The sequence below is a fragment of the Equus przewalskii genome, chromosome 10 (assembly GCF_037783145.1).
Source record: "Equus przewalskii isolate Varuska chromosome 10, EquPr2, whole genome shotgun sequence".
NCBI classification, from domain to species: Eukaryota; Metazoa; Chordata; class Mammalia; order Perissodactyla; family Equidae; genus Equus; species Equus przewalskii.
Window position 1 is genome coordinate 1,829,727 of NC_091840.1, and position 113,101 is coordinate 1,942,827.

General features: G+C 57.4%; 5 protein-coding genes and 2 long non-coding RNA genes across 26 annotated transcripts; 4 read left to right on the plus strand and 3 right to left on the minus strand.

Annotated features, from left to right (window-relative positions):
- The first annotated feature begins 3,925 nt into the window (after positions 1–3,925).
- On the plus strand, positions 3,926–46,163 carry SLC38A10 (solute carrier family 38 member 10). Of its 11 annotated transcripts, XM_070559684.1 has the most exons (18): positions 3,985–4,344; positions 5,050–5,846; positions 6,826–6,943; positions 12,289–12,334; positions 13,208–13,301; positions 13,500–13,643; positions 14,698–14,822; positions 17,415–17,517; positions 18,455–18,637; positions 21,177–21,288; positions 22,509–22,615; positions 32,885–33,041; positions 38,953–39,120; positions 39,443–39,895; positions 40,482–40,586; positions 41,715–41,738; positions 44,016–44,177; positions 44,440–46,163. In XM_070559684.1, the coding sequence occupies exons 3-18, from the start codon at positions 6,871–6,873 to the stop codon at positions 45,498–45,500; spliced, it is 3,117 nt and encodes a 1,038-aa protein (XP_070415785.1). In that variant the 5' UTR covers positions 3,985–4,344; positions 5,050–5,846; positions 6,826–6,870; the 3' UTR covers positions 45,501–46,163. The 11 variants fall into 11 exon arrangements, with proteins under 11 accessions (XP_070415783.1, XP_070415781.1, XP_070415782.1 ...); XM_070559680.1 differs by lacking the exon at positions 5,050–5,846 and having other exon boundaries at positions 3,937–4,344; XM_070559681.1 differs by lacking the exon at positions 5,050–5,846 and having other exon boundaries at positions 3,940–4,344; positions 44,443–46,163.
- Positions 46,164–49,391: 3,228 nt separating this feature from the next.
- Positions 49,392–53,488, minus strand: NDUFAF8 (NADH:ubiquinone oxidoreductase complex assembly factor 8). 2 transcript variants are annotated; one of them, XM_070559697.1, is made up of 4 exons: positions 52,993–53,488; positions 52,237–52,494; positions 51,947–52,057; positions 49,392–49,647 (listed from the first exon to the last, which is right to left on the minus strand). In XM_070559697.1, the coding sequence occupies exons 2-4, from the start codon at positions 52,318–52,320 to the stop codon at positions 49,618–49,620; spliced, it is 225 nt and encodes a 74-aa protein (XP_070415798.1). In that variant the 5' UTR covers positions 52,321–52,494; positions 52,993–53,488; the 3' UTR covers positions 49,392–49,617. The 2 variants fall into 2 exon arrangements, with proteins under 2 accessions (XP_070415798.1, XP_070415799.1); XM_070559698.1 differs by lacking the exon at positions 52,993–53,488 and having other exon boundaries at positions 52,237–52,647.
- TEPSIN (TEPSIN adaptor related protein complex 4 accessory protein) lies at positions 52,634–64,334 on the plus strand. 5 transcript variants are annotated; one of them, XM_070559691.1, is made up of 13 exons: positions 52,634–52,734; positions 54,773–54,845; positions 55,157–55,248; positions 55,404–55,497; positions 57,711–57,778; positions 57,980–58,058; positions 58,184–58,255; positions 59,142–59,345; positions 60,435–60,612; positions 60,749–60,862; positions 61,016–61,094; positions 61,332–61,466; positions 62,460–64,334. In XM_070559691.1, exons 1-13 carry the CDS (start codon positions 52,687–52,689, stop codon positions 63,015–63,017), a joined length of 1,794 nt encoding a protein of 597 aa, XP_070415792.1. In that variant the 5' UTR covers positions 52,634–52,686; the 3' UTR covers positions 63,018–64,334. The 5 variants fall into 5 exon arrangements, with proteins under 5 accessions (XP_070415792.1, XP_070415793.1, XP_070415794.1 ...); XM_070559692.1 differs by lacking the exon at positions 61,332–61,466 and having other exon boundaries at positions 52,647–52,734; XM_070559695.1 differs by lacking the exons at positions 52,634–52,734; positions 54,773–54,845; positions 55,157–55,248 and adding an exon at positions 55,764–55,890.
- Positions 64,335–75,092: 10,758 nt separating this feature from the next.
- Positions 75,093–96,361, plus strand: CEP131 (centrosomal protein 131). Of its 5 annotated transcripts, none has more exons than XM_070559699.1 (26): positions 75,093–75,345; positions 78,286–78,478; positions 79,236–79,348; positions 79,796–79,910; positions 80,208–80,338; positions 83,411–83,524; positions 84,377–84,532; positions 85,947–86,064; positions 86,496–86,612; positions 86,829–86,988; positions 87,464–87,558; positions 88,062–88,244; positions 88,730–88,906; positions 88,986–89,111; positions 89,293–89,418; positions 90,548–90,664; positions 91,680–91,782; positions 92,522–92,723; positions 93,132–93,239; positions 93,319–93,436; positions 93,698–93,772; positions 94,618–94,760; positions 94,885–95,062; positions 95,145–95,341; positions 95,982–96,042; positions 96,117–96,361. In XM_070559699.1, exons 2-26 carry the CDS (start codon positions 78,302–78,304, stop codon positions 96,189–96,191), a joined length of 3,285 nt encoding a protein of 1,094 aa, XP_070415800.1. In that variant the 5' UTR covers positions 75,093–75,345; positions 78,286–78,301; the 3' UTR covers positions 96,192–96,361. The 5 variants fall into 5 exon arrangements, with proteins under 5 accessions (XP_070415800.1, XP_070415802.1, XP_070415801.1 ...); XM_070559701.1 differs by having other exon boundaries at positions 94,885–95,053; XM_070559700.1 differs by having other exon boundaries at positions 79,239–79,348.
- A 5,491-nt stretch (positions 96,362–101,852) lies between these two features.
- On the minus strand, positions 101,853–103,550 carry PVALEF (parvalbumin like EF-hand containing). Its single transcript, XM_070559705.1, is given in 5 exon segments — positions 101,853–102,283; positions 102,286–102,296; positions 102,563–102,698; positions 102,938–102,970; positions 102,973–103,550. Coding segments are annotated over 5 exon segments (912 nt in total). The 5' UTR covers positions 103,418–103,550; the 3' UTR covers positions 101,853–101,996.
- A 3,548-nt stretch (positions 103,551–107,098) lies between these two features.
- Positions 107,099–107,926, minus strand: LOC139073797 (uncharacterized). The gene is made up of 2 exons (XR_011522810.1): positions 107,787–107,926; positions 107,099–107,453 (listed from the first exon to the last, which is right to left on the minus strand). It is a non-coding gene; the product is annotated as an uncharacterized lncRNA (long non-coding RNA).
- LOC139073801 (uncharacterized) lies at positions 107,370–108,826 on the plus strand. The gene is made up of 2 exons (XR_011522816.1): positions 107,370–107,496; positions 107,824–108,826. It is a non-coding gene; the product is annotated as an uncharacterized lncRNA (long non-coding RNA).
- Positions 108,827–113,101: the final 4,275 nt, after the last annotated feature.

Below are 113,101 nucleotides of genomic sequence, written 5' to 3' on the forward strand. Positions count from 1 at the left end.
AAAGAGAACCTTGTCAGGAACGGGTCACATCAAAACCGTGCCGTTCGCGACAGGACTCAGCGGAAACGCGGCACCACTTCTAGAATGTTCCTGCCAAACAAACATAACTTGTCTCATCATGTGTGTAGAAGGTAGAACAGTGGCCCCCTAAGACATGCACCCCTTAATCCCAGGAACCTGGAAATATGTTTCCCTCCATGGCAAAAGAGACTTTGCAGCTATGATTAAAGTTGCAGACCTTGACATGGGGAGATTATCCTGGGTCCTCTGCACGGGCTCAATCTGATCACAGGAATCCCTAAAATTGGGAAACGTTTCCTAGCTCGGCCAGAGAGTTGCAACATGAGAGGGAGTTGGAGGAAGGGTGCCATGAGCAGGGCATGCAGCAGCCTCTGGAAGCTGGGGAGGGCCCTCAGTTTACAGCTGGCAGGAAAACAGGGGCCCTGGTCCTCCCACGCGAAGGAACCGAATTCTGCCAACTTCTGAACCAACAAGAGACAGATTCTCCCTTAGAGCTCCCAGAAAGGAGGCAGCCTGAGGCACCTCGATTTCAGGTGGACTTCTGACCTGCAGAACTGTAAGATCGTGGATTTGTATTGGTTAAGCTGCTAAGTTTGCAGAGATTTTGATCAATGGCGATGATAAACTAATATGACGAGGAGACGTCGGACAAACCCGAATTGAGGATGCAGGGTTAGTTATCCAGCACGTAGAAAGAACTCCTCAAAATTCATAAGAACAAAGACAAACAGCTAATTAGAAAAATGGTGAAAATGAATGGGCACTTCACAGAAGAAACATGAAGGCACAATAAAAATATGAGTAGATGGGGCTGGCTCTGTGGCCTATTGGTTAAGTTTGGCGTACTCCACTTCAGTGGCCTGGGTTCAGTTCCTGGGCTTGGACCTACACCACTTGTCAGAGGCCAGACTGTGGCAGTGACCCACATACAAAATAGAAGAAGATTGGCACAGATGTTGGCTGAGGGTGAATCTTCCTCAGCAAAAAAAAAAAAAAAAAAAAAAGTAGATGACCAGCCTTATTTGTAGTTAGGGAGAACAAATTAAAACCACAATGAGATTCCATTTTATTCTCCGGATTGGCCAGATTGATGATACCAAATGCTAGTGACCTCAGGCCAAATTGGGTCAGCCAATGCTTTTTTTTTGTTTTTTTAAAGATTTTATTTTTTCCTTTTTCTCCCCAAAGCCCCCCCGGTACATAGTTGTATATTCTTTGTCGTGGGTCCTTCTAGCTGTCGTATGTGGGATGCCGCCTCAGCGTGGCCCGACCAGCAGCGCCATGTCCGAGCCCAGGATTCGAACCAACGAAACACTGGGCCGCCTGCAGTGGAGCACGCAAACTCAACCACTCGGCCACGGGGCCAGCCCCAGCCAATGCTTTTGCAAATAAAGCTTTATCAGAACATACACATGCTCTTTTTTTGTATTGTTTTTGTATTGCCTAGGGTTGCTTTTGAGCTACAACAGTAGAATTGAATAGCGCACCAAAGACCACATGGCTTGTAAGTAGAAAGTATTTGCTATCTGATTCTTTACAGAAAAAGTTTTCCAGCCCCTGATGTAAACTAGCAAGAACTCTTATAACTACTTTGAAGAGCACTTTGGCAGTAACTAGTAAGATCAAAGGTATGCATACTTTTGGATCTGCAATTCCACTTCCAGGTATTTACCCTAGAGAAACTCTAAGTACCCTAATGTCCACCGCATCACTGTTTATAATGGCAAATAATTGGAAACAACTCAGGTGCCCTCAGCAGGAAAATGGACCCATACATTCTGGGCTATTTAAAGGACAGTATCCCATACAGCAGTGAGAGTGAATGACTCAGAGTACACGCAATACGATGGTGAATCTTGCAAACAAAGTTGAGTGAAAAAGGAAGTTGCAGAAGAATTCAGACGTATAAATCGTTAGTATAACAGTCAAAAATGCTCTACCCCAATACCTATTGAATCAGTTAGGCTGTAGCTTTGGCTTTATGAAACAGAGTCCAAAATAACGATGGTTTAAACGAGATGGTTTGTCCCTCCCTCGTGGGGCGGTCTGTAGGAGGCTGTGAGGGTCTGGGATGGCGGCTCTGCTCTGTGATGTTGTCCAGGGATCCAGGCTCCTTCCAGCTTGTCGTTCCACGTCTGCGTGGCCCGGGATGGCTTCCTACCATCACCTCTGTGTTCCAAGCAGCAGGATGAAGGAAGGGGGAGGAAGGGGCAGACGCCCTCCTTTTAAGAATCTACCTAGAAGTTGCACCTGTCATTTCTGCTCACCCCTCACGGGTCGGAATTTAGTCGTGTGGCCACCCCAGCCACAGGGAGGCTGGGAAGCATATTATTCATTCTAGGCAGCCACACGTGCAGGCAAACTTTGGAAGGTGGAATAAATGAGTATTAAGAGACAAATAGTAGTCTCCCCCTTAACTGTTCAGGGATATACCCGTATATGGTAAACCTTTAACGAAAACTAATGAATTGATAAAATCTGGACAGTGACGATCCCAGGATGGCTGTGAAGAGGGGAGGAAGGTGCAGTTGGGAGGGACCAAAGGGAGCCTCTAAGTTTTTGCTAACATTCCGTCTTAAAGCCAAATGGCAGGCTATGGGCATTTATTGTTATGTGTTAAAACGTACATTTGAGTCTCACATCCTATCTTGCATGGGTAATATTTCATAAAAATTACATAATTAATAAAAGGCAGGTTATAGAATGTACATATGATTTATATAAAAATGAATGAACGGTGCTTGTTATTTCGGCTTTGAATTTAATTAGTCTTTTCCAGGCATTTCCTCTTCTTCCTCTGGTGCCCGGGGGGCTGAGGGGTGGGACAGAGCTTACCCGGCCGCTGCACTGCCCAGAGCTGAGGAATCAGCCCCTGCGCTAAGACATGAGGCCTTTCATGTGCCTACAAACACTGTTCCTCCTGCATCCTCTCCCAGCGGCCTTTCATTCTTCCTGTGCACAGTTCTAGCCGGCTTGGAATTGCTTGCTGCTTCCCGACGGCCCTTCCCAGGCCTCCTGTCTCTATGATCCATTCAGCAGACATAGTGAGCATCTGCCAGGTGCTAAGAATTCACAGATGTAGCAGGGCCCTTCTTTGTTCTCTCCCCTCCCCAAAGCCCTTTCCATCCTCCATTCCCATTTGTCCCTGAAGGCCCAGCCTACAAGCCACTTCCTTCTTGAAGCTCTCCTAGATTTCTCTGGTCATATTGGTCTCTACCTCTGGTGTCCTCTCACAGTATTTCCTTTACTCCTTTAATATTAGAGCGTTAGATTCTCTCTGCCCACTGCTCCCGTGCAGTTCTGAAGGCCGCTGGCCTGGGGAGCAGATCCCACGCCCCCTCTAAGAGCTGTGTGCCCATAGCTAAGTCACCGAACCTCTCTGTGCCTCAGCATACCACTCGTAAAACGTTAAGCGCTAACTCCTTGGAACAGGTTAAGTGTTTAGCTCGACAGTTAAGGCCCCGCCCCGCGCCCAGGGCACCGAGTACAGGCTCAAAATCGGTCCTAGGGTGTAACTGCTAAAATGAACCCTCGAAACCCAGCTCTTCTCCGGAAGGCGCGGTGCGGCCCTTTCTCTCCTGAGCTCCACTCTCCTTCCGGATGGGGGTCCCGCAGAAGGGAGTCCCTGATCTTCAAGCTCCTGCAAGGCGGGGCTCAGGAGGCCAGCTCCAGGGCAGGACAAGCGCGGCGCTGGGGACAGAAACTCGGCCAAGTGGCCCAGGCCCCGCCCCTCCAGGCCCCGCTCCCGCCTTTTATTGGTTCGTGACCCGCCGAGGCCCGCCTCGCTCGGCCCCGCCTCCAAAGAGCCCCGCCCCCAGGCCCCGCCCCATCCCTCCCCTCCCCCGCCCCGCCCCGCCAGCCCTTCCAGGCCCGCCTCTCGTTGGTGCGCGCCCTGCCGAGCCCCGCCCCCTCATCGTCACTTCCGGGCAGCCGAACCAGCGGAAGGCGGAAGTGTGCGCGCCCGGGCCGCAGCGAAGCCGGGTTGAGGTTCCCGTGGCTGGCAGCTGGAGGCTCTTCCAGGTCTGGGCGCGGGGACACCGAGGCCGCCGGGAGACGTAGCCATGAGGCGGCCGCGGAGCCTGGCGGAGTCTCGAGGTTGACTGCCCCCGCCGTCTTCCCGCGACGCCGCCTCCTCCAGGCAGCCGCGCGCCCCCACCAGAGTCTCGCGCCCTACGGTCGTCCCGGCGCCTCGGACCCGGGCTCCCGGGCCCCAGACCCCGCGCTATGACCGCGGCCGCCGCCTCCAACTGGGGGCTGATCACGAACATAGTGAACAGCATAGTAGGGGTCAGTGTCCTCACCATGCCCTTCTGCTTCAAACAGGTGAGTCCCGCGGGCGGCGGCCGCCGCCCTCGCCCCCCGCTTGCCGCGCAGCCTCTGCTCCCGGGCCGGGCGGACCCGCGGGCGGAGGCGGCCCGGGCGCGCCGCGGGGGTCTGCCCGCAGGACTCGGCGCCGTCGTGGCGTCGCTGCTGTGGACTCTGGCCCGAGCGCACCGTGCCCAGCAGCGCGCGAGCCGGGCCCCGGCGCTGTCATTGCGCCTGGAGGGCAGAGATGCGGGACCCGGGGCCAGCGCGCGGGACAGACCGCGGAGGGAGCCTCGCTGCGGGGGCGTGGATGCGCCGGGCTCCTGTTGAGATGATCCACGAGCGAACCGGCCTTCGTGCTTTAGAGAAGGGGGTCACGGAGTTGTCACGCTCGTAACTTCCTTCCTGAAAGTGAACTTCTGCGCTCCGGTTGCTGCCCCCCTGCCCCTGGGGCAGGTGCTGCCGCCCGCGAGCTGGCTCCCTGGAGGGCAAGGGGACGCGGGGCAGGGCAGTGGCCGCCCGGCTGCAGAGACCACTCTTCCGTGAGGAAACCAAGTAGACAGAAAAATGAAAATGAGATGGACGTTTCGGAACTGAAAATGCGCACCAGTAGTTTAATTTTAGATGAACAGACACTTTGCATTTTTCGTATTTAATGTCTTTTGGATAAAAATAGCAAAAACACATTGTTTTTAATCTGAGGATTTTCCATCCCTCACATAGAGCCCCCCAGCCTGTGGATGAGCATGGTTTAGGGTGCCTGTGGGAGTCATTGACCCGCCTTGGCTGGTGAGCAGGTCGCCGGAGGACAGGGACTGTGCTGGCAGTTGTGGAAGGCCACGCTGGCGGCTGCTGGAGCACCCGGGGCAACATCTGTGTCTGGACATCGTGAATTCCCACCAAGCTGACCACCTGTGGGTGTTTCTGGAAGGACTACGGGTCCCAGGGTGCATTGCGGCTGGCCTGGCACAGAACTGCATCCTGGGATGTGTAGTTAGCTGATTGTGCATCCTTGAGTCCGGTGCTGCGATCCCTGATGCTCGTTTGGGAAGTGCCACCGCGGTGGGGCTGTGGTGTAGAGGCCTGTGAAATGTGCTTTCAGGCCCAGCGGATTCGGCTGTCCACAGACTGAGTGCCTTCTGTGTGGTGGGCACAACGCCCCTGCCCGAGCATTTAAACGGGTGCTGGACTGACTTGCCCAGGAAGAGCTTCGTGCTGGAGGCCCGCGTGCAAGCAGAGAACTGGAAGTGGTTCACCCTGTCCCGAGGGCCTGGCAGAGTTGGGATGGCCACTCCCACGTGGACTCAGCATCTTCTCCATGGGAAACACAGCCTGAGGCCAACGGGCAATTTGGGGATGTGTGTTTTTAGTGTCTGGCAGCCATGTTGTTTAAAAAAAGTTTCGGTTTTGGGTTTTTTGTTTGTTTGGTTTTAATAATTTTGGTAGTTAAAAAAATGTTAGCATTTTATTGAAGTATAACATGCATACAGAAAAGTGCACACAACTGAGGTGTACTCTTGGTGAGTTTTCACAAAGTGAACAAACATGTACCAGCTCCCTCATTAAGGAGCACAGCATCGCCACAGCCGTCCAGGCCCCGCCTCCCTCCCCAAGGGCCCACATCCCACCTCCAGCTCCGTAGATCCGTGTTGCCTCGTTTTTAACTTTGTGTAAATGGAGTCATACTGTACGTATGGTTTCGTGTCTGGCTGGTATTCATCGTGTGGACGTGCTACAGAGTGCTTATTCTTTACCTTTGCTGGCACACGTGCGGTTTCCCACCGTGGAGCTCTTAGGAACACATGGGCACAGGCTCTGACCACACGTTTGCGTTTCTGTTGGGTATTTATCTTTGAGGAGAATAGCTGGCTCGTATGATCTGTGCACCAGCAGATACTGGTAGGACATTTGGGTCGTTTCTTCAGTTTTGGGATTATGGATAAACCTGCTGTAAACATTGGCTTGCAGGTTTTTGCATGAACACATGTTTTCATTTCTCTTGGGTAAATACCTAGGAGTGCAATTGCTGGGTCAGATGGTGAGCGTATGTTTAACTTATAAGAAAGGCATAAATGTCATTTTTAATCTCTTCCTTTCAGAATGTGTTCACCACTTGTAGCTGTCGATCCACGTGGCTAGAAGGTGGCCCCCTGTAGGGCGCGCGGAGGTCCGGGGAGACTAGTTGGCAGCACCGTGGTGTTCACAGGACTCTCGAAGGGCCGGGAGGGGGATGGTGTTCCTGCTGCTCTTTCAGGATGAGGCACAAGTTTAAGGCCCCGGGACAAAGTGTGTGGCCACCACATCCAGGAAATTGGTCCCTTTCCATGCTAGGAATTGTCACCCTTAGACAGGGGAGTGAGGCAGAGCTGGGCCGTGTGTCTGCAAGGGGCGGGGAAGCGGGGACGACTGTCCTAAGCCACAGACGTGCTGGTCAGCGTGTGAGGAACAGACACTGAGTAGTTTATTTTGTCAACATCTCGTTTTCTTTCAACCCTCTAGTGTGGCATCGTCCTGGGGGCCCTGCTCTTGGTTTTCTGTTCTTGGATGACGCACCAGTCCTGCATGTTCTTGGTGAAATCCGCCAGCCTGAGCAAGCGGAGAACCTACGCTGGCCTGGGTGAGGATGTCGGCTCTCGGGGCGGCGGCTGGCCCTCACTAGGCCACTTCTTCAGAAGGGCAGTGTTCTAGGTCTGGGGGCTGGGGCCTTACTCCTTTATTTACTTTTCTTCCACTTTATTCTTAAAGAGTTCCTTGAACAGCAATTTTTTCCCTTATTTTAAAATGTAATGCAATTTTTAGAAAGTATTAATATAAACTTATGCTTCAAAATTGAGGAGCTACTTGGTCTCCTGTCCCCCTTTTAAGCAAATGCACGCGGAGAGTTTCCCCGTCCACATTCAGGCAGAACCAGCAGCTCCCCGCTGCTCTGGGGGCCTGCTTGCTGTCTGCCTCTCCTGAGTACCCCGAGCCTTTGGAGCTGCCAGACAGGGACCCTGCTCCACCTGCCCCACTTTGAATGCACAGCAGAGACTGTCCTGGGTCCAGGCTTAGAGCTGGGGGTCAAGCCACCTGTCTCCCCAGCAGCCTTCTCTGTTTCCTGATGCTGTTGGTTGCAATTTCATTTCCTTTTGTTCTTTCTTGCTTCCTTTGATTTGGGCCAAAGGAGAGGAAGCTGTGCTTTCTGCTTCCTCTCAGTTTGGAATATTTCCTAGGCAGCGTGGCTCTGAGGACAGGCCCCCTCACTTGCCTGCCGCCCTCAGGCCGCTATGTGAGGACTGCGTCCCCTCTGCCTGCTTTGGGACCTTTTGGCTCTCAGTGTGGGTGTTGAAATACCAACACACCTGTTCTCAGGAGCTGGTCCTGTGCAAGTCTGGGGAAAATTCCTGGCCTCCTGACGAAAGCCCACAATCCCCCAGCCAGTGTGGCCATGATGTTGGGTCTGCCCGAGGAGGGCCCGGCCTGGCTCTCAGCTCACTGCTCTCATGTTGGAGAGGAGGTGGTGAGAGGAAATGGTGTGCCGAGTTGCAGGGGCCAAACGAAATAAAAGCACCTGCAGAATCCACGCAGGGCTTCTGGCAGTGTGACCTCGGCTTTCCTTCCAGTCTGTCTGCTTTGCATTGGCACCAGCACTCTAGCATTGTTCTGACCTGAACTGAAGGGGTGCTTCCTTCTCTTTCCTTTCTGATGAGAAGGGTGCTGTCAGACTCTTAATGTTGTTGGAGTCACTTGAGGAAGCAAGATTGACCAGGTGTACTTGACCCACGGTGAGGCAACCTAACTCAGCTTGGGATGAAGTGTGCTCCGCTGAGCGGCCCCTTCCTCTGTGGGCAGACCATGGCCTTTGGGGTGACCCCTTTCTCCCCACTGAGGGTCTCTGTAGCAGACACCCCATGAAGTGCTTGGCCGTGCCCTGCAAGAGGACAGGTGACCTGAGACTGAGGAGGCCATGGGTTTTGACCGCTGTCTGATTATTCTTAGAAAGTCCCGGAGAAGGCAAACTGGTTTGGCTAGATGTGAACGACTGAAAAAAAAATTGCCCCCTGGATGGACGCCCTTCTGTGTGGCTGCCAGGGTCCTGCCTTTCACTGCTCAGGGTGCCTGCAGCCGGTTCTCGCTGCTGGAAGCAAAAGAGCTTTGAAACCGCCAGCTGTCTCCCCTTGTGTCTTTGGTACCAAACGAGATGGCTCAGTTGTGTGAGCTCCCAGAGTCCCCCGGGCCCAGTCTGCAGCCTCAGCTGCCCTTTATCCTGGCTCTGTCTTGACACTGTCTCTCAGAAATGGAGAGACCCTGCCACTTGGACAGGGGCCCTAGACGGGAAGAGATGAGAATGTCACTTGGACCCCGTGGGTCAGCAGCCTCCCCACACCTGGGCTGACTCCTGCTGCTTGCATGCGGAGACCTACCGAAAGGGCCTCTCTCCCCATCCTCTGCCTTCTCCTGGGTCAGAGGAGCCACTGTGAGCTTGTGCTGCAGCCAGAGAGGGTGACCCCAGAGGAGAGCCGCCAGTGCTTCCTGGTGCCATCGGGTGGGGACAGATGGCCTTTGTTAGCAGACCCCCAACATGCGTCATCTGCTGGATCCGTGGGCATTGGGCAGCTGTGGGGGTTGAGGAGATGGACAGACAGCTTTCGTCCAGACCTGGAGACAGTGCAGGGGAGGGTGTGGAAATTCCTGGAGTAGCAGCTGTAGCTTGAACAAATAGCCTGTTTAAACTACACTCGCTCCATGGGCTGGGTAGGTGGTTTTCTCCGAATGATGTCTGCCGCGCTGAGCCTTGAGTTTGCATTTGTGGCAGTGTCTCAGTTGGTTACCTCTGGTGGTGATCACATGCTGCCCCTTCCGCCACGGCCAATGTGTAGGCGTCTGCTGGAGAAAGAGCTTTCCCAGTTTGGGGAGCTAGAGTACTGGTGGATTTTTTGTTGGTGTTATTTGTATGTTTTCGTGGTATTTTGTTTACTGCTTGTGGGCTGTTTTTGTGAATTTTATCCACTTCTTTCCTGCTGCTCCCTCACCCTGTGTGTTCTACTGTTACGTCGGCTTTTCTAAACCCCATTTTAATTTATTTGTTTATTTTATTTTTTGTTTTGTTTTTCTATGGAAGATTAGCCTTGAGCTAACATCTACCGCCAATCCTCTTTTTGCTGAGGAAGGTTGGCCCTGGGCTATCATCTATGCCCATCTTCCTCTATTTTGTATGTGGGATACCTGCCACTGCATGGCTTGACAAGCTGTGTGTAGGTCCGAGCCCAGGATCCAAACTGGCGAACCCTGGGCTGCCGAAACGGAGCGTGCAAACTTAACTACTATGCCATTAGGCTGGCCCCTAAACCTCATTTTTAGGAGATATACAGATATGCCAGCTAGTCAGCCTCCTTTAGTGGTCTCAGCCCCTACAAGGCTACTCTGAGCCCCAGACCCTGCCCTATCCAGAGTATGGCTCTGAGTTCTCAGGTGTGAGCAGTGGATGCTTCCAGTGCTATGTCTGTGATCTCGTCATCTGACCTCCCGGGTTTCTGTGGCCCTGGTCAGCCTGCCGCCCACTCCTGGGCCAGGGATGGGGCCTGCAGAGGGCCTGTCCAGCCAGTTTTCTCCTTGCCTGTGTCGGATGTGTGACCTGTACACGTGGATACTTGGCTTTCTGACACCCCTCGTTTATCCACCTCTGGGGATGGCTGGGCTGAGCTCGTACCCCGTCTTGATCCGCACGGTTTCGTGTGTGCACCCCCATCTCTGCCCTGCTGCTGCTGGGAGTTGGCAGCCGGCAGCTTTGGGTGGCGGGTGGGAGTGGGCGCGGGTCCTGCACTGAGTGCGGTGGGCTGAGAGTCGGCTCTGCGTCCGTGCAGCCACAGAGCCGTGGGCAAGACTGTGGTCCCGGGAGGAGAAGGTGACCCAGCGTTTCAGGGCCCAGGGCAGCTGCTGCCCAGCCTCCCCAGGGAAAGACTGGAGAGCCCCTCCTGACGCCAGTCCCAGCCCCGCACGTGGCGAGAGTGCTGCTTAGACCAGTGTTGGGGTCATGCTTGCTCCTCGTCCCCGTGATGCCCAGCCTGTTAGCTGCAGAATGCCAGTCACAGATGGAGGAGGAAGACCTGAGCTAGGGGTCTCCGGTCTGCACCGAGGTGTGCTTGCTCAGAAACCCTTCTTGCAGACGCCTCCTAGCCTCATGGCACTAGTCTGGTGCTGTGGTCCCACCTAGAGGGGCAGGAGGGCAGCCACTCCACCCTCCTGGTGCTGTGCCAGGCGGGAGGCTAAGGGGAGGGGGCTGCCGGGCATTTGTATTTGAGACTCGGGGTGGAGGTTGTTAAGGGATCCACACTTGAAATGATGGGGGGGAGGGGCGTGGGTGGGGTGAGGGTGGCCCAGGTGAAGAAAGCGGGGAGAACCGGGATGCTGGGACACCAGGCCTCAGCGCAGGAAGCACCTTGGGGCAGCCGCTTTAGGATGTTGTCCTGGGAACCAGTTGAGTCTTTCTGAGTGAAGAGTGCCACCTCCTGACTGGGTCCTCTGACTCCCTGGAGCACCTTCCGCTTCTTTCTGTCCAGGATGCAGGTGTGTTTGGGATGGCAGGGTGCTCTGAGCGTTTGAGATGTGCTGTAGACGCTCAACTTACTTTTGGAGAAGAAAAAGGAATGGGATGGCCAGACGCGCAGCCACCTCCACATTTGGGGCACTGGGTTTTGTGTTGTGTCCAGGGGCATGCTGCCCGACTGCTGTCATCCAGAGGGTTGGAGGGCCTCTTTTTGGTGACAGCATGGCCTTGGGCTGCTGTCTGCTGTCTGGAGCTCTTAGTTTTGAAATTCTCAGCCTGACCTTGATTGGCGTTCCATGCAAGGATCTGTCTCGGTTCAGATTGCTCTGTGATGCAAACGGGCCTTATTAGATGAACCTGAGACATGAGTCTCTGTCCAGCAGTCAGACCAGCCAGGGAAGGCCGGAGTGACCCCGGCGGCGGAAGCCTTTGTGCTTCACGGGCCGTCTGCCCATTCATAGCTGGTGTAGCCCAAGCAGATGCCAGGCTCTCTTGGTTTTGGCAACGCCGTGCCTTTTCCTAAGAAATATGAAAGTGACAATGAGTGTTTTTTGGACTCATTCACACCAACTGCCTGCGGGTGTCCTGCTTTCCGAATCTCCTCGGAGGACGCTGGCCCCGTGTGAGGGAGGAACAAGGGGCAGGAAGCTGGGGCCGACCTGTCACGCACACCTGTCCTGGGAGACCAGAACTTCCCTCTGCCCTCGTCCCGCTGGATCGTGGTGGGGGCCACAGGGGTTACCGGACTCCTGTTAGGTCTGGGAGGGGCCTTGCTGAGTCAGCTCTTACTCTCTCATCTGCTGGAAGCAGTTCTGTTGTCAGGAAGGTGGGACAGGCAGCTGCTCTCTGCTCCAGTTAGTGCAGCCTCATGCTGTTCACCAGTGTGGTTCCCTGACTGTCTACCTTGAAAGGAGGCAGGCCCCAGAGCACTTGTCCCCTCCTGTCCCAAAGTGCTACACTTGAAAGCATTCTCTGAATTTTCTTCTGAAATCACAAAGAGTGAACCCTCAGTCACATCCTTTTGGTGCGGGCTCTGAAAACTGGGCGTGCTGGGCTGGGGCCACCCGAGCCCTCCTGGGCGCCTCCCTGCTCGGCCCCGCCGGGTGCCCGCACAGGTGCAGCCTCTGCTCCCGCCGCCTCCACCGCCGCATGTGGGCAAACTGCTACATCCCAGGGACGGTTCTTTTTTTTGAGTGAAAAAACCAACTTGCTTGTGTCTTTCCATTACTTTGTTCTTGTTTTCTGTGGTTTCCATTTGTTGATGGTAGATCTGAAAAAAGCATAAGACCAAAATAAAAAAAATCCCCCGCCTGCCCATGAAACTCCAGACCAGCGGGTTTTTACCAGATTGCCCTTCACACCTCACACCAGTAACGTTCCCTGATGTCTTCTCACGCTGTTGGGTTGAGCACTAATTCTTCTTTCTTTTGCACTAGCATTGCACGCCTACGGAAAAGCAGGGAAGATGCTGGTGGAGACCAGGTAGATGCTGCAACTTTGCTTGATATTATTCTCTGTTCTTCACCTGCAGCTAAAGAGAAACTGGAGGATTGCCACAAAATGAACGATATGTTTCAGATGTTGGTTGGTTTATAACTTATAATATTTTCCTGAAGAGTTACTTACTAAGTAGTTGAAAGTTCAATTTATTGTACCCTTAAAATGATTAGTGACAAAGTTGAAAGCCTTATTTAAGTCTTACTAAGAAAAATATAAAAATGGAAAACTCGAGGAACACAGCAAAATAGCACTCCCTCTGATGTAGTTAATCTCTCAGTACTGTTCCCGAAACTTGTATGCGCTCCCCCCCGACACTGTTGCATAAAGGTGACATTAAATTGGAATGTCATATTTTTCTCCCTTTGGAGTAAAATTTTATGAGATGAAAAGATTGCTGGGAAATTGTACTTTTAAGCTTCTAAATTAGGGAATTGTAAACACAAAAGAGCAACCCTTTTTGAAAGCAGTTTATTGTTCTTTTAACATGTCTAACATCACGGTGCATTTTAGTAGCACCTGAAAGAACTTTGAGAATCTCCTGTGGAGAGAAGAATATAGTACCACATAAAGAAAAGTTTAGTGTTATTCAGTGTTCATTCCAAGTAATGTAGCAAACTCGACAAAACATACCCGAGTCCGGTGAACTGGTGAATGTTCGAGATCACAGCCAGCCTTTGGGTCGTCGTCACGTTTCAGCAGTGATACCGCGGGGTTGGGGCTCGGTGTCCAGGGCTCCCTCCTGGGACCATGGGCAAGCCCTGAGCCGGTACTTGGCTAAAGGGGCCAGGCTTTGATCGTCAGACAACGGACTCCTGTTACAAGGCCGTTTCAAAGCCAGGGCTTTCTTCTCTGTAGCATGATCGGGCTGATGCTGGGAACCTGCGCTGCCTTCTACGTTGTGATTGGTGACTTGGGGTCCAACTTCTTTGCTCGGCTGTTTGGGTTTCAGGTAAGGACATTTTTAAGCATCTGGTCTATTGGAGCTATATGGTAGCTCGGTGTGACCTTTCTGTAAGTCCACCTCTCAGATCAGCGTTGTCGTTATGGGAAGCTTCCTTATGCCCTGGGGTGCATTCCAGGCCTGTGGGCTGGAGGCATGGGGTTTACTGGGGTGACACCTGCCCAGCGTGTGCTTGGTTCCCTCCAGGTGACCGGCACCTTCCGTGTGCTCCTGCTCTTTGTGGTGTCCTTGTGCATCGTGCTTCCACTCAGCCTGCAGAGGAACATGATGGCCTCCATCCAGTCCTTCAGCGCCATGGCCCTCATCTTCTACACTGTTTTCATGTTTGTGGTGAGTGTCGGCCACTTGCAGGTCTGGTCTGGCTGCCAACTGCTGCCTGAGCATGACAGGAGAGTGGCTAAAAGCCTGGGAAATGATGTTAGCATTATCCATGTGAGCCCCAGTGGACAGATGGGGCCGCCTGGACCCAAGTGCAGTCGACAGCAGGAGAGAGGTGGGCTCCAGGGCAGAGGGCCCATGACCAGTTCTCTGGGAAATGAAAGTGTGGACACGCCTCATTCTACAGAAAGACTTTCTATGTAGGATTTGTGACCAGGAGTCACGATGTCAGCATTTTGTCACAAGGGGGCAAGTTGTTTTCTAAATGAGCATTTATAACTGACCAGACAGGAGCATCCAGTGTGGAGTTGATGCTCAGGATGTTCATTTCTTGCTGAGTGCTTGGGGGCCTCCCAGTGGGAGCCCCCCGGGATCTGAACCACCGGACCTGCCCCCTCCACTGGGAAGGTCAGCAATGATCATTCCTGAGGGCAAGGAACCTGGCAATCTTTGCAGTAGGTTTTCCTTAGCAGACTGAGCACTGGGTGGCATACCAGCATCCCTCAGCTGTGTGAGAGCCAGCCTGGTGATGGTTACCCCTGCATTCCATACAGCCCCATCCTCAGTGGGTTTGTCTTTTAAAACATGTCTGAGTGGGGCCGGGGAAGGACCTGCCCAGTTGGGGGTGACTGTCCTGTCACCTGAGGCAACTGGGGTAGGCACAGCGGCGGGCCTTGCTGCTTCCTGTCTGCACTAAGCAGCCCCTGCCTGGGCGGCTGCCCCCGAGGGCCCAGGAGGCCTCTCAGCCAGTGCTTCTCCCGGCAGCACCCAGCCAGCTCGTGGCACAGCAGGGGCAGTGAGCCCAGGAAGGTGCAGGACCCTCGGCCCCTCCAGCTGGCGACACCTGGCTGCGCTGAGGGGGAGCCCACAGCCGAGATGTGGAGTGCACAAGCCGCACGCCCTCCACCTGCCTCTTACCTTGCCTGGGGCCAGGGGCCGGGCGGGCTCCAGAGCCCGGGCTCTCTTTGCTGACTGGCCCTCGAGCCCTCTGTCCTCTCTCATGCAGATTCTGCTCTCCTCTCTCAAGCACGGCCTCTTCGGGGGGCAGTGGCTGCAGCGGGTCAGCTACGTGCGCTGGGATGGCATCTTCCGCTGCATCCCCATCTTCGGCATGTCCTTTGCCTGCCAGTCGTAAGTACTGCTGCTGGCGAGGGCCCTGAGGGCGCGTGTTGCCCGTGGTGGGGGTGCAATGCAGGGAGACAGGGCCCCTTGCTTCGTTTAATTGGACAGTGCAGGCCACTGAAGAGCGATGTCTCGTTCGCTTGTGACCTTTCCCCTCCCAGCTGAGGGAGATGGTTATGTTTTCATCGAGAGTAATTGATGTATTCCTGAGATGTGCTGCTGGCACTGCTGGCAAGAGCACCCAGTTTGCCAAATCCCCTGTGAGAAGGGTTGGCTGTGGGAATGCGGAACAGCCCAAAACCATCTGACTCACAGAGTCCCGAGCGCTTTGCCAGCATTCAGCTACTCGTGTGAGAACATTTAAAGGAAATTGCACAAACATTGACTTGAGACTGCCACTGGGACGCTTTCAGAGGCCTCTGTGTGTGCGTGTGCACATGTGTGTGTGTGAGTGTGCCTTCTCTCTGGCGCTCAGAACCCTGTAAATGCAGATCAGGCTACTTCCAAAATTCCAGCAGCATTACCGTCGCCACCAAAATGACAAGAGCCAGTGATTCATGCCCGGTGGGAATGGTAGCCCGCTCAAAAGAGAGGCGTCAATCCAGCACAGACAGGAAAAGACCATCGGTGTGCAGGGGGCTGGCAGAGCAGGCCCCCATAGCTCTAGTGGGCATGGATGGTGCCAGTTGTAAACTAATGTGACAGATAGATTTGTTCGTCTGCTGTGTTTACACCCACACGCGAGATCCAGATCCTCATTTCCCTCTTACCATCTCTCTTGGCAGCTCGGTTTCCACCAGAACATGCTCCACTCTTGCTATTTTGTGTCCCCATTATAATCGCTGATGGAAGTTCTATTCTTTCACCTCGTACCTCGTTACCTATTGCCCTTTTTGTCTGTGAGTTGCTTTTTTTTTTTTTTTCCTGAGGAAGATTAGCCCTGAGCTAACTTCTGTGCCAGTCTTCCCCCACTTTATGTGTGGGTTGCCGCCACTGTATGGCCTGTCAGTGGTGTAGGTCTCTGCCCGGGATCTGAGCCTGTGAACCCAGGCCACTGAAGTGGAGTGTGCCAAACTTAACCAGTATGCCACAGGGCTGGCCCCTGTGAGTTGCTTTTTTAAAAATAGATCCGTGATTGAGCTTTTTTGGTGGTGGCCACGTAGAAGCCAGTGCACATCTGATGGGTTTGGTTCTTAGGTCAAATTATAGGTTCCAGAAGCGTTGTGAGCATACGCCTCGTTCTGCTGCTCACAGCAGTGCACTGGGCCTACAGCTAGGCCCATGTTCCCCTCAGGGAGCAGCTGGTGAGGGGTCGACAGAGTTGTGCGGCCTGTTGGCTGACCTCCCCGTCCCAGGGCAGAGACGAAGCTCTTCCCTCCCACGGCACATGCATCAGAGCGCATGCAGGTGGGAGCTCCTGCCCGCCCTCCCCAGAGCCCGCCAGGCCCCACCTGTATCACTCTCCATGTTGCAGGGATGGGCCAGGCCTCTGCTTTGCTCTCTCTGTCTGGCTCTCTGGTCTTACTTCATAGTAAATGAGTATTTGGTGCGGAACCACTAAGCCCTGTGGCCTCAAGGAGTGGCCGAGAGAATGCTGAGCACGGAGGGGCCTGGGTCTGTGCAGTGGGGCAGGCAGAGAGCAAGCCCGGGGCTGCATAGAGAAAGCTCCCCTGACTCAGGTAAACTGAGTTGTAGGTGGTCCGCGAATGCTCTCTGGGGTGCTGAAGTGGCCGCCGTGGGGGTCTGTGGCTCCTGCCATCAGGGGTCCCTTGGGTGTGGATTGGAGGGGGCCGGCGCCTTGGCCTTTGCACACTTGCCCATGCCCACGTGCTGGGCACAGCCCCCTCCCCAGGGTACCTGAAGCTCCCGGGGCGGGGACTCTTCCTGCAGTGCACTAGGAGTTGGTGGGGAGGCCCCTCCCCTGGGATCCGATGCTGCTTCCCCATCTGGGGCTCCCTGGTGTGGACCCCACTCCCGCCTGGCGAACTGATTGGCACCCAGACGTTTGTGCTGTTCCCCCGCAGGTCCTCTGCCACCTCCCTGGGCTACATGGGCGTGTGGCCATCTGGTGCCCTCCATTCAGGCCGAGGGGAGGGCAGCTGTCCATGGGCAACCCCTGCCCACTGAGGGTGGGGCAGAGATGGGTGTGGAGCGTCTTCTTGGTGTCAGCTCTGATCGCCCACGCCGAGGCACTGAGGAGGGCGGGCGGCTGGCGGCTTCTGTTTGTTTAACTTTCCATTCTTTTGACAGCGATGCTCTGAACCGCTTCCTGCTTCCCCTGTAAACATGGGCTGCTTCAGCTGGGCCCAGCGCTCCCTGGAGCGGTCACGCTCCTGCTTCAGCAGAACAAACGGCCTTTCATTCTGTGGCACTTCTGAAATGTTTACAGAGCGTGTGTTCGGGGGGGCTCTGAGTGCATACCGCTGCGCCCGGCCGTCTGTAGGATTGCGAAATCTTGGCCTCGGTGCCCAGTTACCGCGGTGGCCAGTGTGGCGGCAAGGAAGGTGTCAGAGACTGTTGGCTGGGGACTTGGGAACTAACACAGCCAGAGGAGGGTGTCTCTCTGGAATCTGCTTTGTGAACTCGATTGTTTTTATACAGCCAGGTTCTACCCACCTACGACAGCCTGGACGAGCCCTCGGTGAAAACCATGAGCTCCATATTTGCCTCCTCCCTCAATGTGGTCACCACCTTCTACGTCATGGTAGGACCCTTTCATACCCTCCCCTCCTCCCCCATGTCACAGGCAGCAGTGCCCAATGGGACACTGCCTCCCTCCAGCTCCTTAGAGTGTGCCAGGAATGGACGCAGCCCTCCACCCCGTGTAAGCCTGCCCTTGGCTTCTTTCTCATCTCAGTACCCACAGGGCAGCTCACTTCTCAAGGCAGCTCCAGGCCAGCCCAGGAGCCGCTTCCACCCTGGGCAGCTCCCATCCCAGGAGGAGCCCAGGTGCCTTGGCGCATGGCTGCCCCCAGGTCGTGCTCACTGGAGCCTCTTCTTCCTGCCTCTCCAAGGCCTTTGCTAATTTGTTATAGAAAGGGGGCGTGTCCCTTAAGGGGAGATGGAAAGTGTGATAGCAGAGGAGGAAGATCAGCTTAAGTCCCAGCCCACAGGTGCAGTTACAGCTCACGTCTTGGTAGGTTTTTCTTCCAGTCTTCTTAATGCTCCTGTTTGTTTGTTTTTTTACATTGCAAATAAAATTAGAACTACGCTAAGATTATAGTTGTTTCTCTGAACTTTGTGGTTTCAGCATTCTTGTTGGTTTTTACAAATGGTCCATGCACATTGTTGTCGACACTGCATCTCAGTACATGGGGGACCACAGTTTACCCCCCAGTTCCCTGGTTTGGATCTGGAAACCAGAGCAAGATCGGCCCCTCTGTGTGTGGGTTTGTGGGGCATTCTGACTCCTCCCTTTTCATGCAGGGGGCTCCATTTTCTTGGTGTCCTGTTGTCCTCATGAAAAGCCGTATCAGACCGTTGCCCCTAGACATTTAGCCTTCTGGTTATGAAGGAGGAGATTTTAGGAGAGAGGAGCCTGGCGGGGGCTTGGTCTTGCCGCAGCTGCTTGGGCAGCGGCTCGCAGGCCGTGTGAGGGCAGGGCGCCTACCACGCTCGCCCTCTGCTCTCGTCTCCCACAGGTGGGCTTCTTCGGCTACGTGAGCTTCGCCGAGGCCACCGCGGGCAACGTGCTGATGCACTTCCCCTCCAACCTGGTAACCGAGATGATCCGAGTGGGCTTCATGATGTCGGTGGCAGTGGGCTTCCCCATGATGATCCTGCCCTGCAGACAGGCCTTGAACACGCTGCTTTTTGAGCAGCAGGTAAGGTTCTGGAGGCCCTTCAGACGCCGTTTTGCTGTGATCCCAGTTACGTTCTTTCCTCTCGGCCTTTGCCAGTTCTTTATTTTCGTGAGCTGTGATAGGCGAAGCTTTTCCTAGTTAAAAATAAAAAACCTTCAGTTAAAACGAAATCTTTTAATAGGGATTCTTTTTTTAAACCGACTTTAGAGAGAAGAGACAATGCCAGACAGACCAGGATCGATTCACACGGGAAACATGGAGTCAGGCCAGTGTCTAGGCAGGTTAGGCCTGTCTGCCATGACTTCCCAGCTACGCTGCTGGTTCCCCGAACCAGAGAAGTAGCTGGAAACCGGGGGCTTTCTTCAGAGCAGTCCTGTGCGGGGAGGGGTGGGTGGGACGTGGAGGAGCAAGGTCAGCAGACGGGCGCCGGGGTCAGTGCGCTCTTTTGTTTACCTTTGTGTACCTGAAAATTTTAACGCTTTGACAAAAGACATCTGAGCCGTAAGACGCTGAGTTTCGCTTGCCATCGTGTGTGCAGGCACAGCTCTGTATAGTCCTTTATGAGAACTTTTCAAACGTACGGACGGGAACCAGAATTTCCCTGGCTCTCTAACTGTTGCCGAGTTGACGATAGAAGGCATGTGTAGAATAGCTCATGCCCAAGGATGCCTGTCCGGGAGCCCACGGACCCACGGCTTTTCTCTGTGGCAGTGTCCCGGCCTGAGGTCCTTGAGCCTGGTCTGTGTTGTCAGTCAGGACTCCTGGTGGCTGCACAAGTTCTGCTTGAACTGCTTGGCCACAGAGCGGGGGAGGGGTTGCGGTCCCAGAGACTCCAGGGGAGAGCCAAGAGCCAGACAGGAGGGCGGGCCACCTGGGCCTCCAGAGCAGCTGGAACAGGGCTCACTGTCCACGTGGCCAGCATGTGGTGGAGGTGGCTTCCTGAGGATTCTGCCACCAGAGACAGCACCTGATGGCAGAGGCTGAGCTCTGAAGGACTAGCTTCCCTCCCCACTCCAGTTTGCCCCTTCACCCCCAGCAGCTGTTCAGGCACCTGGGTGCCAAGCGAGGCAGGATTTAGCACTTGGGGGGCAGTGGTGGGCCCAGCTCCTGCAGCTGTGGCATCCTCCCTGCTGGCCTGGCCCCACCTCAGCCCCCAGCGGTTAAGCCTTACTGACTTCAGTCTTTCACTGTTTGATGCAGATATGCACTTTATACCTGAACAGCATTTGTGTTTCTGTATATAACACATTTTTATAGTTTTTTAAATTAAAAAATCAGTAGTGGCATTATAGGGAATGTTAAGAAAGGAAATTCACCTGCGTCCCTTCCTCCTCACGTGGACGGCTTGGCATTCGTGCGGTCTCTTTCCCGGGGCATGGCAGGAGTCCTTCTCTGTTTTCTCCCGGTTTCAGTTGGCGTTGCCATGGAAACCCACAGCGTCCCCACGCCCTTGCTCTTTCACCTCTCGTTGATGCTCTGGTTGTTGGGGTCTTTCACCCTTGACCACTCAGGGGCAGCTCTCTCACGACCTCCTTCATGCATGTAGCTTCCCCCCTTCTCCTCTCCGCTGGGAGGAGTTCTTAGGTAAATTTCTAGTGCAGGCGTTCCGGGGTCGAAAGGTATAGACCTCGCACCCTTGCTAGACTATATACAAGTGATCATTCTGAGGTCGACCAGAAATTCTGGCTGTAGCTCCCTGTCTGTCCTAAGGAAGCCGTCTGTGTAAAAGTCTATTCTGGAAATTGGGTCCTTTGAAATTCTAGTTCTGGAAGGTTCTGAAGCCTCACTTAAGTGGTATTTTCCTAGCCCAGGAGTCGTAATCACGGGCAGCCCCTCCTGTGTGCCTGGCCTTGTTCTAGAAGATTCATTCTTATCATCTCATTTGGTCCTCACCAAGCCTGATGAGGAGAAGCTTCTAGTATCCTCATGTTTACAGATGAGGAAACTGAGGCACGGAGGTGAAGTAACTTTGGCTTTGATGACACCACATCGTAGCCTTCTCCTCTTCTCCTTGGACTGCATGTCTCACACCTGTTGAAGATGAGGATGGTGCAGCCGAGCTCATGCGTGTGCAAGAGTGTGTGTGGGCGGGTCCTGCTACACTCTGAAACCCGCAGGGATGTCACTGTGGAGCTATGCATGTGCAAGAGTGTGTGTGTGTGGGGGGGGTCCTGCTACACTCTGAAACCCGCAGGGATGTCACTATGGAGCTGGGTCTGTGTTCTGTTTTCTGTACTACATGCACTTTTCAAGTCTCTCATGGCCTTGCTCTAAAAGGAAAACGGAAGGACTTGATACTAACTTTCCTAAACGAGATGATAAAATTGACATCCCATACCTGAGCGAGGAGCAGCCTATGCCTTCCTGGACTCTGGCGGGTTCGGGTTGCGGGTTCACATTAAAGTTGCTCAGCCAAATCTGATTGCCCTGGGAGCGCTCCCCTCCCGGCCTTGCAGCCACACCTTCCTGGGCTGTTGGAAGAGCCCTTTAAGGGCCTGCTTCCAATAGAGTAGTAGAAGAAGTCAGTCATTTCAAAACGATTTTTTTTTTTCTCACGTAGCAAAAAGACGGGACCTTTGCCGCTGGCGGCTACATGCCCCCTCTGCGGTTTAAAGCGCTCACTCTCTCGATTGTGTTTGGAACCATGGTTGGTGGAATCCTGATCCCAAATGGTAAGTGGGAGGGCTGCTCCGGAGCCTGGTTTCCTGCTGGCTCTTCCGCTCTGTGTTCCTCTCCATCCTGGCTGTTACACGTGGGGCCCCAGGGGCATCTGCCTCGAGTCTTGCTGTTCAACAAGGTCACCCGGAATCTTCCTGCCATCCCCTCTGGTCTCCTGAGAAAGTCTAGAGACTCTCAGGTGATTTTTTCTTTGGCGCCCTGAGAATGGCATAGGACAAAACGTAACAGCTCAAGAGAACCACAAACATGCGTGAAACCTCAGCAGTTGACGCCTGGTCAGAGACTCCAGTGTAGGGACGCAGGCCGACTTGTGACATTAGAGTTCGTAAAGCAACTCCTTCCTTGCTGTCGACCCCTGACTTTGCTGAGTGTCATCCAGGGAAAAAGTGAAGGCCCTGAGCAAGACTTGTCCTACTGCCAGCAGACAGACAGAGCTCATTGTCATCAGATATTGAGTGGAACCTGCGTGTGCCCTCCCCAGGTGACAACCCAGAGGCCCCACCTTTCAGGCTCCTGACTGCCACGTCTGTCCTAGCACAGGTCCTGCCAGTCGCTCGCAGAGCAGCGGGTGGGGTGATTTAAGACAAGCCATCCAGGGCCTGGCCCCCTGGCTGAGTGGTTAAAGTTCCGCACACTCCACTTGGGTGACCCAGGTTCGCAAGTTCAGTTCCCGGGCACGGACCTACTCCACTCATCATCCGTGCTTTGGAGGCGTCCCACATACAAAATACAGGAAGATTGGCAACAGATGTTAGCTCAGGGCAAATCTTTCTCACCAAAAAAAAAAAAAGCCATCTGAAAAGCCCCTGCTGGGCACCCAGATGCCCAGAGGCCGTATGAAGAATCAGAGCAGGGTTGAGCTCTCTTTGTGCTGGGCTCCACAGGAAGAGGCTGGCTCCTACTGCCTCACTTAGGCTCACACAACCAAGGGCAGGAGCAGTTAGCCCCGTTTCACTGGCAAGGAAACTGAGGCACAGAGAGGAGGGAACTTGCCCGAGACTCCATAGTGGGAAAGGAGCAGCCCCAGGTTCCCAGACCCCACACTGTGCTCTGTCCATGGTGACAGATGGGATGCCCCTAAGTGTCCTTGTGGGCACAGAAGGGTGTGCCTCTGCTCCTTGCTAGTGTCCCAGAGGTGGGCCCAGAGAAGCCTTGGTGGCAAGGCTGGTTCACCTGCTGGCGCTCAGCCCTTCCTGTTGCTTCTTGTCCCCAGTGGAGACGATCCTGGGCCTCACGGGCGCGACGATGGGAAGCCTCATCTGCTTCATCTGCCCGGCTCTGATCTATAAGAAAATCCACAAGAACGCCCTTTCCTCCCAGGTGAGTGCTGCTCACAGCCTCTCTGCCCCGCCCGCCCGGGACTGATCTGGGGTGGGGAGAAGAGGAGGCGGGTTCTCAGTCGCGTTCCGTGAACCAGTTAGGAGTTTCTTAGGACAAAGGTACTTGGTCCCGTGAGTCTGGGAAACATGGGGTAAGCCAAGGTCAGCAGTCTTTGCACCACAGGGCCACCTGGAGCCACCACCACTTTTGTAGGGTGGTTCCCAGGGGGCTTGGTGTGTGTGTCGCAGCAACTTCTCTGAACAGCTTTTCTCTGTATGTGTGTCTGTGTGGTGACTGGATTGTCCGTTTGTGGGCTCACACCTCTCGCTGCTTCCCATCACCATTCCCGCTTGAGGCCACCCCTGTTACCTCACGAGGGGCTGTCTCTGGTGGAGTTGCCTCTCCAGTCTCTTGCTGTTACAGACAGAACAACGACGAACATCTGTGCACACGAGCGTTCCAATATCTTTGAGAAAGTATCCTAGGAAGCTTTTAAAAACTTCAAAACAAAGGGTGTGAGCATGCGTAACTGCGTGGCTTTCGCCAGGTGGCTGTGTCAAGATCAGCCGCTGTCGCTCCACAGCTTAGCACCAGCCTCTTTCCCTTCATCAGACGAAGGGGGCCGTCTCGGCTTCCCAGGAGCGACAGTGAGCGTCTCTTCAGGTGTGTAGAAGCCCCTGCATTTCTTTTCCTGGGAAGTCTCCATTCCCCGTGCTCAGCTTTTATGGACTTGTTGAGCTTTTGCTTATTGATATATTTTGGTAAATTTCTCAGCAGTATGGTATACATTCAGCAAATATACACATAATTCTCCTGTACAGCTTGGTAGGTGTTTGCTAAGTGAACCCAGCCTCGGAACCACCGTCCAGGGCAGATATAGAACATTCCAGCACCCAAAGCTTCTCTGGGGCACATTGCAGGCTTTCCTCCCCAAAGATTGCTGCTCGTCCGCCTTCTGACATTTTGGGATAATTTTGCCTGTCCTTTGAGTGGGCATGAAGGGAGTCTTATGTATTGGCATGTTTCTGGCCTCCTTACCCCATAACCACACCTGTTACTGTGGGGCAGGTGGTCTGTGCCTTCTCCTTGCTGTGTGATCTTCCATTGCACGGGTCTACCACAGTTCACGCAGAGCAGGCAGCGTCCTGCGTGGGCTGCTCCCCACACCTCTCTGCGCATGTGTGTGCTTGGTCAATTATTCACTGAGGTGGGCATTGCTGGATTCCAGCTTATGTCCATCCAGCTTTGTAGATTTTGCCAAACTTTTCCTAGTTTTCCAAAGTGGTCCTCAGGACCATATTAGAATTCCAGTTGCTTTCACATCTGCTGCCCCTTCTCCAAATCCTAGCCCTTCCGCCAGGTGTGTAGCGGTACCTCACTTGAGTTTTAGTTTGTGATTCCCAGGTGACTGATGATGCTGAATACCTTTGCATGGGCTCATAGCTGTGTGGGGGTCTCCCTTGGTGAAGGCCTTCAAGTCTTGCCCACTTTTTATCTATTGCTGTGTCTGTCTTTTTCTTATTGATTTGCGGAAGATTTTAAAAGATTCTAGATGTCTTTTTTCAGAAATATATATTGCAAATATTTTTTCTCACTTTTGGCTTCCTTTTCACTTTCTTTTTCTTTTTAAATATTTTATTTTTCCTTTTCTCCCCAAAGCCCCCCGGTACATAGTTGCGTATATTTTTTTCAGTTGTGGGTCCTCCCAGCTGTGGAATGCGGGATGCCGCCTCAACATGGCTTGATGAGCAGTGCCATGTCCGCACCCAGGATCCAAACGGGCAAAACCCCGGGCCACCGAAGCAGAGCGCACAAACTTAACCACTCGGTCACGATTCCGGCCTCCTTTTTCACTTTCTTGATGACACCTTTTGATTAACAGATGTTCTTAATTTGAGTGTGGTTCAGTTTATTGATCTTTTTCTTTTGCTGGGTGCTTTTTATGTACTATTTAAGAAATTTTTGCTTATCCCATGGTCCTGAAGATAATTTCCTGTTACAGTGTGGAGGCTTTTTATTTTACCCGTCACATTTAGATCAATGCTCCATCTGGACTTGATGGTGTGAGGTAGGGGTGAGGCTCGTGTTCTCTATATGGCTGTCTAGTTGCTCAGCACCCTCCTCTCCCCATGGCACTGCAGCAGCTCCACTGTCATCAGTCACCTGTGGATGGGGGACTCTTCTGTCACTGGTCTGTCGGTCTCTCTCTTGTACTGGCGCTGCCCTGTTTTGCTGGCTGTGGCTTTCTGAGGAGTCTGGTCAGGCAGTACAAGTCCTGCAACATTACTCTTCTTCAGGATGGTCTTTCCCAGTGTTGGCCCTTTGCATTTCCAACTAAACTAGAATCAGCTCGTCGCTTCCCCCAGAGCAGCCTGTTGGCTTTCGATTGGGGTTGCACCGAACTACAGATCGCAGAATTGGCATCATCATTCAATTTACAACATTTTCTAATTTCCATTGCTGTTTTTTCTTTCTTTTATGGCTTTTATAGATTTTCAAACTTTTGGGGATTTCCTAGTAATCTCTGATTTCAAGCATAATCCTCCTGTGGCTGGAGAACACACACTGAAGAATTTCAGTCCTTGAACGTTGGTTGAGATGGGCTTTGTGGCCCAGCACATCGCCTACTCTGAGGATGTTCAGTGGGCTGTGCGGTCTGCAGTTGTTGAATGCAGTGTCCTATGTATGGTTAGGTCAAGTTTACTAACTGTGATTTTCAGGTTTAAATATTTTTACTGACTTTTTAATCTTTTCATTTATCATTATGAGAAAGGAATGATAATTTCCACTGTAATTGTAGATTTGTTCATCTTGTGTATCAAGTTTTGCTTTTTATTTTGAGGCTATGTTATTAGGAGCATACAGATTTAAGATTGTTATATCTTGTTAAACTGACCCTTTTTCTTGTGAAATGCCCCCTTTTAATCTTTGGAAATGCTTCTCTCCTTAAAGTCAGCCTTGTCTGATATAATGTAGCTAACCTAGCTTTGTTTTGGGTTTATATTTGCACAATATAGTTTTTTCCATCCTTTCTCTTTTGATCTCTCTATGCCTTTATATTTAAGATGTGTCTCAGCATAATAGCATATAGTTGGTTTTTGTTTTGTTTTTATCCAAGCTTTTAACAGGAGTATTTAAGATTATTTACAGTTTAATGTAATTGCTGATTTTGGGGGGATTAACGCTTCCATCTTACTCTTTGGTTTTTTTGTCCCATCTGTTCTTTTTTTTTCTTGCTGGCTTTTGTATACATCAAGCATTTTAAGTATTTCTTCTTTATTCCTTTATTAGCTGACATTGTATTTTTCTGTTCTTCTAGTGGTTATGCAAAGCAGTTTGATATGAATCCTTCACTTATTAGAGTTGACTGTAAATTAGTTTTTATTACCACTTCCCAGATAAGGCAAGTATCCTGTGATATTTTAACTCCATTTATCCTCCTCTGGCTTTTGGTGCTGTTGTTTTTGTGTGTTTTAATTTTACATATACTTTAATCCCTGCAAGACAGTATTATTTTTTATTCTTTTTAAAGATCGGCACCTGAGCTAACATCTGTTGCCAGTCTTCTTTTTCGTTCCTTTTCTTCTCTTCCTCCAAGCCCCCCAGTACATAGTTGTATATTCTAGGTGTAGGTCCCTCTGGTTGTGCTATGTGGGATGCTGCCTCAGCGTGGCCTTCTGAGTGGTGCTGTGTCCGCACCCAGGATCTGAACCGGTGAAACCCTGGGCCGCCGAAGTGGAGCATGTGAACTTAACCACTCAGCCGCGGGGTCAGCCCCAAGACATTATTCTTGTTTCAGATAGTCAATATTTATTTATACCGATCCTTGTGGCCTCTTGGTTTTCTGTCCCTTGGTCCCGTCTCCTGGCATGCTTGGTAGTTTGTGGACATTATGTTTGAGAAATTGGAGGGGTTCTGGGTGATGTTGTCTTCCATCCAGCCGACGGAAGGCAGGCAGAAGGCCTGTGTCCAGCTGAGGCGAACCTGTTTCTGGTCTGCTCTCACTCCTAGGGTATGGCCCTTCCCGGGTCTAACTAAGCACCATCACCCTCAGATTGCCTAGTGCCCTGCTTCGGTTTCATCTTCCTGGCATCTGCTCTCGTGGGACACTCTGCACAGCTGGCAGCTGGCACGTGCTTTGGGGAGAATTGCACACAGAACGTGGGTATTTTTCTCTGAGTTTCCTCTTCTCCAAGATCATAGCCCCTCAAGTCCTGGCTGCTGGGGAGCCCTCACTCTCAATTCCTGGTGCCCAGCCCTACGCATGTGTGCCAGCTCTGGGCTGCTGCTCTGTTATCCCTGTGCTCAGCACCACTGATCGGGAAGCCTGACCTAGAGGCACCTCAGTGCTTCTCTCTGTTCTCTGGGGTCTCGCCCCTCAAGTCTCAGCTGCCAAAGTGGTTCACCATTGTCTTCAGTGAGGTGATTTTAGTGAGTTTTAGGAACCCCTTAGAATATGAGGAAATTAACCCATTGCCTGCCGAATTGCAAATATTTTTCCCAGTTTGTCAAGTCCCAGTGTTTTAGTCCATCAGATTCTTTTTAGGAGGGAAAAAGTCATAGTTAGAAAGACCCTCCCACTCCAGTATTACTTAAAAAAAATTTTCCCTCAGTTCTTCTTGTACTTTCATGACTTCATTTTTTCATTTAAATCTTTGATCCACCTGTATTTTATTTGGATGAAAGAAACAGAGTTGGCATCCTAAGTTTTTTCCAAATGGTTCCCTGGTTGTCAGAACACTATTAATCCATCACTGATAGGAATGTTACTGCTTTCATATAGTAAATTCTTGTACATATTTAGGCCTAGTTTGGGTCTTATGTTTTAATTCACCAGCTGGCCTGTCTAGTCACGTGGCCTTCCACACTGTTTTAATTACCCGGTCTTGAGGTAGTGCCGCCTGCTCTGAAACACTTCAATGCTAATCCCTCTTCTTCACCTTTATTAATAACATTCTGGATACTCTTGCTTGTTTATTTTTAATATGAACGTATGAATCAGCCAATCTAACTCTAAACAAAAACAAGTCCAGCTTTTTGCTTTTTGGTCTAAGTGGAAGTCATTGGCGCTGTACATTAATTTAGAGAGAATCATCTGTATCTGGCTCGCCTGCAGTCTGTGCTCGTGAGTCTCCCTGTGCACGAACGGGCGTGTGCTCAGTCTCATCCCCTCTTGGGCCCTCTTCTCTGTCTCCGTCTCGCAGACACCGCACACCTCCCGTACCATGTCTGGGAGATGGGGATCCCTTCTTCCACTGGTTTGTCTAACTGCTTGTTGTTTGTATATAGGAAGGCTACAGATTTTCATATATTAACTTTTTAGCCCTTTACCTTACTGGACTGTCACAGAATCTCTTGATAATTTCACTCTTCTTTTCCTTTGTTACGACTTTTCTTTCTCTCGTCTGTGTGTTGTCTCGCAGCCCTGGCCGTGGCGTTGGTGATGTGAGGGCCCAGCTTGTCGTCTTCCTGCCTCAATTGGAACAGCTTCTAGTGTTTAACTGTTTAATGCTGGCTTTTTCTCACGCCTTGGTGTGTACGTAGACATAAACGCACGCGGAATCGTGTTAAGGAAGCACTCTCTGCCAGTTTTACTGTGGTTTTTAAAATCTACAGAGCTTGTTGAATTTTATTAACTACTTTTTGAGCCTGTGTGGAGAAGATGCTAAAGCTTCTCCCTCTGAGTCAGTGTCCTGGTGAGCTACATTGTGAGTCAGTTCTGGACCATAGACTGTGGTGTAGTGTTGGTACGTGCTGCCGTGTTTTATTTCCAAAGACGAGTCTTCTGAGGAACACACTCAGAAATGTGGCAGGAGTTTGGCATGCCAGGCCTGGGGCCTAAGGGCATCTGCTTGGGATGTGGCAGGGTACCTGTCCCCCGTTCTCCCCCCGCCCCATCCTGGGAGCTCTGGCTGCCGCTCCTGAGGAAGGCACAGACCTGGCGTGAAGCCGAGTTGGCTCGCCCAGCTTGCCTGAGCTCTCCTGGGCGCTGCGGGGCCTGTTCCCCACCACGGACCTCCAGAGGAGCCAAGAAAGGTGGGGAGCATGGACCTTCTGGGAAACGTCCTCGGAAGAATATGCTGGAACTGTGAGAACACAGTTGGCCCTTATCCGCCATTGTGTGGTTCACCCTGTAACTTGAAAATTGGAGAAATCAGAGGGTCTCTCTAGTCCTGACTGACACAGAGGAGCTTGGGTTCCATTGTCTGGAATTGATGCTTCTGGAATTGATGCGCTGTTGCCTGGAAGCCAGCAGAGGGAGCAGGAGGTTCTGACAGGCTACCAAGAAGATTGCCAAGGAGGGGCGGGTGGGAGCCCAGAGCCAGGAGGAAGTGTTCACAGCCCAGCCTGCACCAGGCCTCCATGCAGCTGTTCTCCAGGGCAAGGAGGACCACTCCTGGGGCAAGGAGCGAGAGAGTAGCAGCGCCTGGGGTGGGCGTCCGAAGGCCAACCCTTTGCTCCTGAGAAGATGTCAGTAAGTAAACGTGCACCGCGACTCGCAGAGAAATGAGCCCCCACGGGTTGGCCATCTGATCTGAAGCAGAGCATGACCCCCAAGACCCTCAGCTGGAGTCCACGTGCTGGCTGGGTGCCTGCCTGACACTGACCACACCGGCCTGGAGACCGTAATTGGGGCGTGTGGCTGCAGGGCAGCAGCCCTGCCTACAGGCTGACCTGTCTCGGTACTGAGCTGCAGCACGTGAGCCTGCGGGTCTGCAGACACCTGGAGGTGTCAGGAGGGACAGCGAACGTGTGCTCCTCACCCCTGGCTGCTTCTCTCTGCTCTTGAGTTGGGGACCCTGAGCAGAGATGGAGGCTACGGGTCACTGTTCAGGGGTACTCTGGGATGCCAGGTTGTGCGTGGGCCCCAGGCCGAGCCCCTGGTTTTCCAAGCCTGGGCTAAGATGTCAGGGTGTATTTGCACGTCTCCTCCTGGCTGGCCCTGCCTGGGCTGGGAGGACTCAGCGTCATCAGGGCTCCGTGAAGGCGGATGTCCGGCACATGGGGCACGTTTATCTCCCTTTTGCCGGGTCGGAGCAGCCCTCTGGACTCGCAGAAAGTTGTACCCGGAAGGTGCGTGCTGAGGGGCCAGGCTCGGGCCCCAGAGGGGGACCCGACAGGGCCGTGGCAGCCCCTGCTCCCCACACTGGCTCCACCTGAGTTCCTGGTCCATCCACCGCTGCCGACCCGTACAGGGGCTGTGTCTCTCCTCACTGGGGACTTTGGGAGAACCAGTGACCACTCCTCTTTGCCTACGTTCAGCAGTCAGCTTCCCAACCTCAGTGGCCAAGCAGGAACCCAGGAGCTCTGGCCGCTCACTCATCCTGGGGCCTCATAGAAGCCTTGTGTCTGTGGGACAGGTCTGCAGTCAGTGCCTCAGGGGACTTGGGCGACACCTGTGCCCTTTCCACATGCCCGGCCCCCCTGGGGCGCCACATGCTGCCACGTGGGTCTGTTCCCGCCTGGCTCTGGCTGACTCTTGCCTTCCAGCACTTGCCACCTGCAGACTGCAGTCTGGTCACTGCATGAGCTTCACCCTGGGGACTGAGACTTGCTCCGTGTCAGGCACAACCCCACGTGTCCTCACTGATGCCTGTGGCGTTAATGCCATGGTTCCCCTCAAGCTGGGCGTCTCTGGCTTCTCTGCCTGGGTGTTTTCGTGGGCCCGTGGTGTTTCTTCAAAGGAAAGGGTGAGAGTGGAGAGCTGGGATATGTACCCCGTGACAAAGGCTCTGGCTGGGCCAGCAGGCTGCTCACGCTATGGACAGCGGTCAGCTGGCAAGTGCCCCGCACAGCCCAGGGGTGGCTTGCAAGCCAGGTGTGTCAGGAGACGAGTGGGGTCTTGGCAAAGAGAGAGGGTGGCGACTGCCACCAGATTGGGGAGATGAAGGACATGCTCTGCAAGTGGGGACATGGGATATCTCAGGCAGGTGGCAGTGGCAGGTATGTGCAGTGCCACATGGAGCTGGGTTCATTTTCTGGAACTCCTGGCTCCATGCAGGCCCTTCTTCTTAAATCGACCTTAAGCTGAGGTTTTCTTGATCTTTCTCAGGAAGCTCGCTATCTCTCAGCATTGACAGAGTTAATGTTTTTTATTTTGCATTTGATTTTTTTCATTAAGCCCAGGAAGTTGCGTGTTGAAATAAATCTTTCGAAGTCTTGGATGAAATGTTGCCTTTGGCTTGTCAGTCTCCCATGGAAATGTTCATTGATGTCCTCGTAAAAATACCTGACGTACAGTGACCAGTCAAATGTCTTCATCTTTGTGTCAAGACCATTTTAGCACGGCTCAAACCAAGGCCTGGAGGTGAATGGGGTTTTGTTGCTGCCCCGGGGCGTGGGGAACCCCAGGCTCACAGAATTCCCCCCAAGTGCTGTTCTCGGTGTCATTCTGGAACTGTCTTCCTCCCGACTGGCTGGTGGTAGTGGGTGGAGTCGCTCTTTTTCCCATTTCAGTATTTCAGGGCTCTCGCTCAGGTGTGGCGATTACCCTCTCAGGGCTGCAGGAGTCCAAGTTGGGACGTGAATTTTTTGTTGTTATTTCTCAGCGACGTCATTTCTGCCATTGCCTGGAAAAATATGAAATGAGAGAGATTTAAAGTTTCTTTCTTTCTTAATTTTTTAAAACTACTTTGGTCATATTCGGACACCATCATTGCTCCACAAATTTTCCCTTCATGGTAAGAAGATGTGATATGCTGATCTGTGGGCACACAGCTGAAGCTGAGCAGCCACACACTTTTAAGAAAATAATTGGGGCGAAGGGCGGGGCTCAGGAGCTCTGCCCTGAGCTGTGTATTGTGGAGTCTGCAGATGCTGTTCCGACCAGAGGCACAAATCCCACTGCATCCCTGCACGCACCTCAGGCGGCCGCCAGCACCTGACTGTGCTGGCTAGGGGTCACTACCAGAGGGCCCCTTGCGACACCATGGCCAGGCCTCCTGCACCATGGCTGACCCCAGGAGCATGGCTAACACTTTGTGTCCATGAGCACTGACCCAGCTCAGTGTTCCTGGAGTGGCAGTGAAGAAAATGGACTTTTTCCCTGAGGTTTTTTCCTAGCTGTCAGCATCCCCTTCAGGAGTACGGGTCCTTTCTTCCTGTGGAAATCTCTCTTCTCTAATTGTGTTGGACCTAGGAAAGTCTCACTGGTTCCTTTGATCTGATATTTTTAGAGTCAACATGCCTTTCAGAAAAGGGTTCTGAGTTCTGGCTCTGAGCCTGGGCGGAGGAGGGTGGCGGGGTCTCCCTGGCTCTCCGGCAGGCCGCCTCACGGGCTCCTCTCCTGCAGAACTCTGCAGAACCAGGAGTTACTGCCCCCTGGGGAGAGCCGGGTGGGCTGGGCCCGGGCAGGGCAGAAATAGCAGCATCCACTGCTGTGGTGGCATGAATGGCACAGAGAGCACTGGTCCAGCATGTGCACGTCTTAAAATAGCAGGAGCTGCAGGGGGAGACAGTTATATAATGTGGGGTTGCTGTACTGAATTACTGAGGGCAGCATTTAGGATCAGCTGTGGGGTCCCTCAAAGGAGGGACGGGGACGAGGCCCCTTGACTCTCAGGCATGCCTCCAGTGCAGCTTACTGGGCAGCACCAGTGGACACCCCCAGCTAAAGCGGGCAAGGAGCCGCCTCCTCCACGGCTGTGTCCCCGTCTGGGCCTGCTAGGTGACTTTGGGGGACAGATTGTTCATACTTGGGCTGTGAGGAGCCAGGCACCCAGTGGTCTGGGCCTTCCGTCTACATGGCCACTGGGGGAGGGGGTGGGACATGCAAGGGCCCACCTTCAAGCTGGACAGTTGCCCTGAGATTCTTGCTCCTCTGGGCAAAGCTGTCAAGGGGCCCAGTCTCTGTAGCCGTGAGTGCAGGCGTGTCCAGCGCCAGGCTCTCCAGCAGGCCTGGCCTCTCCAGCAGGCCTGGTCACTGTGCTCTGCCAGCGAGCAGGCCCCTCTGTTCATGCACAACGCCCCAGCTTCCTTCAGGCTCCCCTGGTGCAACCCCCCCGCCAGCCCCTCCCCACATCACCAGTGCAGCTCCAGCAGGTTTGGCCAATGATGCTGTCACATTAATCAGTGCAGCACCTTCATCTCCTAGTGGTCAGGGGCGCTGGTTGGCAGATAGGATCATGGCCTGCGCGCACTGTGCCCCCAGTCCCTCCCATTGCGCTCACAGAGGGGGCTGCATACCCCCACACCTCCCACCTGCCCTGGGAAGGGTTGGGGAGGGGGAATATGTGACCTCTTTTGCTCCTGGGTCTTTTCCTCCTCCAGGTGGTGCTGTGGGTCGGTGTGGGCATCCTGGTGGTCAGCACATACATCACCCTGTCCGTGAATGAAGAGACCCCCATGGACTTGGCAAAGGAAGCCCCTGGCAACCCGCTTGGAGAGGCCGAGGGTGCCATGAAGGTGGAGGTGGCCCGGCTCCCAGGTAGGTGACTCTCAGGTACACACATGGCTGCCCAGGCAGCATCACCTCAGGGTTATGAGACGCAGGCTGTCTCACCTGCCAGCTGCCTCCGTCCTGTAGGGTGATGGAGGGCGGGGGCAGGGGACATTCAGGGGGCTAGTAGTGGGCGGCCGCCTGAGTGCAGGGGACAGACAATGGATGGTGGACAGCAGGGCTTGGGTCTCACTGCCCACCATTCAGTGCACTAAGAGGTAAGTAAATTTGTGGCTGTTGCTCACATTTGTTTCGTTTTAAGGGTGTAAATTTCGAGCCAGGTTTCATGTGGACAAAGTCAGTGATGCCCCCTTGGCTTGCTGTACTGTGTCACGGTGTTGTCACTTGCCCTTGCTAGAGTGACGGCCCACACTCCCTCCTGCAGCTGCAGGCCCACCCCAGAAGGCCCCGCCTGTGCTGTGGCCCTGACACCCACCTGTGGGTGCACTCGTGGGGGTGCGGGGGTGCATGGTTTCCAAGCGTGGCTTTCCAGAGTACAGTAGGGACTCCATTGTGTCTGGGGGTGGTTGGTGCTTGGGGAGCTGAGAGAAAAGAGGCTTCTTGAAGCCTTTGGCCCCCCCCAGGCAGAGATGGGAGGGAGGCGCAGGGACGGCTACCTCCACGCTGGCCCCTTGTTGCCCGGCCGCATCAGGCTCGGGTGGTGTCTGCGGTAACATTCATTCTGGGGGCTTCTGCCCTGACACTGGTTGGTTTTTATGCATTCACATGAATGGTGCGTACTTGAGTGTCTGGCTCACCTCCCCTGCAGAGAGACCCCTGGCTTGGATTGAGATTGGCCATGCTGCCCGCCCAGCATGCCTCTGGGGGGAGGCCCCGTAGGGAAGCAGTGCCGTTTGCTGGTGGATTTCAGGTGCCTTTGGCGGTGATGGCTAAGGAGTGCCTGCCCTGGTAGGAGCCTGGGCTCCCCACCTACCGTGACTGACAGGGGAAGGGTCCCGAATGGCTGGCAAGAGAGGTGAACGTGCTCCGCGTGCTTGCTGGTGCCGGCGAGCCTGCCAGCAGTTGGAGGCACGTGGCCCTCGGATTTGTTCCCGTCTCTTCCGGTTTTTCCTCCCTGTGCTTGGAGAGCCCCGGCTGGAGTCAGCATCCCACACAAACTCCCCTGCAGAGAGCAGTCTCTCTGGGCTCTCTTCTTGGGGGTCCCTGAGCCCGGAGTATTGGGGCGTGCGCTCGTGTGCCTTCCTAGGATGGCGAGGGCTGGCGAGAAGATTCCCCCTTTGCAGGTTCCTTGCAGAGAGGGCCCCTGGGAATAGTGGGGTTCAGCAGAGAAACAAGTTGGAGTGGCCAGAAGCTGCCTGGGCATCCAAGCCGAGTTTCACAGATTTGGTAACTTGGACGGGAAAAATCCACTTGAAGAGGGAGGTGGACGTCATACGCTCACCCCTCTTGACACCTGCTGGGTTCCTTGGCCCTGTGTACTATGGGGACAGAAGTGGACTTGGGCACTGGTGTTCTCTGTCTCAGCCGGCTGCAGGCCTGCCCGGTAGTGGATTTCTCAGCATTAAGGCAGCACCAAGCTGCTTGTCCCCATGTTGCTGCGCGGCCTCCAGCCCACGGCCGGCGGGAGCAGCTGCATCCTGTCATGGAGGCGGGCCGCGGGCCGCTGGCTCACCTGGAGCCCGCCGCGGCCACATCTGGTTTCCATTTCTTCCACGAGGCTGTAACAAAACACATGGCCCCTCTCGGAACCACATGCCGTTTGTTTGTAGCGCCTTCTCCATTTTTCTCACCCCTGGCCTCCCCTGTAATTGATGGGTTGCCTCGTTGAAGCAGAGCTGGGTCCATAGGGACCTTTGCCGTGTGCGCACCCCATCCGACTTCTGCCTGTTGGCTTGTGAGCATAGTTTTATTGGTCTCTTTGATGTCACAGAGGCCAAAATGGTACAGACTTTCTTAGCGCCCTGCACCGGCCCTGGGACTGCCAATGGGAGTCCTGCCCTCCTGGGGACACATGTGACAGGCACACACAGCCTGGCATGCTCTGTGAGTGCGGAGCCCACGCATGCGGAGCCCACGCACGTGCTGGTGAGGTGCACAGCAGGTGTGGAGGGAAGAGGTTGCTGAGCCCTGCAGAGGCTCTCAAGGCAATTATCCATTTAAAAAAAAGGCAAATTAGGCCATTTATCTCCTGTCTGATAGCGCCCTAGAGGTCTGGCAGGGCGGCGCTGTCTTCGTAACACTCTCGGCTCCCTCTGACTACAGCCACGTCCCCTTTCTCCTCCCAGCGTCTGCACCCCATTGGCAGTGTTGGGGAGCAGCCTTGGCCTACATGTGTTGTCTGACTCATCTCATCCCCCCAGAGGGAACGACACAGCTGTGCTTCTGCTTGGGGAGAGAGAAGAGGAAGGGGCAGGCTGGGCCTCTGGGTGCCTGGCAGGAGAGCAGATCAGGCCTTCAGTGGCATGGAAAGGAGGAGGGCCTGTGGGCAGCAACTACGCATCCGTGCATTCGCACTCAGGTCGCGGAGGGTGACCACAGGCCGGAGTGGGAGCTCGCCACTTCCCCTCCCTCTGCTCCATCACAGTGCTTCTCCCAGGGACTCCCTCGACTGCTGCCTGTCACCAGCACAGCCCCGTGCACACAGGCGGGAAAGTATCCGAACTGTGACAGATGCCAGTGTGCGTGTGAGGGAGACTGGCTCCACGCATGGCTGCCTTCTCTCTAGTCTGGGAGCAGCATGGTCCTGCCTCAGCTGTCCCGTGCCCGGGGAGCAGGGGCTTTAACAGCCCCCATGCTGCGTGTCACGCCCCCTGCCGCTGCTTGTGCTTTCTGTCCAGCTTCTCTGCCTGTGTGCGAGGCTGCGGCAGCGAGCTCGTTGGCGCTGTCCAGATAACTGCGCCAGCGTGGCCAGATTCGGAAGGGTCCCTCGGGCAGGGAGGGCGCTGCCTTCTGTGTCCTGCCCTGAGTCACCTCGGCCCACCCTCGTAGGTCCCCCAAGGAACAGCACCCCCGCCTCCACCTCCTGCCCGTGGCAGACGCGCCTGTTTGCAGGAGAACCATGAGGAGGGAGCCAGACTGGTGCCACGGCCACCACCCGCCGGGACACTAGGGTCCAAGGGGCCGTTGAGACTCCCACATCTTCGAAAAGATGAGAGAATGTGGTAGTCAAGGTTTCCCTGCCAGCTAAGTCAAGAAGAGTGGGTTTCAGAAATGAGCCCTTAGCAAGTTATCCTTTCTCAGGACAGCGTGGAGGCAGGCACTTGGAAGGAAAGGCAGAAATCAGTTATTGGGAAAGTTACCCAAAAGCAGGGCCGGGCTTTTTAAAGTAATGTCGGCTGGCTGCTCTTGCTTCTGAGTGCATGGCCCTGGGGTCCTGCGCGTCTCCTGAACTTGGGGCTGTTTTCCAGTTGACAGGGACTCCATCTGTGGGACTCAGGTGTAATTTTAAAAGTCACTTTAATTTGGTGCTGGGCAGTCGGAGATGACTTCTTCCATCTTTATTGATCACAAGATGCTCAGAGGTGGGTCGATGTCAGTGACTAGCAGGGTGCACCCCCAGACTTGGGACGGTGGTTTCAGAGGGGAGTCAACAAGGAGGAGCCCTAGCCCCCGGCCCTGCCTTCCAAAGTGGAAACCAGCCTCGGGTGCAGATTTCCTCATCTCAGTGGACAGGGGCGGCTCTAGATGTCATACCCCCCATACTGCCATGCGTCCTGGACCCCAGAGACAGAGTCATAGGTCCAGTCCGCCTGGCCCCTTCTCCCTGAGCCAGCCTTACAGAGTGACTGGTGCCCACACTGGATGCTGGAAAAGAGCACCTGATGGGCAGCCCTCTGTCGGCCTATCTCAGGGCGCTCCCGGCCTGACTCACCGTCAGGAGGGTAAGTGTGTCCCTTGTCACCATGCAGTGCTGTTCTGAGTGTGGAGGGAGGCCGCTGACATCCCAGACTGCCCAAGCAGTTGGGGAGCTCCCACCGCCCACAGAATGAGGCCTCAACATGGAATTTTCCTGGGTCTGGTTCCCTTCGCCTGGGATTGCTGGCAAGTCATCGTTTTCGGTAACTGGAAGTGACGACCTTGAGGACGAGCGACATGGGGCAGCCAGCAGCTGACCAGGGAGGACCCTTTGGGAGCCCCCTGGGGTTTGAACTGGCTGTGGCACGCCCTCTGTGGGCTGCTCCTGAGCCCAACTGCTGCTTGCCTCCCAGGACAAGTTGGGGCCAGAGCCGCCCGGCTCCCACTTGTTGCCTGGCTCTCACTGGCGGGAGAGCCACCAGCCACCCAGGGCGGTTTCCTGTCTTTGCGCAAGCTGAGGCTATGTCACCATCGGAAGCAGAGTAGGCATGGGGCTTTCAGTTACTAATTCTGAAGTTTTATGTTGGTTTCACTGCAGCCAAGAGGCGTTGCTGGCCAACTGTCCCGATGAAGAGCTCGGTTCCGTTTTAGGAAACACCGTGTCCTTTGCCTGCAGACAGCTGCGAAGGGTGGAGGCTGGGCCAGTGGCCTGCCGGGTCGGGGAGCCCCGGGCCCCGCAAACAGTTGAGAGTCATGCCTTCCCACGATGATTTCCAGAGGGTGGTCCCTCCCTGCATGCCTGACGTGGACTAATTTTGTTCCCTGCCGAAACAGGAGTGCTCAGGGGCGACTTGGTCCTGTGACAGACGGAGCCTTTCCTTCTTTTCTCGTGTTTTTCCCTCCCCTCCTGGCCCCTTTCTGAACTCTAATCTGCCAGACAGACACCTTGATTTACGGGGTTCTGGGGTGAGCGCAGGGGCCTCTGCCAGGGTTAATTGTGTGGCGGTGACCAGAACATTTTCACCTGCTCAGGCCATGGCCACACGCTTATTTGAATTAGCCACTTGGTTAAACTGCGCAGTCCAGGGTGTGCTTCCTGCTAACTAGTCCCCCAGCACCCAGCAGGGTCCCTTCCCTGGACGTCTGTGTAGGGGACAGACCAGCTACCTGCTGTCTGCCTGTGTGGAGGTGCCTCCCCAGGCCGGCACATCAAGTCGGCCTGGGGCATTTCCTCCTTGGGGAGGCAGCAGGCCCCCATCTGAGCAGGCCTGTAGTGAATCCCCTCAATGTCCTCACTCGGGCCCCTCCAGCTGCAGGGCCATGCACAGGGCCTTGCCAGCCAGCAGCACTGCCGCCCACAGAGATTTCAGCCTCCCTTCCTGGCCAGTCGTTTCCTGAGATGGGAGCAGAGGTTGCGTCAGGCCTCTGAAATGAAATGACTGTTTTGTAGAGTTTTTTCTCTAGATAGCTCTTTAGTTTCTGCCACGTTAGCCTAACACGTAGAAAGGAGAGTTTAATGGAGACAGTTTCCTAAGATGCTCTGCTGGGCCTGGTTCTGTGGGCCCTCCTCGTGCGCCTCTCACCTGGGACCTGCGTGCGGCTACCATGCAGGGAGCTGTCGGGCCTCTCAGAGCATGGCTGTGGGATGCAGGGGGAGTGGGGCGGTGGGCAGTGGGAAGGGACACTCTTTTCCTTGATTCCTTTCAATACTGATTTCCACCGTCAGCAGTAAGACATCGACAGAATTGCCATCAGCCTTCCCGTCCCCGCCCCCCAGTCTGCAGCAGGGGCTGAGTTTGGCAGGTGGTTGTCCCCACAGATGCCTTGCCGGTTGGCCGCCCCCAGCCCGTGACAAGCTGCGGGCTCGTGCTGCCCTCTGGTGGTGATGGAGTGTTGCTCTTCTGTGCCCAGTTAGGTGTAAATTGCATTTTGACATATTTTTGTTATGAATACACATGAAAAATGACAGTTTTCTGTGCTACTTAGCTGCTAATGATTGAAGAGGGAAAACAAATAACTGCTTAGGCTCTGCCACTCAACTGGGAAATGTGATTACAATCCAGGGAAAGCTGCCTGGCACCTGTGCTGATTGGCGGTGTGGCCGTGTGCAAAGGCTGCTCAGTTAGCTGTGCTGTGCTTACAGGCCAGAATCCAGTTGTGGACGTAGCCGGGGATGGCCGAGAGAAGCCGAAGCTGCCACGTGAGAAAGATGAGATGGAGCAGGCCCAGATTAAAGGCCCCGTGAACGTGCCCCAGAGGGAAGACGCCGAGGAGAAGCAGGAGGAAGTGCAGCTGGATCGGCCCGGGCAGGGTAGGGTGGCTGCCCAGCGGGAGGCCAGAGGGCGAGGAGGGGCGTCCTTGGGGCGCTTTCCCTGAGCTTACCCAGGTGTTGGTCCTCTCTGCCTTCTTCCTCTGATTCAGGTGGATGTTTTGCCCCTGACCGAAGCAACTGATTGGCAGCGCGCCCTCTTGTAGTTTTCTAGAAGTAGCATCAGTCCTCAGCTAGACAGCTATCATATTATAAAAGGTGGCACTTGCTGGCCCATTTCACTGTCGGGCACTAGAACCCAGTTCACAGTCCCTGGGCCATCCTCCCCCGCCCACTCCCCTACACATCTTCTGTCTCTTTCCAGGCGTTGCGGTACCTATGGGTGAGGCCCACCGCCACGAACCCCCCGTCCCTCATGACAAGGTCATGGTGGACGAAGGTCAAGACCAAGAAGGACCAGAGAAGGAACATCCATCCAAACACATGAATGAAAAGGCTCCTGGGGGCAAGGGTCAGAGGGAGCCTCCTCTGCCGGATTCAGAGAGAGGGAGACCTGGACAGGACCAGGCCTTGGAGGCAGCAGGTGGTCTTCCTGAAGAGCCTCAGAAGCTTCCAGAAGAAAACGGCCAGCCAGCTGTCGAGCCTGTGAAGAAGGAGCTGGGGCCAGGCGACAGGGGTGTGCACTTACAGCCCCAGGCGGTGCCCCCCGAGGAGCAGGATACCCTGGTGGCAGTTGCCAGGGAGAGAGCAGACAGTCTCCCCCTGCCAGTCCATGCCGCGGGGGCCATGGGCCAGCCGGCGGAGAAGAACGAGCCTGGTGGGTGTCAGCCTGGACCTGTCTGGGCACCCTCTCCTCTCCTTGAGGGGATCCCTGGAATGGGGTTGGACCAGGCTGGGTGAGGGGCCAGAGGGACCGATCACCCTGCTGCTGTCTGCTGTCTTTCTTCTCCCTCAAGATTAGCCTGTGAATGTAGCAGCCCCCGCAGCAGCTGTTGGGGAAGACCAGGAGTTTGGTGGCTTGACAGCTACTGTAATATCTGTCACACAGTTGTTTGCCAGACCACTAAATGTCAGGTGCTGCGCTGTGCCTGCGTGTCTGGGTGCACGCGGGGGATGGCGCGGGAGCACTTGACAGGTACCACGTTGTTAAGTGCCGTCTAAGAGCTGGTTAGGATGGTTCCTGCATGTTAATTGGCAAAGGCAGTTAATGCTGGCTCTCTGCCTATGAGATTGTTAAATATGTTTTATTACTTCCCTGGTAATCATCAGGTTGAATATACACTGTGCTGACGGGGGAGGGAGGGCAGTGGAGGGTAATTTTAGGAAGCGTCTGCCACCTTTGTCCCTCCTCTGCCTCCGTTTGAGTGTTTTGCAAACCTCCTGAATCTTCACCATGTGTGCAGGTGGGAAGGCTCCCCTCCCGGTGGGTGCCGGGCCGCAGGCAGAGCTGCGAGAGCAGAAGAACGTGGAGGGGCAGGTCGGAGAGCACGCTGGCAGCAAGTTGGAGGGTAAGGCTTTCCCACCGCATCCCCCCAGGGCCGGGGGACATCTGCCTTCCTGCCAGACCCGGAGCCATGACAGGGAAGGAACCTCAGGTGCCCATCATCTTGGGGCTTTTCCAGGCCACCCCAGCCTCTGCCCTTCCACTTTCCTCCTGTGGAGAGACCTAAAATAGCTCCCCCTTGCCTACTAACAGCTTCTTCTCCGGCACCTCCCTAGGAACATTTTTTATCTCCTTTTCTCTCCTTAAAAAAGAATCTGTTGCTCTGTCACATGGCTTTCCAGTACCACTTGTATTTCATTTCAAAGCAGATATGTTAATATTTCTAACACGTGTGGTATTTAAAGCCAGCCAGGTGTGGGGGCGTTAGTGCACCCAGACGTGTAGCTTATTTCGAGGATGGGAGGGCTGGGTGATCGTCACTGCTGTCTTAGCACCCAGCCCTGGCAGCAGCTCCAGTACCCTAGTCTGCCCCCTTAGCTTGGCAGGACATTTGTGTCCACCTGCGTGAAGACCCCTCGCCTGTCCCCAAATGAAAGCTCGGCACACCTTTTGTCTCCAGCAAATAAGGCTTGCTCTGAAGCCTCCTCCAGACCTTCATGCCCATTTTGGGGTGACTCCAGCTGTTGGCTTTTGACGCCCCCCCCCCTTCTCGTGGTCCCACCTGGTTGGGCACTGCCTCTGCAGTAGAGGTGGTGGCAGCCATCCTGGCCAGCGGTCACCCAGTGATTTCTTTGGTGACCAACGGGCTTCTGTGCCAAGTCCCGCTCAGGCTGCGCCCCCTGCGGCGTCACTGCTTTTGGTAGCAGTGTCCGAGGAGCGGCCCCCGGGCCCTGCAGGGACAGCCAGCCAGAGGGAGCCCTGGGCGTGGGGCGGGGGATGCGGCAGAGCCTTGGAGCGCCGGGCCTGGCGGGCAGTGCCACGTGGTGCTGGGGCTTCTGGAGTTCAGGAGCCACTTCAGGAATTTCACACACGTTCCTTTGTCTCTGGTTTTAGTCTCCCTTTATTTATTGGTTCCAGTTCTCATAATCTGTTATCTAAACCTGTTTGATTTTTAAAATTTTTTTCTTTCTGAAAAGAGAAGTTTTACGGTTTCCTATTCTTTCTTCCGTATGCCTCTCAATGGGATGAACAGCTGAAATCAAAAAGATAGTGGCAGGTATGACTCGAGAGGAGTGTGTTCCAATAAAAGGCCCATTTGTGGAGTTTTTAAAGATGCAAGAGCAGAGCTGGCACAGGCACGCCGTCGCAGTCACGGCCTTGCATGGAGCACGTGAGGCAGAGCTCCAGGAGCCGCACGCATGGTCTGCCCCCGGGCTCGGCCACAGCCCCTCAGTGGGGGCCCCCCTGATGCCCCACCCACTCCCTTCTTTCACAAATGCCCTGGTCTTTTTTAGCCCTGCTGTGGCCCCGCTGTCACCAGAAGACAGCTGAGTGCAGTCTGTAAGTGCTGGTTGCTTAAGGCCCCACCTAGGAGACAGGGCGGGAGGCCTGCGTTTACCTTCTGCTGTGTGCATGGCCCAATATTAATATATTCTGCACGTATATTAATATCTGGGCAGCTCTCATCCCATCCGCGAACCTGGTCCGTGGTCCTGATGGCCACGTGGGAGCCTAGAGCTGCACGGGGGGCTCTGGCTGTGGGCACAGCTTGTCACCTCCACTCTGTTTTACATCTGTCCTATATGTCGCTTCCGGCTGGACATGGCACCGCTTCCCCTCCTCCTCCAGCGTCAGTCTAGGGCTGATCTTCCAAGAGCCAGTGAGGTGATGGGGCCTGCTCCTCTGGAACCTGCCCTGGGGACAGCATATGGGCCATCCTTGTACCATCAGCCATTATGTGGTCATGAGCCACAGGCACCCAGGGTGACAGCATGGCCCCTGGCCTAGGTGGCTGGTCTGGACCCATGGGGATGGTGCTGTGCATGTTCCTCATCTAAAGGGAGGTCTGCCAAGCCCCATTCTGATTCACAGGACATGGCCTTTGTCTGGCAGGCGTCTTGATGACCTTAGGATGTCTGTATGGGTACCAGGCAGGGAGCAGGGGGCTGGCCCTTCTCCTGTCCTCCCTGTAGCCCTGTCCTCAGGGTGGCCCTGTCTTCTCTGCATTGGGCCCCAGCATGTTCCTCACCAGCCTGCCCACATGTACGTCCTTGCACCGGGCTCCAGGGGGAAGCCACCACAGTCCCTGGGAGAAGGCCCACTCCGAGTTGTCTGGCAGGTCACCGTTGGGGAGAGCAGGCCAGCACATCTGTGTGTACCTAGCATGTGGGTGTCTCACCAGATGGTCGCTCTCACCACTCACAAAACATTCTTCCTTCCAGTTTGAACTTCTATACCTGATGGCCCTAACCAGTTACGTCATCTTTCATGGCTTCCTATTTCAAGACTTATGTATCTAGGGGTGAGCCCAGTGGCATAATGGTTAAGTTCACGCACTCTGCTTCAGCTGCCCAGGGTTCGCAGGTTCAGATCCCAGGTGCAGACCTACACACCACTCATCAAGCCATTCTGTGGTGGCGTCCTACGTACAAAATAGAGGAAGACTGGCACAGACGTTAGCTTGCAACAATCTTCCTCACCCAAAAAAAGACAGACATACATGTCTAAAAGTTACACAACAACAGCTGCTCGCTGTGAATAGCTCATCCAGTGCTGAAGCGTTTGTTGTAATGGGGGCTCCCCCATGGACCCCCGGGAGGCCACTGCTGGTGCAAGGTGTTCAGACCTGGGGCCTCCCCTCAGTCCACATTCTTGGGTGGGTGTTCTGTGTTCGGTGGGTGTGAAAGAGCATAGCAGGCCCTCTTACACACACCTGCTGCAGCTGGCCAGTCCCTCACTCCTCCTGCTGCTCCTCCTTGCTGGTTTGCACCGGCTTCCTCGGGTGGTCAGGACCCGCTGCGTGTTGGAGGCCAACCTTGGTCTCACTGAAGTGAGACTAGCTCTTGTCTCTGCTGAAAAGGAGAACAATTCTGTTTTTAAAATTTTCCCCTTGGAGGGAACTTTCTTAAAGTACCAATATTCTTTTTTAAGAATAGTTGATAGTTTAAATCACCCAGCCCGGATCATCATTGTTGTTCTGCACACAACCTCGGCCTTTCTCTCCACATTTATTCCCAGTGAGCAGCAATAGGGTAGCTGGTATTCTGCTGGATGTGTCTAAACCACAAGCCAGTGTGAGAGTGGAGCCATTAGAAGGGTCATGGGCCACCACTGCGGAGGCCTTGGCTGTGCCTGGGGAGTGGCCCTGAGTGGCTCCCTCTGGCCTGAACAGCTCCCTGAGCTGGCTGGAGGGTGAGAAGAGCAGTGCCTATGCGGGGTGTCCTGGGGAGGCAGCAGGCAACCTTGGTGGTGTCACGTGTCACGCCACCCTCAGCCCTGCCCCAGCCTCTGAAGGGCCAGCAGGCTTTGATTGTCTGTGTTTTCTGAACACCAGAAGCTGGCAGGGCAGAGATGCTGGACCACGCCGTCCTGTTGCAAGTGATAAAAGAGCAGCAGGTGCAGCAGAAGCGCCTGCTGGACCAGCAGGAGAAGCTGCTCGCAGTGATCGAAGAGCAGCACAAGGAGATCCACCAGCAGAGGCAGGACGGCGAGGAGGGCAAGTCTGGGCCGGCAGGGAGGGCAGAGCGAGTGGGCAGTGGGGGTGGGGGTGAGTGGGGTGTCATTTCATGCATGATTGCCACAGCATCTCCAGGTGTCCTGTGTGGCTAGATCTGTGGCTCCGAGGCCTAGAGTCCTGCTGGGAAAATTTAAGTTTTTATTTGTAGTTCTTACTTGCTGGCAACCTGATTCCTTTTAGTCCCAACATCGTAGCTTCTGCTCATTTCCATGGCTAAATGGATGACCAATTTCATTTGCAGTAGATGCACAGCCCGAGCCTGGGGTGGCTGCAGCCAGAGGTAAGGAGCAGGAGGCCCACGACGGAGGAATGGTGGAGCAGCCCCCCTTGCGGCCTTTGGAACCAGTACTCGGAGCTCCTGGGCATCCACCTGCTCCGCCCCAGGGGCACGGCCAGCGCTCTGTAGAGGAGCCCGAGGGGGCCGCAGGCAGAGCCCGAGCTGGTCCTCCCGGCGGTGGGGGCGCTGACAAGGAGCCCCAGGCAGCCCAGGCTGAGCTGAGGGAAGGTCGGCAGGGCGCTGTCCCCGAGGCGGCCGGTGCTGGTGTGCAGGAGCGGGTCCCCGTGCCAGACCCTGCCGGGGTGCCCAGGAGCCCAGGGGAGCGCAACGCTGGGGAATCCCCCAGGCAGAGTCGGCACGCTTTTGGTGGAGGCTCCCACGAAAGGAAGAAATCTGGAAAGGAGGCAGCAGCTGCTGGTGCTGACAGTCAAGCTGCAGATGTGTTGGGGGCAGGGGCAGAGATTGGGGACCGTCACGTGAAGCCCCAACAAGTCGGCCAAGACCGGGGACCTGCAGGCCTGTCCAGCAGGTCAGGAGGAGCAGCCCCTCGGGCCCAGGCCGAGTTACGTCAGCCAGAGCACCGGGCTGTCTCTGCCGGGGGTCAGGGCGCACAGCAGGGCGGTCACGCAGAGGTGGGACAGAAGACCCTCGGCAGGGACCATGTGCCTGCTCCCGGGGAGGATACTGCTGTCCAAGAGCCTGAGCAGAGGCCAGACCCTGAGCTGGGGCCCAAGCCAGCCGTCCCCGGTGCTCAGAAGCCAGACAATGCCAAACCCAACCGAGACCTGAAAGTCCAGGCTGGCTCCGATCTTCGGCGGAGACGGCGGGAGGCGGCTCCTCTTGCAGAGGCAGGGCCAGCTTCGAAGGACAGGGTCATCACCAGCTTTAACCCCCTGCCTGATGTGCAGGTCAGCGACCTCCGTAGTGCCCTGGAGAACCAGCTCCACCAGGCCGCAGGGGGTGCTTTGCGAGTGGTCCACAGCCGCCAGATCAAACAGTTGCCCCCGGCCCTGGAGGAGCCCTGAGCGCCCACTGATGGCCACCATTCTGGTCAGCTGGTCTCCCCTGGCATGCCCAGGCCACCAGCAGACCTGGACCACGGTGGGCACCGAATTCTGGAGGTCACGCTCCGTTGAAGCCTGAAAGATGTTTAGCTGCAGCCTCGTTTTCCAGAATGGTTTTTGCCATCACTGTGGCACCTCTGTAACTCCCCCAGGTGACTGAGCTTACCACGGCCAGGAGGAGAAACGGCTGCTCTGAGACTCTGAGGAGATGTGGCATCTGTAGGGCCTTGAGGTCTGTGACCTGCCACCTCTGCTCTCTCTGAGACAGGTGGGTCCCGTGCAGCTGGGGGAGCGGCCGCCGTCACTGAGCGGGATCATGCGATTGAGGTGTCGGTGCCCTCAAGTGCGGGCACAGTCCCGGCACATGGGCTGCTCTGAGGACCAGCCATCCGGCCCCAAGTGTCCAGTTACTCCGAGTTTTAACTCTTTATCTAAGGTTGTCTACAAGTGTGGTAGAAAACCTTAACAAACATTCGCCCTCACTCTGCTCCGTACCCCAGGGGCGCGGGTGTCAGAAAGCTGCTGGCGCCTGCTCACCTCCACCTCTTCGTGGTCTGCTCCACTCGCCACATGCTCCGTGGGTCCCAGTCACGTTATTGAGATTAAAAAAAATACCACCACTGATGTCTTGTAGTAAGGTTGGTGTTGAGGTAAATTACCTAAAGGAAAACAGTCCAGGGTTCCGTACAACATAAAGCTGTGACTGGAGGTCGTACCTCACGGTGACCTGGGAACTGGATGTGTCCTAGCCCCGAAAAAGACCCCTAAGCAGGCAGACCTGCTCTGCTCAGAGCTCATCTGGACCCCAGTACCAGGCCCTCACCCAGGGGAGGGGAGGGGAGAGAGGAGGGGGGAGATGGGTTGGGGAGAGGAGAGGGCCACCGTCCTGAGATGAAGGGAGGGGAGGGGAGATAGGGGTTGGGAGGAGAGGAGGGGACCACCATCCTGAGATGAAGGGAGGGAAGGAGAGGGTAGATGAGGGAAGGGGAGGCCAGGCGGCTGGCCCTGGGCGGCGACCTGTTCTCAGGTACAGCATGCCCCCCCCCGCCCCCGCCCTAGGTCTGCAGGGCTCCAGGCTGTACTCTCTGGACCCAGCTCATCTGTTGGGAGGGTGTTGTGGTGTTGATCTTGTGTTTTGTTTTCAAGGAGCAGAAAAGCTGACAGTCCCAGAGGGTGCTGGGCAGGTGTGCCTGGCAGGTCTGGTGGGCTGTCCTACCTGCAAGCCCAGGGCCTTTGCCTGCATGGTCCTGTGGCACTCTCCTTCTGGGGTAGGGGGCATGCTCCAGACCCTACCTCGAGGGGTCTGTGTGGGCCACCCACTAACTGCTGGCCAGCCGTGTCCATGCCCACAGAAGGCCCACGGATGTACAGGGGCTCCTGCCTCAGAACTCGGCTCACACTTTTCCTGGCACCTTTTGAAGTCATTTGTATTTTTTAATGTAATTTCCATGTCATTGGGCAGCCTGAAGACTAGAAATGAGTAGTAAAAGGAGTGGAATCTTCTGGAGGCCAAGCTGATTCCTCCCGAATGCCAGGGCTGGGTGTGGAGGCCAGGGCTGGGGCACTGTTCACACAGAGGAAGGCTCTGTGATGGGGGAGTGTCTCGGGTGCTGCCTGTCTTTCGTTCTTAACTAGAAACAATTCCAAACCAACCATCCCTGGAGGGAAAACACCTTCTGGACGTTTTCCTCAGATTGAAACTGAGTTTTTGGAGTGGGATTTTATTTCCAGCTTTCTCCTGAATGTCTTAGCTTGAACCAGGTTTCCTGTCCTTTTCTGGAGGTCACACCACCCTCCTTTCACTTCGTCTGTAGCTCAGAGCGGCCCAGCCCCGCTCAGAAAACCACCCATGACTGGCAGTGCAGGGGGTTCTGCCATTGCCTGCCCGCCCCCTGCCTCCACACCCTAGGAGCCACACCGGCCCAGTTAGCGCTCTTTTTCCCTCCTCCTGGCTCTCAGCTCCACTCCTCCTCCCAGTGGGCAGCCCCTCAGGGAAGGAACAAGAATGTTCCTGCCCAGAATCCAGGCAGACCTCTGGGACTTTGTTGTCAGAACTGCAGGGAGCAGGAGGGACCAGCAACAGTGCTTTGCTTTCTGACCACAGACTGCTCCTCTTTCTGGGTCCCATGACTGGTAGGTGTCGCCAGCAGTCCCAGCTAGAGCAGCAAGCTGGGCCACCAGTGGGCCACCCTCAGTGTTGGCTACTGATCGCAGCAGACGGGCCAGGTCTGCCCTGGACGCAACCCTGCCTGCAGGGCTCCCATTCTAGAGTGGGGCCACCAAGCCAACTGGGCGCAAAGGAGCTGGGCCAAGGCCATGTCGGCCTCCACCGAGCGAGGAGGGAACCCCAGTGGAGCTGAGTCCTCAGTGAATTCAGAGGCCCTTGCCTGAGGGCCAAGACAGGCGAACGGCATGGAGCCGCACATGATGAGTTCTACGCGATGACCGGCTGTAGAGGTGGCGGAAGTTGTCTTTGCTGCACCCCACGCCAACTTTGTTGAACTCCCTTCTATAAATGTAGTCTTGAAGATGAAGTGAGTTGGGGGAGGCCAGAGGAGCAGGGATGAAGGCCGCGGAGGTCGGAAGGGAGTCTGACATGGAGCGCGGGCTGGCCCTGTGTGAGATGTGAGACGTGGGGACTCCATCTGCCCCAGTGCATTGGAGATTGAAAGGACGCAGGAGACAGCACCTGGGGGGACAGTTCTGGAAGGGCTGGAGTGGGTGTGCCCAGCGAAGATACGGGAAGCTCTAGCCGACAAGCTGTCGAGGGTCGGAGTGGAGGGCAGGAGGGTCGGGAAGAGAAGTCTGCCCAGGAAGGCTGGGTGCGCCGGCCGGGTGGCAATACGCGGCTGGGCAGTGGAGACTGCACAGCTGTGCTCGGGGGGCTCCTAGGAAGCCCGCTTCCCTGGCTCACCCCTTCCTCCCGTAGGCCCTCGAGCTATCTGGGGGCCTCCCGTCACCCCAGCAGGGGCAGGGGGGTCGTGTCACCAGTTTCTGGACCTTAATTCCAGTGGTTCCCGTGAGATGTGACTCTGCCCAGCAGGACAGAGCCCTTGATAGCGGCCAGCTTCTCCTCTTCACTGAGGCGGACGCTCACGTCTGAGATGTGATGCTCTCCGCATGGGGGGAGTCAGGCTAATTGTGGAGTTGTGTTCACTTGAGAAAAAGGGAGTGCAGACCTCGGCTCCTGGCAGGGGGCTCTGGACGCCAGGGGCTGGGTGGGCCCAAGGACAGTGTGCCCTCCAGGTCCCTGGGAGGATGCTCTTTGGAGCACAGTCCCCATGCACCCGGCAGGTGGTGTTCAGGGCAGTGGGCACTGAGGGCGCTGCCCATTGTCGCGGGGCCTGCCTGTGCCCATGTGTGTTGGGAGGGGCGGTGCTGCACCCCTAACCTTATTCTCAGGACAAGCGGGGAGGGGGGTGTGGCACTAGGGAGGCTGGGAGCTGTGGCCCGGATGGGCTTGCACTGACTCCGAAGGAGGCTGTGGAATGGTGAGCAGCCAGCCCACGCGGGGAGGGGAGCCTGCAGCTTTGGCCAGCCTCACTGGCTTCCTAAACCAAAACCCCTCTTGGCTCACACCTGTCTTCACTGCCTTAGTCTAGAAGAGCATGCCTGGGTATGGGATTCCTCGCAGAGCGGATCTCTGCCTCACGGTGTCGCTGTTGTCTCTGGTACATTCTGTCAACTGAGATACATCTAGATGCTCCATTGGATTGAGATGACATACTGGTGAAAATGCTTTAAAAAGTGAGAATCAGGAGGCAGCCTGTTGCCAAGGCCCACGCCCCGTCAGCTTCTGCAGGGAGAGGCCAGGCCCACGCACACTACGTACCACAAAAGAGGGATCCCGCGTGATCTGCTGCCATCTTTATTGTTGATTCACGTCTTTATTGTTGGTTCACGGCATCTTATTCTAATACAGAAAACCGCTTCCTCTTTGCCTTGGGCTCAGCATACACATTGAGGTCCTTTTAGCCCTAAGAACGTTAGATGTTTGCCCCTTGGGGCCGTCAGGACAAGGTGCCTGGCTCTGTGCCCTTGGGCAGCAAATGGATGTCAAGCACAGTCCTCCTCCTTCCTAATGGCCTCCCTTCTGGGTCTTCTTGGCCTGAAAGAGAAAATATTTTATCTGAATGTGTTGTTTCCAAGTTAGATGGGGCTCTAGAAAGAAGACTACCACACTAAATGCCATCTTCTAGCAAATACCTTACAAAGAGCCCCGCCCCGGGCCAGGGGCGTGTGGCAGGGGCCCGGCTGGCTGGAGCATGGGGCCCTGGGCCTGGGTCTCTGCTTCAGCTTCCACAGGCCCAGGGGCTTGATCTGCTCCATGACACTGAGGACAGGACTCAAACCCACGCCCGCCCACACCAGGCACTGTGCAGGCGCACCCTCAGGCAACACGTTCAGTCCTCATGAGGTGGCAGGAGCCCCTTCTTACAGAGGAAACTGCGGTCACAGATGCTGAGACCCATGCTTAGGGTCAGGGCTCACAGGGACAGAGCTGGAATTGGAGCCCAAGGCCCCTTCTGCTTCCTTATGCGGCCCCCACAAGTGCCTTGGATTACAGGCAGAATAGGCAGAACCGGGTTCATCGGCATGTTTCCTCGTGGTGAGAAACACTCCGGTCCCCTAGTCCTGAGCTCCCATTCCCTGGGCCTGCAGCCAGGCTGTCTCAGCGAAGAAAGATGGCAGGCAGGGCAGGCGCTGCGGGATCGTCTCTACGTGATGGAGACAAAGGAGTGGAAGCACGTCCGACACGACCAGAGACCTACAGCAGCTGCTGACCAGCCCAACAGGTGGAGGGAAACCCAGGGTGTCACACATGCAAAGTCTTCCAACCAGGAGCCACAGGGTGGAGGTTTGTCTCGTCCCTTCCTCCCCTCGGGGAGGGCTGTACAGCAGGGAAGCTGCCACTGGGCAAGACACAAGTCCAAGGGACACGTGCACCCTCAGGTGAACAGCCCCATCACATCTGAGGTCAGTGACAAGAGCCAATGGGGAGGCGGGGGTGAGGCCTGTGTGTCCGGGGCAGAATAATGGCAAAGATTAGGTGTGGGGCTGGCCCGGTGGCACAGTGGTTATGTTCACACGTTCCGCTTCTCAGTGGCCCAGGGTTCGCTGGTTCGGATCCCAGGTGCAGACATGGCACCACTTGGCACATGCCATGCTGTGGTAGGCATCCCACATATAAAGTAAAGGAAGATGGGCACGGATGTTAGCTCAGGGCCCGGCATCCTCAGCAAAAAGAGAAGGACTGGCAGTAGTTAGCTCAGGGATAGTCTTCCTCAAAAAAAAAAAAAAAAAGATTAGGCGCAAGTTCTCTGAGCCTTCTGGGAAAGGAGTGTGTGAACTATCTTCCTAAACTAAAGAAGCAGATATTCCTGTCCCGTGTACTCGCAGACGTCCTGCCTAGGAGGATCCCGGAACATCAGGAAACTCCACCTCGGGTTCCCTGAATTTGTCAGAGCTGGCCCAACTGCCCTCTCTCTGGTCCAGTTCTCTAGGTCAGCAGCTCCGAGGAACAGAGCTGGTCTCTGGCATCATGGCCCACCCCAGACCCATCAAATCAGGGGCACCAAGGTTGGTGACACCTTGGGCACCAGCCGAAGACCTTTGTCATTAAAGCCTCCTGGCGGGCAGCGCCTCCTCGCGCGCTCTGGAACTCCCGCTGCGGCCAGCTTCTCCCACTTCCCGTCACGTCTGCATCTCCTCCAACCCTATGTTCTCCGAGTCCTTTATGAAAACGTGCGACCCCGACACTCTAATTGTTGACTCGGGTACAGTGCTTGGCGATTTTCACAAGACTTTCACTGGCACAGCGTCTGATCAGACGAGGACCACAAAACGCCCCAGCTCAGAAACAGAAGGGACTTGCTGCTCAGGGTCAGAGGCAGAATGGAGTCCAGAGAGCAGACTGCTGCCACTACAGCCCAGTTCCACCAGTGAGAGGCGGCCAGCGCACTGCGCTGGAGGACTTAGCCTGTCAACCTCGGTGATGAGGGCGCACCTCGGATCCGTGACCTACAGACTCCCCTCCCGCAGAAAGGGGGCTGCAGCGCGGGGAGATCGGGGTGCGTGGCGGCCGCCGTCGTAACCGCCTACGCATAGCACACGGCGCTCCAGAACGCCAGCGAGGCTGAGACGCGGCGGGTGCGGGGTGCCAGCTACCTGGGTCCCGGGTTGGGGTTCGTTTGGGCAGCACCGCCCAGCGACAGTACCACGTAGAGCGACAAAGCGCTTTCGTGCACACACCGCCACCACCGTCACCTCCACGGTGAGGCTGGTGCCCCACTTGACGGACGCGGCACACGGCGGCGGGGGTGGAGCGCGCGTCGGAAGCACCCACAGGCGCGGGCTCGTGGGGTCCTCCCCCGGGTCCCCCCTCCAGGCGGGCGGCGCCCACCTACCGCGGCAAGGAAGCAGCTCCGCAGGGCCTCGAACTCCTGCGCACAGAGGTCCTTCCTCAGGCGGCCGCCCGGGGCCGTGGACGCCTGCACGCACCGGCCGTAGGCCGCGGCCTGGGGATAGGGAGAGGACGGGGCCAGATGAGGGTCGCGGCGGCCCCGACTCCCGCCGGACCCCCGGAGAAGGCCCCGCCCCGCCACCCCCGCCGCTGTCAGCGCCCCGCCCCGCCGCCCGCCGCCCTCCGCGCGGCCCTTCTTGCCTCGCAGGCGCTGCCCTGCCCGGTGATCCTCACCTCGGCCCCACAGGCTGACAGGCGTTCGGGGAAGGCGCGGAGGCGGCTCCGCACCCGCCCCCACACCGCTGCGTTCCCCGACATGAGCGGTTCTTCCCGGCATCTGTGGGCGCCGCCATCTTAGGTCCGTCCTCTTCCGGCACCCAACAGCTGGATAGGTCGGCGCTTCCGCCCATAAACTTCTCCGCGCTTTTTAGTTGGCCAGGCTTCCGCTCTCGTCTCTGCCTCTCTCCGAACCGCTCCTGGTCTCCCAGAGCCCTGCAATTGGCTCGTTGCCTTGTCTGTCTTTAGTCTGGGACTTCGGATTGGCTCAGGCTCAAATTGTTTCCCCAATAGGCCTCAGGGCCCGCCCCACACGAGCGATTGGCCAGCGGGGCCAGATTCGAGCGGTGATTGGAAGGGGACCGGGGCCTGGCGGAAGCGGGGCGGGGCCGGGAGGTGACCGGCATCATGGCGGGCACGCCGCCGCTGCGCGACCGCCTGAGTTTCCTGCACCGGGTGAGTGCGGGCGGTCTCGGCCCTGCTGCGCGCCGCCTCCCCGGCTCGCCCTGAGCCAGAGCCGCCCACCTCCCTGGACCCGCTCGGCCCCCGCCAGGTCACCGCGCTCCGGCCCCTCCGGCTTCTCCTGGGCTCGGTGTCCCCTCCGACCCGCTCCGTCCCCTCCGGCCCCTCCATCCTCGCCTGGCCTCCTCTGGTCCCTCCGACCCACCCCCACTTCTCCCCCCTTCAGCCCCTCCCAAGGTTGGGGGACCTCACCTTATGTACGTGGCCAGGACGCCAGGTCCACTGGGGTCACTCAGGCCCCTTGAACAGAACCCGAATTGAGAAAGATAGCGGTGGGACCCGAATTTGCTTTCTTTCCCAATTTAAAGTAGCTTTACAGGAAAAGAAAGATAGTGAGCCCCGAACTGTGTCCGAGGTCAACTCAGCCAGGCGCTAGTTTGGGAATCGGGGTCACCGTTTTACTGGGTAACTCTGACAGTAGGGAAAGCTCTGAGCTCCACTCGGATTTGTGCTGAGAAGACTGGCGTTTTAAAGGGAAAACAGGGGAGAGTGGGGCTCAGTTGAGAAATGTTGAGGGGCTGAGCAGCGCCCATGGATTCAGCCGGCTGTGTCTGCTAGCTGGCAGTTATGGAAGATAGGGTCCTATCGCCCCGGAGGGACGGGGAGACAGGCCCTGTCCTTCCTGATGGCTGCAGTTTGAAGAATGGCCCTCACGTCCTTGAGAGAGACATTCCTGAGTTGTAGGAAACCCATGTTCACAATTGTGAGCCCTTTTTAGTACAGTCACGTGTTGCTTAACGATGGGGATGGTCCTGGGAAATGCGTCATTAGGCGACATGAACACAGCGTGTGCTTACGCAAACCTAGGTGGCATAGCCTGCTACACACCTGGACTGTATGGTGCTAACCTTATGGGACCACCTTTGTACATGCGGTCTGTCGTTGACCGAAACATTATGTGGCGCATGACTGTAAATGCTCCAAGAAAGGGAGGTCGGAAGGTCAAGGAAGGTCAAGGCCTGTTGCCAGGTGTTGGCCAGCATGAACCATAAATTCTCCCGGTGCCTTGAACCTTCTCAGGCAGGCGCTGTAGGGGGCTGAGAGCGTCCTCGTGCTGTTAGAAGCCCCTGGTCAGTCCTCTCAGTGCACCTGCCGAGAGTTCGGGTCTTTCCAGCTCGCCTCTGGGTCTTGGTGGACAAGTAGTGTAAGTAGCGGGTGCATAGGCTCACGTGACACTCAGGCACGTGTTGTGGTGACACTAGACAGCTGCCGTTCAAATTCTAGTCTGTGGCCAGCTCCTGACGGAATTGTTCTCAGTACCCCAAGGTCTTCTATCCTGTCTGCCCCGAGGCTCACGCCCCCACCTGCTGAATGTGGGATCAGTGGCTTTCTGGTTGTCATGTCTGGAGGCCCTCTGTCTCTGTGCTAACGAGTCAGCACATAAACTAAAATGTGTTTGTGCTACAAATAAACATGAGACACAACATGAGTCGGTCATTCTCCCTGTGGGTTGTTTCCACGGGGTCTGTCCCCAGAAGTGGAGCTGTGGGTCGGTTGGGCCGAGTGGTTATGTCACACTGCCAATCAGTGCTCTGGAAATACGAAACATCCCCAGTCCCCTGCGTGGGGGGGCTCACCTCACGCCTTCTCTTTTTTGCCAGTCCATAAGTAGGTACCTTAGGGACGCCTTGAAGTCATCTTGCACGTCTACAAATGTAGAGGCCTTGGGGCCATGCCACATCCTGACCCAAACATACCGGCCCGTCACCATGGAGACCACTACTGAGTGTCTCTTCCTGGGCCTCCATCCCCACTGGTCCAGAATGGAGGCTCCTGCAGGCTCCCTGTGGCCAGTGGGACCATTGCCGTGCCCTCTGGCCCCCTCACCAGGCAGGCTGCCAGCAGCGAGATGCGTGCACACTGGCTCCCTCAGGCACCCGGAGAGCTAGGGCTCCCACAGCCACTCGTGGGAATGGCTGGCCCTTTGTGCAACTGTCACTCATCATGGGCCGGGGCTCTCGCTCACTTTCAGCTCCCGATTCTCCTGAAGGGAACATCAGATGATGACGTCCCATGCCCCGGCTACCTGTTTGAGGAGATTGCCAGTATCCTTCCTTGTTGTCCACACATGGGGCCTGAAGCAGCACGCGGGTCTCCTGGGGCCTTCCTGTCCTGAGGGGCCCACAGTGTCTTTAGCATAGTACCAGGCGTGGGTGGGGTCTAAAAGCCACATTACCAGTGACACAGGGCCCAGGAGACCCAAGGAGCCCGACGCTCCTGAAACCAGGGCCCAGGGTGGTACCTGCAGGGAGGATGCAGCGAGAGGTCCAGTGGCAGCGAGGCCTGATTTCCCTCCACGGCCACTGAGTGCAGCCCGGGGTCAGCTCGCTCCTTCCCTAACCCAGTCACCTCCCAGAAATCTCCCACGAGTCCCTGGGCAGCAGCCAGTGCCTCCTGGAGTACCTTCTGAACCGTCTGCACAGTGGCTCCGGCCGTGTGAAGCTCAAGGTGAGTCCAGCAGCAGCCCTGCAGCCCCTGCCCGGGGAACAGGTCAGGGACGGGCAAGGTGGGAGGGGAGGGACACAGGCTGAGGATGGCAGGTGGCGCGGTGCCGGGCGGGTTGCCCTCTGGCTCAGCTTGGCCCACATGGCTTGTCCCCCCAGGTGCTGAAGATCATGCTCCACCTGTGCAGTCACGGCTCCCCGTCCTTCCTGCTCATCCTCAAGCGGAACTCCACCTTCATCCAGGAAGCCGCAGGTGCTGGGCCAGCGCAGCTCCGAGAGAGGGCTGTGGGGGGAGGCTGGCCAGCGCACGGTCAGCCCGACACTCGCGGTGCCCCTCGCTCTGTGCCCCGGCACGCAGTTCCCCAGCCCGGCACCGCCCTTTCCTCCCCCGTGTCTTCGCCAGTGGCGCCGTGCACATCCTTGGGTGTGATTCCTCATTCCGACTGCGGCCCTCTTGGGCCTTTGCAGGCACAGTGGGTGCACCGCCCTCCCCTGCCACTGGCTCTCTCTTCTCCCCAGGGCTGCTCCTCAGGGCCCGAGACAGAGGGAGCGCTTGTGAGCCTCCCGCCCTCAGAGGTGTGGGAGGACGGGGCTGGTGAGGCCGTCGGGAGAGGTGGGGCTCTGCCTGTCATGGTCCAGGCCACAGGTGGGTCTGGGTGGGGCCCCATCCCCTCATCCCCCCCCACCAGGGGCCATCGTGCATCTCTTGCTAACAAGGACTTGTGGGGACGTGGCCTGAGATCCTCGGGTGGGGCGGCAGTCCTGGCTGGGGTCGGTCTCGGGGGTAGGCTGTCCCAGACCCCAACAAATCTTTAGAAGGGTTCGGCCTTCCAGCAGGAATACACCCACCCGAGCTGTTGCTAAAGGAGCCCCGCCAGTTAGGGGACTGCGTCACTCTTGGCCACCACTTGCTTGTAGGAGCCCCTCAGCAGTTGGTGAGCTTGCCCCGTCCGCCAGGCACTGGGGCTCACCCCCCACACTCCAAAACTGCTGTCTCCCTTCCCGAAGGCGGGGCGGAGGCCCGGGCTGCCGTGCCCACACCTTGGAGGTGCAGAACTCACTCTAGACGCCCAGAGGTGTCAGGGTGACTCGTGGTCACGAGCATCGTCACAGCTGAGTGCCCGAAGCTGTGGAGCGAGGCAGCTTGGCCCGGTTCTTCTCCCCAGCCGTCCCCTCATCCTCCTCGGGGAGGGCAGGTAGCATGGCTCGGGGTGCAGCAGGCCGTGGGCTCTGTGGCATGGAAATCTCTGCTGCCGCACACACAGTTACACTTATCCCTGTGGCCCCTTGTGCTCTGGGCTTGTCCCCCAGGGTGACAGGTGCCCCAACAGGTTTGCAGGGCCGTGGGGACAGGGGTATGAGAGAAGGTGCTGCTGGGGACAATGGGGGCTACGCAGAGAGGATGGCCTGGGCGCATGCAGTGGAGGGGGCTGTGCGTCTGGGGCCTGGCAGGTGGGTCCCAGTGGGGAAGGTGAAAGCTGTGGTGGGAACAGCAGGGAGGCACACGCAGCCGTTCGTCCACTCATTTGGCTTCTGGCTGCCAGCCCTGGCTGGTTGTGGGGTCCTATATCTGCACCATGGGACTGGCTGCCAGGTGGAGATGGCACTGAAGGGATGAAAAGTGAGATACATTTGTGATAGAGGAAACAGGGAGGCGGCTGCTCTCGCTCTCAAATGGAGTCCTGAAAGAGGAGGCAGAGTGAGGCACATGCAGCAGATGGGGGAGGGGTACTCTCCAGCATGTGCAAAGGTCCTGAGGAAGGGAGAGCCTGGGCGGTGACTTAATGCCATGTAAGAAAACCTGATTTGCCACAACTGAAGCTTTCTGAGCCAGGAGCCTGGCACGGCTGAGGTTGAGGTGGGGCAGCAAGGGGACTTTTTGGGCCAATGTGAGGAACTTGGGTTTTATCAACAAGGCCCTAGGAAGTGGACAAGACCCGGTTCATGTGGCTTCTGGGTGGAGAATGGGCTGAGGGAGGCAGTTAGGTGGCTGATGCAGGAACACAGGTGAGAGACTGCCATGGGGCTGGAGAGAGGAGCACCATGGAGATGTTCTGGACGTTGATTCACAGGTCTTGCCTGGGGGCATCGGGCTAGGGGAGCCAAGGGGCTGTGCGGGCAGCAGGCTCACCTCTCAGAAACCACATGGGGTGGCGGGCCCTTCGGGCTTTGTCCAAGGAGCAGAGGCCCCAGGCTTGGCGGTGCCGGAGGGGGTAGCGACTTGACCTGGAAGTGATGTCACCCCAGGGTGTTTGAGGTCAGACCTGTGTTTTGGAAAGCTCACCCTGACTCTGGGGGTGCCGGGGAGTGGAGTGGACTGCTGGGGGCCCATGGGGGCCCAGCCACAAGGGTGGGGCCAGGGTGGGCTGAGGCCAGCGACCCTGGGGGAGCAGACTGACCGCAGTACCCCACGGGTGCTTGGCAGCACCCAGCTCAGCTCCGCTCCCCTCTGCCTCTGTCCTGCAGTTTTCGCGGGGCCCCCAGATCCTCTCCACGGGAACAGCTTGTCCCGGAAGGTGCGGGCGGCCGCCCAGGTGAGCCCAGGACCCAGGTCCCTCCCCAGGACAGCCCAGGAGCCCAGCTCCACTCTTGGTGGGTGACCACAGCTCCTGGGTCTGGCCCTCCGAGGAGAAGCGTTGGCGGGCGCCGGCGCAGAGCTGGCCTGGGGGCAGGGGAGGACTGCGGCCAAATGTGCCGCAGCCCTGAGCAACCCCCGCCCCCCGGCTCTTGTCTAGGACTTGGGGACGGCCTTGTTCTCTGACACCTCGTCCCCTCCATCTCCCTCCCAGCCTCCCAGGGCCTTGCCTCCAGCAGGTAGGCAACCACGTCCAGCCCCATCGTTGGGTCTCCGTTCTGGGGAGGGCTCAGGGCCTCCTCCCTCCGCGGGTCCTGGGCGAGCGAGCTGCCCTGCCCGGGGCTGACGTGGGTCCTCCCCGCAGGCATGGGCTCCCAGTCCAGGCCCCAGGGCACCCTCCAGGGCTTCGGCTACAGCCAGGAACGGGGCCATACAGGTGAGCGCTGCATGGCCTCTTGGAGTGCAGGGACGAGAGCCGCTGCTCTGGTCAGCCGAGGGGTGTGGAGGGCGGGCGGGCGGTGTGCCCACGTGTTGACTCCTCTCCGCCTTTGTGGTCTTGTTCCGCTGCCGTCTTCTCTGCACCGTCCTGCGGGAGAGCACGGCAGGCAGCCGGGCCTGCTCAACAAAGCTGAGGTCAGCCCCGTGCTCGGGCCCCTGCCCCTGGCTCCTTCGAGGGCTGAGAGCAGAGGACAGTGGTCCTGGCTGTGACCGAGGTGACAGAGCAGGAACGGTGCTGGTCATTTCAAGTGGAAACAACAGGCCCCGTTGGCTGGAGCGCGGCAGGCCCGCAGCAGGGCCCCGTGGGCCTCGTGTGGGCTTCGGGCCTTGTCCCTCTGTAGCACTGCCCATCCTCGTCACAGCTCTCGGGCCCCCCGGCACTTCTGAGGCGCTGCTTCCTCAAGCAGGTCTGCCTCAGGCCTCGTCTGCTCTTCACTGGTGGGTGACGGCTGGTCCACCCTTCCATGGGGTGCTCACGTAGGGAAGGGCACCCCCAGCGCTGGACGCGAGTAGCTCTTGAGAGGCCATGGAGGTCAAATTCTCAGGACAAGCTCCTTAGGAGGCCTTTTGCTCTGAGGTGGGGACCGTGGGAACCCAGGGACATAGCTCTACTGTAAGGTGCAGAGCGTCCCGGCTCCATCGGGCCTGGGAATATAGTCACTGGGGAAGCTTCTGGAAGGGCCTGGGTTCTGTCGCGCAGCCTGTGCTCTGTAACTGCAGCTCGTGTCCCGACCTCCTGAGCCCTGGGCAGGGAGCAGCCATGGGAGAATGTGGGGGACGGGACCGAGGGAGGCCAGCGCCATCTCCCTTCTCCCTCTGCACAGGCTCTGCGGGGGAGGCCTTCCTCTCCACCATCCAGAAGGCGGCAGAGGTGGTAGCCAATGCTGTGCGCCCTGGGTCTGAGAGCCCCAGTACCAGGAGGCCCCCGCCTCGGGGTGACGCCTACCAGCCTGCCATGACGCCTTCAGCCAGCCATGCCCACCCAAGTCCCGGGAATCTACTCCCCGGAGCTGTCCCGGGTGCCCGAGGTAATGAGGTGCCACTCCTTCCTTGAGGGGCTTTCCCTTCCTACGGTCTGGGTCCGGGCAAGCAAGCTCCTTCTTGTCATCTGCTGGGCCCGGGGGTGGAGCACATGACAAGACCTCCATACCAGCAGGGGCTGCAGGCTGCCAGCTCAGGCTGCGAGCAGACATAGGAGGAAGCAAGCAGCACACCCATCGGGGTTTTGTGAGCCTTGCTCTGCTGGTCTTGCCACACCTCTCAAAGGCCAAGTGCCGTCAGTTACTGGATGGGCCATGTGGGAACCCCGCAGAGCCAGCCGCCAACGCAACGTGCGTTCTCCACGGCCTCTGCAGTGGCTTCGCACAGACCCGTCCTGCCTCATGGACCAGTGTCCACACACTGTCTAGATGCCTCTGCTAGCTATGCCAAGTGGGAGCGGGATGTTACGGCCCCAAGAGGGCCAGGGGGTACCCGAGAGTCCCCGCTCCTCCTGTGCAGAACCAGCATTTGAGCTGGGACAGGGGCCCCAGCTCTAGCTTTTGTCCCATCATCCCATTACTCAGTGCATCTGGGCGGCTCTACGGCCCATGGGGCATTGGCAGCGACACCCTCGGGCACGGGCGGGCCTCCACGGTGCCTTCCTCCCAGGGGGAGGAGCAGCCAGTCAGTGATGCTCGGTTACGGAGCCACCCACGTACGCGTTTAGAGAGGAAGGTGGAATAGGTGTCGGGTAGACCTCCACTTCCGCCTCTACCAGAAGCTTCTATCACAGTCACGTGGCTCATAAGATTTGAGAGCTGCTGTGCTGGCTCTGCCCCCATCCCAGCCTGGCCGCCTCGCACGTCTGCCACGGTCCGGTGCCCCCCTGGCTTCTGGTGCCTGGTGCTGCTGTGTCCTCCTGACCTGAATCTCAGGCCGGCTGTGTCCCACCTCAACCCCTGTTTGAGGGGGTGCTCCCTCGGCCCTGCCCTCCTCTGCTGCTGGTTTCTGGAGCTGGAGCTTGGGACCCAGCCCCCCTGGCCCTTCCCTGGGTCTCTGGTCCAGGGGTCTCGGGGAGGTGGGCATGAGGCCGGTCTGAGGCCCCCAGGTCTTACCTCGGTCACTGGTTCTTCCAGCCCTGAGACACCAGCCCGGGCAGGCCGGCGGGGGCTGGGACGAGCCAGACAGCAGCCCCAGCTCTCAGAATTCATCCCAGGAGAACGGCAACCTGGGCAAGACCTCAGACTCGGGTAGTCGGTCAGGCAGCGACAGCCCCTCCGGGGCCAGCTGGGCCCCCAGCGACCTGGCGGAACGGTGAGCCCGCGCCTCAGGGCATGCCTCCCCACCCTTCCTGGGCCCCACCTGGCGAGGGAGGCCTGACCTGGAGGACCTTGCCCCTCTTGGTGGCGGTGGAGCCACCCTCTGCTCTGACCCACCATGCCCCCCACAGGGCCGAGGCCATGACCCTGAGTGACTGCCAGCAGGAGCTGAGCCTGGTCCAGACCGTGACACGGGGGTCGCGCGCCTTCCTGAGCAGAGAGGAGGCCCAGCACTTCGTCAAAGAGTGAGCCCTCCCCCGAACTCCCAGTCCCCCACCCCCCTGTCCTCCGGCCCCTCACCCTGGCCCTGCGCCCCCCAGCCTTGCCCGGGTGAGGGGGTGAGGGGAATGGCCTCGCTGCCCCTGCCCCGACCCCCTGCCCAGAGCCCCCTCGTGCAGGTGTGGACTGCTCAACTGCGAGGCGGTGCTGGAGCTGCTGATCTGCCACCTGGGTGGGACCAGCGAGTGTGTGCAGATGGTGAGTGCGGGCGAGTGCGGGCCTGTGCGAGGGGAGCAGGCGGGGGTGGCACGGTGGCCTCCTCACTGGTGGTCTGCCCGGGGGAGGCAAGTGGGAGCGGGCAGTGAGCGCAGGATCCTGGTGGGGCTGCCGCAGGGGCTTACTGGCGCTCAGACTGGGCCTCAGTGAGCAGGGAGGGAGCTGGCCAGACAGGCCTTTCTCCTGGGTGGACCTGCCGACCTCCTCTCTGCCCTGCAGAGAGCCCTGGGTGCCGTCGCCTCTCTCGGGTGCACTGACCTGCTCCCCCAGGAGCACATCCTGCTCCTCACCCGGCCACGGCTGCAGGAGCTCAGCGCGGGCAGCCCCGGACCTGTAACCAACAAGGCCACCAAGGTGGGCAACAGCCGTGGCCCAGAGGAGCCGGCACAGGGACACCTCCAGTCCCACACCCTTTCCCACCGTCCTTTCCCAGACACACACTTGTGCCTGTCCCTTGCTGCCCAGGACAAGTCATGCCCTGAGAACCGCAGTCGGGGTCCTCGCCTCTCACTGGCTCATGGCCCTCGAGGCTCACTGGTTGCTGGAATACCCCCAAGCTTGCCCACCTTACTGCTCAGCAACCCTGCTTCCACGTGGCTCAGCTCACATGGAGCTTCCTGCAGGAAGCCCTCCTTGACTGCTTGGAGAGATTTATCCCACTGTTCTCCACCCCACAGTTCACGGGTCCATGCTTGGCTTCTGGAGGGCAGAAATGTTTCCTTCATCTGAGTCCCGTTCCCACATAGGCTTGAATTGTGTGGAGGCCACCGGGAGTCTGTCACTGGGGGACCTCTGGGCAGCGCCTCTGGGCTGCTGGCCTCCCTGCAGCTGAGCCCTGGCGCCTTCACTGCCTGTTGGCATCCTCTGGCTTCTTCCCTTTTTCTCTGGGGCCACTGAAAATTCAAATTCTCTTTGGTCAAAGTGTCAGTGACTCTGTGATACACAAGACACACAGTGTGGTGGCATGTCATGGGGGTATTCCTAAGGACAGGAACACTGGGAGAACCCAGGTGTCCGGCAGGTGGGAATGACTGGATGGGCTAAGGCACCTTTTTTCTCTCAGTCTATGTCTGGTGGTTGCATGGTGCCCGACAAGGGGCCACCTCTCCCTGTGCTGGCTCGTCTCGCAGCCAGGTTCAGTGACAGGGAAAACGTCCGTGTGTAACAGCAGGTGTGGGGCAGGACGCATGGCCGCAGGTTGGGCGTGGACAGTGGGGCCCGGTGTTAAAGCAGCCAACACTGATCAGTGGGATAGCAGCGAGGAGGCACTGGGAGGGGCAGGCCAGTCCCCATGATTTCTGGAGAGCGTGGAACACTCACTGAGTCCCCTTTCCTTCCGTTGTCCAGATCCTGAGGCACTTTGAAGCTTCCTGCCGACAGCGGCCCCCTGCCCAGAGGCCCCCGGCCGAGCCAGGCACTGCAACTACCCACGCGGGCCCCTCCGACCTACTGACCGACACTGTGCCTTTTGGGGGGGGCCAGGCATTCCTGCAGCCTCTGAATTCAGCCCTGTTCTCACCCAAGGGCCCTGCGCAGCCCCCTCCCCTGCAGGGTTCCCCACTTGCTGGGCCTGGGGACACCAGGGAGGCCGAGACCAGACTGGCAGGTTCCAGGGAGCAGGGGCCTGCATCTGAGCCGGGCCCTTCAGGCACGGATACCACAGAGGGAGTGCCAGAGCTCGGGCCAGGCCCCAGCGGCTGCCCATGGAGCCCAGTGGCCAGTGGTAGCTGCAGCTCCTTGTTTGCCGGCATGGAGCTGGTAGCCTGTCCCCGCCTGCTGGGGGCTGGGACTGCTGCAGGGGAGCCTCCCTCGGCCCCCCAGGCCCCTTGGACGTTGTCACAGAGTGTGGCAGCAAGAGAGCCTCCTGGCTCAGAGCCATCAGCTTTTGCATTCTTAAACTCGTGACCGTGTCACGTGGGCCTCGTGTGGAGTCTCCACGTCCCTGGCCCACGATTCCCAGAACCCCCTGACTTCGTGCTGTCCCCTCAGCCCACAGCCCCGCATGTCCCACCAAAGAGTGGTTCCCCTCGGGTGTCTGTGGTTGGCCTCAATCTCTCTCTGGCCTCTTCCACTCACCCACTGAGGCCTTGGTGCAGGCAGCTGCCTCGCTGGGCAAGCTCAGAGTGGATGACGACCCATCCAGTGAAGAGAACAGCCAGCAATAAACTCTGGGTGATGCTTCAGGAGTCCAGGAGCCAGCCAGAACCAGCACGGCAGTGCAGAAAGGAGTGGTCTTTGCCCACAGGGCTCAGCTCCCCAGCAAGGCAGGTTCCCTGTTTTCCTGCTGGAGGAGGCAGGACCCCCCCCCCCAACACAGGCTCTTTTTGTGGGTGTGGTGGCTGTGGGAGCAGCTCATCTGAGCAGCCCACAGGACTTGCAGGGGCCCCAGGATGGGGCAGAGCTGTGCCGGTTTCTAGGCAGAATTAGGAACTGAGCTGCTTGGTAAGACTGACGGCTGCTGGGCCTGGCTGCCGGGTCTCCTGCCTCACAGCCATCTGGTCAGATGGGCTAACACACGCACATTGGGTCCTGTCTGCAAAGACTGTCAGGCCCCTCTCCCCATGGCCAAAGGCATGGGAGGGGAAGCAGTGGCGGGGGGGGGTGGGGGGTGTTACGCGGCCTCTCTGGAGGGGATGAGAGAGGAGGCATGGGGACCTCTGGAGCTGTCCAGAGTCCCCGGGCTCCTCAGGCACAGCAGAGCAGGGCGCCCTCCTCTGAGGGGCCAGTCAGGAGGAGACAGGTCACACCCATGCCTCTCGGCTGAGCTGCCACAGTTGCCAAGTGACGACCTGAGAGGAGGGCTCCAGGCCACCTCGGCCCCCTGTCTCCTTTGCCGGAGGCTGGCCAGGTGGACTGGAATGCTTACAGCAGCGGGCAGGCATGCAGCAGGGCCTCAGAGATGCTGACCCTGGGGTCCTCTGGGGAAACGCTGCCTGCCTTGCCCTCAGAAACAAGGTTTTTTGTGTGGATTTGGAACCAGTGCTTGGGGCTTACTTTGTTTTTGAGCTCAAATTCCTCCCTCGGTGTGGGGTCTGAAGCAGCCATGCGTCTCCTCATCCATCAGAGTGGGACTGTGCTGTCTGGCCTGGAGCTGTTTCCAGTGTCGGATCCCTGTGTGACAGTTCTGTGCCCTCGACACTGGCCTCCCAGCGAAGCCTCTGGGCCCGCAGAACCGCAGAAGGTGCAAGGGTCAGCTTCCCAAATAAACACCTTTTGCACAAAGCTGCACCCTTTTTTTCCTTTTCTTTCCTTCGTGTATGTGTGTGTGTTTTAATGAGATTAGCATTACTAAAGGGCACGCTGAGAGAACTTCTTTTCTAAAAGTAGGGACAGCATTATTTCTCCCTTGCATGTTTGGGAGAACTTCCCAGTGGAACTGTCTGGTCCTGCAATTTTCTTAATTGCAAGGTTTTTAACTGAAATTCAATTTCTTGGGTAGATAAAGGACTATTTGAGTCATCTATTTCTTTATAAGTGAGTTTTAGTAGTTTGTATCTTTCAAGGAATTCATCCATTTCGTGTAAGTTGTCAAGCATGGCCACAAAGTTGTTTTTGTAGCACACCTGTAGTATCCTTTCAATTTCTGCAGGGTCTGTAATGCTATTCTGTCTTTCATTTCTGATATTGATAAATTTTTCCTCTCTTGGTTAGTCTGATTAGAAGTTTATTAATATTAGGGGCTGCCCCGGTGGCGCAGAGGTTAAGTGCGCACGTTCCACTTATGCGGCCTGGGGGTTGAGGGTTTCGATCCCAGGTGCAGACATGGCACCACTTGGCATGCCATGCTGTGGTAGGCATCCCACGTATAAAGTAGAGGAAGATGGGCACGGATGTTAGCTCAGGGCCAATCTTCCTCAAAAAAAAAAAAAAAAGTTCATTAATATTATTAATCTTTCCAAAACCTAACTTTTGGTTTTATTTTTTCCACTTTTATGTTTTCTTTTTCATTGATTTCTGCTCTTTATTATTTTCTTCTTTCTGCTTTGGGTTTATTTTTCTTCTTTTTCTGTTTTCTTTAAGGTGGAAGCTCAGATTATTGATTTAAGACCTTTCTTTTCTAATATAGTCATTTTTAGTGCTATAAGTTTTCCTCTAGACACTGCTTTGGCTGCATCCTATGAATTTTTATATATTTTTATTCAGTTCAAAATATTTTCTAATTTCCCTTGAGGCTTCCTTTTTTCCAATGGGCTATTTAAAGGTGTGTTTCTCTGTTATTTCTATTTTAACTCTGACATAGTAAGAGAACCTATTTTGTATTACTTCAATTATATTTTTAAAGATGTCACACTCTTAAAGTTTGTTTTATGGCCCAGAATATAGCCTGCTGTGGTGAATGTTCCATGTGCACTTGGTCTAAGAACTACAGAATATCCTTCATGAATAGGAATGAAAAAATCCTCAACAAAATATAGCAAAACTAATCAAGCAATATATAAAAAGGGCAATACATCACAATCAGTGGAGTTTATCCTGGGGGTGTGAGGCTGGTTCAACATCTGAAGTTCAGTGTAAGTCACCATATTAACAAACCATAGAGGAAAATCACATTATCCTTTTATGCAGAAAAAGCAAGACACAAAATTCATTGTTCATTCCCAAAAACTCTCAGCAAACTAGAAATATAACAATTTCTTTCACCTGGTAAAGAGCATCTACAAAAACCCCGCAGCTAACATACTTGATGAAGGACTGAATACTTTCCCCTGAAGACGGGACAAGGCAGAGCTAAGCAGTCTGACCACTTCTGTTCAGCATTGTACCAGAAGCCCTGGCCAGTCAATAAAGCAAGAAAACAATAAAAAGCAAACACACTGGAGAAGAAGAAATAAAACTGTGACTATTCACAGACAACATTATTGTCTATGTAGAAAAATCCCACAGAACCTACAAAAATTCCTAAAACTTACAAGTGAGTTCAGCAAGGTCACAGGCTACAGGATAAATTATATGATCAATTGTATTTTTGTATATTAGCAATAAACAATTGGAAATTGAAATTTTCAAACCATTATTATTTATGATAGCACCCAGAAATTAAATATAAAAATAAATATAGGCAGAGCAAAATGGCGGGGTGAGCTGACCCGGGATTCTCTCCCCTCCAAAATACAACAGAGAATAAACATAATGCCAGCTCGTTAGAGACCTACAATACCAAGAAGGCAGAGATCATAAACCTTGCTTACACCCTCGGAGGCGCTGGAACGGTAGGAGAACATCGCTCCCTCCCCTAGAGTCTGCAATCGCTGCCGCGCGGGTCGGGAAGGAGCGGGGGAGGGGCCGCGCGACCAGGGATCATCCAGGACTCCTGCCGCTGATTCAGTGGAGCCCCGCTGACGGGGGGAAAGCTTCCGTCCGCGGGGACCCTATAAATCAAGGGCTTTGGGAGACCAGAGAACAGAACTGATCTGAACCCAGACCGGCGCGTGTGAGTAATAGCCCCTCCCCCCCAGCAAAGCCAGTGGGCGCAGCCATCTTGCCCCAAGGCGGAGAGCTAACACGCCGCTCTCGACCCCCATCTAGTGGCGACAGGCTGTAACTGCAACTGAATTCTACCACCATGAGAAAAAACCGCTCCTCTACCATCTAGCAATTTATAAAAGCCCCAGACCAGAAGGAAAACAATAAAAACACAGAATTAAGTCCTGAGGACTTGGAATTAGGTAAACTAAGTGATAATGAGTTCAGAGCAGCTATAATCAAAAAACTCAATGAGGTAGAGAGAAAGATAGAGAAACAAGCCGAGTTCTGGAGTTACTTCACAAAAGAGATTGAAATCATAAAGAAAAATCAAACAGAATTACTTGAGATGAAAAACACAATGGACCAGATAAAACAGAATACGGATTCCCTGAATGCCTGTGTAGACAACCTAGAGGAGCAAATCAGCATAATCGAGGACAGACAGGCTGAATGGCGCCAGACAGAGGAAGAAAGAGAACTAAGAATTTAAAAAAATGAGGAAAATCTCCGAGAGATAATGGATTCAATGAGGAGTAAGAACATAAGGATCATAGGAATTCCTGAGACTATGGAAAAGGAAAATGGAGCAGAAAGTGTGCTTAATGAAATTGTTGAAGAGAACTTCCCAAATCTAGGGATCAACGGAGAAATGTGTGTAGAGGAGGGTTTTAGATCTCCTAGATTTGTCAATGTAAAAAGACCTACTGCAAGGCACATAGTAGTAAAGTTGGCAAATAGGAATGATAAGGAGAGAATACTCAGGGAAGTAAGGAAAAAAAAGAGAATAACCTATAAAGGAGCCCCTATCAGACTGTCAGCGGATTTCTCTGCAGAAACCCTACAAGCTAGGAGAGAATGGAGTGATATATTCAAAGCTTTAAAGGATAAAAATCTTCAGCCAAGAATACTCTATCCAGCAAGAATTTCCTTCAGATATGAGGGAGAAATTAAATCTTTTCCAGACAAACAAAAGTTAAGGGAATTTGTAACTAAAAGCCCTCCATTACAAGAAATCCTCAAGAAGGCTCTCATACCTGAAAAAAGAAAAAAGGGAGAAAGGGGACACAATCCACAGACTAGGGAGACCGATGGATAGAACCAGAACAGGATAGCAAATATTCAACTATAGCATTAGGGTAAAGGTAAGGAAACTCCCAAAACAAGGACGATCTTAGCACTCTAACTACAAATTAATAAGACGAGTTGGAATAAAAAATGAAAATAATTATTTAGGAGGGGAAGAGCAAAGGGTCTAAATCAGTATTGGTAAAGCAGGTAAGAGACCACCAGAGAATAGACTATATTATACACGAGATTCTAAATACAAACTTCAAGGTAGACACTAAAATAAAGTACAGAACAGAGTCACAAATCATAAATAAGGAAAAATCTAAGAAACCCAGCATAAGAAATTGCAGTATTAAATGGGTAGTCTAAAGCAAACAGGAAAAGGAACGCAGGCAAACAAGATAATGAGCGACAGATTGACAGCATTAAGTCCACATGCATCAATAATTACTCTCACTGTGAACGGATCGAACTCTCCAATAAAAAGACACAGAGTGGCAAAAAGGATTAAAGAACACAATCCAACAATTTGTTGCCTCCAGGAAACACACCTCAGCCCCCAAGGACAAACACAGACTCAGGGTGAAGGGGTGGAGGACAATACTTCAAGCAAATAGCAAGGAAAAAAAGGCAGGTGTTGCAATTCTCATATCAGACCAAGTGGATTTCAAAATAAGACAGGTAAAGAGAGACACAGAGGGACAACATATAATGATCAAAGGGACACTTCATCAAGAAGAAATAACGCTTATAAATATCTGTGCACCCAACACAGGAGCACCAAGATTCATAAAGCAACTATTAACAGACCTAAAGGAAGATGTTAAAAACAACACAATAATAGTAGGGGACCTCAACACCCCACTCACATCAATGGACAGATCATCCAGACAGAAAATCAACAAGGAAATAGTGGAGCTAAATGAAAAACTAAAACAATTGGACTTAATAGACATATATAGATCACTCCACCCTGAAAGAGCTGAATACACATTCTTCTCAAGTGCACATGGAACATTCTCTAGGATAGACCATATGTTGGGAAACAAGGCAAGCCTCTACAAATTTAAAAAAATTGAAATTATGACAAGCATATTCTCAGATCATAGTGCTATAAGGCTAGAAATTAATTACAAGAAAAAAGCTGAGAAAGGCACAAAGATGTGGAGACTAAACAACACACTACTGAACAAGCAATGGATCATTGAAGAAATTAAAGAAGAAATAAAAAAATACCTGGAAACAAATGAAAATGATAACATGCCATACCAACTCATATGGGATACAGCAAAAGCTGTATTAAGAGGAAAATTCATTGCAATACAGGCACATCTTAACAAACAAGAAAAATCCCAAATAAGCAACCTTAAAGCACACCTAACTGAACTAGAGAAAAAAGAACAAATGAAGCCCAAAGTCAGCAGAAGGAGAGAAATAATAAAAATCAGAGCAGAAATAAATACTATTGAAACGAAAAAGGCAGTAGAAAGGATCAATGAGACAAAGAGCTGGTTTTTTGAGAAGATAAATGAAATTGACAAACCACTAGCCAGACTTACAAAGAAAAAAAGGGAGAAAGCTCAAATAAACAAAATCAGAAATGAGCAAGGAGAAATAACAACAGACTCTGCAGAAATACAACAGATTATAAGAGAATACTACAAAACACTATATGCCAACAGAATGGATAACCTAGAGGAAATGGATAAATTCTTGGACTCCTACAATCTCCCAAAGCTCACTCAAGAAGAGGCAGACAATTTGAACAGACCAATCACAAGGAAAGAGATTGAAACAGCCATCAAAAACATCCCAAAGAATAAAACCCCAGGACCAGATGGCTTTCCTGGGGAATTCTACCAAACTTTCAGAGAGGATTTAATACCTATCCTTTTCAAGCTATTCCAAAAAATTAGGGAAGATGGAACACTTCCTAACACATTCTATGAGGCCAACATCACGCTGATACCAAAACCCGACAAGGACACCACGAAAAAAGAGAACTACAGGCCAATATCAGTGATGAACATAGATGCAAAAATTCTAAACAAAATTTTGGCAACCAGAATTCAGCAATTCATCAAAAGAATCATACATCATGATCAGGTGGGATTCATACCAGGAACACAGGGATGGTTCAAAATCCACAAATCAATCAACGTGATACACCACATCAACAAACTGAGGAATAAAAACCACATGATCATCTCAACAGATGCAGAGAAGGCATTTGACAAGATCCAACAGCCATTTATGATAAAAACTCTGAACAAAATGGGCATAGAAGGAAACTACCTCAACATAATAAAGGCCATATCCGACAAACCCATAGCCAACATCATACTCAATGGGCAAAAACTGAACCCCATCCCCCTGAAAACAGGAATGAGACAAGGATGCCCTCTATCACCACTCTTATTTAACATAGTACTGGAGGTCCTGGCCAGAGCAATCAGGCAAGAAAAAGGAATAAAAGGAATCCAAATAGGGAGGGAAGAAGTGAAACTCTCGCTGTTTGCAGACGACATGATCTTATATATAGAAAACCCCAAAGAGTCCATTGGAAAACTCTTAGAAGTAATCAACAACTACAGCAAAGTTGCAGGGTATAAAATCAATTTGCATAAATCAGTAGCATTTCTATACTCCAGTAATGAACCAACAGAAAAAGAACTCAAGAATACAATATCATTCACAATCGCAACAAAAAGAATAAAATACCTTGGGGTAAATTTAACTAAGGAAGTGAAGGACCTATATAATGAAAATTACAAGGCCTTTCTGAGAGAATTGGATGACGACATAAGGAGATGGAAAGACATTCCATGCACATGGATTGGAAGAATAAACATAGTTAAAATGTCCCTTCTACCTAAAGCAATCTACAGATTCAACGCCATCCCAATCAGAATCCCAATGACATTCTTTACAGAATTAGAACAAAGAATCCTAAAATTCATATGGGGCAACAAAAGACCCCGAATTTCTAAAGCAATCCTGAGAAAAAAGAACAAAACGGGAGGCATCACAATCCCTGACTTCAAAACATACTACAAAGCTACAGTAATCAAAACAGCATGGTACTGGTACAAAAACACGTGCACAGATCAATGGAACAGAATTGAAAGCCCAGAAATAAAACCACACATCTATGGACAGCTTATCTTTGACAAAGGAGCTGAGGGCATACAATGGAGAAAAGAAAGTCTTTTCAACAAATGGTGCTGGGAAAACTGGAAAGCCACATGTAAAAGAATGAAAATTGACCATTCTTTTTCACCATTCACCAAAATAAACTCAAAATGGATTAAAGACCTAAAGGTGAGACCTGAAACCATAAGGCTTCTGGAAGAAAACGTAGGCAGTACACTCTTTGACATCAGTATTAAAAGGATCTTTTCGGACACCATGCCTTCTCAGAGAAGGGAAACAATAGAAAGAATAAACAAATGGGACTTCATCAGATTAAAGAGCTTCTTCAAGGCAAATGAAAACAGGATTGAAACAAAAAAACAACCCACTAACTGGGAAAAAATATTTGCAAGTCATATATCTGACAAAGGCTTAATATCCATAATATATAAAGAACTCTCACAACTCAACAACAAAACATCAAACAACCCAATCAAAAAATGGGCAGGAGACATGAACAGACATTTCTCCAAAGAAGATATACGGATGGCCAATAGGCACATGAAAAGATGCTCATCATCGCTGATCATCAGGGAAACGCAAATCAAAACTACACTAAGATATCACCTTACACCCGTTAAAATGACAAAAATATCTAAAACTAATAGCAACAAATGTTGGAGAGGTTGCAGAGAAAAAGGAACCCTCATACACTGCTGGTGGGAATGCAAACTGGTGTAGCCACTATGGAAAACAGTATGGAGATTCCTCAAAAAATTAAAAATAGAACTACCATACGATCCAGCCATCCCACTACTGGGTATTTATCCAAAGAGCTTGAAGTCAGCAATCCCAAAAGTCCTATGCACCCCAATGTTTATTGCAGCACTGTTTACAATAGCCAAGACGTGGAAGCAACCTAAGTGTCCAGCAACAGACGAATGGATAAAGAAGATGTGGTACATATATACAATGGAATACTACTCAGCTGCAAAACAGAACAAAATCATTCCATTTGCAATAACATGGATGGACCTTGAGAGAATTATGTTAAGTGAAATAAGCCAGCGAGAGAAGGATAATCTGTGTATGACTCCACTCATATGAGGAATTTAAAATTATGGACTAAGAACAATTTAGTGGATACCAGGGGAAAGGTGGGGTGGGGGGTGGGCACAAAGGGTGAAGTGGTGCACCTACAACATGACTGACAAACATTAATGTACAACTGAAATTTCACAGGACTGTAACCTATCAATAACTCAATAAAAATAAATAAATAAATATAAAAATATACGTAGGATCTGTAAGTTGAAAAATAGAAAAGACCAGTGAAAGAAATCAATGAAGACCTAAATAAATAGAGAGATATACCATGCTCATGGATTGGATGACTTGACATTATTAAGACATCAATTCTCCCCAAATTGATGTACAGATATAATCCCCATCAAAATTCCAGCTGGACTTTTTTTTGCAGATGGTGACATGACAAGCCGATACTAAAATTTATAGGAAAAGTCAAATCAGAACAGCCAGCGTAATTTTGAAAAACAACAAAGAGGACTCATTGTACTTTGTTTGAAGACAATGTCAAGCAGCGCCAATCAAGACAGCATGGAGGAGGCTGGTCCCATGGCCGAGTGGTTAAGTCTGCTTTGGCAACCCAGTGTTTCGAGATTTGGATCCTGGGCACTGACCTACACAACACTCATTAAGCCATGCTATGGTGGCATACCAGCTAGAAGAACTAGAATGACTTATAAAGAGGATCTACGACCATGCGCTGGGGCTTTGGGGAAAGATAAAAAAGAGGAAGACTGGCAACAGATGTTAGCTCAGGGCCAATCTTCCTCACCAAAAAAAAAGAAAGCGAGGGATCTGTGAAAGGTCAGGCACGGATCAAGGCACCAGTACAGACAGTTCAGAAATAGACCCACAGAAATATGGTTAATTGATTTTCCACAAAGGTGTCAAGGTAATTCAATGGAGAAAGGATAGCCTTTCAACAGATGGTACTGGAACAACTGGACATCCGTGTACAAAAAAGAAAAAGAAAAAACTTCAGCCCACACCTTATGCTTTACACAAAATTTAAAGTGAACCATAGACCTAGGTGTGAAACCTAAACTATAAAAGTTCTACAAGAGAACCTATGAGAAAATGTTCTGTCATTGGATTAGGCAATGGTTTTGATCTGAGATACAAAAAGCACAAAGCGTAATAGAAAAAAGTGTCCTTTGTCAAAGTTTAAGAACTTCTCTTTGAATGACACAGTTAAGAGAAGGGGAAGACAAGCCACAGAGTGGCAGAAAATATTTGCAAGCCATATATCTCATGAAGGACTTTCATCAAGAACACAAAAGGAACGCTCAAAATTTAACAATAAAACAACCCAGTTCACAAAGTGGGCAAAAGATTTGGACAGACCCTTCACCGAAGAAGGTGTATGAATAGATGGGAAATAAGCACATGAACAGATTCTCCACATCATTAGTCATTGGGGAAATGCAGTTTAAAACTGTATGTGATACCACTAAACACCTATTAGAATTACTTTAAAAAAAACCCTGACAATACAAGAGCTGCAGGCGCTGAGGAGCGACCCGAACTGGCACGCTGCTGGGGGAGTGCCACACGGCACAGCTCCTCTGGAAAGCATTTCTTATTTTGGCCATTTCTTATAAAGTTAAACACATACCTACCATATGACCCAGAAGTCCCACTCCCAAGTCTTTATTTACCCCAGCGAAATGAAAAGTTCTAAAAGTGAACGTTTACAGCAATTTAATTCACAGTTGCCCCAAACCGGAAACAACCCCAAGTCCTTCAGTTGATGACTCATAAATGAAGGGTGGTTCACCCATCCCATGGAATACCCCTCAGCAGGTGGAGAGGAATGCGGATGAATCTCAAAATGCCAAGTGAAGGAAGGCTACATACTGTACAATTCCATTTCCATGACATTCTGGAAAAGGCAACCCCATAGCGAAGAGAACAGATTAGTGGCAGCCAGGGGTAAAGGGTGGGAGAGGGTGCGCCTACAAAGGGGAAGCCCAGGGGTTTTGGAGAGGGGAGAAGGTTCTGTACCTTGTTCATGGTGGAGGCCACACAAGTGCATGCATTTGTCAAAGCTCAAAGAACTGTACCCTCAAAAGTGTGAATTTTATTGTATATAAATTTAGCATTTTTAAATTTAGACACATTTTAAGAAGTGGGGCGAAGACCAGCAATGTGCTGTTATTTTAAGGGGAAAGATGACTTTTGTTGGGGAGATCAGAGGCTTCATGGAGGAGAGGGCATCTGAGATGGATCTCAGGGGAACGCAGCATCGGGGCTTTCCAGGTAAATGGAGCACAGCCAAGTGACATCCGGGCCGAGGAGCGCGGGGGTGCTGGGCGCACCGATTGCACCTGCAGCGCCAGGGCCGACGGCGTAGTGCCCGCCTTGGGACACGCAGGACACCCAGGAGGGGAGGCCCTGCCCGTGGGGCCCGTGGTCTGCACATGCTTTACTAGTGAAAACAACCCAAGGAAGAGACGGCGCGTGGATGGGGGTAGGGGCTTACAACTTTGGAGAAGGAGGCGAAAATAAAGTGTGAAGGAATGGAGAGGAGAGTCAAAACGGGGCGCACACCACCGCGCGGTCTCGGGAGATGAAAAGGGTTAGGGGGCTTTGGGTGGGGGTCGGTGTCCGGGTCCCGGGGGCAGGGCTGCCTGAGGAAGGCCCCAGCGCGGCCTCCCGGGAAATGCAGGTCTGGGCCCCGAAACAGAGCTTTGCAGTGGGGTAGGCGGCGGGGCTCCTGTGTCCAGACGGGCACAGGAGGGATCCTGGGGACGGCGTAGGGGCCCGGGATGGCGTGGGAGCCCGGGACGGCGGGGGAACCCAGGAACAGAGCGGGAGCCAGGGATGGCGTGGGATCCCGGGACGGCGTGGGAACCCGGGGACCACGTGAAGGCCCGGGACGGCGTGGGATCCAGAGGACTGCCTGGTTACCGACGCAGACCGGCCAGGTCCGGGAAAAGGAGACACGCGGAGCCGCCCGCGCGCCCCGCCCTAATCTTTTGCCCACGCCCCGCGCCCCCGCCTCGCCCCACGCCCCACGCCCCAATCCCCGTTCCCACCAAGGCCCCGCCCCACGCCAGACTAGGCCCCGCCCTCTTTAGTCGGATCCAATCGGCAGCCCGCTGCCGCCGCGCGGCCCAGGCTCTCGGCGGCTCCTCCCACGCTTGAACTTCTGAAGGACAGCCGAGTGGCCCAATGAGTTTCCGGAACTGCTGGAGCCGGCGGCAGAAGGGCCAATCCGAGAACGGCGCCGGCAGGAAAGGCGGGCCTCCGTGACGGACACGGGAGGAGGTGCTAGGTTGGTTGCTGGTTGCTAGCTGCCGCCGCCGCTGCTCGTCCCGCCGCCTGGCCGCTTCATTGTCACCTGGGCCCGGCACTCAGGGTCAGGGGCGCGAGGTTGCCGGCCCGAAGCCTGGGCCTCGCGCGTCCCAGCTCGGCAAACCCCGCACGACCGCCGCCGGCTGACGCCGCAGGCCCGGCGCCCCAGGCCCGGCCCGCGCAGGTGAGGGGGTCCCCGCGCAGATGAGAGGGGTCCCCGCGCGGGTGAGGGGGTTCCCCGCGCAGGTGAGGGCGTCCCCGCGCGGGTGAGGGGGGTCCCCGCGCAGATGAGAGGGGTCCCCGCGCGGGTGAGAGGGTCCCCGCGTAGGTGAGGGCGTCCCCGCGCAGGTGAGGGCGTCCCCGCGCGGGTGAGGGGGGTCCCCGCGCAGACGAGAGGGGTCCCCGCGCGGGTGAGAGGGTCCCCGCGTAGGTGAGGGCGTCCCCGCGCGGGTGAGGGCGTCCCCGCGCGGGTGAGGGGGGTCCCCGCGCGGGTGAGGGGGGTCCCCGCGCGGGTGAGGGCGTCCCCGCGCAGGTGAGGGCGTCCCCGCACCGGTCAGGGGGTCCGCGCGCAGGTCAGGGGGTCCGCGCGCAGGTAAGGGGTGGTCTCCATGCAAGTGAGGGGGTCCCTGTGCAGGTGAGCCGTGGTCTCCACGCAGGTGAGGGGGTCCCTGCTGGTGAGAGGGGTCCCCGCGCAGGTGAGGGGGGTCCTCTCACAGGTCAAAGGGTCCCCGCACAGGTGATGGGGTCCTTGCGCAGGTGAGGGGTGGTCTCCATGCAAGTGAGGGGGTCCTTGTGCAGGTGAGCAGTGGTCTCCAAATAGGTGAGGGGGGGTCCCTGCAGGTGAGAGGGATCCCTGCACAAGTGAGGGGGATCCCTGCACAGATGAGGGGGTCCCCGCACAGGTGAAGAAGGGGTCCCTGCAGGTGCCAGGGGCCCTGCCCCCTCCACAAGTGAGGAAGGGCTTGTGCCCCAGGCAGGGCTGGTGACCTCCTCTGGCCTTCCCTGGAGGAGTTCAGAGTCCAGTCAGCAGTCTCAGGTCCCACCACCTTGAGCCAAACCCCAGGGAGATGGGGAGCTGCTGGTGAAGAAGCGGCTGGGGGTCCTGGGTTAACCCATCCTGAGGGGTCCACCTTCGGGTCTGGGAGGGACGTCTCTACGCAGATGAAGTCTGGCCTAGAGGTTTCCACGGAGAGGCTGTGTTTACCATCCCAGAGCCCCGCACGCTGCTGCTGCTGCCTCTCCCGTGACTGGGAAAGGGGGCCAGCCTGGGGCCAGCTGGGAGTGGCTGGTGCCCCGAGGAGAGGAGAGTGTTAAGTTTCACCCACACAACTGGAAATGCATAACTGAGGACAGGAGCCCGTGCAGAGCCTCTGTGCTCCGCTCTAGAGAAGAGAGGCCTGCGGCACCCTGACTGGAGGAGGCCGCAGCATTGACCTTCGATGACGATGGGTGTGCCTGCTGGCCCACCAGAGTCCTCGGAGGTGGGGAGGGCCATGCCCATTCCTCCGTGGTCATTTCTGATCATCCTGGCTCATCCATTCCTGTTACCTGAGTGCCAGCCACTCGCCAGGTGCCAGGGCTATGTGGTCCCTGTCCTCGTGGAGCTTATGTCTTATCAGGGGGGTCAGACGGTGCACTGGGCAGCCTGTGTGGCCAGGGGAAGGAACAGAAAGCAAGGTGAAGGGATGAAGGGTGATAGTGAGACGGGCTGCGTGACATCCGGGGAAGGGGCTCCTGGCAGAGGGGCCCGCAATGCAAAGGCTCACCTGGAAACAGGCTGGCCAGGTGTGAGGGCCAGCAGGAAGGCCAGTTTGGGTAAAGCAGAGCGAGAGGGCGCAGGGTGGCAGGGAGGAGTCACAGAGAGAGCAGGGTCAGACCCGAGGAGTGTCAGGCAGCCAGACTTCATTCTCGGTGCCGGGGGAGCCTTCGGAGGGTTTTCAGTAGGGCCCAGGGTACTCTGAGACTCGGTTCACAGAGACCTGCCCTGGCCCCCTGCGGGCAGGGGCAGGGGGGTCGCCCAGACGGGGCGGAAGAGGGGCTGCTGCATTTGTCCCCTAGTGAGGAGATGGTGGCTTGGGCCTGGGTTGTGGAGGGAAGGGATGGACGGGGCAAGGGCCCCCGCTGAGTTGCTGAGTGAGCAGGTGTGGAGGTGAGGGGGAGGCTGTCAGGATGAGGCCTGTGTCCTTGGCTGGAGCCAGTTACAGAGAATGTCCACTGGGGAGGGCCAGCTGGGGGTGGAAGGCAGGGCTCTACTCTGGCCTCGTGGGGTCTGAGGTGCCAGGTGCACAGTCGTAACCTGAGTCTGGAGGTACGTGTATGGGAACCGGCAGCCTGTGGACGTGTTTGATCCAGGAGGCCAGAGGCAGTCCCCCAGGTGAGAGGGTGGTTGGAGGAGAGAGACCCGGGGCTGAGCCTGGGGGCCCTCGGGCTTCAGGGGTCGGGAAGAGGAAGGGCCAGCAAGGGACACCTCGAACGGCAGCCACCGCCAGGAGGGGTAGGAGGGGACCCCGAAGCCAGGGAGCAGATGCATCGCAGAATCTCATGGATGTTCCAGGTGTTTCTGAGGAAATGGAGGGGGTTCCGTGGCCAGATAAGTGTGGGGACCCTGGGTCGGGCAGCGTTAATCAGAGCGAATCCTGGTTTGAGCATTACCTGTGGAGTGCTCGCCTCATGCCAGCCTCACGGCTGCTTGTCTAAACCTCATGAGGACCCCGGGGAGAGGCACCTGTTAATGCCCGTTTTCACAGATGGAGAAAGTGAGGCTCAGACAGCTGGAGTCCCTGTCACAGGGGTGGGGGGTGAATGGCAGAGCCAGCTCGCACCCACGACTGTCTGCTGCCCTGGGCCACCCTTGGGCGGGGTCCCTCCAGGGAGCTGTCCTTGTCCCCAGGAGGACTTGTCTGTGCTGTTCATCACTCGGAGTCCTGCTCCGCCACTCACCTGGTTTTCCTGATGAGGAGACCGACACCTGGCGAGGGCAGCTGGGTGGTGGCGGGCTTCTCGGGGGAGCGTGGCAGCAGGCAGACCCGGGTGCCCTGGGCCCCTTGAGGCCTGGCGGAGGTGGCGTGTGTGGGGGAGCTGGTTGCTTGGAGGGCGTCTCATTGCATCTCTTCCTGCTGCTCAGAGCCCCCTCATCCACCATGAAAGGCTCCCGGACTCTTGCCGGCCCCCCTGAGGGCAGCCCAGAACGTGTGGACCTGAGTCTCACAGGCTTCCCTCCGCCCGTGTCCCGGCGCCCCAACAGCGCCTCTGCCGCCAAGCCCGTCACCCGCTCCATCTCCGTGGTCACGGGCAGTGAGCCGAGGAGGAAGGCGCTGGTGAGTGGTCGAGCTGGGGCGTCTGGGCCCCCGCCTCCTGGGGAGTCACCATCAGGGTGGCATCTGACTGCCCCACCACAGCAGCCACCTTCACGTCTGCCGTCCGTCTGTCCCTGTGGCCGACCCGGGGACAGGAGGGCCTTCATCTCACAGACCAGGGAGCTACCTCACAAAGAGGTCAAGGCCAGGGCCGGCTGGCCCGAGGCAGAGCCTAGATCCTGCCGCGCCAAGCACTCTGTCCCTCTTGCGCCACCAACATTTGGATTCATTTGAATCCTCCAGAAACGGGGTTGACCTGTGGGCAAGGAGATGAGCCCCTAGTGGCCTGGAGAAACCCACATGGGCAGGCGGGCAGGTGGGCGGCTGACAGTGGGAGCCGCGGGGCGAGAGCTGCAGTGGGGCTGGGGGAGCAGCCGGCCAGGCTCGTTGGTTAACGAACGAGAAGGGGGACCAGCAGCCTTTGCTGCGACTCCCGGGCCAGGCCTCGCGCCCTTCCTCTCGGACCTTCACCTGCCGGGGGTGAAGGCTCTCGCTTCTTAGGAGGAAGCGGGGGTCATAGAGGTCAAGGACCAGCTCCCGCTCAGCGGGCCTTGCCCACCTGTCCTCATGCCGCCTTGGGGCTTTGCTTCACCCGGGAACCAGGAGACCCTTCTGGCCCCACCCCCCCGAACTGTTCTCAAAGGCCTGGCCTGGCGCTGGGCAAACTGGCGGGCGTCTGAAGCCTTCGCCAGGCGATTGGCCGTTTCCTCCCCTTCAGCAGGAAGCCACAGGGCCTGGAGGCTCCCGGGCTATCAACAACTTGCGAAGGTCTAACAGCACCACGCAAGTCCACCAGCCGCAGGCCAGCCAGGCGTGGGCCAGCCCCTTCAGGTAACCCCAGAGCCCTCCTCTCCTCCCTGCCTCCATCAGCCCTTCTAGCCTCTGCTCCATGCACTCTGGCCGGGCAGTGGGGCCTGAAGTGACCTTCACATGGGGCCAGCGCAGGCCAGGCCGGCAGGCAGGTCTTGACCTGATGTACACACGAGTAGAGATGTGGGCCTGGAGGCTCACGTCGCCTGCCTGCTCCTCTCCCTTTCCTTGCTGAGCTTTTCCGGTGGGTGTTGGGGTGGCCACAGAACGGAGTGTGAAGGCCTCTTCTAGGTGCGGCTGCCAGATCAAGCTAGGAAACATTATTTTAAGCCTCAGGCTCGGGAACAGAATTCCCTGCTGACTGGCCAGCCCCTCCCATGTCCTTGTAAGATATCCCCCGTCTGTTCCTGGAGTCGGCCTCCCCAGGCCAGGTGACTGTCCCTGCTTGCCATCCCCTCTCCGACACAGGCCGGTGGAGACCCCCGACTTCCTGAAGCTCTTTGAGGACAGCCCCAGTGGGAGAAAGAGGCTGGCCAGTCTGAGCAAAGCTTCCAGCGAGAAGGGAGCCACATGGAACGTCCTGGTAAGGGCTGGGGGCTGAGTCTGAGCGGGCGGGACATCAAGCGGCTCCTGTCCTGTGGAGGGTGACATGGTTCCTCCTTCGTTCTCCCTGCCCCTGCAGGAGGGGCTGGCGGTGGGGAGGGCATGTGTCAGTGTGAGTTAGCCAGCCTTGACCACAGCATTGCAGCGTGAGGAGGAGCCCCCTGGGCCATCCCATCGCCCCTGTTTGTGGGTGAGGCAGTGGGGGACAGGGAGGGCCTGGTGTCAGTGGTATGTGCCGGCAGGGTCATGGCTGAGATGGTGTCTAATGTGGTAACAGGCTGACCAGCCCAGGGCCTTCACCTTGCCACCTGATGACGCCCGGAGTCCCAGCACCCTCGACGTGCCGGTGGGCCCACGGAGGAGAGAGTGCACTGTACCCTTGGCACCCAGCTTCACTGCCAACAACAGGTGCGACCCGATGCAGGTGCCTGGCCTGGGCACTGTCTTGCAGTTCCTGTCTTGCTCGTGGCTGGACCAGGGTGCTTTGGAAAGAATAAATGAATGAGTGAATGAATGGCTGGCTTTCTCCACCCAAGGGCCGAGGGAGGAGACTGCAGGGTGGTGTCTTGCACACGAGGAGCTCTGCTCTGGCCTAGGAGAGCTCAGACGGAGGAGGTGCCTGCAGGCCTCTGCCCGCTGTCTCCTCCCACCCCTGACCCGAGATGCCTGGCTTTGCTCTTGGAAAGATCGGCCCGGGTGAGGCTCACGCAGGGTTGCGAGCAACTTTTTAAGACTCGTCAGAGGATCTTGAGCTTCGAGGCTCAGCCTCTGTGTCAGGAGGGGAGGAGCACGTTGTCTCGGGCCATCCCTGCTCGCCATCTGCAAGAGCTGGGCTGCCTCGGTCACCTCTCAGCCGTGCCACCCACGACGTGGCAGAAGCCAGCAGGTCCAGAGCGACAGCCAGGATGGCGGGGTCTGCAGAGGGCCCCAGGCAGGCTGTGGCCTTGGCGGACGAGGCGGGTGGCCAGGAGTCATCTGGGTGGGCATTCAGAAGAAAGCAGGCTCGGGACCACCACCCTGGGCTGCAGAGAAAGCTTGTCCTCCTTGCTCTTGGCCTCAGTGGGGACCCGGGGGCAGAGAGACAAGGGGACACATCTGCCTCAGCACCAGGAAGAACTCCCCGACGTTTAGAGCCGTTTAGCAAAGGACCGGTCTTTGAGGGGGTTTCACACAATCGTTGGCCAGAGTCGGCACAGGAAGAATTCTTGGGTTTAATGTGAGAATTTAAATTAAAATTTAATCTCAGTTTCTCTCAGAGTGATACGTGTACACCGCTGAAGAGTCAGATGGTGCCACAAACTTAAAAAATAGCAAACCCGCTACCCTTCCCTCCCCCCACTGCTCCCCAGAAGCAGCCCCTTTCAAGCTAGTTCTTCTAGCATTTTCTAGAAAACAGTTATCAAAATATGCTGAGGCTGCTCATTGTTGACTGTTTTTTCCATCTTAGACCTAATCGCTGTGGACAAAAGGGGTTTGCTATCTTGTGCCCCCTGCCCCCCACATCACGCACGAGCACACCCTCCCTCCATCCTGACCGTCCCGGGAGAAGCACGTCTCAGTCACATCAGCGTCTGTGTCAGTGTCTGTGTCGCTGGGCTTGCACTTCCACGTGGGCCCCCCGTTGCAGCACATCCCCCCGTAGATTCCTGAGAAGGGATCTGTGGGAGGTAAGGTTTTTGAGGCCGCGAGTGTGTGATCATGCCTCGGGCCTCACGCCTAACAGTTTGGCTGGTGCTGGGTTCTAGATCGGAAAGTGTTCCTGACGTCTTGGAGCCGTGGCTCCGTTTCCATGGAGAGCAGTTGAGAAGTCTCACTGCTTTCCTGATTCCCAGTCCTTTTCCGTGTCTGTGTCTTCCTCTTTCTAGAAGCATCTTGGATCATCTTTTCGTCTCTCTGTTGTGAAGCCTCAGGGTGTCGGGCCTCCAGCACGGCTCCTGTTCCCTCTTGGCACTGGGCCCCTTTGTCCTGTCCATGTCATTCGGTCCCAGGGACTTGGCTCTTGTCATTTCGTGGACAGTTTTCTTCCCTTTAGGTTCTCCGTTCTGTCTTCCCATGACTCCCACTGTGTGCAGGTCAGGCCTCCTGGACCAGTCCTGCACAGCCGGCATCCTCTCTTTTATCTCCGTGCTCTCTGGCTGTGGGATGCGCTTTCCGACAGGTCCACTGCACTGTGTCTTTCGTCCCTTCGCTCACCTCCGTTCTCTCCTAGAGTCTCAGTTCCGAAAGCTCTCCTTCTTCCTGAGTGTTTCTTTCCTTCCTCCCTGTTCGGGAGCATCCTCTTCTTGCTTCATCTCTCACGTCTTTGAGGATGCCAAGCCATGGGGGGCTGGACCTGCCGCACCGGCTCCCAAGACTGACTGACCTCCGCTCTTCCCAGCCTGCGTCTGCGATGTCTGACGTCAGCCGTAGTGGGCATGTTACACCACTGAAATGGGCGAACCCTACAAATACCAGCTTTTCCCCCTCGAGCCCTGGCTGTTAAACGTGTATCAGCACGGTCTGACGCTGAGTGTAGACTTTTTGAAATGTCCTAATTCTCCACTTAGCCTCATTTCCATCCCATTCTGTTTGCTGGTCTTTCCTCGAATGTCTGGAATACTGGCTCTGTTGGAATTTAAGAGGGAGGCCCCAAGCGTGGCCTGGGAGCCCGTTGCCTGGTGGCCTCACTGGGGTGGTTGGTCAGGGACCGGGCTGCTGTACTGGGTTCCCCACCTGTCGGTGTCGGGGACTCCGGGCTGCTGAGTCTCCCCAGGAAGAGATCCTCTGGCCTCCGCCTCGGGGTCAGAGTCCCGCTCGCCAGTGCTGCGGCCAAGAGGAGAGGTGCCAGATGGACAGACTGCTCCACCTGCAGAGCAGCCTCTCGCCCTCTGTGGGGGGGTGGGCCGGGGAGGGCTGGGCTTGCTGCTGGGTGCTCAGGGGAGGAAGGAGATCCGGGGTGCAGCTGCTCCTTCGGAAGGGCTGGGTGCCTGCCCTTCCTGCACCTCCCTGAGGTTCTGGGGTGCAGCCCAGCGGCCCCCCGCAGCAGCCAGGCTTCCCCTCTCTCACTTTGCACGTCACTGGCTGTCTGTTTCTCAGCCTCTGGAGCTTTGTGGACATTTCTTTGCTGCTGTCTCCTCTCTCCTCGTCCTTGTGTGTTTACTCCGTTTTTATGCCTTCCACTGGGTTTGAGGGGCAGAGGGAGAGCAGCGCTTATTCCCCCATCTTGTTTAGGGGCGTGGAAAGGTCTTTCCTCCATTGACTGACGGTCTGTGGCCCTTCTCCCTGTCGCGGCCGTATCCACCGTCAGGGTGGTGGTTTTCACCGCTCACACCTGGGCTCTGCGGGGCGGAATGCCCTGGGTGGAGCGTTCCCGGTCTGAGAACGGCCCTACCATTAGGCACGGTGGCAGCGGAAGGAGCCCGCAGGGACAACACCGAAGTGAGCAGACTCGGGTCTGTTACTGCCTCCCAGAGCCTGACGCCCTCCCGTCTGTTCTGGCAGGAGCAACAAGGGAGCCGTGGGCAACTGTGTCACCACCATGGTACACAACCGCTACACCCCCTCGGAGAGGACGCCGCCCCCCAAGAGCTCCAACCACGCGGCTCCCTCCCTCAAGTAAGGCTCTGCTCCATGGAAACGCGGCACCAGGGCCTGCCTGGCGGGAGTCCACAGCCCTGGTTGCTGCCCTCACTCTGGGGGGCCAGGGAGGGGACCCCAGACCAGACCTGGGTGGGCACCACGGGCAAGCCTGGGGCTCACCCCCAGCGCAGGGGCCCACTGAAGAAACCAGAGCCCCCTGGGGTCTCGCGCCCCCGACCACATCCAGAGTCAAGGGGCGTCTCAGGTGGGCTGCACTGAGCAGAGCGGCTGTGCGTCCCTCCCCCGTGCCCACCCATGGCTCACTCAGTCGGGGACGGCCTCAGCGGTGCCTTGAGTCACCATCTGGCTCTGGCATCCTGTGGCTTTTGAGACCTTTATGCTTATTTATTTATCTATTTAAAAAAAAATTTTTATTTTTGGGGAATACTGGCCCTGAGCTAACATCCGTGCCCATCTTCCTCTACTTTGTATGTGGGACACCTACCACAGCATGGCTTGACAAGTGGTACATAGATCCACACCCGGGATCTGAATTGCGAACCCTGGGCTGCAGAAGGGGGACATGTGAACTTAACCGCTGCACCACTGGGCCGGGCCCTGCTTTTTTAAATGTAAAGAACTCATTAACTGAGGCTGCCACCAGACAGGCCCTGTGGCCCTGGGGACTGACCAGCAAGTCGGAACACGGAGAGGCCTTGCCTGCTCCTGATGTCAGGCAGGCACCTCCTTCCAGGCCCAGGGCCCCGGGACAAATCTGGGTGGGCTCCCCGTGCCCGCGGGCAGAGCCATCCCTAGGGCCAGGAGGGGGGCCGGTGGGGGGCGGTGGGAGCAATGGTGGCTGTGAGCCTTTCTCTGCCTTCTTGTCAGCAACATCATCAAGGCGGCCACCAGCGAGGGCGAGGGCAGCAGCTTCGGGAAGCCACAGAAAAACTTCCCTAGCAGCAACCAGGTGGCGCGGAACAACGCCGGGGGTGCCGTGGGCCTGCTCAGACGGAGGGAGGTGACGGAGGAGGAGGCCGAGAGGTGACTGCCGGCCGGGGGCTGGGGAGGGGCGTGAGGTGTCAGTGACAGGAATTTCCATTTAATGATGGGTTTCCCAATATGGAAAAATCACCTATTGAAAAGATCACATATTTCACGGGTCCATTTATACAAAACTTCCGGAAAAGGCAAGTCTGTAGAGACAGAAATGAGAGTGGCGGTGGCCTGGGGCCGATGACCACAGAGCAGGGGTCTTTTGGGGGTGACAGAAATGTTCCAAAACTGTATCCCACTGACTGTCGTACAACTCTGTGAATTTACTAAAACTCATGGAATTGTGTACTCAAATTGGGTAGATTTTATCACACATAAATTATATCTCAGTAAAACTGTTAATTAACAAAGCACTAAGTGAAAAGAAAACATAAAACTAAAAAAATCTGAAACAACCTCCGGGGCTGCCCCTTGAAGCATGCCCCAGGCGAACGTGGAGGGTGGGGAGAGGTGGGACCTGCTGTTGTGGCCCCACGTCCGTGATGTTGCTTCCCGGTCGAGAACCGATGAGTGCTGGGAGCGTAGACTTTGAGAGTCTCCGCCTGGCTGGGCGGTCACCACTGCTGTCCAGTTAGAGCCTGAGGACAGGGCCCTGGAAGTGAGCGGACGGGAGGAGGAGCTGGGTGCGGTCAGGAGCCGGCAGCTCCGGGCACCTCCACCTGGCTGCCCTTGGGTGGTGGGTGGGCCCCTTGGGGGAGGGCACTCTTGAGCGTGAGAGTCCACCAGGCGTGTCCCCTGGCAGGTGACCGTTTACCTCCTGGACGCTCCGTTAGCACTTTTGCTGAAAGAATCGACAAGTGGTCCCAAGAGCCAAGGTTAAGGCTTTTGTTTAATTATCTTTCCTGAGTGTAATTTGCATACCGTAAAATGCCCCCATCTTAAGTGTAGGGATCCATGAGTGTGACACGTGGGGAGTGCTGTCTACACATCCACCAATCCAGGACACAGAGCGTCCGTCGCCCCCAAGAGTCCCTTGCACCTGTTACCCAGCTCCTCCCCAGCCTGACCCCGGCCACACCCATCTGTCCCCAGGGGCTTTGCCTTTTCTAGAAGGCCTGTGACTGGAACACTCGGCCTGTGGCCTCTTGGGCCTGGCGGACGCTCTGGTTTGTTGCTTTTTGTCTGTAAGCAGCGTTCGCCGGCAGGACGGACGTGGTGTTTGCTCACAGCCGGGTGGTAGGCTGTGGGTTCTTTCTAGTGGTTGTGAATAGTGTCTGTGCCGATGGGCGTTTTCGTTTCCCCAGGGAATGTGTGCCACCTGAAGAAGGGCTGTGCACACGGCCGCCAGCTTCTTTGCCCACAGGGCCTTCGGGGGACCTGGGGGGGAGAGGCTGTTGCTCAGCCACCTGGATCCGGGAGGGCGTGGGGCCCTGCCAAGTCCTGACCCCCACTGTCCGGGCAGGTTTATCCACCAGGTGAACCAGGCCGCCGTCACCATCCAGCGCTGGTACCGCCACCAGGTGCAGCGGCGACAAGCTGGGGCTGCCCGCCTGGAGCACCTGCTGGCATCTAAGCGAGAGGTCAGTGTGGGGGTGTGAGCTGCCCTCCAAAGGGGCAGGCGAGAGTCCCAGGGTCCCAGCCACGTGCATTGGAGTTTCGGGGACCAGTGGATTGAAACCTAGAATTGCCCCGTGGGTCCCCCCGATCTGGGGGCACAGTTTCCTCCCTACTCGAGTCACTCAGGCAGTAGACCTCGGTGTCAGGAAAGGCCTGCCGGGTCCACCCTGGGCTGAAAGGTCTGAGTGGGTCTCCCGCGTGGGGCCCCTGTCCCTGCTCCACAACGCAGCGCCGTCGCCCCACTGGAGGGAGCCCTGGCCGCCTGGGAGGAGGGCTTGTCCTCTGGGGCAAAGAAGTGGCAGGCTGGGGGCCCAGTGGGGGCACTGTGGAAAGCCAGGTCTGGGTCAGGGACCCCACCTTCCCAGTGAGACCCGCGTGGCTTTGGCGTTGGCAGGAGCAGCGGCAGCGGCTGGGAGAGGGGAACCTCCTGGACCTGCACCAGCAGAGGGAGGCCGCCAGGAAGAAGGCCCGGGAGGAGAAGGCGCGCCAGGCCAGGCGGGCAGCCATTCAGGTACGGGGGGCCTGAGCAGCACGGGAGCCAAGGCAGGACCCGTGTGTCCCTGAGAGCGCCTGTGCTCCTAGGGGCCCTGCCCGCTCCCTTGCCAGCCCTCCGTCCTCAAGCCCCTGGACACTGGGCCGAGGGGCAGCTCGGCTAGGGGAGGCCGAGGGAGGCCAAGGGGCCTTGCTGTCCCTTGGACGAGCCTGCTCAGAGGTGCTGCCCCGGCAGGAGCTGCAGCAGAAGCGAGCCCAGAAGTCAGGTGGCGCTGATGGTGCTGAGCGTGGGCTGCTGAAGGAGGCCTGGGAGGCAGGGAAGCCCCGGCCTGCCCAGGAGCTGCCCCCGAGGGCAGGGAGCGCCGCTCGCCAGCCACACAAGGCCAACAACGCCGGTGAGGAGCGAGGCCTGGATCCCGGAGGCTGACCCCCACCCCCCACCTCCGTGCAGGGGCATCTTGAGTGTGGACCTCCCCGCGCCCTCCCTCGGGGAGGGCTGTGGCTGTGGAGGAGGTGCAGGCTCTGCCCGTGTGCCCTGGCCCCCCGTGCCACACTCAGCTGGTGGCTCCCACCCCCAGAGGAAGGGTCAGCTGTGCCTCAGACACCGGGCCCTGCTTCTCTGCTCCTGCTCCGCCTGCGCTGGAGCTGGACACAGGGCCCTGCAGAGCAGGGGGGCCGAGAGTTCTGGGGTCCCAGCAGCTCCTCCAGCCTCTCGCCACGGGAGGTCAGGGCTCCTCGGCGTCCCCTCTGCTCTGTGAAGTCCACTGTGGCACGCGCTGTCGCCCTCTGCCTCCCCTGGGCCTGGCCTCTTCCAAGGGCTCCTCCCGATTCGCTACCCCCAGGCGGCCAACGCCATGTTCTGTTGCACAGGGGCCGGCTTCCGTACCGCAGGCCCGGAGGACCCCTGTCTGCCTGCCCCCGCCTCGTCCACAGAGCCCTGGCAGTTTCCGGAGGACAAGCAGCAGGTCTCACACGGCCCCCCGCCCACCCTCCCTGGCTTTGGCTCGGGGGAACATCCATGCTGGCTGGCCGAGCCCTGCCCCTTCCCTGCCCCTCCCTGGCTTGGGGTCACTCACACCAGCAAAGGCTGCTGGGACAGGTCTTGTTGCTCCAGTGCAGGAGGGGCCTCATAGACTGCTGTGGAATCAAGTTGGGTTTTCACAGACACGTAGGGTGGGCCTCGTCCGTGCCCACAGAAGAAAGCTGGAAGCTCAGAGGATAGGTGACGGCCAAAGCCACCAGGCTGGGGGGGTGAGGGGGCCAGGCCCGGACGCATCCCACCTGCCGTCCTTGTGTTTGCCTGGAGAGGGGTCGGGGCGACCACGGTCCACGTGGCAGAGCTGGGGTGGCCGCAGTGGGCCCGCACCAGTGCAGAGGAAGCTGAGACCCAGCCTCACACCCGCGCTTCTCTGGTGGCCTCAGCCTCTAACGGCCTCGCCGGCTTCTCCCACCTGCCCATCTGCTGCAGGACGCCAGCTCCCAGGATGCAGCTGGTGAGGACTTAGAGGTGGTGGGCCCCGCCAGGGACAGGGCCAAGTCCAGGGCAACCCTAGACGAGCTGCTGGACACGCTGAAGCTGCTAGAGGAGGAACCCGAGCCGCTGCCTCGCCCCAAGGCCTACCACAAGGACAGATACGCCTGGATCGACGAGGTGACCGTGGGCGCGCCTCCCTCGACCCAGCCCTGGGCACTGGCACCATCCACACAGATCACGGGGTGCTGCGGGTGCCGGGGAAGCCCACTGGGCTCTTCCTGCTTTAATCAGGACCGTAATGAGGGCCAGATGGGGCCTTATTGAAACCCCAACTCATCTGAGGGCTCATTAAGGTTCAGGGCCCTCAGAATAACCTGAGGGCGGGGGTGGGCACCACCTCTCTGCCAGCGGTGTCTCTGTCCCCAGGCGACTCCCTGAAAGGTCTGGGCAGCCTGAGAGGCCTTCCTTCCAGACCAGGCCCAGCCTCCTGCCCTCCCCTGCTCTGCTGTGCCCTCTCTTCTCCCCGCGCTCCTCCCCTCCTCTTCCCTCTTTCCCCCCCTCTCCCCCTAGCTGCCCCTGGGGTCCTTGAGGAGCTCCTGGAAGGCTGGCCCAGAGTCTTTGGCTGCCCTAACAGCTGCAATGCTATGCCCCCTTCCTTGCAGGAGGATGATGCCAGCTCCCTGACAGCCGACAACCTGGAGAAATTCGGGAAGCTCAGCGCATCCACCGGCCCCCCCGAGGACGGGACGCTGCTCTCGGAGGCCAAGCTGCAGAGTATCATGAGCTTCCTGGACGAGATGGAGAAGTCAGGGCAGGACCGGCCGGCCTCAGCCCCCCAGGTGTGGAGGGGTCCCCAGGGAGGGACAGCAGGCCATCACCAGGTGGGCGGGGCCTGCCTGACACCTGCCGCATCCTCAGGGGCTTGTGCTGGAGGAGGGGCCGGGGCGCCTGGAGCCCACGTCTGAGGGGAGCACATCCGTGATGCGGCTGAAGCTAGAGATGGAGGAGAAGAAGCAGGCGATGATGCTTCTGCAGAAAGCGCTGGTAACGGCACCGCCCTGGCAAATCCTCAGACACCCATGGTGGGGCCATTACTGTCTTCGTCCCGGGTCACGAGCTGGAGTGTGGCCGGGCAGCACCACTGCCTGACTGGGCTTCATCTTCTGTCTCCTCCTCTGGCTCCCGTCCGGCCTGCTCCGGTCTCTCCTCCTGATGTCCCCCACAGGCACAGCAGCGGGACCTCACTGTCCGGCGGGTCAAGGAGACCGAGAAGGAGCTGGGCCGGCAGCTCCAGCAGCAGAGAGAGCACTACGAGGCCACCATCCAGCGGCACCTGTCCTTCATCGACCAGGTGACACTGCCTGGGAAGCAGGGCATGAGGGCAGAGGTGTCAGGACCTGCCGGGTCTGTGGGGTTGGGGTGAGGGACAGGCCCAGGTTCCAGTCCGTCTCAGGCCTCACGGAAACTTCTAGATCCATCGCACTGGGCCACCTTCTCCTCTCTGTAGAAATGGGCAGCGTGTGGGCTGAGACACACCAACCCCATTGGGTATCCCCCCAACCTGAGTGGTGCTGCCCCCATGGCCTTAATCCCCCCGCGGCCATGCTTCCCAGCCCACCATGGTGGGCAGGTGACAGGGGCAGGTGGACAGAGCACATCCAGGGTGGGGTCCAGCCGTGTGGGGTCACTCAGAGGACCAGTTGGCCCTCTGGGGGTGGCGTGGGGGTGGGGGTGGGGGGGCGTCTGGTAGGAGCTGTCCAGCAGGATGTACGCCCTGAACCTCTCTCATGCCGTGGTGGGGCCGTCCGTGTCCTGGGCAGGCTGATCCTACTTAGCTGAGGCTGGTGGGGCAGCCAGAGCTACCCCAAGTGAGGGCAGTGGAAGCTTCCAGCTCACTCTGCGCTCAGCCACGCCCCTATTGGGTCATTTTCAGAGAAAACTCTAGGTGTGGGGTCTGTGAGGAGAGGAAGGAGCCCAGAGGAACCAAGTGGCCTGCAGTGGCCGTTCGCAACACTCTGCTTAGCGCTTATAGGTGTGTCCAAACCGGGGTCCGCCTGGAGCCCTTGGTGAGACTGGGTGCCGTCCTGGGGGTTTCATGGAGAACCCTTGGCAGGCGATGGGCAGGCCCTTCTCCATAGGCTGGTGATGAGGATGGCAGAATGACCCCCACCCCAGGAAGATCCTGATGTGGCTCCAGTGGGGTCTGGTGGCCGAGGCCACTGTGCCCACTCGGGCTTTGCTGACATCACCTTGGCCCTCCAGGGGGTGAGGGCCAGCAGCGCCTTGTCCATGCACACATGCTCTCCCAGCCCGAGGGTCCCCCACAGACCAGGGAGGGCAGGGGCTCGGGATCGTGGCCCTGGCCTTTTCAGTGTGCTGGCCTCCTTTGGCAAGACAGGTAGGGTCTCCTTGCAGTTAGGGATCACGCCGGGGTGCCTCATCTCAGCACAGCAGCTTCACCTCTGGTCTTCTGATCGCAGCTGATCGAGGACAAGAAGGCCCTGAGCGAGAAGTGCGAGGCCCTGGTGGCTGAGCTGAAGCAGGGGGACCGGAGGCTCAAGGAGAGGGAGGTCCAGATGCAGGAGCAGCATGAGCTGGTGAGCCCCTGGGGGCAGCGGCCAGGGGCTCGGCGTCCTCTCCCCACTGCCTGACTCCAGCTCCAGACCTGGTGTGAACCTCGGGACCCTGTGGGAGGGACGTCCTCACTGGGCCACCCCAGAACAGGGCAGCCCCTGCAGCTTCCTTCCCCAGCCTCAGAGTCATGGGGGCTTGTGAACAAGATCCCTGGTCCCACCGTGGAGCCTCGGAGCCCCGGAACCTCACGTGAAAGCCTCGGGCTCGTGCCCCACACCCAGGATGCCGTCCAGCAGGCCGGGCAGGGGAAGGGCCAACCAGCACCAAGCTCTGCCCCTCCTTCCACCTGAGCTGCTTTCCACATGCCCGTTAGGTTCCAGATCCTGGGGCGGAGGCTGAGGCACTCATGTGGCCCTCCCGTGTCATAGATGAGGAGGCAGGACTCAGTGAGCCGCCACCTGCCCACCTGCAGTGATGGCTGCATGTGAGCCCCACCTGCCCCAGCTCTGGGTCCCTGGGCAGAGGGACCTCACTTATTCTTCCCGGGTTTTGTCAATCATGGACTGTACCTCCTGCCACTTTGGGCTTTGCCAGTGGTCGCTGTGGAAAGGCTGCCCCCCTGGGCCTCAGCCTGCCTACCGGCACTCCCATTGCTGTGGGCCGTGATGGCCCCCGAGCTGAGACCCCACTCTGGGAGTAGGGGTGGCACTGGCGTGTTTAAGGCCCCCCAGTGACCACAGTGGACAGCCAGAGTTGGGGACTGCTGGTCACACGGGAGAAGTGCTGGCTCAGGGGCTTCCCAGGGGGCCTCTGCAGACCAGCTGCCGACCCCCCATCTTAGGCCTCCAGGGAGGGTGGGGCCTCCACCCTCTAGGGAGAGCTGAATAGGATGGCTGGGCTGGCCGGGAGCTGGCACGCTGCCCCCGGAGAGAACCCTCGCCTCCTGAACCCAAGGGGGGTGGCCAAGGGTGAGGGTGTCCCTTGCATCTTCTTGCCTCTGACAGCCCCTCTGTTAACTTCTTGTTTCCTTGCTGTTAGGAGATTAAGAAACTCAAAGAATTAATGAGTGCCACTGAAAAAGTCCGCAGGGAGAAGTGGATCAATGAGAAAACCCGAAAGATCAAGGAGATTACAGTCCGAGGTGGGGGCCGGCCACGCCCCGGAGCTGGCCAGATGCTGAGGACCGCAGGCCTGGAGGCACTCAAGGGGGGCTTGGCAGAGAGCGGTAGCTTTAATTACGTACCTAGCAGAGAAGGCCTTTCTGGGGAGTGGTGAGGTGCTCAGATGATGCTGCCCAGCTGACCCGTGGCCGGGAGAAGGGGGAGGCTGGCGGGCACCAGAGCTTGGCCACAGTCTCAGTGCCCCAGACAGCAGGCTGGGTCCAAGACGGATGGGCCTCCCCTTCTCTCAGGCTGGGCTCCCTTCACTGGACCCCCCGTGTCCTGCAGCTTCTAGGGAAGCGAGCCATGTGGGAGCTCAGGGTCGGGGTCCCAGGGTTCCCTGCCACCTGGCACTGTCGCTTCTCTCCCACTTAGCAGGTCTGAGGGCTGACAGGGCATCCCCAGCTGTGCCCACCAACATTTGACCCATGCCCAGCCCTCCTGCCCCAGGACACCCTCCTCCTCAGTGACTTCCTCCTCCAGGGGGGCCTGGGCATCACCAGGGGGAGACCCGTGGGCCGGAACACCAAGGGGGGAGCTCCCACGCTGCAGGCAGGGGGAGGGGCTGTGCTTCCTGCTGGGGCCCCTGAGGTGGCCCAGGGTGGGGAAGTCCCCTGGCTGGACTGCAGCCCCCCTGTCACAGTGGGCGAGAAGTGGGAATCCCCTACAGCACTGGGGGCGAGAGGCAGGGTCCCTGCAGCACGGTGCCCTGCCCCCTAGGCCTGGAGCCCGAGATCCAGAAGCTGATCGCCAAGCACAAGCAGGAGGTCAAGAAGCTCAAGAGCCTGCACGCGGCCGAGCTGCTGCAGGCGGACGAGCAGGCAGCACAGCGCTACGGGCGCCAGGCGGAGGAGCTCCGGGAGCACCTGGAGCGGGAGAAGGAGGCGCTGGGCCAGCAGGAGCGGGAGCGCGCCCAGCAGCGGTGGGTGCCCCGGCTCTGGCAGGCTTCACTGGGCACGGGCAGGGGGTGGAGGCCCGAGCAGAGCTGGGGATGTGCCTGGACCTCCAGAGTGATGTTGGGACCCCTGTGTTTGTGAGGTCTCCCTCAGGAGGGCAGAGGATGAGGGATGCTGCCCGATGCTGAAGACGGTGCCAGGACAGAGAAAATGGGGCAGGTCACGGGGCTGAGCTGTGGCCGCCACACGGACTCAGAATGGGCTTGTTGCCTTGTAACCAGCGGGTCTCCTGGGGACTGCGTCCCTCACCGTGGCTGGGATGGATGGGGTGGGACTGCTGTTGGGCTCTGGCCCTCAGCTGACCCGGCGCCACTGTGACATGAGCAGCCTCCCCTGTCCCAGCCGCTCCCCTGAGCTGGCCTGCCGTCCTGCAGCTTCGAGCAGCACCTGGAGCAGGAGCAGCGGGCCCTGGAGCAGCAGCGGCGGCGGCTCTACAGCGAGGTGGCCGAGGAGAAGGAGCGGCTGGGCCAGCAAGCAGCCAGGTGCCCCCGGGAGGGCCTGCCGCCGCCCCCGCCCTGCTGTCTGGCTGCCCGCACGGCTGACCCCTGACTCGCACTGCAGGCAGCGGGCCGAGCTGGAGGAGCTGAGGCAGCAGCTGGAGGAGAGCAGCTCGGCGGGTGGCCGGGCCCTGAGAGCCGAGTTTGAGAAGGGGAGGGAGGAACAGGAGCGCCGACACCAGGTCTGCACCCAACCCGGTCCCGGTCCCGTCCCCTCCACCCGCCCCTCCTGGCCAGCCCCTTGAGGGGTGAAGGGAGTACCGTGTCAAGGCCATCACTGTGCTGGGGCAGCAGCCGCTTGGAGCACTGGGCCAGGCCTGTGACGGGCCCCCAGCCAGCTCCCCCACAAACCCTCACCCTGCTTGACCACAGGCCCCATCAGGCATGGCCCTGGGTGGGGTGTGGCTGGCAAGGCCTGCCCTTACGCTCTCGCCCGCCCCCAGATGGAGCTGAAGGCCCTGAAGGACCAGCTGGAGGTGGAGAGACAGATGTGGGAGGCCAGCCGCACCAAGAAGGAGGTGGGAGGCGGGCATGGCCAGGGTGGGCGGCCAGGGGGCCAGCCTCATCCCCTGCTCCTGCCCAGCACCCCAGGCTTCAAAGCCGGCTGAGTGTGGGCTCACTCTGGCCTCCCCATGGGCACGTTTCTAGGTTCACGATCCGGCCGCTCAGGTTGGCAGTTTCGTCCTGAGCCTTGCTTGTGTGTGCCACTTCAGTCCTAAGTGGGATGAAGGGAGAGACCAAGGGGCTGGGGCAGCTTCCAGACAGTTGTTCTCGACGTTAACTGACCGACACTTAGCCAGTGTAAGGGGTATACACAGGGGGAGGACTCCCTCCCCTTCTGGTGCCTTCCACGGGGCACGTACTGCCCCCCCCCCCCAGGCTCTTCTGTCCTTCCGGAAGGAGGCTGTGCTGAAGAGGTGCACAGGGCCGGACATGAGGTGAGGGTCGGTGCTGCCTGGCCTGTCGGCCTGGTGCCGTGGCCGTGCACGGAGAGCTCGCCAGATTAGTGGGACGTGTTCCCCTCTGCCGGCTTGTGGATCAAAGGGTGCGTCATGTCAGACGTGGTGGAAGTTCCCAAACTGCCCTCCAAGAGACTGCCCCGTTGAAGCTCCCGCCCCCGTATGGGGCGCCCGGCCCGCCCTCAGCAGCAGGACCAGGTCCCTTCTCTGGGCCGGTCTGGCAGCAGACCAGGCTGTGCTAACCCCCACCCCTGCCGGGTCCCACCCTGGGTCCTGATGACAGGACACGGTCCCCTCCCCTGAGGACTGATGGGGCCTGGGGCAGGGCCTCTGTCCACACGCATCTGTGCTCCTCTCCTGCCACCTTCGGCGGCCCCGCCGAGCCCCGTGCACCTCCCTTCCAGGAAGCATGGTTGCTGAACCGGGAACGGGAGCTGAAGGAAGAGATCCGGAGAGGCCGTGACAAGGAGATTGAGCTGGTCATCCAGCGGCTGGAGGCCGACATGACGCTGGCCAGGGAGGAGAGCGAGAGGGCCACCGAGAGCCGGTGAGGCCTTTCCCACAGGCGCCTGGCGCTGCCCTGAGTCCCCTACAGCCAGGCTCGGAGACCAGGCCAGCCGCCCGCCCGGGGCCGAGGGGCTGCCCCCTGACCTGCCCCTCCTGCCTGCCAGCGTCAAGCGCGTCCGGGACAAGTACGAGATAGAGCTCTCGGAGCTGGAGCAGTCGGAGCGGAAGCTCCAGGAACGGTGCGCGGAGCTGAAGGGGCGCCTCGGGGAGGCCGAGGGGGAGAGCGAGCGCCTGCAGGGCCTGGTGCGGCAGAAGGAGAAGGAGCTGGCCGAGGTGAAGGCGGTGAGTGGACCGGCCCGGGACCTGGGGACGGCGCCCCGCCCACCCCTGCCGGCCGGCTCACACCCTCCCCGTGCCGGCCCAGGTGAACGAGCAGCTGGCCGGAGAGCGGGGCAGCCTGGCCCAGGTGATCCGCCAGGAGTTCGCTGACCGGCTGGCGGCCTCTGAGGAGGAGACCCGGCAGGTCAGGGCTGAGCTGGCCGAGCTGCGGGCCCGCCAGCGGCTGGAGCTGGAGCAGCTCACCCGCGAGAAGCAGGCGGAGCTGGAGGAAGTGCACGGGAGGTGGGCTGCGGGCCGCCCGGGTCCTCAGGGAGCGTGGGGGGGAGGCGGGCAGGACCTCGGCTCTGGCGAGAGGGCACGGGGCTGAGAGCGGGTGGGCTGCGCCCCCTCTCTTCTTGCTGACACAGAACCGGGGCCCGTCAGTTGCCCCTGCTGTGGGTCCAGCTTGGAGGCCCTGGAAGGTGCCCCACTTGTGGGTCTCCAGGGTGGCTGCTCCCCCGGCCCCCAGGCCCCGGGCCTGGGTGAAGCAGGTGCTGCATGGAAAGGGTAGAGGCCTGTGAAGAGCAGTGAGCAGGACCCCCGAGTCCTTTCCCATCACCTGCCACCACGGGCGCTCCTGGCCCCCGTCCCAGCAGGGAGCCCTTCCCGCCAGGGTTCCCACTTGGGTTCTGACTCTCACGCAGCCTGGTTCTGTGGGCAGTGGCCTGGGGCCAGCGCTGGGGGTCCCGGCTCCTGTCATGGACCCCTCCGGATGGCCCAGGGCCCACAGTCAGCAGGGCTGGGCCGGGGAGGGCGGGACAGCTGCCTGTTCGGCTCTTCTGGGGGCGGGTGGAGGCCCCTCGCTGCCGCCCGCTTGCTCAGAGCTGCTGGCCTGGGGTCTGGCGGGGATGTCTCACAGAAGCCCGCCGTGCGCCCCCTGCAGGGTGAAGGCGGCTCTGGCAAGGAAGGAGGAGGCCGTGAGCAGCCTCCGGAAGCAGCACGAGGTGGGTGCCCGCCGCTGGCCTGCCTGGGGGGTGGGGTGGCCCGGGCCTGACCGCAGCCGGACGGCACGTTGCAGGCCGCAGTGAAGCGGGCCGACCACCTGGAGGAGCTGCTGGAGCAGCGCAGGCGGCCGCCCCCCGGTGCCCAGTGACCGCCCGGTGCCGCGGATGGACAGGCGACGGCAGCAGGGCGGGGGGTCCTGGCGTGAGGGGTCATGGCCCGGCCCCATGGCTCCCCCTCCTTCCCTGGGCCCTGTGCTCACGCATCCCGTGGGTAGAGCACCGTCGCTGCTTTTTAACAGTAAAGAGCTGTTTTTTGATACTTCTTGTGACCCTGCCTCATCTATCCTGGGCTGGGGCCCGGGGTGGCAGGGACTGGAGGCTACTTGAGGGCCCCTCCACAGAGCAGCCAGGCATAGGGTGTCTCTAGCCCAGCTCTGCTCTTGGCCCGATGCCCTATGCTGCCTGCCTGGCCCTGCAGCCCCCAGCTCAGGCCCCAGTTCCTGAGCAGAGAGAGTGGCTCTCTGGGCCAGCCGGGCCTGGCCGAGCTCTGGGGCACCCACACCCCTTCGCCCGCCCACCACACCCCTGGAAGGAGCTCTGAGCCTCCTCCCCCACCCCTGCTGATACCCTAGCCCACAGGCTGTTGTATCCCCCACATGGCCAGAGACTGTCCCCTTCCTTCCCCCCACTTAGGGACAGCCCCTAGAGGAGTAACAGGCGGGAACCCTCGAGAAAGTGCGCTAGACCTCACCACAGGAGGGTGGGGCCCGTCCTCCAAGGTCCCAGCAGGGGAGCGGGCCGGTGCTTCTCCTCAGGGCTCGCCACCCCCTCCCTTCCACCGAGTGCCCTGTCACTGCTGCTGCCCTGGCCCAGGGCGCTGGGTCCAAGCCGCTTGCAGGAACCGTGCTGACCAGGGAGGCCCTCCTCTCCCACCAGTCACAGTCCGTGGCCGGCCGGGCGGCAGAGCCCCTCCCTTGCCCTCTGCAGCCCTGGGGAGATGCTTAGGAGGACCTTCAGAGAGAGGTGGGGTAGGGGGCAGATGGCTCTTTCTTGACAGCCAGAAAAGCCGCCAGGAGATGGACAGTGGTGACTTTCCGATCAGGGCGACGGTGCCTGACTTCCTGGCTCTAGTGACAGCTTTCCTCTTCGTCTGTTCGTGCGCCCGTTCATTCATTCCCTCATCCATTCATTCGTTCATCTTTTCACAAGCCCGGGGTGGGCGCCCCTGCTGTCCCAGTCTGCGCTCCACGCTCCCACCTCTGCTGTCGTCAGAGCTCTTTGAACTTTACTCGAGATTTAGTTGTCAGAGATAATAAACATAATTTGCTTCTGACTTTAAGTGGCTTGGAGTTTCATGTCATCTCTGGTCTCTGTGCTGCCCGTGACCTGCCCACCAGCCATGTGGTGGCACTTCACACGTCCCAGCTGGGTGAGGAACATGTCCCCAGGAGGCTGGAACGGCGGGGAGGGCTGAGGAGCCTGCCCCGCTGGGTGCTCCCCCTGGACACGTGCCCTCCGAAGAGGGGGGCTGAGACTCCATCCCTGCTCCCTGGGGGGCGGGGGCAGTGGGCGGGGCGGCACTGTGCTCTTGGGGGCAGCTGTTAGGCCCCAGCCCCCCAAGAAAGGCTGCCTCGGCCTTCCAGCTCCTTCGGCTGCAGGTAGTTCTAACTCTCAGTGGACGAGAGGACAGGCAGGGCGAGGCAGGACTGGGTATCACCCAGCAGGAGAAACGGAGGGCTCCCTGTGGCCAGGAGGGGTCTCTGATTTATGGTGGGGGCGCCCCGACTCTCTGGCTCCCCTCACCAGCTCAGTCCCTTCCCCGTCTGGCTGTGGGTTGTAGGGGTGGATTGGGGGGCCCCACAGGGAGCAGAGGGCTGCCCGCACTGTCCCCACAGCCCGCTGTATTCTTGGGCCCCCGTGACAGAACCTGCTTCTGACTCATAGTCCTGTTTAGAGACAGGTGACAGTGCAAACCAATCCTTGAGAATTCTGTTCCATTCGTGCTGGGCAGAACCGGGGACAGCAGACCGACACCCTGCCTGGCGGGTCTGCCTTCTGGCAGGGGCCACATGTCTCTGAATCCTCGCACCGCCCTCTCTCGCCTCTCTTCGAGTCTCGTTTTCTCTTCTGTAACTTCCGGAGAAGGATTCTCAGATCACTGATAGTCGGTCCTTTTTCCTTTCAAATCCGTGCATTTAAAACCACAAATTTCCCTCCAAACAGAACTTGAGCTGCACCTACACTTTTTGGTTGATTGTGTTTTTTTTACTGTTCTCAGGTTCAAAATGTTTTCTAATTTCCGTGGTGGTTTCTCTGGACCATGTGGGTTGTTTAGAACTGCATCGCTTTTCTTATATCTTTTGGTTGAGTTTTAACTTGACTTCCCTGTGGTCAGAAAATGGGTTCCCTACTATTTCAGTCCTCTCATTAGATTGAGGCTCACTTCGCGGCCCAGCATTCCGTCCGTTTTGGTAAATGCTCCATCTGTGTGTTTAAAGAGAACGCTGTTGGTTGTTGGATGCAGAGTTGTGTCTTTGCCATTTGGGTCCGGTTAAGTCCTTGTTTTTCGAGTCTTCTCTGCCGTTACTGATTCCTTCCTGCTCACTCTGTCAGCTCCCGAGAGAGGAACGCTGAAATCTCCCACGTGGTTGTGCGCCGTCTCTTTCTTGTTTAGTTGGCTCGTCTTTGCTTTGTGCATCCTGAGGCTGTGTTAGTAGCAGCATCTGCGCGTGGAGCTGTGTGTTTCCCGGCGAGGTGGCCCTTTATCTTCATGAACTCTCCCTCGCTGTCTCGTTCTTCCTGCCTTCAAGTCTCCTCCATCTGAGAGTGACAACCGCACCAGCTTTCTCTACGGAGCGTTTGCGTGCTGGGTCTTTGCGATTCTTTGACTTTCGGCCTTTCTCTGGCCTTCTAGCTCAGCATAGCGCAAAGCCAGCTCAGACGATGTGCAAACGAGCACGGCCAGGCTCGGCCCGCTTTGAGCCGGATTTGGCTCCTGGTCCAGGGGAGTTATTTTTGCTCTGGCAGCAGTTAGGGGAGGGACCGGGCTCCAGCCTACGTGAGAACTGGCCGTGTTCTCCTGTCCTCACTTCTAGCCCCAGAGCCACAGCAGGGCCCCCCTCCCTGCCGGGTACTGAACACCCCGGAGCCTGGACGCCCACCTCAGCCACTCCACCTCTCAGCCACCGTTAACGGGTGAATGCCTGATGGGAAACCTGTGCCAACATCAGGCTCACCCCTCAGGGCTTTCCTTCCCCAGGATCTCAGAACCTATGTCCTTGATGCTTCTCTTGCTCATAATAAACAATAAATAAGTGAACATTGTAGAATATTAGAGGATGGTAAATGCTCTGGGGAAAAATAGAGCAGGTCAAGGAGACAAAGGAGCTGGTCTCACAGACAGATATCTAAAGAAGGGCATGGCAGGTCCAGAAAAAGCTGTGCAAAGGCCCTGGGACAGGGTGGTGCCTGGCTGTGGAGGAGTGAGGAGACCAGTGAGGCTGCAGTGTGGGGCGTGGGGGGGTGTCTGAGGTCAGGGAATGCATAAGGAGCCAGCACACGTGGGTGTCCCAAGGACTTGGCTCAACTCTGCATGAGAGAGGAGCCTCGAAAGGGTTCCGAGTGGAGTGACAGGTCTGACTTCTATTTTACCAGGGTTCCCCTGGCTACTGTGCTGAGAGCCAACTGTCAGAGGATTGAGGCACGGAGGCCAATTCAGGGCCACAATCGTCATCCAGGCAAGAGGTGGGGGTGGCCGGGATGGGGGGAGAGGCTCGATGCCATTTGAGAGAAGAGCTGGTGGGGTTGCCTCGCAGGCGGGTGATGGCGTGTGAGTTCGGCTCACGCTTGCTGCTGCAGGTGGCCCCTGGCGAGGTTCACTGCAGTAGCCCAGCTTCTGAGTGACAGTGCCTTCACTTCTGGGGCGGTCCAGCCACCTTTGGCCCCTCCATCCTTGAGGGTCTGGGGTCCTGTGTGGCAGCTGGAGGGAACCCACTTCCTATAAACCGCACCACAGGTGACACACGCCTGACACATGGACACAGGGAGCAAGGAAGGGGCCCAGTGCTCTCCGGCCACCAGCCCCCAGGAGGGAGGGGAGAGCGCAGCCAACACCCTGTGCATGGCGTCCTCAGGGCTCCTGGTGTGAGCAGTGACACAGCTCTAACAGACGGGAAGGTTGGGATGATGGAGCTTCGGGAGGAAGGTCAGAGCTCAGCCTTGGGCACCTTGAGGTTGAGATGCCTCCTTCCCTGAAATGAGGCGTTGGGTAACCAAAATGGGCGGAGGAGTCTGGAGTGCGGGAGACAGGTCTGGCGGGAACTGCTGGCTCAGGCCCGGCACAAGGTGGGAGCCCCCAGGCGGGCGGGTGTGGGTGGAGCAGAGGCTCAGGGTGAGCCAGGTGGAGGGGAGTCTCCTGCAGGAAGAGCTTGGGGAGAAGGGGGGCGCCATCAAGGAGAGGGAAGAGGAGGCAAGGAGGCACAGGCAGAGGACCGACCCCTGGATGCGGCCGCTTGGAGGGCACAGCACAGAATGTGCACCAGGGCCTCCCTTGGCTGCACCCTGGAGTGCAGGCGTCCCCGTGCTGTGTTCACGCAGCTGCTGTGGGACTCAGGGTGGCTGAGCAGAGCCCAGCTGGAGTTGGGCAAGGGGGTCCAGGCCCAGAGAGCACTGTGTTGGGAGGGCAGTGGGACCACCCTCCGTGGGTACCTGCAATGAGGTGGGGACAAGGGAGGGCAGAAGGGCAGAGGGTGGACACACCCACCCGCCCCACCTCCCATTTCCTCTCCTGCACCCCCACACGCCCACCCTGCCCTCCAGCCATCACGGAGACCCTCGACTGTGCCCCACCCCAGCTCACACGGCACAGCCCCACAAACACACAGCTGCGGCCTTCACTTGATGCTGTTTCTCTCCCATTTTCCTGTGTCCACCCCACAGCCTCCCTGATCGGACACACACATGTCCCACGATGCCCCTCGGGGGACCCTTGGCTGGGCCAGGGCTGGGCGTGGTGTTACTTCTTCTTGGGAATTTTCTTTTTTATCAACTCAAAAAATTCTAGAGCAAGAGACAGATTTCTGGTACATAATCCCCCTACCTTGTGGCCCCTTTTGTGAGGGGGGACCCCACAGTCCATGGGGGCCCTGCGTCCTGCCCTCCTGAGCCCTGGATGGGGAGCAGGAAGGACCAGAACCTCAGTGCCTCGGCACCCCCCACCGCGGCTGTGTGCCCTGGGCCCGGCCCATGGGGTGGTGGTGAGCTTCCCGCCTCCGGGGGCTTACGCTGGACTGGGGCTCTGTGGGGACCCTCAGAATTCCCGCCAGAGTCTTCTGAGCAGGCACTCCTGTGATCACCCCACCTTCAGTGGGGAAACTGAGGCACAGGGAGCCTAGGGGGCTGAGCCCTAAGCAAACCCCTTGGCCAGGCTGCCCCTCTGTTGAGCTTTGCGGTTGCCAGCATTTGCGGACAGGGAACGGAGGCCTGGGGTGAGGATGGGCCCACAGCTGGCAGGGTCGTCTGGAGGCCGGTCCCTCTGGGGATCTGAGCCTCTGCTGAGTCTTTTCCTGGGGACCTCACTGCCCTCTGCCCTCCAGGCCTGGGGCCAGCAGCCAGGAGGGTGGAGGTGGCAGGATGATGCCAACCCGAGGGCCTCGGTGGAGAGCCTCCTGGAAGGACTTCAACCCTCAAATGCCACTCCTCCCTGGCAACCCCCTCACCCCCCCCGCGTCCCTCCCCTGTGTCCACCTCTGCAGCTCCTCAGGCCCTGGTCCCTGCCTCCGAGCCTCCCTCCCCACCTCAGAACACCTGCCACCACCCTCCCCCAGGGCTCACCTACCACCGACCCCGTGGCCTCTGCTGCCCGGTCGACCTTCCCCAAAACTGGGTCAGTCACCTCTCCTCTGCTCAGAGATCCACAGTGGCTCCCTTTGGCCCAGTGGAATGCCCTACCCCACTCAGCGTTCCCGAGACTTAGTTTCCCCATCTGTGCATTGGGGATAACGGTGCCCACCACAGGTGGCTGTAATTTGAGGGGTGGGGTCTGCGCCTGGAAGCAAACTGCCCCGAGTGCCAGTGACTGTGGGGGTGGGGTCCTGGAGGGGCGAGGCCAGGAAGGTCCTGAGAGGTGTCCCTGTCCCCGTGTGTGCTGCCCCGCCTTCACTGTCAATCCTGTCGGCCACCTGGATTATGGCCTCAGCCTTCTCGGCCATCAGCGGGGCGGCAGGCCCACTGCTGGCGATGTGGACAGGATGTACCTGGGGCCAGGGGTGGACTCAGGTCAGAACTGAGGGAGCATCTGGCCAGTGCCCAATGGTTTACAGGTGGAGAAACTGAGACCTGACCCAGCTGGAGAGGGGGTCTGGTGCTGTCCCTGGGGGCCTGGATGGCCTGGCCCTGCCTCTCGCAAGGCCAGCCAGGGACCCACTGGGGATGCCAGGTCCACTGGGGCGGGCGAGATGGCTGAGGGTGGGGGGGGCCCAGACTCAGTCCCCTCCCCCGGCCACTGGCCACTGGCTGTTACTTGATTTCATTCCACTTGATGAAGCAGCTCTTGTCCTTGTCCAGGGTCTGGAAGGCCTTGGGGATGACGCTCTCCAGCTGCCCCATGGCCTGGAACTCCTTCATGTACTCAGAGAACTTGAGGTAGTTGAAGGAGCCTGGGACAACCAGGCACGGGTCACTGGGACACCTCACACAGGGCCGGGCAGCCCTGGCCAGCAGGGCCGGGCCCAGAGGGAGACTCCTGCCCTGGGGTGGGCGCCAGGCCCCGTGCCCTCCCCTGTGTGTCCTGGGCTGCTCAGCCAAGGGGAAGGGGAGCTCACAGACAGGCTCCTGTGTCCACTGCTTCCTCGGCCACAGCTGGGCCGCGCTGGGTGTGTGCGTGTGTGTGTTGTACCCTGGTCTCTGGTGTCTGTGGGCAGCAGTCTTTGTCCTTGTCCAGCAGGGAAGTGCCTATGGCCAAGGCCATCTTCTTCACCTGTGGGGAGAAGTCCTCGTCCATCCTGGCCCTGCGGTGGACAGGGAGCTGGCTCGGCAGGTCCATGTAGAGCGGAGGGGCACTCTTCTGGGACCCTGCATGGCGCTGGCTCCTGCTCCCCGAGTGGGGTCCCCAGGGGCCCAGACCAGGCCCCCAGCTGGCCTCAGGCAGCAGACGGCAGGGGGAGGAGTCAGCTGTCCTAGCACCCTTGGGGCCCTGGCCACACGGAGACCCCTGTGCCCAGGGCCCCAAGGAAGACGCAGCTGAGCCCTCACCACTTGCTGGCTGGCCAGCTTGAGGTAGTCCCCCCATTTCACAGAAGAGACTGAGGCTCCGAAACCATAAGTGATGTGAGCAAGGTCTTTCACTTTGCTCTGAAGAGGCAGAGGTGGCGGCCATCTGACTCCTCAACGCCACCAGGGAACTTCCCTCTGTCCTTCAAGGCCACCTCCTCTGGAAAACCTTCCTGGGTGCCTGAAGTGCCACCTCCTCCCACGGAGACTCAGGCCTCACTCTACCAGATCCCAGACGAGCGGGCCCTGGTTGTCCCAGCTGGACACTGACCCCTCGGGGAGAAACATACAGGGCACAGGCCGGTCTCTAGGTGGCCGGGACGGAGGAAGGCCCAGACGCTCTCTGAGCAGGGATGACCACCACCCCTCTCCAAGCCCTCAGGAGGGCTGACCTAGGGTGCGTCTGCCCACAGCCCCAGCGAGGTGTGCACGTCACTGTCCCCACCTCATGGAGAGTCACAGTCGAGGAGGAGCCACCGACCAGGCTGGGACTGAAGCCCAGGGGGAAGGGGTCGGCACAGACCAAGGGGCCAGCAGGCGGCAACCAGACCATTCTGTGCCCCTCACGGCGCCCATGACCCTCTGGGCTCTCAGGTTCCTGTCCCCGAGTGGGGTTGGGTTCTGGGACTCAAGGCAAAGTAGCTATTTCAGAGGCTCCTTTGTCCTCTCGAAAGTTCACAGGGTTGTGGAGCCTTCCAGAACACGCTTCCATCTCCAGGAGGGGCAGCCCCGTGACCCATGGGTCCCGAGAAGGGCTGGGCAGTGGCTGGAGGAGTGTCTACTTTCCTTCCCATGGAGAAGCCACAGGTCAAAGGTTGCAGCTCACCCCTGGCAGCCTGGGGAGCAGCGAGTGTGGGCCCCGACCGGGTCCTGCTTCCATGCCCTGGGTGTGCCCCCAGCTGCTCTGGGCCTCCAGCTCCTCACCTGTGGAATAGGGAGACCCCTGCCCACCCTGACCCTTCATAGGGTCGTGCGAGGAGCCAGGAGGGAAGGAAGATGGTGGGGAAGTGGCTTTGGGCCCTGCGGTGGGCCCCCCCACATCACCACTAATGGCCGACTCTGGCAGCCAGCACAGGCAGTAGGGCGGGGGTGGTCAGCCGGGATCAAGGGCAGGCCTGGACTCCTGAGGCCCACTGGACAGGCCCCCCACCCTACATCCTCAGCTGAGACCCCGACTCCCCTCTCCCACCCCAGAATCTTGGGCTCCCCCGGGAGGGAGGGGATGCCCTGCCCGACACTCAGGGCCCCGCCAGAGGCCAGTGTCCTCCCCTTCATGGAGGAGGGGCTGGACCAAATTCCAGGCCTGGTCTGGCCAAGCCTGGGGTCGACATCCTGTCTGCAGAGCGTTGTGGGCACCCTGGGCTGTGCCGATTCACCACTCCCTCCCACCCCACTCTCTCTGAGGCGCCCGCCCGTGAAGGCAGGGGAGCCTGAGATCACAGCTGAGACAGCGGGGGAGGCAGAGTGGGAACTTGCTGGCGGTGTAGTTATAGCTCCTGATCGGGCCTGGGATGGAGTCCCACTTGGCATATATAGTGAGGGCAGTGGGGCTGCGAGGAACCACACAAAGCCGGCCATGCGGCCCCTGCCCAGCCTGCTGGGGCCTGCTCAGTGCCTGGAAGGGCCCCTGACCCTGTCATTACCGCCGCCACCACTGCACCCTCCCCACCACCACCTCACTGCCCTCCACAGCCAGAGCTGGCCAGAGCTTTAAGGTCTGGCTAAGAACCCCCAGCCCCCACCATTGCTGTGTCCTGGATGCTCCCCCAAGGCTGGCAGAAACCTCCCCCACTCAAGACCCCTCTGAACCACCCCTGTGGCCCTTCTGGGGACCGTGGGCTGCATCTAGCTTCTGCCCGTGAATCACCAAGTTCAGGTGCTAAGATGAGAAAAAGGCCTCGTGGCCAGAGGGAAGTGCCTGCCAGAGTTGGTGTGTCTGGGGGCCTGGGACACTCTTCTCTCCCAAGCCCCCCACCCCCACTCAGCACCGGGGGCCCTGAGGTTGGTGAATGGTCTCAGCGCTCCCCGCTCAGAGGCTGGCACAAGCACATGCATGCGCGCTGCCCACACCTGCAGACCCGCGCATACAGCTACCTTTGGACTGGGGCTCCCTCGGGGCTGCCCCCCATTCCTCCTCCTCTGCCTGCCCCCATGGATCTCCCTGGGATACCCCTAGCCTCCGGGGCCTTCCCTCTTCCTGTGGGTGAAGACGAGGCCCCAAACTCCTGCCAGGCAACTTGGGCAGCTCCGGCTGGGCCCAGTGCCCATGCCACCGTCCCCAGGCAGGGCTCCCCTCCGCCCGGCTTCCTTTGAGCGCTCTGGGGAGGCGAGTCCAGGTTGGGTGTAGGGAGAAGCTGTGGGGGGCTCCAGGTTTTATACCTGCCGCCATTCGGCCTGTTTACAACTTGAGGATGAAGCTCTCCCCCTGCTCCTCCCGGGCCCTCCAGCCTGGCACTGGTTGCCCCCAGGGGCTCGGTGGCACTTGGCGCGTCCACACCGGGTGGGCAGACTCGACTGTCAGCAGCCCTGGCCTCCCCAAGCCCAGGGTGGGGGTGGGGAGAGCCGACGGCACCGGTGATGGAGGGAGGAGCTCCAGTGAGGAGGACCCTCGAAGGAGGATTGAGTGAGTGGGAGCCTCACGCTGTCATCCTCATGGCCCTGCCAGCTGGAGCCCAAGCTCAGAGGGGCCTGGTGACTTGCCCACGGGCATGCAGCTGGAACCCAGGCATGTGGGCCTGCAGCTGCGGCGGCCATCTACGCTCAGTGGGGCTCAGGGAGCATGAGGCCCGTCCCCGCCCCAGGCAGCTCAGTGCGCAGGCAACTGTTGCAGGCAGCATGTGAGCGGGGCTTGGAGGGGCCCGATGAGGTGGCGCCACCCAACTGCCCCTCCCGTGCTGTGGCAGGGTTTGGGGGTTTGGGCCGGGTAGGGGCTCAGCTCAGCAAAGCCTGTGGTGGTTGGGCAGCCTGTGCTGGGGGCTCCAGGTTTGTACACGACAAAGCCTTTCCAAGCCACATCCTCTTCCTAGGTTGTGCTGCATCCCCCTGGTGGTGGTAGGCGGGGGGGGGGGGGGGGGGGCTAAGGGGTGGTCCTTGGCTGTCTCTGAACACCAAATGCATGGTCACCTTCTGCTCCAGGAGGTGGCTTCACCCTGCCCAGTGCCCAGAGCCCGGGCCGGCTTATGCATGGTGGTCAGGCCCTGGTCAGTGGCCTGTGAGCCAGGCCTGGGGCAGGGCTGTGAGTTGGGGCTGTGGCTTTCTCTGGGACCCTTACACAGACTTGGTGGCCTGGTGGTGGGGATGTGAGGGTTTTGCCCTTACTAATGAAGGTGACATTCAGTGGGATATGTGATGAATGACAATGAAAGCGATAAGCAGTGGCGCCTGCCATTGGGTGGCTCTGCCTCTATCAGGCCCCAGAGGGTCCCAGGCAGCCCCCATAGCAGCCCCCAGGCAGGTTATTCAAGAAACTCCAGGAAGGTGAGAACGCAGACCCCAGCGCATCTGCCCAAGGAGACCACGGGGACTGACCTGCCAGGGGCCGCTGGGCAGAGCAGGCACCACTCAGAGTCCCAGGCTTGGCCCTCAGGGGGATGTCCCAGCCCAGGATGGCCAGGGGGTGCTGCTGGGGACAAGTTGGTTCTACCGGCTCACTTCCCCAAAAGGCTGAGTTGTCCTGTCTGTGGCAGCGACTGCGGGTCAGTTGAATTCTTGCCCATCTGTGGGCTTTAGACGCACGCCGTTGATTTAATTAGGGTGGTGGAAGTGTTACCGGCAGGAGCTTCTTGGATCAGATGAAGAATGGTGTTTATTGCAGAATGTTTGGAGCATGCAGAAGGACCCAAAGGAGATGACATCACGTCCATGGGGATGTTTGATGACAAGGACGTCGGGGCTGGGCGTGTGGTCCTGCCCATGTTCTTCTCTGCTTTTCTGTAGCACGTGACACAGTGAGGGGGAGGCCACCTGTCTGGGGCTGCGGGGCCTGGCTCTCCAGCTGCAGACTCCTCGAGTGGGGTTTCTGTCTGTCGCCTAAGATCCCGCTTCGCCTGCTGGCCTCATGAGGGTGAGAGGGTGTGGCAGTCCAGGAGACGGTACCCCAAGCCTGCCAGGGTTGCCCAGAGGGTGCAGGCTGGCCAGGGTGTCTGAGAAGCCAACAGAATACACTGAACAACGGGGCCTCCTCTGGTAAGCAGCCAGGGCAGTAATTTGTCCCTTGGTCATTTGGGGGGTGGTCAGTGAGCCATGCCAGGGCCCGGCCGTAAATGGGACAGGGGGAAAGAGAGGTCTCTGTCAGGCCAGGATGGCTCCTGCGGGCATGGGACCCCAGGCACGGCTGTGTGGCCCCAGGCAAGGTGGCCTCCCTCCCTGGGTAGGGCCCTCACAGGGCAGTCTCCAGGGTGAGGATGGGGGACCAGAGAGGGACACACCACTGAGAGTCCCTCCCAGTGGTGGCCTGCCTGGAGGAGACGCCTCACCGTGTTCATGGGTTAAGCCTGCGCGTTGTGCACACAGTGCCGCGTCCCAGTGGTGACAGCACAGAACTTCCGGGCGCCCCTTCCAGCCTGCAGCGCCAGCTTGCCTTCGCGAGGGTCCCTGCTGCCCGCCTCCCATGCGGCGCCTGGCGGCTCCACGATTGACTTTCCTGAGTGCAAGTTTATCACGAGCAGAGCAGCCACTGCGACTCCGCAAGCTGCGCTGTGACCCGGCTCCGTGTCAGCCGGCGGGCTGAGAACGTTCCCGTAACTTCCTCGACTGGCCACCTGCTGCTCGGCCCTGAGCAGGTCCCAGCATTCTGTCACTAAAGATGCTGTTCCCATGTGTGTGTCTGTCCAAGGAGCCCGCCCCCTCCTTAGCTATGTTCACAGGATGTCACAGAATGACCGCAACAAACGAGAGTCCGTGGTCCCACAGAATCCCCCTCCAGAAGGATTTACCAGAGAGCTTCCCCACCCCGCCTGGGTGTCTTGTGCCCCTGCGTGGGCCGAGCCCGGCGCCCTGCACACCCACACTTACACTGCAGCCTTGTCCCCAGCAGGCAGCACCGACGTCCCCTGGATGTGTGTGTCCCTACAGTGGAACAGCATCCCGCCTCGAGAGGAACAAAGCACCGACACGATATGACACCACAAACCTTGAGCCCCAGATGCTGAGTGAGAGAGGCCAGTCACAAGAGGCCACATCGTGTGTGATTCCATTTGTCTCAAATGTCCCGAAGAAGCAAATCCGGAGGCAGAAAGCAGATTGTGGTTGGGGGGCTGGGGGCTGGGGAGAGAGGAGAGTGTTTAATGGGTACCGGGTCTTATTTTGGGGTGATGAACATGTTCTGGAACTCGATCGAGGTGATGGCTGCACAGCATTGTGAATGCACTAAATGCCACTGAATTGTTCACATTAGAATGGTTTGTTTGCTGTTATATGAATTTCACATCAATTACAAAAAGAAATACGTGGAGTGGGAAACAATGCTTTTAATAAAGCGTAAATAAAACAGAAAACACAAAGAAATGAGCAGCAACGCAGGGTCTGCAGTGTGACCAGTCTGGCGCTGAGCCCCCCTCCGCCTGGCCCCTGTGAGGGAGGGAGGTGTTGTTGGCATCTTCTGGAAGGCCCTGTCTGTGCCCACCCTGCCTGGGCCATGAGACAAGGGGCAGGGAGCCTGGGGTTGGTCCTTGGGGTGGGGAGTGGGGGCGGACTCCTGGAACCGGCACCTGCCCTGAGCTGACAGTTGGCCAGTCCCCCGGGGCACCCCTGCGGTTCCACTTCTGTCCAGAGTCAGGCTGCCCCTCCTTACCCTAAATCCTGGCCCCAGCTCGCTGGCCCCGCTCTGGGCTCAGCTGGCCTGGAGGGGCCACTGTCGTCCCCCCTGTGCCCAGGAGTGGCAGGCACTGCCCCCTCAGGAGGCTCGGGTCTCGCGGGCCCTTGCAGGGCTGGCCCTGCCGCCTCCTGCCTGGAACATCTTTTATCGAGGGCCTGGCCTGCTCGGGGCCCCTGCTGCAGCCTGGAATCCCCTGCAAAGCCCGCAGCAGCCCAGCCTTGCCCTGTGATGCAAGGACTAGAAATATAGGAGGAATTAGCTCCTCTTTTCCTGGGAGCCACTTTTATGTACGGATGAATCTCTTGCAAGCCACAGCCTCCTCCAGATCCTGGCATGTCCCCCGGGGGTGGGCTGGGGGGCCCTGGACGGCCTGGAACACCAGGCAACATCTTTCCCTTCCTGGGGAGGCCGGGCACCCTTGGCGGCTGCACACTGCCTTCTGCGGTCTCTTTGGCAAATGCTGGAGTCCCCCCTCACCCCCGCCCCACAGAGCACAGCTGTGGTGGGCAGGCCTGTGTGGGAGGGGCTCTTCTGAGGTGGGGGCAGCTCTGCGCAGGCTCGGGTGGGGGACAGCCCTTCCCCTTGGCAGTTACACTGTCCTGTGTACACACAGGAGGGAGGGGCAATGTGGGCACAAGGGGCACCTGTCCCCCTCCCCTACCCCTAGGCAGGGGCCACAACCCAATGGCAGCAGGAAGGGGTGGGCTGGGGGAGCAGATCTGGGGATGTGGGTGGGGGGAGCCTGCTGGGGGGTGAGTCCTGGCAGGCTTGGGTGTCCCCGTGCCCCGTGACGCCCATTGTGGTGCCTAGCACGTGGGTTTGTGGGCTGAATGCAGGGCAGCCTTGTGTGCAGAAATGCTAATGTGGCTTATTATTACAGGAGGGACCCAAGAGGTGCTGACCCTGTCCCACGGCCCTGCCCCGTGTCCTCTACCTCTGTCGTGGGGGGAATGGTGCCCCCAAAAGATATGTCCATATCCTAATCCTGGTACCTGTGCATGGGACCTTATTTGGAAATGGGATCTTTTTTTAATTATTATTATTTCTTTTTAGGAAGTTCAGCCCTGAGCTAACATCTGCCACTCAATCCTCCTCTTTTTGCTGAGGAAGCCTGGCCCTGAGCTAACATCCGTGCCCATCTTCCTCCACTTTATATGTGGGACGCCTACCACAGCATGGCTTGCCAAGTGGTGCCATGTCCACACCCGGGATCCGAACCGGCGAACCCTGGGCTGCCAAAGCGGAACGTGAGCACTTAACCGCTGCACCACTGGGCCGGGCTTGGAAATGGGATCTCTGTAGGTGTGACCAAGTTAAAACAAGGTCACATTGGATTCCAGGGGCCCTAATCCAATGACTGGTTCTTCATGAGAAGAGGAGAGACACAGAGGAGAGACCATGTGGCCACGGAGGCAGAGATTGGAGTGATGTGGCCACAAGCCAAGGGACACCTGCGGCCACCAGAAGCTGGAAGAGGCAGGAAGGGGCCCTCCCTGGACCTTCAGAGAGAGTGCGGCCCTGCCGACGTGGTGATTCCAGACTCCCAGGCTCCAGAGCTGTGAGAGGACACGTTTCTGTTGTTTTTTTTTTTTTTAAGATTTTTTATTTTTTTTCCTTTTTCTCCCCAAAGCCCCCGCAGTACATAGTTGTATGTTCTTCCTTGTGGATCCCTGTAGTTGTGGCATGTGGGACGCTGCCTAAGTGTGGTTTGATGAGCAGTGCCATGTCCGCGCCTAGGATTCGAACCAACGAAACACTGGGCCGCCCACAGCGGAGCGCGTGGACTTAACCGCTCGGCCAGAGGGCCGGCCCCCACATTCCTGTTGTTTTAAGCCCCCAGTTGGTGGTCATTTGTTATGGTGGCCACAGGACACTCTCACGACCCCTCCCGGGGATGCTGTCATGCCCCCTGCTTCCTGCCCTCCCTCCCTCCCCCAGGCTCCCCCAGGCCCAGCCCTCACTCTGACCTCCTCCCTGAGGTGTAGAATGCGGGGGACACTCGCCCCCAGGGGCCATAGGCAGCTGCTGTCCCCCAGCTGGCCAGGCTCCTGGGCACCCTCCGAGCCCAACAGGGCCCGCCCAGGGTGCTCACCTGTGAGGGGTGCCGATCGTCCCCTGGCTCTGGCTCCAGGCGGCTCAGCTGTGTTCCTGCTTCTGCTTGGATTCGAAATTGTGACATTTTGCTTATCATGGATTTCTCTTACTATTTTTGACTCTTTAAGAGGTTGCATTAAAATATTAGCTACCTTGATCACTAAGCTTATTTCTGACAGCTTTCCTGAGAGGTAATTCAAACACCATATAGCTCCCCCTTTCAGAGCGTGCAGGTCAGTGGTCTGTAAGTATACTCACAGGGTCGTGCAACCATCCCCTCTATCTAATTCCAGAACATCGTCATCACCCCAAAAGAGGCCACGTACCCCCTAACAAGTCACTCCCCATCCCCCCTCCCCTGGGCCTCTGGCACCACCAATCCCCCGCCTGTCTCTCTGGATTCGCCTGCTCCAGGGACCTCACACGGGTGGAATCACACAGTCTTTGTCCTCTTGTGTCGGCTTCTCTCACTGAGCATCACGTTTCTACGCTTCTGAGGTCCGTCCGTGTCGCTGTGTGTGTCAGTGTGTCATTCTTTTCACAGATCCATAATATCCCATTGTGCGGCTGCACCACATTCCCTGTACCCACTCCTCTGTCGGTGGATGTTATTCCTGAGTTCTTGGGGCCACTTGGTGCCTTACTCACCTCCCCTGAGTCCGGGTCCAGCCCCCATCAGGGCCCCCCTGCTCATACACGTGGTGACCTCTCTCCCCTTGCCCCACTTATACCTAGGGGGGCTCTCCTCGATCTCTTCTAGGCCCGCGCCCCCTCTGTGGACACCCCTCCCAGCTAGGCCCAGCCCCCTTGGGTCAGCTGCAACTAGGGAAGGTGCCCTCCCCACACTGCCCCTGGCGGGGGGCAGGCAGGGCTTGCCCTTGACACCATCAGCTGTCAGCTGGGGACACCTCTGTGACCCCATACTCTTGGTCCCCAAGCTCCTGTCCATCCCCCGGTCTCCGTGGACCTGGGTGCACTCTGAGTCCTGTGGCAGAGAAGACAGGAAGCAGCCTGGCCTTGGAGGGTGGAAGCACGTGGTGACCAGCCAGCACCCCTCGGGCAGTGGTCACTCAGGTATATGGCACCCCTGCCCCCACTAATGTCAGGCCTGGTCCCTGCTTGGGCTGGGGCAGGCTCTGAGGTGTCCTGCCTCCACCCAGGTCAGCGGAAAGGGGGGCACATCTTCAGGGACCTCTTGCCATTCTAGTATCAGCAGAAGCCAGCCCTGTGGGAACCCCGGGGTGAGCTGGCCACTGGTCACCCCCAGACTGGGAGGTCCACGCCGTAAACTGTGTTCACAGAGACCTGTCACTCTCTCTGCCCCTGCCTCTCATAGTGGACAAGCAAGGCTGGGTGACCCAGGGCACGCAGCATGGGGGCTTTGCCACTGGGGCTAGGGCCCTCTGCCACCTTCCCTGCCCTTTCTCAGAGGCAGGGGGCCTGCCCTCAGCCCCCAGGTTGAGGAGAGAGACTCATGCAGCCCGGCCTGCAGGTGACCAGCCCCAAGGGCCAGCTCTGGCCTCCCCAGGGCCACAGAGCTCTATCCTGCCCATGTGACCTTGTCGTGCAGGCAAGGGAGGCCAGGGGCCTCGGGCTCAGGGGACCCTGGAAGGGCAGGAGTTCCGAGCGCCAACTCCAGAAGCACGTGGACAGACTCTCCCCTGCATTCCTGCGCCAGTCCTCCTGGCCCACGTCATGGTGAGCAGCGAGTGCTTGGCGACCGGGCACGCACAGGAAGCACTGGTCAAAGTGACAGATTAGTGGTGGGGGGCCTTGGAGGACCCCAGCTCAGCGGTCACTCTGCTAGGGGAGCGGCAGGGCTTCGAGGACCCTGGGGCGTGGAGGAGAAGAGGCGTCACTCCGATCAAACGGAGCGCTGGA

What these genes read in the sequence shown, in the direction of transcription:
- NDUFAF8 (XM_070559697.1), bottom strand. Translation starts at nt 52,320, where the DNA reads ATGTCGGGGAACGCAGCGGTGTGGGGGCGGGTGCGGAGCCGCCTCCGC. An exon ending in TGTCAGCCTGTGGGGCCGAG is followed by an intron (nt 52,058 to 52,236) that starts GTGAGGATCACC and finishes CCCTATCCCCAG; the next exon opens with GCCGCGGCCTACGGCCGGTG. An exon ending in GGAGCTGCTTCCTTGCCGCG is followed by an intron (nt 49,648 to 51,946) that starts GTAGGTGGGCGC and finishes TTTCTCTTTCAG; the next exon opens with GCCAAGAAGACCCAGAAGGG.
- TEPSIN (XM_070559691.1), top strand. Translation starts at nt 52,687, where the DNA reads ATGGCGGGCACGCCGCCGCTGCGCGACCGCCTGAGTTTCCTGCACCGG. An exon ending in AGCTGTCCCGGGTGCCCGAG is followed by an intron (nt 59,346 to 60,434) that starts GTAATGAGGTGC and finishes TGGTTCTTCCAG; the next exon opens with CCCTGAGACACCAGCCCGGG. An exon ending in TAACCAACAAGGCCACCAAG is followed by an intron (nt 61,467 to 62,459) that starts GTGGGCAACAGC and finishes TCCGTTGTCCAG; the next exon opens with ATCCTGAGGCACTTTGAAGC.
- CEP131 (XM_070559699.1), top strand. Translation starts at nt 78,302, where the DNA reads ATGAAAGGCTCCCGGACTCTTGCCGGCCCCCCTGAGGGCAGCCCAGAA. An exon ending in ACACAAGGCCAACAACGCCG is followed by an intron (nt 86,989 to 87,463) that starts GTGAGGAGCGAG and finishes TCTGTTGCACAG; the next exon opens with GGGCCGGCTTCCGTACCGCA. An exon ending in AGCTGGCCGAGGTGAAGGCG is followed by an intron (nt 95,063 to 95,144) that starts GTGAGTGGACCG and finishes GTGCCGGCCCAG; the next exon opens with GTGAACGAGCAGCTGGCCGG.
- SLC38A10 (XM_070559680.1), top strand. Translation starts at nt 4,246, where the DNA reads ATGACCGCGGCCGCCGCCTCCAACTGGGGGCTGATCACGAACATAGTG. An exon ending in CTCGGCTGTTTGGGTTTCAG is followed by an intron (nt 13,302 to 13,499) that starts GTAAGGACATTT and finishes GGTTCCCTCCAG; the next exon opens with GTGACCGGCACCTTCCGTGT. An exon ending in ACACTGTTTTCATGTTTGTG is followed by an intron (nt 13,644 to 14,697) that starts GTGAGTGTCGGC and finishes TCTCTCATGCAG; the next exon opens with ATTCTGCTCTCCTCTCTCAA.